General features: G+C 42.8%; 1 protein-coding gene across 1 annotated transcript; it reads left to right on the top strand.

Moving 5' to 3' along the window:
* Positions 1–7,179: 7,179 nt before the first annotated feature.
* cldn10c (claudin 10c) lies at positions 7,180–54,698 on the top strand. The gene is made up of 5 exons (XM_060928616.1): positions 7,180–7,492; positions 43,414–43,575; positions 43,670–43,751; positions 53,022–53,129; positions 53,985–54,698. The coding sequence occupies exons 1-5, from the start codon at positions 7,261–7,263 to the stop codon at positions 54,157–54,159; spliced, it is 759 nt and encodes a 252-aa protein (XP_060784599.1). The 5' UTR covers positions 7,180–7,260; the 3' UTR covers positions 54,160–54,698.
* Positions 54,699–144,179: the final 89,481 nt, after the last annotated feature.

Consider the following 144,179-nt stretch of genomic DNA (forward strand, 5'->3'; position numbering starts at 1 on the left):
CTCCTGGGGCTGGCTGGCTATTATAGGTGGTTTGTGCCTAACTTTTCAGATGTCACCAGCCTGCTGATTGACATCAACAGCAGACATCAGATCTGGTCCAATGGCGGGAGCTGTGCAAACGGGCTTTGGCTCAGGTAAAGGCAAAACCGCCTGTGTGGAGGCCCGCTGTTGCATTCACCTGATTTTTCTCTCCCTTTTGTTTTATAGACCAACATGTCAGACAGAGGGCTGGGGCCATTTTGTCCTAGGTGGTGGAGGAGAAGCATCTGGTACTGTACATCAGCCAGAAGCTCTCCATATAAGATTCAAAGTACAGCACCATAGAAAAGGACTGTCTGGCCATCAAGTGGGTGGTCCTCACTTTCCCATACTACTGCAAGGATGCCCATTCACCCTCTGTTCCAACCACACCCCACTCCAGTGGCTCCACCACTGAAGGATGCCAACATGCAAATCACTCACTGGTAGCTGGCCCTTCAAGTTTGAGGTGGTCCACAGGCCGGGAGTACAGATGGTGGTGGTGGTGGATTATTTCTCCTGTTGGGGTGGGGGTGTGTCATCTGCAGGCTGGATGGCTTTCCAGCCTGAGTAGGGTGATGGGGGTATGTGGCAGTGGAGGCGTGGTCAAGCGTTGGCTATGAACAGTGAGGAGTCAGGTTGAATCTGGCTACAACCACACACTTTACATTCTCTCCCTTCCCCCGCCTCTTCTTGCCCAACCTCATCCCCATTTCATGACTTCGCTCGCACCTCAACAGACCTCCTGGCTGAGCACCCCCATCCCTCCCCCACCCGTCACCCCCACACTCAGCGAGGAGCAAGTGAGAAGACAGCTGAAGAGACTCCATGCAGGAAAATCAGCAGGCCTGGATGGTGTTAGCCCCAGGGCCCTGAAGACCTGTGCCCTCCAGCTAAGTGGAATACTTCAGCATGTCTTCAACATGAGCCTGGGTCTTCAGAGGGTCCCCGTGCTGTGGACGACATCATGCCTTGTTCCTGTACCGAAGAAGCCGTGTCCCAGTGACCTCAAAGATTACAGGCCTGTTGTATTGACATCACATTATGAAGACCCTAGAGAGACTCATCCTGGAGCAGATCCGGCCTATGGTCCAACCACTTCTTGACCCCCTTCAGTTCACCTACCAGCCCCATCTTGGTGTAGAGGATGCAATCATCTACCTGCACAAAAAAGTCTACGGACACCTGGACAAGCCAGCCAGCACTGTGAGGATCATGTTTTTTTTTTTTTAAATTTCTCCAGTGCTTTTGACACCATCCGGCCAGCTCTGCTGGGTGAGAAGTTGACAGCGATGCAGATGGATGCCCCACTGGTGTCCGGGATTGTAGATATTTGACTGGCAGACCACAGTATGTGCGCTTGCAGGGCTGTATGTCAGAGTGATCAGCAATACCGGGGCTCCGCAAGGGACCATCCTTTCTCCTTTCCACTCTCTTCACCGCTGATTTCAACAACTGCATGGAGACCTGCCACCTCCAGAAATTCTGATGACTCTGCAGTGGTTGGACGTATTACCAGTGGTGATGAGTGAGTACAGGATGGTGGTGGACAACTTCGTCACATGGAGCAGGAAGAACCACCTACAGCTCAATGTGAAGAAGACAAAAGAACTGGTGGTCGATCTGAAGAGAATCGGGGCTCCGGTGAACCCTGTTAATATCCAAGGGGTCAGTGTGGACGTGGTGGAGGAATACAAGTACCTGGGTGTGTACTTGGACAATAAACTGGACTGATTCAAAAACATGGACACTGTATACAAAAAGGGCCAGAGCAGTTTCTATTTTCTGAGACTGCTGAAGTCTTTCAGCATCTGCTGAACAATACTGTGGATGTTCTACGAGTCTGTGGTGGCCAGTGCCATCCTGCATGCTGTCATCTGCTGGGGCAGCGGCTTGAGGGTGAAGGACACAAACAGACTCAATAAGATCAGGAAGGCCGGCCATGTTGTAGGCATGGAACTGGACTCTCTGACAGTGGTGTTGGAGGACACTGTCCAAAATAAAAACTAAGACCGTCCTCCCCCCCACATGAGGAGCTGATCAGCCACAGGAGTACATTCAGTAAACAGCCGATTCTTCCACGCTGCACAACTGAGAGACGCAGGAAATCATTCCTACCTGTTGCTGTCAAGCTGTACAATGCCACTGTATAAGTGGTACACTTCTTACCATGCATCCTTAACTCAGGTGCAATATATGTATATAGGAATCATTGTATATATATAAAAAACACTTCATTTTGCTTTTAAGTTATTGAACTTATTTAAATTCATTTTATTTATTCTTTTTTGAAGACTATTTTATATTCTATTTTTAGACATGCTTACTTCTTCCTTGATTCAGGAGCTTGGTTGCAAATTTTGAAGTTCCAGGGATTAATAAAGTAATTCTGATTCAGTAGGTAACATGACAAGGTGCACTTGTGTCTAATTACTGGCTGTCTTTTAACCTGTGTCTGTTTCTTTCAGCAGCCAGGAATGAGAAAGAGAGCCATGATTCCCTGTTGTGCATGTAGTGTGGTTATGTATAGTTAATAGTCACTGAAAAGTGTGAACAATAAAAAGTACACCTGTTCTGAAACCTCCCAGTTCTTCTGTTTCCCATCATCAGAAAGTTGTTAGAAATACCTTTTTATTTTTAAAATAAAATATTCAACTTTGAAACATTTCTTTTGATCACCATTGCAGACTAAAAAAAAAAATCAGAAGAATGTATGCCAATTAAAAGACAGTTTGTGCAAATTTTTAAATAATTAAATTTCAAGACCCAATCAAAATAAACCAGTTTCCTGACAAGTCTACATTTCAAGCACCTATTCTTTGGTCAGCAGCAGCACTATCTGAGACAGTAAAGAAAGACAAGTATCCCTGGCCCAATTTGTGTGGCATTTTCAATGGTTCAAATGAAACATGATAATGATCTGTATATAACGTGACCCAAAACCCATGATGATCATGGCATTTCAAATCAAGTTTCAAATCAAATCAAGTTTATTTGTACAGCGCTTTTAACAAACATTGTCGCAAAGCAGCTTTACAGAATTTGAACGACTTAAAACATGAGCTAATTTTATCCCTAATCTATCCCCAATGAGCAAGCCTGTGGCGACGGTGGCAAGGAAAAACTCCCTCAGACGACATGAGGAAGAAACCTCGAGAGGAACCAGACTCAAAAGGGAACCCATCCTCATTTGGGCAACAACAGACAGCCTGACTATAATATTAACAGTTTTAACAGGTATAACCCTCAACTGTCCTCATGGGGCCGTCCTTCACAGGAGTGGGGCGATAAAACTCCGACCAGACACAGGGCACCAGGATGGATCAAGCAGGTCCGAGGGGCAGAAGAGGCCAGAGGCCAGCATCTCAATCCCAGGATCAACATGTAACTCGGGGGGGGGGGGAGAGAAAGAAAACACGTTGTTAGGTATGCCCTAAAAATGACAAGTATTAAATCTGTGTGGTAGGCTCGCAGAGACGAGAGTCTTTACATCAGGCATGACGCACAATGGCATGTTAATATGGTAAAAAATATATCATGACCTGCTCTGGCTGGATGCTTGATTGGGTGATGGGAGCACACTCCTCAGCAATGATGAGATGCAGATGGGACCCTTAGGCCTGGCCAAGACAATTCAGTTACATTTCACCGGGTCTGGGACATGCGACAGAATGTCTGACGGCCGATTCCCTGCAGGCTACGATAGCCAGTCGAGGTCCCCACCGTCTCCACCAAAAGATTTCCTGTTGACTCCATGTAACTCAGAGGGACAGATTTGGGGTGGGGGGGGGGAAGAGAGAAAGAAAACACAGGTGGTTAGGTATGCCCAATGTCACCTGAATAAGTAGGAACAGTATACATATTGCACCGAGTACAAGCAGGGACTCCGGCAACTAACTATGACAGCATAACTAAAAGGAGAGAGCCAGAAGGTAACACAGGCATGAGGGAGCCCCGGGACATAAAGCAGCCAGCCACTGCACCGTCAACAAACTCGAGTGAGCAAGCGAGTGGGGACTGACAGCATCCATACATCCCAGTTTACCAAAACACTATGTCTGAGGACCCTCCAGATCTACTCCTTTACCTCATAAACACCATTAACAAAAGGCTTGACTAAACAGATATGTTTTCAGCCTAGACTTAAATGCTGAGACTTAAATGCATTTCACAGCTCAACATCCATACATAAGTGAGCTAGACTAACTACCCATATTTTTTTATTCTTTACAGTATAAAAATTCTATATTAAACTATATTAAAAAAAAAAGTCAGTTTGGACTGCTACAGTCTATTTTGTAAGGAACACATGTATATGTAAGGAATATGTAAGGGGCAAATATATAATATAGCTAACTATGTAGCTAGAAACATGCATGTATTAACATGAGCTATTTTATATTATTCTACTCTTATGGTTTTCAAAACTGAAACCTCCAAACTGAGGCTGACATGCACACTGTCGCCATGACCAAAACTCTTATTTCCCAGAAATGGCCCAGTGCTAGAGCTCAGTGGAATGCACTTTCCCTCTGTAATAAGCATAAACATGTCTGAAAGTGACTTCTTTAGTCTAGTCCATTTATTTCGAATGGTGAACTGAATTGTATACACTCACTGGCCATTTTAATCAGAACACATGTATGTGCATGCGCAGTATGTGATCATTACACTTGCATTCTTACAGCATGATGTAGTGGCTATATACGAGGCAGTAGCCACAACAAAAACAATTTTGACCTTTTTGGTGACCTTGATCGGATGACCCTCAAAATGTTGAAGGCTTTATTGAAGACCAATGCCCATCTATCCTGAAAGTTTCATGAAGACTGATCCAGCCGGTTTCCCGTAATATCTATAAAAACAAAACCCCGATCAAAAACAATTCCTCACCCCACTTATGCCATAGCGGGCGAGGTAATTATAGTCTGAAAATGCATCATTTTACAAATTTTTCCTCTTACATATATTTCTTTAATGAGAATTAATAAAATTTGCCAATTTCTAGTAAAATTCTGAAAAACAATTTGCTTAAATTAGTCTCTCTCAACTGGGGTACCCCGGCACCCTGGGGTGCCATCTGGCTTCAGTAGGGGTGCTGTCAAAAAATTATATATTCTAACATTGAAATAAATAAAATGAATTAAAATTCCAAAAAGCGACAGTTACACTAATGCAGATCATCGCCGCCTCATGCATCATCAAAATTTGTCTCACGGCCCCTTTTCCCCATGTCACGTCACTGCCAGGGTCACATGGTCAGCGTGACTGCGTATATTTTATATAGGGGTGCCTTGAGAATTTGCGTACTTCTGAAGGGTGCCATGACTGAAAAAAGGTTGAGAAATGCTGGCTTTGATGTATGTGGTCAAGTTGAGCTAGTGGTGCGTGGCAGTTTGTAGGAGTGGAAGGAGCACAGAAGACGGCAGGGCAGAACTGAGTTTCGTAACACTTTATTTTGACACTTCAGTTGTCTCTTGCACACTCTCGTACACACAGACACGCGCGCGTACACACACACATATCAGGTGTCTGGTTGGGGAGAGCGCGCGCCTCCTCTGCTCTCACCCTCTCCTTAAATAGGGCACAGTCACTGGGGAAGACACACAAAAACACGTTAATCAACATCAGGTGCAGTGATTCTGCCACTTACCTTCCCTGACTCCACCCTCCGGTCACAGACCGATGCTTGACCACGTCCCCACTGCCACATGGTGTAAATTGGGACTTCCTTTTATTTATAAAATAGTTTTTTGTTAACAGGGACCATGCACAACCCAGTTGTTGCACCAGAGTTAGCCATGACCTAATTTTCATCTATGGTCCCCGGGCAGGCAATGTAAAAGCATGTACAAAACAGTACAATATACTGTAGACAATTCAAAACAGTTAACCACAACAATATTTACAACAACATTGTATCACATGTAAATATTATACAAAAAAACATACACAACATGGTTATTTTTTTCTTGAGCCCTGTTTTAAGTGTGGTTTTAAAAATACTAAAATGTGTGCGATTTCTGATATGGGTGGGAATAGAGTTCCATTTTTCTGCTGCTCTGACTGAAAATGCTGATTAACCAAAGGCAGTTTTCCTGAATTTAGCCGAACAATCACCTCTCACTGATGCCCTGGCATTGTGTCTGCAGAATATTGAATCTAATGGGATGTTGAAGTCATCAGTATATGAGCTTTTATTATAGAAATATCTTCATAAGAATGGGATTATTGGGAATGGGATTATTGCTCTCAACTCTTAGTTGGGTTACTTTTAACCCAACTTTTTTTGTGCATGTACACACACACACACACACACACACACACACACACAATCTTCAAACTACCATTAGTAGTTGTAGCTACTGCTGAGTACTAGTCCATGAGTATTTGATTACAATGAGTATGAGGACAGAGGGCAAGCCCAGGAGACTGCACTGAGGTTGACCATGAAAAATTTAACCAGTAATAGAGCTCCAGATTCAGCTATAATGCCTAAATTCTGCAGCGTCTCTCTTCTCAAATTGTGATCATCAGTTGAAAAAATAAACTATCAAAAGCAATCAGTGCCAGGAGGGGTATTTTTTTTGGGGGGGGGGTTGGGACATCTGGGGTGTCCCATCTGATTTTTTTTCCTATCTAAAATTTAACTACCCCCCCAATACACCTCTTTAGTTTCTATGACCATTCTTTACAGATACTTGATTTGGTTTTTTACAAGAACAAAAATGCTGACATTATTGCAATGACATTTCACCCCTTCTGGTTAGCTGCCTACTAATACAGCAGGCCTGTCAGTGTAATTTTTTTGTAAAATCTTTGGATATAATGTTGTCTTGATCAATTGGTGTTGTATTCTTTAAGCAATATAGAATGCTAACTACAAATATGTAAATCTTGAAAGAAGAATTGATCTAAGGTACCGATATACAGCAAGCCTGAAGACACTTCACCAGTATATGGTGCTGCTTATAATGGCACACTCAAGTAATACAGGTAGTTTATAATAAATATGTCCATTATAAACAAACGTCATACTGTCCTTGAAATCTTAGACAATGGAAACCATAACACCTCCTCCCTTCCTTAACAAGCAGACTAGGTGTGACAACTATACACAATCATCTCAGCTTAAAGGAGTTTTTCAGTGGATGTGGTAGATTGTCTCTTTTCTGCCTGAATACGACAGCCAGAAAAACTGTGGACACCACCTGCTATTTTGGTATTCAACGCATCAAAACTATGAATTATAGGACTGTTGTAATGTACCTTGAAATAGGTTCCTTTGTGACCTGTGTGGTTGGATGGATCTTGGTTTGTTCCACCATGCAGATGGAATACTGGGCACTGTCAGAGGTCACATCTACAGTCCTCATTACAAGTCACTTCTATTCCAACCTATGGAAAGACTGTACCAGTGATTCAACTGGGATGACTGACTGCAAGCAGTTTCCGACATTGCTTGCTTTGCAACGTAAGTCTGTTGATTCAGATGTATTTATTTAGTGGTTTCTCAATTTCTTTAAACATTCAAAATGGTTGATGCACTAAAGTAATTATATAGAAAGTACTGAATTATAAATAAACCAGAAATCCCTAGTGGTATGGTGCTTCAAATAGTTTGTGTCAGGTACCCCATATTAATCTATGTATAACTGAAAGTGGGGAAGTAATTATACAGATTAACAATTTTTACCATATTGTATATTTGAATTTTAATACAAACACTATATGGCCAAAAGTTTGTGGACACCTAACCATCATACCCATATGTGCTAGGTGAACATCCCATGCCAGATTTAGTAGTCCCTTTGCTGTTAAAATGACCTAGACTCTTCTAGAAAGGCTTTGCACTGGATTTTGGAAGGTTGCTGTGGTAATTTTTCCATGTTGTAGTGAGTCACTAAACCTTGAGTCAGTCAGAGTGCGGTCTTGAGTCCCCAGTGTTCAAGTTTGAGTCCAGTCCAAGTAATTAAAAAAAAAAGTTTAGTGCAAATTAAGTCCACTACTGATCAGAGCCAAGAACAAAACTCCAACTGCACCATTTGATAGTGGCTGTTTTAGCACCATTAACATTAGTTTGTTCCTGAACATGATGTATGAAGAGATGAATATACATTCTCTTTGTCAGGGCTTGTGAAGTATTCTGTCAGAGATGGATGCAAGTGCAGGAGGAGTGTTTATTAATACATGTGAAGACAGGTAAACAATCCAGGGGTGGGTTTCTTGAAAGCCTCTTAAGGCCAAGAGTATCTTTAATTACCTCCTAAGATTAATCAAGCTAATGTGGTTTTCCAGAACATCGTACCCCAAGTAGTCCTTTAGTTTGCTCTGACGGCCCGTTTACACAAGGATGCTGTCGGGTAAAAACGACTAAATATTTTATCGGAAGTGCCTTTCTCTACACGGGGACGGCGTTTCCGAGGCTGAAAAACTTGAAAACGCCTTCCAGAGTGGATAAGTTAAAAACAGCCCCCGTTGCATATCCGTCTAAACTACCCAATACGCGAAACTCTGCTCGGATCTGCTCACGTCGGGTATGCGTTTACGTCATACATGTCATATATTGTACATGCCAGCCCGGGAAGTAAGAAAGTAAGTCAAAAAGTAAGAGCATGTCTGATTACATCGATCCAACGGACCTTCAAGCTGCTCTGGCAGCTTTAATAAACGTCCAGGAGTCCTTCGAACATCTATACCGAATCTGCACATATACCGTTAATGAACAGAGGCGGGTATAGTATGCTCTTACTTTTTTTACTTACTTTCTTACTTACCATAGCCAGAGTAGTCAAAGTTTTCACGGCGCAGATGTGCAGATCAGACAAGACGTCGCGCATGTGTGCAGACATAGCGGAGGTCTTTCACAGCACCACCTAGCCGCCTGGCATGCACATCCAATTGAATTCCACACATTTATGCGTCACAGTATTGATGCAGATTTCCTCCTTGAAAACGGTCGTGTAGACGTGGAAAAAAGTGAGAACGAAAACGGAATTTTGCGTTTTTGTTTCAGACCGTCCCCGTGTAACAGTTAAAATTAATAACAGTTGAAATAATCCTGACTGTATGTTTGAGTAACAGTGAAATGAGCGGGCATGGGGAACACATTTACTTAGTTATATAGTTTATTAGTTGCTCGTTCTTTCGTGTGAATGTTTATTCATTTAATTAAAAAAAATTCTTAGAAATAAAAAGCCCCAAAATGTAAAATAGTTTCAATTATTAATTGCCACATTATATGTAAAGCTTATTGACAATACAATATTTTAACATATTTTAAACATGTTTTATATTTCATTGGTTTCTGGTTAAAAAAAAAAAAAGCCATGTGACCTCCTCGACTGGATTTAGCAATGACTAATGCCTGTATCAGGGATGCTCATTGCAAAGGAGCTCTTCACAATGTTGCCATTAAGACTCCTTCTGATGAGTGAGTTTAGGAAAACCACATACAGAAACATTCATTGCTGAAGAATCTCTCAACTCTCTTTAACCCTAAAGGGCAACAGTATTGGGGAACCTATCCCAGAACAGCAGGCAAAATTGTAAAATGGTGAAACAGGCAATAGGTCAAGTGAAGCACAAACAGGCCATCGTATACGAGACAGAATCAAAGATGAGAAACAGGAAATCCAGGATCAAGAAACCAGAGTAGAACAGACCCCACCCCTCTGTTCATCAGTGGAGAATGTGTGGAAATGGTTAGCTCATTCAAGTTCCTGGGCACCCACATCTCTGCCAACCTTTCCTGAACTATTAACACCATAGCGGTCATGAAAGCACAGCAGCGGCTGTACTCCCTGCGTGTGTTTAGGAAAAACAACCTGGAAAAGAAGCTGCTGCTGGGTTTCTACCGCTCCTCTGTGGAGACTGCTCACGTACTATTTGTAGTATGCAGGCTGCACAGCAAAGGACAGGAACACCCTACAGAGTGTGATCGATAGGGCACAAAAACACGCCGGCTGCTCTCTGCCCTCCCTGGACTATATCAAGGTCCTGCTGCTTCAGACCCAATAATCTCAGACCCCTCACATCCGGCCCATCACCTGTTTAACCTGTTGCCCTCTGGGAAACACTACAGAACAATCAAATCCCACACCACTAGACTAACAGTTTCTTCCCCTGGGCCATACGTACCATAAACAATCACTGACACCTCCCCTCCAATTTAATTCAATTTCACTCACGCAGACACACACACACACACTTCACCTGCTTCAAGGACCATTGCACTATTTTAATAACTTATTTTGAAAGTTTTAACTAGTATTGCACAATGAAAATGCCACCTTTTATATGTTTCTTATTTTTATGATTGTTTTTATTCTATTATTTGTTTCTGTACACTGTTTTGAGTAGAGCTCCCACAATTTCATTGTACCCCACTGTGCAATGTCAAGTCTATTCTTTTCAAACAAGGAAATAAGGCTCAGTAATGTCTCAGCAATGCAAGTCAATATTTCGCAAAATAAGTGTGTTTTCACAGTTTTTATATAGGCACACTGTGCCTTAATCCTGTGCAGGTGCGAGTCATTTATGGTGTGCACGCAAGAGTCCGCGGCACACCTGAGAGTCTATCTGATGCACACACCAAGGCACACAGGTGTGAGAGTCTTGCATGAAATTAGTACAAAAATTAATGTAGATAATATACCAAATTATGGCATGTTTAAAAAAATAAAAATATCTAAGTCCTCATATCCAGTTTACGAGTCCAAATACAGTTAGTGTATGAGTCCGAGTCATCAGTGCTCAAGTCCAAGTCAAGTCATAAGTCCTTAAAATTAAGGCTCAAGTACTACAAGCCTGCCATTCAGCTACAAGAGCATTAGTGAGGTCAGACACTGATGTCAGGTAAGGAGACCTAGAACATAGTTGTCATTCCAGTTTATCCCAAAGATATTCAGTGGGGTTAAGGTCAAGGCTGTTTACAGGCCACTCCAGACTTGACAAATGTTTTTATGGCACTTGCTTTGTGTATAGGGGCAATGTCATGCTGGAACTTTTTTTTTTTTTGTAACAGCATAGCAAAGACCTCCTATACAATTCTGAGCTTAAAATTGAGCAGCAGTTTTAGGAAGGCTGTGACCTATGGTTGTGATGGTCAGGGGTTTATATGCTTTTGGCCATATAAATGTATATTTTTGATATGAAAGAAGCATGTGTAGAATTCTGCCAAGTTGGGTAAAAATGGACTTGATAAACACATGATTGTCAGGCTGTCTGAAGTGGTTTGCCATGCCCAGTGTGATATTTTGCTTGTTGTGGGCTAAGGGTTTGAATGGGGTGGGAGCAACTTAACTGTACAAGTGAACATAACCAGTAAGCAAATGACAGATTGTAAATAAAAAGAACTGGACAGCATTCAATAGCTGCCCATATTTAGTTACAAAAGTGGTTTAAATGGTGTGCTTGTGGCAAATTAAGACACACAGAGTATGTACTTGTGACAGCATCATTGACAGCTTATCCTTTTAAAAAAAAAAAAGTACAACCCCAAATCAGAAAAGGTTGGGAAGATATGTTGAAATTAAAACTGAAACCAATGGTTTGTAAGTAACTTTTAGCTTGTATTGCACTCAAAACAAATAACAGCACATCATGAATTTCATGATTTTTCTTCTTTTCAAAATAGACACTTTAATTTTGATTCTTGCAGCACATTAAAAAAAAAAAAAAAATTGGGACAGTGAAGCATTTACCACTTTGTAAGGTTGCTATTCCTTCTCACATCATTTAAAAGATATTTAGAGATTAAAAAGACATCAAGTGATTGTCAGGGTGCAGGTACTTACAGATGTATGTGCAGGGGAGAGCAGGAGAAGCAAACTGGAAATGAAGCCAAAACACTAGACAATAATCATAGTCAAAGAACAGGAAAGGGTCAGTTGATCAGTAAACAGAGCAGGAGTAGAAAATGAAGAGGTGAAACCAAGAACAAGGGCCAAAGAACCTAGAGCCAGGTAGCCCAGACCCAGCTTAGTACACCAAGAGTAAACTCTGAATGATACTTCACAACTATGGGAGTGTGAGAGAGGTTTAAGTAGCAGAACTGATGATTAGTGAACGAGAGACAGGTGTAATTAATAAGTGGGTGATTAGAGGGCGCTGTGGTTCTTGGGCATTGTAGTTTTGAGAAGCCATGTTTGTAGTCTGTTTAGAGCTGTTGCTCTCAACGCCATTACTGACAGAACCCCCCCCCCCCCCAAGGAGCTCCTTCCAGGAGCTATATTCTTCTTTGGATGCCCTCTCCCCCTTGATACAGGCTTGTCGGGGTATTGGATATGGAATTCCTGTGTCAGGAGAGGGTCCTAAATGACTTTGGCTCCCAGCCAGCTTCGTTCCTCTGGTCCATAGCCTCCCCAATCTACCAGGTACTCTAGTTGTCTCTGTGTCTAGAGTCTAGGATCTTGTTTACCTGGTAGATGGGTTCCCCTTCTAAGCTTAGGGCAGGGTGATCTTGGGTGGGAGCATTTCCAGATAGAGGACCTTGGATAGCAGGTTTTAGGCATGAGACATGAAATGTAGGAGCTATACGGCTGTGAGGTGGGAGCTCAAATCAGTATGAGACCTCATTTATATGCTGGAGTACCTTGTAAGGTCTGATGTAACATGCCTGTAGTTTCCTGCATGTATTAGGTTCCTTGAGAGGTGTTTGACTGATTTGTGATTGGTGATTGGGTTGCACATGTGCATTCTGTGCTACGCACTTCCTGGTTCCCGAGTTGTTTGCGACGAGTCTTTTTTCCGCAAGTGTTGGCGTTAATTACTAATCTTTTTTTATATTTTTTCTACAAATAATTTTCCAGTGTCCTCTTCATTTTTTATTGTACTTTCACTTTCCTTTTTGTACTTTCCACTTTCGCTTTCCTTTTTCCGTTTTTTTCTCTCTCTTTTTTCGGAAGAATGCCGAGACCAGAAGCTTTCTCTTTTTCTCCTCCTGTGTAAAGACCATAAGCGGAGGCCATCCACATCGAATTTGCTTTAATATCAACAGATCTTCAATCAAGGTATGTGAATCCTTTCATCATGGCAGACCTTCAGCCTGTTCAGTGTGCTGAGTGCAGGATGTTTAGTCATTCTTCCTCCGTCACTAGCGATAGCTTTATTTGTGAAAAGTGCAGAATAGTTAGCTCTCTGACGGAGAAGATTATAGTGTTAGAAGCATGTATCCAGGCTTTAAAGAAGGTCAGTGAGAATGAGAACAGTGTAGTTTCTGTAGGGGAAAGTCTGGATGCCCTAGGCGGAGTTAGCAATCCCCCAACTCTGGCATTAGAGCCCTTACAGTGGGGCAAATGGGTGACGACTTGGCAGCATAAGCATAGAGCCAAAGCTACCACTGAGGTTTGCCCACCAGAGCACCATTCCTCTTCACGTTACATGTCGAACAGGTTTGCTCTCCTTAGTCATGCACCCATTGAGAAACCTGAAAGAACTCTGGTTATATGGGACTCTATCATATGGCACGTGAAATTAGCTTAGCCTCTAGGGGCACCAGCAGCTTTAGTCAGATGTATACTGGGAACCAGGGCGCCGGACATAGCAGGTAACCTTAGGTTCTTAGGCAAGCACAGGTTCTCAAAGATAGTTATCCATGCAGGAGCTAATGATATATGCCTTCGTCAGTCTGAGGTTACTAAGAGTAACTTTGTAGAGGTGTTTAAATTAACGAAGGCGATGTCCGATGCTGTAGTATGCTCTGGCCCCATCCCAATGCGGTGTGGTGATGTAGCTTACAGCAAGTTATGGTCGCTGAACTGCTGGTTGCCCAGGTGGTGCTCTGAAAACAGTGTGGGCTTTATAGATAATTGGGCTAATTTTGAGGGCACTGCTGGCCTGTTAGGGTGGGATGGTATCCATCCCTCTTGGGAAGGTGCTGCTCTCATTTCTTGCAGCATAGGCCATAGTCTCTAAACAGGCCTAGTTAATTTCTGACAATTCAGATCCAAGGTCAGGGAGCAGACGAAAAGGCTAAACCGACTGTCTGCTAGCTGCACAGAGTCGTCACTCAGAGTCCACTACATCGAGACTGTGTCTGTTCCCTGAGCTCAACAAAAAAGTAGAAATACTCAGAGTTTTTGTTCCAGTAATATAAAATTAGATCATACTGACTGTACAGCTGCTGCCAGTACCTTTGATCTAAAGGTCTCATTCTCATTATCTCTAGCCAATTTTTCCTGTTCTACAGGGTCACAGGCAAGCTGGAGCCTATCCCAGTTGACTATGGGAGAAAGGCAGGGTACACCCTGGACAAGTCGCCAGGTCATCACAGGGCTGACACATAGACACAGACAACCATTCACACCTACGGTCAATTTAGAGTCACCAGTTAACCTAACCTGCATGCCTTTGGACTGTGGGGGAAATTGGAGCACCCAGAGGAAACCCACACGGACACGGGGAGAACATGCAAACTCTGCACAGAAAGGCCCTCGTCAGCCACGGGGCTCGAACCCGGACCTTCTTGCTGTGAGGTGACAGCGCTAACCACTACACCACTGTGCCACCCTGATCTAAAGGTGGGGCTATTAAATATTAAATCTCTTACATCTAAAGCGCTAATGGTTAATGAACTCATTACTGATCAGGAGTTTAATGTACTTTGTTTAACTGAAACATGGATTAAACCAAATGAATATATAGCATTAAATATGGCTAGTCCTCCTGGATACAGTTATACACACCAGCCTCATCTAACTGGCAGAGGAGGAGGCGTTGCGGTTATTTATAATGATTATCGAGGTGTAACACAAAAACCTGGTTATAAATTTAATACATTTGAAGTTCTTCATACTCATATAATGTACCGTATGTAGCCTCAAAAAATAGGTCTACCCAGTTAATTCCATTACTTATTATTTACAGGCCCCTGGGGCCATATTCTGAGTTTCTTTCTGAATTTGCAGATTTTATCTCAGATCCGGTTATTTCCTTAGGCAAAGCTTTAGTTATCGGAGATTTTAATATTCACTTCGATAACCCAGAAGACCCTTTGAAAACAGCATTTGTGTCCATTTTAGATTCAGTACGGATTAATCAGAATGTCTTAGGACTGACCCATAATGGTAGTCACACCCTCGATCTAATACTAATATTCAGGTTAAACATAGAAAATATAGTCATACTTCCACAGTCTGAAGTTCTCAGATCATTATCTCATCTCATTCAAAATATGTCTGAGTAATAATATATGCACCTCACCACGCTACTGTATTAAACGTACATTCACGTCAACTACTGCACAGGGCTTTATAAATGACCTCCCAGAGATATCAACCTTGATTGGGTCATGGTCAGCCCCTGCAGAACTTGATCAGGCAACTGAATGCTTAGAGTCAACGTTCCGCCATACTTTAGATCAGAGGTCACCAACCCATCGATCGCGATCGACTGGTTGATCTCGGAGGCTTTCCCAGTCGATCTTGGGGGATGAGGAAAGAAATTGGAAGATTATACAGAAATACACTGCAGTATATCTGATTGGCGTTCATATTACATGTCTTCCAATAGGCCCACTACAGCTTTCCCCCTCTGTGTCACAGGGTTCTTTTTTTTAACTCCTGCTGCTTACGTCTTATGTCTCTGAGCGTTGTCACCATGGTGATAGCCTCGCAATACAGTTCAGGGTTCTCCACGAGGGGTTTTAGAGGTGTGGGCCGCCCCCCTTTCTGTGATTCCCACCCCTGTTTCATTTCTGCCGCCCCTTTACAAAAGGAAGCATGATATTGCCTATAAAACTGTGAGGATATAACCTGGCTGTCAGTGTTACTGTAGCTCTTGAAGTGTTTCTGCGGAGTGGTGGATCGGACTCGAGCCTGGCATGAACCGCTCCGACACGCTATAATGACACCAATCTATCACCAGCCAATCAGAAGACTTAATCAAACACATCCCCCGCCCACTCGTGTCCGCATCTGAGATGTTGAATTTTCACAGAAGGAGGGAAGAAGTTGACTGAGGTAAGACTGTGTGATAAATTAATGAACGAATAAGAGAGGAATTTCAACATATAGGCCTCAAGTTTGTTACCGTTAAATAAGCATTGCTTGTACAGTAGCGTTATGTCGTTACAATGCTGACCCACTTTTAACGTGCCGAGTACCGACTGTAGCCGCTAACAAATGCTAATTAGCTTGCTGTCAAATTTTTCCTTTGTCGAGCTTGAAGCGTAAGGTCATGGATGTTACTACTGCTTGTTCCTGCCATAATATGATACGTGATATGAACCTAACTATAAGGCACTCACTGACCGTGTTCAGTCACAGCCATCACATTGACTTGAGTTGCGTGATGAACTGTAACCTCTGTAGCATGACAGCAGTCATTGGTAGTAGTATCACTGCAGGTTCATATTTGTCTTTATTGTGTATGTATGGTTAAAGAAAATCAGTTCATGTTGAATTGAAGTTGTCATTTTGTCACTTAAGTTACAATTTGATATATCATCACTGTTGTGTTGTAATTTCAGTTGACAATTTCCATTTTATGTTGCTGTGAAATTAATTAATTTAGTGTTACAATACAAACAAGACAGTGCAACTGATGTTAACAGTTCAGCTTTCTCATTACAATATTATTAGTTGATATTAATAACAATCTGAGTCATTGGTGGTTCATTCATTCTGCTCACTACAGATATAGGCCTATATATTTTTTGTGTATAGTTAATTTCCATTGTATGTTGTACTGAAATTAAGTCATTTAGTCAGCTCTCACAAGAAATTAAAAAGTTGGACCAGGATCTTAAATCTTATTCAGTTAAAATTAGGCTAAATAAAAAGCCTCAATTTGAAACAGTCTAGTCTGGATTTCTTTTTCTGTCAATGCTTCAAGGGGTAGATCTTGCTTGCCATCTAGGCAGAGGTTAGGGATCTTGGGCATAAAAAGGTTGGTGACCACTGCTTTAGATAATGTAACTCCTCTTAAAAGGAAAATGGTCAGAGACAAAAAATTAGCACCCTCGTATAATGATGACACTCGCACTTTAAAACAAACCACTCGGAAATTGGAACGTAAAAGGCATCAAACAAAATTGGTAGCATTCAAATTGGCATGGAAGGAGAGCTTCCTGAAGTATAGAAAAGCTCTTAGTGCTTCTAGATCAACATATCTCTCCTCCCTGATAGAAGATAACAAAAATAATCCTAGATTCCTATTTAATACTGTAGCAAAATTAACCAGGAATAAGTCCTCTATAGACACATGCACACCTATAGTATGTACTGTAGTAGCAACGACTTCATGAATTTTTTTAATGACAAAACTGAGAATATCTGACAAAAAATTCAAACTACTAATTTAAGGTCAGACAACGTAAGTGACCCTGTAGTTAACAATATAACTGTATCAGATCAGCAATTAGAATGTTTTACTCCCCTTAGAAAAACTTAATTACTTTCATTAATCTCCACATAAAAAGCCTCAACTTGTGTACTAGATCCCTTACCTACACGTCTATTCAAACAGATAATACCTGAAGTAATTGAACCGCTTCTAAAAATAATAAATTCTTCTCTTAGGATTGGCTATGTACCCAAATCCTTTAAACTAGCAGTTATCGAACCCCTGATTAAAAAAACCTGACCTTGATCCCTGTCAGCTGTCCAATTATCGGCCAATAGCAAACCTCCCCTTTATCTCCAAGATCCTTGAAAAAAGACTGAAGTACTTGTACTCAGACCACATGCAGCTAGAAGTAAGTTTTCTGATTACACAGTAACTCTGGATGGCCTTTCTGTTTCTTCATGTGCAGCAGTAAAAGACCTTGGAGTGATTATTGACCCCAGTCTTTCATTCGAAACTCACATTGATAACATCACCCGGATAGCTTTCTTTTATCTCAGAAATATTGCTAGGATAAGAAATTTAATGCCACTACATGATGCAGAAAAACTAGTTCATGCTTTCGTTACCTCCAGGTGGATTATTGTAACACCTTACTATCTGGATGTTCCAATAAGTGCATAAACAAGCTCCAGTTAGCTCAAAATGCAGCAGCAAGAGTCCTTACTAGAACTAGAAAACATGACCACATCACCCCTGTCTTATCCACTCTGCATTGGCTCCCAATCAAATTTCATATTGATTGTAAAATACTACTATTGACCTTTAAAGCACTGAATGGTCTCACACCACAGTACCTGAGTGAACTTCTGGTCCTCTATGACCTGCCATGCCTACTTACAGTAGATCAAAAGGTGCAGGCTATCTGCTGGTACCTCATTTAGTGAAGGCTACATCAGGGGGCAGAGCCTTTTCTTACAAAGCCCCACAGTTATGGAACAGCCTTTCATGTAGTGTTCGGGAATCAGGCACAGTCTCAGTGTTTAAGTCTAGGCTAAAAATATATCTGTTTAGTCAAGCCTTTTGTTAATGGTGTTTATGAGGTAAAGGTGTAGATCTGGAGGGTCCTCAGACAGTGTTTTGGTAAACTGGGATGTATGGATGCTGTCAGTCCCCCACTTGCTTGTTCACTCGAGTTTGTTGATGGTGTAGTGGCTGGCTGCTTTTTGTCCCGGGGCTCCCTCATGCCTGTGTTACCTTCTGGCTCTCCCCTTTTAGTTATGCTGTCATAGTTAGTTTTGCCGGAGTCCCTGCTTGTACTCATTACAATATGTATACTGTTCCTACTTATTCAGGTGACATTGGGCGTACCTAACAACCTGTGTTCTTTCTCTCTTCCCCCCCCATCTGTCCCTCTGAGTTATATGTCAGTCCTGGGATCGAGATGCTGACCTCTTCTGCTCCTCGGACCTGCCTGATTCATCCTGGTGCCCTGTGTCTGGTTGGAGTCTCATCACATTGCTCCTGTGGAGGACAGCCCCATGTGGACAGTTGAAAGTCACACTTGGAGGGTGCTCTGGACACTTACAGTAATACTTTTATGGCTGAGGACTATGGTTGACTTGCTAGCTTTGGGACTGCAGTTGTCATGAACAGTTTTGCACTCAAGTTTCCATCAATGAAGAGTTTATAACATCAACAAAACTGACTTCATGTTAAAACTGCTAATGTTATGGTCTTGTTATCTGTTGTTGCCTGGGTGGGGATGGTTTCCCCTTTGGGTCTGGTTCCTCTCGAGGTTTCTTCCTCGTGTCATCTGGGGGAGTTTTTCCTTTCCACCGTCGCCACAGGCTTGCTTATTGGGGATAGATTAGGGATAAAATTAGCTCATGTTTTAAGTTGTTCAAATTCTGTAAAGCTGCTTTGTGACAATGTTTATTGTTAAAAGCACTGTACAAATAATCTTGACTTAACTTGACTTGATTGTAATCATGATTTAGAACAAAATCAGTATCCAGGAAAGGCCTAGTCTTTGAGGAGCAAAGATGGGCCAAAGATCTTCAGTTTGTCAAAAAAAAAGTGAGGAAATAAATGAAATGTTTAAAAATAATGTTCCTCAAAGAAAGGTATGAAGGTATTTGGATATTTCACCCTTTACATTGCATAATATCATTAAACTATTCAAGGAACCTGAAGGAATTTTGGTGTGTAAAGGGCAAGGGAGCAAGCCTAAGCTGAACACCTATGATCTCCAATCCCTCAGACGGCACTGTGTCAAGAACCATCTTTTATCTATACCTGATATAACCACATGAACTTCGGATTACTTTGGCAAACCTTTATGAAGCACTACAATACATTGTTACAGCCACAAATGCCAGGTAAAACTTTACTGTGCAAAAAGGAAGTTTTATGTTAACTATGTCCAGAAGCACCATCACCTTCTCTGGGCTCGGAGGCATCTGGGATGGACCATCACACTGTGGAAACATGTATTGTGGACAGACGAATCAGTATTCCAGGTCTTTTTTGTAAGACATGGATACTGTGTGCTCCGGAACAATGACCTAAAGAACCATCCAGACTGTTGTCAAGAACAAGTCCAAAAGCCAGGGTGTGTCATGGTATGGGGTTGTGTCAGTGCCCTTGGCAAAAGTAACTTACACTTCTGTGATGGCAGCATTAATGCAGAAAAGTACACTGAGATTTTGGAGCAACATATTCTGCCTTCAAGATGACATTTTTTTTTTCCAGGGATATTTCAACAAGACAACGAAAAACCACATTCTGCACGCATTACAAAGACATGACTGTGGAAGAAGAGGATGCCTATACCCTCTGTCCCCAATAGAGAATCTGTGGTGAATTCTGAAACCAAAAATATGACAGTAACGACCCTGTACTGTTACACACACACACCTTAAAACCTGTTTACAGGAAGAATGGGACAAAATTAACACCTAAAACACTTCATCACTGTCAGTAATGGCATTGAGAGCAACAGCTCTAAACAGACTACAAACATGGCTTCTCAAAACGACAACGCCCAAGAACCACAGTGCTCTCTATCACCTGCTTATTAATTACACCTGTCTCTCGTTCACTAATCATCAGTCCTGCTATTTAAACCTCTCTCATACTCTCATAGTCATGAAGTATTGTTCAGAGTTTACTCCTGTCATACCAAGCCGTTTCCTTTCTGCCTGTCTCTAGTTTCTTCGACCCTCATTCTCATTTTCACCTCTTTGTTCTCTAGTCCTGCCTGCATTGCTCTGTTTACCGATCGACCGATCCTTGCCTGCTCTTTGACTATGATTATTGTCTAGTGTTTTGGCTTCATTTCCAGTTTGCTTCTCCTGCTCTCCCCTGCACATACATCCGTATGTGCCTGCATCATGACAGGATACTTTGCCTTAATGGATGCAGCAGAGGAGGTGAAGCAGACTTCTCTGAGGGCTCAGGGACACCTCTTGGGAAAACATGAACAGATGCCTGCAGACCTAAACACCAGGATGGCACATCTTGCTGTCATGATGTCACAGGCCCTCCTAACGTGCCCCAAAGCCTCCCCGAATCCCACACTACTTCTCCCATACCCCAAGAAATATGGCGGTGATGCTCACAGCTGTAAAGGATTTTTGCTTCAGTGCTCCATGTACATCTCTACAAGCCCCAACATCTCCAATGAATGGAAGATTGCCAAGTTTCTTTCGTTCTTTACTGGTAAGGTGCTGCAGTGAGCAAGCGTTGTGTGGAAGAGTGGAGATGAGCACACATCATATGACTGTTTCCTTGAATTATTCAAGCAAGTATTTTATCATGAACCCGAGGGCCTTGAAGTCGGTGAGAGCTTACTGACCATCACACAAGGCTCACAGAGAGTTGTGGACTACACCTTGGTGTGGCAGTGGGGGTGTGGCCAAGCAGCAGTCTGTGAATGGAGGGTGGGGTCGGGGAAGGTAAGTGGCTAAGTTATTCCACCTGCTGTCAATTAATGTGTGTGTGTGTGTGTGTGTGTGTGTGTTACAGGGATGGAACATAAAAGGAGAGAAAGCAGAGAAAAGGGGTTCTCTCCTTGACCACAACACGTGTGAGTGAGTGAAAGAGTGAGTGAAAAGCAAGCTGAAAAGCTAAAATAAAGTGTTTGCGTAACCATCAACTCTCGCCTGCCATGCTTCTGTGCTCCGCCCACATCAGGAACTGTTACAGTGGTGCTGAAACCCGGAAGCACAGAAGGGAACCACCCCATGGAGTTCTCCCCATTCGAAAAGCTCATCCTTCCCCTCACTACCACCCAGCAGAACCAGCATCAAGCACTGATCACCCTCCGAAAGGAACAGGAGCAATGCTTTGAAGCCTTGATGCTGGCCCAGCAGGAAGATCGCTAGGCGTTCCGGCACCTGCTCGTGTCAGCAGGGGCGTCGACCATCGCTGCCACCACCCTCATGAAAATGGGACCACGGGATGATCCAGAAGCGTTCCTCGCCCTCTTCAAGCAAGCAAGCTGAGGCATGGGGGTGGCCACTGGAGCAGCGCGCGGCGTGCCTTCTTCCGCTCCTGACTGGCAAGGTGCAGCTTGCAGCGCAGCAGCTCCCTGCTGACAGCCGGCTGGTCTATGCTGACCTACGGAAAGCCATCCTGCAGTGGCTTGGCCACTCCCCGGAGCAACATCGCCAATGCTTCCGGATGCTGGCATTGGAGGAGGTTGGCCATCCATTTGCATTCAGCCAGCAACTCCAGGACGCCTGCCGGCGGTGGCTGAAGGCAGAAGACCGCGACGCCGACAAGATCATCGATCTGGTGGCACTGGAACAGTTTCTCAACTTCCAGAAGGACTGGCAGAATGGGTCCAGTGTCATCACCTGGTGTCACTGGAACGAGCCATCGAGCTGGCAGAGGACCATCTGGAGGCGGCTCCAATGGCAGGTAGATGAGGTGTCTCCCCTCGCTTCTTGTCTCTCTCTCCCTCTCTTCCCCCCATTTCTCGTCCCCCTCTCCACCCCATTCCCCTGCCACGGAGGTGGCAGTTGGCTCCTCCCCAGCCAGCCTGTCGCACCCGTGGTGTCCTCCCCTCTCCCATGTCTGTGTTGTCTCCCCCTCAGGTGAGTGACACCCATAACACCAGTGCAGAGGGAAAGTCTGGGCCGGTGTGCTGGTGCGGCGGGGAATCGGAGCATCTCCAGGGTCAGAGCTCCACAAGGGAGGTGGGTGCTGTAATCCAGATCCCCACCATGCCAGAAACCACCCCCAATTGGGCCGGAACGTATTGCATACCGGTGAGTATTCAAGGGGATACATATCATGCTTTGGTGGATTCCGGTTGTAATCAGACCTCAATTCACCAATGCCTGGTGCAAGGTGAGGCATTGGGGGGAGCACAAGTAGTGAAAGTGTTGTGTGCATGGGGATGTTCACCATTACCCTCTAGTGTCTGTCCATATTCTATTCTGGGGCCAAATGCATAGAATAAAGGTGGCGGTTAGTCCCTGTCTCACCCACTCGTTGATTTTGGGTACTGATTGGCCAAGGTTTAAAAACCTGATGGAATATTTAACACATAGTGGATCCTGCACTAGTAGGTCATGGGAAAATCCCAGTGTGGCATTGACTGGAGAAGCTGTCACAGAGCCGTCTACATCAACACTGCATCAGATCGAGGAGCAGCCCACTCCTCCTCCCTCTCTCGGGGATTCCCTTGGGGATTTCCCATTTGAGCAGTTGCGAGACAAGACTCTGCAGCATGCGTTTGATCAAGTGAGAGTAATCGATGGTCAAACTCTTCAGCCAAGCGCGGCACCGACCTTCCCTTACTTTGCCATTATTAAAGATAGATTGTACTGAGTGACGCAGGACACTCAAACTAATGAACGAGTAACCCAGTTGTTAATCCCAAAGAGCCATATGGAACTCACATTCCATGCGGCTCACTTTAATCCCATGGCCAAACACTTTGGGCAAGATAAAACACTAGCCCAAATAACAGCCCGGTTCTATTGGCCAGGGATTTGCAGGGATGTCAGTCGGTGGTGTGCAGCATACCGTGAATGCCAATTAGTAAATCCCACGGCCACTCCAAAAGTGCCGTTGCGCCCTCTCCCTCTAATCGAGAGCCCATTTGAGCGAATTGGGATGGATCTTGTCAGGCCATTAGATCGGTCAGCATGAGGATAGCACTTTATTTTAGTTCTGGTGGGCTATGCAATGCGATATCCGGAAGCAGTGCCTCGCCGCAATATCTCAGCATGTAGTATTGCTGAAACGCTCTTACGCTTTATCTCCCGGGTCGGGATTCCGAAAGAAATCCTGACAGACCAAGGCAATTCGTTTATGTCATGCACACTGCGCGAACTGTATGGGTTACTGGGGATTAAGTCTATCCACACCAGTGTCTATCACCCACAAACAGATGGCTTAGTAGAGTGATTTAACCAAGCAATCAAGAACATAATCTGGAAATTCTTAGTTGAAGATGCGCATTATTGGGATAAGTGGTTTGAGCCCCTGTTATTCACAGTACGAGAGGTCCCGCAAGCCTCCATGGGGTTTTCTCCCTTTGAATTATTATATGGGCATAAACCACATGGTATTCTGGACGTGCTACGGGAAAATTGGGAGGAGGGACCTTCACCTAGTAAAAATGAAATCCAGTACGTTCTTGACCTGTGCGCAAAACTCCACACCTTCACACACCTAACCCAGGAGAATTTGCGGCAGGCATAAGAATGTCAAAGCCAGTTGTATGACAGGGGCACGCGTCTTAGAGTTCACACCAGGAGACAAAGTGCTTGTATTATTGCCCATGTCAAGTTTTAAATTAGTCGCCAAGTGGCAATGGCCCTTTGAGGTCACACGGCAAGTCGGGGACGTCGACTATGAGGCGAGGCGAACAGATGGGGCGGGGCACTGCAAATCTACCACCTCAACCTTTTAAAATGCTAGAATGAGGGGTGTCCCCGTGGCATTGGCAGTCCCAGAGAAGGCGGAGCTGGGGCTGGAGGTAAAAAAGATAACATCTCGGACCCCTCTGGTCCCTTGTGGAGACCACCTCTCACTGGCCCAACTCACAGAGGTAGCCAAGTTGCAGAAGGAATTTTCCGACATGTTCTTGCCCCTTCCTGGTCGTACCCACCTCATAGAACACCACATTGTAACGCCCCTGGGGGTGGTAGTGCATAGCCGCCCTTATCGCTTGCCTGAACACAAGAAAAAGGTGGTTTGGGATGAACTTAAGGCCATGCTCAAAATGGGCATAATCAAGGAGTTCCACAGTGGCTGGAGTAGCCCAGTGGTCCTGGTTCCAAAGACTGACAGGTCAGTCCAGTTCTGTGTGGACTACAGAAAGGTCAATGCAGTGTCTAAATTTGATGCATACCCAATGCCTCGTATTGAGGAGTTGCTTGATCGGTTAGGCGCTGCTTGCTTTTATTCAACACTGGATCTAACAAAGGGATATTGGCTGATCCCCTTGACTCCTCTATCCTGAGAAAAAACGGCCTTTTCCACAGCGTTTGGTTTACATGAATTTGTCACGCTCCCTTTTGGGTTGTTTGGGGCGCCCGCTACGTTCCAGCGGCTTATGGACAGGGTCCTCCTCCCTCACGCTGCCTATGCAGCCTCCTATCTAGACAACATCATAATTTACAGTCATGATTGGCTGCGGCACTTGGAACACCTAAGGGCCTTTCTAAAGTTGCTGAGGCAAGTGGGCCTCACAGCTAACCTGAAAAAGTGTGTGATTGGGCGGGTGGAAGTATGGTATCTGGGGTTCCACTTGGGCCATGGGCAGGTGCATCCCCAAATTAACAAGACTGCAGCAATTGCGGCCTGCCCGAGGCCCAAGACCAAAAAGGAGGTGAGATGGTTCTTGGGGCTGGCTGGCTATTATCATAGGTTTCTACCTAATTATTCGGACGTCACCAGCCCACTAACCGATCTCACTAAAAAGGGGGCTCCAGATCTGGTCCAGTGGTTGGAGCAGTGCCAACAGGCCTTCTCAAAGGTAAAAGCTGTACTGTGTGGGGGGCCACTTTTACACTCCCCTGACTTCTCTCTCCCCTTTATTTTACAGACTGATGCATTGGACAGAGGGCTGGGGGCCGCTTTGTCCCAGGAGGTGGAGGGCGAGGAGCGCCCCGTGCTGTACATCAGCCAGAAACTATCAGTGCGCGAAAGCAAGTACAGCACAATTGAGAAGGAGTGTCTTGCCATCAAGTGGGCGGTCCCCGCCCTCCAATACTACCTGCTGGGGTGCCCTTTCACTCTCTGTTCGGACCATGTGCCCCTCCAGTGGCTCCACCGCATGAAGGATGCCAATGCGTGGCTCACCTGTTGGTATCTCGCCCTCCAGCCATTTAAGTTTGAGGTGATCCACAGGCTGGGGGCACAGATGGTGGTGCCGGACTTCCTGTCCGGCACCATCGGGGGGGAGTCAGCTTCAGGCCGGACGGCTCCCCAGCCTGAGTTGGGCGGTGGGGGTATGTGGCAGTGGGGCCGTGGTCAAGCAGCAGTCTGTGAATGGAGGGTGGGGTCGGGGAAGGTAAGTGGCTAAGTTATTCCACCTGCTGTCAATTAATGTGTGTGTGTGTGTGTGTGTTACAGGGATGGAACATAAAAGGAGAGAAAGCAGAGAAAAGGGGCTCTCTTCCTGACCACAACGCATGTGTGAGTGAGTGAGTGAGTGAGTGAGTGAGTGAGTGAAAGAGTGAGTGAAAAGCAAGCTGAAAAGCTAAAATAAAGTATTTGTGTAACTATTAACTCTCACCTGCCGTGCTTCTGTGCTCCACCCACATCAGGAACTGTTACACTTGGATTTCAGAACTCTCGCAGCAGCCAGCGGCTGGAATGAGCCAGCTCTAAAAGCTGTGTTTCACCAAGGTCTCCGCCCTGAGGTATTGAGTGAACTGGTGTGTAGCAATGAACACCTCACCTTAGTCTCCCTGATCGATCTAGCAATCCAGCTGGATCAATTACTCTCCAGCCGACCATCTCTCAAGGAAGACACCAAGCCAGCTCAGACCACCAATGCTCCCACACCCATGGAGGTCTCACATACCCATCTGAAATGCTCCGAACAAGAAAGGAGGAGAAGAAAGTGTTTGTTTGTGTTTTTACTGTGAGTGAATGCTGTGTCCTTGTGTTTGTGGAAACATAGCTTAATGACAGCATCCCGGACTGTGCCATTCAGCTAGCCCAGCTAACATGCTACCAGTCAGACAGAGCGCTAGTCGAGGGGGTGAAGACTCATGGCGGAGGACTTTGTGTTTACATCAGTGATGCTTGGTGCCGTGATGCTGTTGTGGTCTGCAAACACTGCTCACCTCTGGTGGAGTTTATGATTATTAAGTGCTGGCCATTCTATCTGCCGAGGGAATTTACAGCCATATTGCTGGTAGCATTATACAGCCCTCCCGGCTCCAGTAACAACAGGAGTGAAGCACTGAATGAACTCTATCAGCATATCAGTGAGCAGCAGACAGCCCACCCAGATGCTTTCCTCATCCTGGCTGGGGATTTCAATCATGCAAACCCCAAAAGCGTGTTTCCAAAACTCTATGGACATATCAACTTTCCTACATGTGGAAACAATACTCTGGATAATGTTTACACCATGCATAAAGATGCCTACAAAGCCCTACTCCTCCCCCACCTTGGGGCCTCAGATCACTCCACTGTTATGCTAATGCCAACATACAGGCCGCTGGTTAAAGTCACCAAACCAGCTACAAAACAGATACGTGTGTGGCCAGAGGGGTCCTCAGAGGCACTCCAGGACTGTTTTTCCACCACTGACTGGAGCATGTTCAGACAGGCGGCTACCTACAACAACACCACAGATCTCCAGGAGTACACGGAGACCGTCACTGCCTACATGAGGAAGTACATGGATGACGTTACAGTCACCAGAACCATCTCCATTTGGGCCAATCAGAAGCCATGGCTGACAGGGGAAGTCCATAGGCTCCTGTGGGCTCGGAACGCTGCCTTCAGAGCTGGGGATGAGGTGGGGCTGAGGACAGCTAGGGCCAATCTGTCATGAGGCATCAGGGTGGCCAAGAGACAGTATTCCAGGCACATTGCTGACCATTTCAATGACATCAGAGACACCAGGAACCTGTGGCGGGGGATTCAGACCATCACAGACTACAAGCCCTCGCCACAGACCTGTGACAACTCCACGTCTCTGCTGAATCAGTTGAACGACTTCTTTGCTCGCTTTGAGGCAGACAACAGCACCATGGCACAGAAGACCCCACCACCTCCCGGTGACCAGGTGTTGACGCTGTCCCCAGACAGCATGAGGACAGCTCTCAGGATGACAAATGCACGAAAAGCCCCGGGTCCTGATAACATTCCTGGTTGTGTCCTGAGAGACTGTGCCGAGGAGCTCACAGATGTCTTTACAGACATCTTCAACATCTCATTGAGCCAGGCTGTTGTCCCCATGTGCCTCAAAACCACCACCATCATCCCGGTCCCGAAGAAGCCATCTCCCTCCTGCTTCAATGACTACTGACTTGTCGCACTCACTCCCATCCTCATGAAGTGCTTCGAGCGGCTAGTCATGAGGCATATCAAGTCTGCCCTCCCCCACGCCCTGGATCCTTTCCAGTTTGCATATCAGTCCAACCGTTCGACCGATGATGCCATCTCCACTGCACTCCACTCAGCCCTCACCCACCTGGAGACAAAAGACTCGTATGTCAGAATGCTGTTCATAGACTTTAGCTCAGCATTCAACACAATCATTCCTCAGCAGCTCATTCATAAACTGAACCAGCTGGGACTCAACACCTCCCTGTGCAACTGGCTGCTGGACTTCCTGACGGGGAGACCACAGACTGTACGGGTCGGCAGCAACTCCTCCAGCACTGAACTGGACATGGGGCCCCCCCAAGGATGTGTGCTAAGCCCCCTCCTCTTCACTCTGCTGACCCACGACTGCACACCAACATCCAGCTCAAATCTCTTCATTAAGTTTGCGGATGACACGACTGTGGTGGGTCTCATCAACAATGGCGATGAGACAATCTACAGGAGTGAGGTGAGCCACTTGGCCATGTGGTGCAAGGACAGCAATCTCCATCTCAACGTGGAGAAGACGAAGGAGATTGTTGTGGACTTCAGGAGAGAGCACACCCAGCATGCTCCACCATCTATCAATGGTGCTGCAGTGGAGAGGGTGAGCAGCACCAAGTTTCTGGGTGTGCACATCTCTGAAGACCTTTCCTGGAGCAACAACACCGCATCACTGGCCAAAAAAGCCCAACAGCGTCTGTACTTCCTCCGCAAACTGAGGAGAGCGAGAGCCCCGGCCCCCATCATGCACACTTTCTACAGAGGCACCATCAAGAACATTCTGACCAGCTGCATCACCGTGTGGTACGGCGCCTGCACCGTGTCCTGCTGCAAGTCTCTGCAGCACATCGTGAGAGCAGCTGAGAGGATCATTGGTGTCGCTCTCCCTTCTGTAATAGATATTTATAACTCCCGCCTCACCCGCAAAGCCATCAGGATTGCAGGTGACCCCACCCACCCATCTCACAGCCTCTTCAGCCTGCTGCTGTTGGGGAGGAGACTGCGGAGTCTCCGGGCCAAAACCAACAGGCTCAAGAACAATTTCTTTCACCAGGCAGTCAGGAGGCTCAACTCCCTCCCTGTTCTGCCCCTCCTCCCCCCTCTGCCCCCTGCCACAGATTCTGCTTGCACACCCCCCTTCAGCATCTGACATGTCATCCTCACAGTTTCCCCCCATCACACACACACACACAAACACACACACACACACATACATACATACATACATACATACATCTCATCGTTCATTAACACACTAAACTCAGGGACCGCCCATCTCACTTTACCTCGCTCATTTGCGCTATTCCGCACTACCTCATCTTAACAGCTGCTAGTTTGTTTATACTGCTTATCTCATGTTTCATGTTTACCTGCTATACCCCAAGTGCCCTTGACTGTTTGGTTATTTGAACCAATTTATGTGTGTGTGTGTGTGTGTGTGTATATGAGTGTTTAGTCTACGTCTAGTTCATATCTAGAGTGTTTATACTGTTTATATTGTCTGTTTGAGTGTTTAGTCTGTGTGTAGTTCTTATCTAGTGTTTACACTGTTTATTTTGTCTGAGTGTTTAGTCTATGTCTTGTTCTTATCTAGTGTTTATACTGTTTATATTGTTTGTCTGAGTGTTTAGTCTATGTCTAGTTCCTGTCTAGAGTGTTTATACTGTTTATATTGTTGTTTGTTTTTTTCAATTATTCTGTTTTTATTTATTGCATTGCCTGTTTGCACCATGGGTCAGAGAGGACTGAAATTTCATCTGTGCTGTATGTCGAGCATGTATAGCATATTTGACAATAAAGTTGACTTGACTTGACTTTACTGCGATAGTTTTAGTCATCAGATTATTCAGTGTCCAGTTCGCCCATCTCGCCCCAGCCCTGCTGAGACCACATCTGACCTGGTGAATCCAATGAGATCTTTTAAAGCCCAATCTTTCAAAGTACCTGTATTGCTGAAACTGCCCTCCTTGACCCACGTGCTGTCTGCATTTGTTGACTCGGGGTGGAGGAGAATTTCATTAACAGCTCGATCATCCAGAAGTTCATTTTGCCCACAAACCTTCTGCAGAGTCCACTCATCATCAGGACCATCAATGAAGGGCCAATAGGGGATGGTCTCATCACCACTTCGACTGCTCCCGTGCACATTCAGAGCTCATCTCACTCTTAGTTACCTCTACCATTCATCATGACATCATTCTGGGCTTTCCATGGCTGCAGATTCACGACCCACTAATCTCCTGGCAGAATAAGGAGATTCTGCAGTGGTCACCTACATGCTTCCAGAGTTGTCTTCAGTGTCCCCAGCTAAGTCTGTCCTCCACCTCTGTTGAGAGTCCCCAGCCTGACTCCTTAGAAAATGTTCCTGAGTGTTACTTGGACTTAAGGGAGGTCTTCAGTAAGGGTAAGGCCTGTGGCCTACCACCACACCACCCATATGACTGTGCCATTGATCCCGGTATGTCTCCGCCACACATCTATCCTCTTTCTCAGATGGAACAGACTGTGATGGAGGAGTATATACAAGAGGCCCTCAAGCAGGGTTACATACACCTGTCCATGTCACCAGCATCTTCAGGATTCTTCTTCATGGAGAAGAGAGGGGGAGGTCTCTGACCATGCATAGACTTTACGGGGCTCAACCAAATCTCAGCTCAACCAAATCTCAGCGATGATAGAAGATGGCAAAACCTAGGAAACATTGGAGTTCCTTGACTGAGGTGGTACCGGCCAGGAACTAACTGCAGACACCTTGGAAGGATCCATACTGACCCCCTCTGCACTGATGATGTACCCTAAAAAGGAGATCTGATGCATGTGGAATATACACTTCTCAGCTTTGACATAAAGGTGATTCTCTAATAGGCATTGGAGCACTGATCTGATGTGCTCTCTTCATCTGGGGAGTAGACCAGGATATCATCAGTGTAAACTATGACATCTCACCAACATTTCCTGAAGCACGTCATTGATAAGGCATTGGAACACACTTGGCACCAAAGAGAGGCCATATGGCATTACCTGGTATTCAAAATGTCTGGCGTTAGTGCTGAAGGCTGTCTTCAGCCTTCCAACCCATATCCTCTTCCATTGGTACCCTCAGCCTTAGAACAACTATGTACAGCCAAGGTATTCTCCAAGTTAGACCTGTGCAGTACCTATAACCTGGTCAGAATCCAAGAGGGAGACGAGTGGAAGACAGCCTTCAGCATTAACGCCGGCCATTTTGAATACCGGGTAATGCCATATGGCCTCTCTTTGGTGCCAAGTGTGTTCCAATGCCTTATCAATGACGTGCTTCAGGAAATGTTGGTGAGATGTCATAGCTTACACTGACGATATCCTGGTCTACTCCCCAGATGAAGAGAGCACATCAGATCAGTGCTCCAATGCCTATTAGAGAATCACCTTTATGTCAAAGCTGAGAAGTGCAAATTCCACATGCATCAGATCTCCTTTTAAGGGTATATCATCAGTGCAGAGGGGGTCAGTATGGCTCCTTCCAAGGTGTCTGCAGTTAGTTCCTGGCCGGTACCACCTCAGTCAAGGAACTCCGTTTCCTAGGTTTTGCCAACTTCTATCATCGCTTTATGATAAGTTTTATCACTATCTTGCTGCCTTTGACTTCCCTGTTGAAGAAGGGACCTAAATGCCTCCACTGGACTCCCACAGCCGAAAAGGCCTTCAATAAGCTCAAGACTGCCTTCACCACAGCCCCGATATGTCAACATCCTGACCCAACCAGACCATGCACGATCAAGGTAGACTCCTCTGAGACAGGTGTAGGAGGGGTCTTCTCCCAGCACCTCGGTGAGAAATACAAGTTCCACCCGGTAGCATTCTTTTCAAAGAAACTCACCTCTGCAGACAAACTATGACATCGAGAATAGAAAACTACTAGCTCTTGAAGAATGGAGGCACTGGCTGGAGAGAGCCACTCACCTCTTTGTCATACTAACAGACCATAAGAAGCTTGAATAGCTCAAGGTGGCAAAAAGACTCAATCCACGCCAATCCAGATGGGCATTGTTTGTCATACACTTCCACTTCACAATATCTTATCACCCTGGCACCAAGAACACTAAGGTGGATGCTCTGTCTCAGATCTTCAACTCATCTCCTCACAACCCTGAAGCTCATTCCCTTCCTAACACCTGAATGTTTCATCCAGGCAATCATGTGGGACCTAGACAAGGAGATAAGGGATTCACAACCTCAAACACCTCCAGAGAGCTGTCCACCCAGCCTCATATACATCCCAAACCATCTCAGAGATAGACTCATTATATGGGCACATGCATTTTCTGCTACTGGTCATCCAAGCAGCCATTGTACTCACCAACTGCTGAGGAACAAGTATTGGTGGGAGAACATGCTGACTGAAATTAATCATTTCATCTCTTCTTGCACTGAGTGTGCCCAGGCCAAAGTACCATGAACCCCTCCCACTGGCAAGCTATGCCCTCTCCCAGTACCTCAGAGACCCTGGTCCCACTTGGCCATTGACTATCACCAATCTACCACCATCCCAAGGCAACACCACCATCATGGTCACCATTGACAGATTTTCCAAGGCACTGAGACTCATCCCGTTACCTAGCATCCCCCATTGCTTTCCAGACCACCAAACTGTTATTTCAACGTGTTCAGATACTTTGGTATCCCAGAGGACATAGTCCGTGACCATGGCCCTCAGTTCATTTCTTGACTATGGGCCAATTTCATGGAGTGGTTAGGAGTCTCAGTGAGCCTCACTTCCAGATATCATCCCCAGTCTAATGACCAGGTAGAAAGGGCCAACAAGGAAATAGGATGTTTCCTCAGAATTTTCTGCATGTGGAACCAAGGGGACAGGGCTCGATTCATTCCATGGCCCGAGTATGCACAGAACTCTTTGAAGCACTCAGCAACACAACTAACATCCTCATCTCATTCATCTCATTATCTCTAGCAGCTTTATCCTTCTACAGGGTCGCAGGCAAGCTGGAGCCTATCCCAGCTGACTACGGGCAAAAGTACACCCTGGACAAGTCGCCAGGTCATCACAGGGCTGACACATAGACACAGACAACCATTCACACTCACATTCACACCTACGGTCAATTTAGAGTCACCAGTTAACCTAACCTGCATGTCTTTGGACTGTGGGGGAAACCGGAGCACCCAGAGGAAACCCATGCAGACACGGGGAGAACATGCAAACTCCACACAGAAAGGCCCTCGCCGGCCACGGGGCTTGAACCCGGACCTTCTTGCTGTGAGGCGACAGTGCTAACCACTACACTACCGTGCCGCCCCCAACTAACACCCTTTCAGTGCATATTTGTTTACCAACCACCCTTGTTCCCATGGGACAACACACCAGCATGGGTACAGGCAGTGGAAAAATGGTTCTCACGGAGCCAAGTGATATGGGAGGAGGTTCACCAATGCATTAAGTCAGTCAATGCCAAGTATAAGGATCATGCCAACAAGCACAGAAGCAGCAACCCAGAATTTTTGCCAGGTGGCCGGGTATAGGTTTCCACTAGAGACCTCAAGTCAAGTCAAGTTTATTTGTATAGCGCTTTTAACAATAAACATTGCTGCAAAGCAGCTTTACAGAATTTGAATGACTTAAAACATGAGCTAATTTTATCCCCAATCTATCCCCAATGAGCAAGCCCATGGCAACGGTGGCAAGGAAAAACTCCCTCAGATGACATGAGGAAGAAACCTCGAGAGGAACCAGACTCAAAAGGGAACCCATCCTCATTTGGGCAACAACAGACAACATGACTAACAGTTTTAACATTAAGTCAGTTTTGTTGATGTTAACACTTCATTGATGGAAACTTGAATGCAAAACTGTTCATGACAACTGCAGTCCTAAAGTCAGCAAGTCAACTGTAGTCCTCAGCCATAAAAGCATTACTGTAAGTGTCCAGAGTGTCCTCCAGGTGTGGCTTTCAACTGTCCACATGGGGCCATCCTCCACAGGAGCATTGTGATGAGACTCCAACCAGACACAAGGCACCAGGATGGATCAGGCAGGTCCGAGGAGCAGAAGAGGTCAGCATCTCGATCCCAGGACCGACATGTAACTCAGAGGGATAGATTTGGGGAGAGAAAGAGAAAGAGAGAGAGAGAGAGAGAGAGAGAGAGAAACACAGGTTGTTAGGTATGCCCAATGTCACCTGAATAAGTAGGAACAGTATACTCGTACATATTGCACTGAGTACAAGCAGGGACTCCAGCAACTAACTATGACAGCATAACTAAAAGGAGAGAGCCAGAAGGTAACACAGGTATGAGGGAGCCCTGGGACATAAAGCAGCCAGCCACTACACCATCAGCAAACTCAAGTGAGCAAGTGAGTGGGGTACTGACAGCATCCATACATCCCAGTTTACCAAAACACGATGTCTGAGGACCCTCCAGATCTACACCTTTACCTCATAAACACCATTATTAACAAAAGGCTTGACTAAACAGATATGTTTTCAGCCTAGACTTAAACACTGAGACTGTGTCTGATTCCTGAATACTACATGGAAGGCTGTTCCATAACTGTGGGGCTTTGTAAGAAAAGGCTCTGCCCCCTGATGTAGCCTTCACTAAATGAGGTACCAGCAGATAGCCTGCACCTTTTGATCCAAGTAGGAGTGGCAGGTCGTAGAGGACCAGAAGTTCACTCAGGTACTCTGGTGCGAGACCATTCAGTGCTTTAAAGGTCAATAGTAGTATTTTATAATCAATATGAAATTTGATTGGGAGCCAATGCAGTGTGGATAAGACAGGGGTGATGTGGTCATGTTTTCTAGTTCTAGTAAGGACTCTTGCTGCTGCATTTTGAACTAACTGGAGCTTGTTTATGTACTTATTGGAACATCCAGACAGTAAGGCATTACAATAATCTAACCTGGAGGTAAAGAAAACATGAACTAGTTTTTCCGCGTCATGTAGTGACATTAAAATTTCTTATCTTAGCAATATTTCTGAAATGAAAGAAAGCTATCCAGGTGATGTTATCAATGTGAGTTTGAGATGAAAGACTGGGGTCAATAATCACTCCAAGGTCTTTTACTGCTGCAAGTGAAGAAACAGAAAGGCCATCCAGAGTTACTGTGCAATCAGAAAACTTACTTCTAGCTGCATGTGGTCTGAGTACAAGTACTTCAGCCTTTTTTCAAGGATCTCGGAGATAAAGGGGAGGTTTGACATTGGCCAATAATTGGACAGCTGACAGGGATCAAGGTCAGGTTTTTTAATCAGGGGTTCAATAACTGCTAGTTTAAAGGATTTGGGTACATAGCTAATCCTAAGAGAAGAATTTATTATTTTTAGAAGCGGTTCAATTACTTCATGTATTATCTGTTTGAATAGACATGTAGGTAAGGGATCAAGTACACAAGTTGAGGCTTTTGATGCGGAGATTAATGAAAGTAATTCAGTTTCTCTAAGGGGAGTAAAAGATTCTAATTGCTGATCTGATAGTTATATTGTTAACTACAGGGTCACTTACGTTGTCTGACCTTAAATTGGTAGTTTGAATTTTGTCAGATATTCTCAATTTTGTCATTAAAAAAAATTCATGAAGTTGTTGCTACTATATACTACAGGTGTGCATGTGTCTATAGTGGACTTATTCCTGGTTAACTTTGTGACAGTATTAAATAGGAATCTAGGATTATTTTTGTTATCTTCTATTAGGGAGGAGAGATATGTTGATCTAGCAGCACTAAGAGCTTTTCTGTACTTCAGGAAGCTCTCCTTCCATGCTAATTTGAACACTACCAATTTTGTTTGATGCCAGTTATGTTCCAATTTCCGAGTGGTCTGTTTTAAAGTGTGAGTGTCATCATTATACAAGGGTGCTAATTTTTTGCCTCTGATCCTTCTCCTTTTAAGAAGAGCTACATTATATAAAGTATGGCAGAATGTTGACTCTAAGAATTCAGTTGCCTGATCAAGTTCTGCAGGGGCTGAAAGTGACCCAATCAAAGTTGATAATTCTGGGAGATCATTTATAAATGAATGAGATGAGATAATGATCTGAAATAACTTCAGACTGTGGAAGTATGACTATATTTTCTATGTTTAACCTGAATGTTAGTATTAGATCGAGCGTGTGACCATCATTATGGGTTGGTTCTAAGACATTCTGATTAATCCCTACTGAATCTAAAATGGACACAAACGCTGTTTTCAAAGGGTCTTCTGGGTCATTGAAGTGAATATTAAAATCTCCGACAACTAAAGCTTTGTCTAAGGAAATAACCAGATCTGAGATAAAATCTGCAAATTCAGAAAGAAACTCAGAGTATGGCCCCAGGGGCCTGTAAATAATAAGTAATGGAATTAACTGGGTAGACCTATTTTTCAAGGCTACATACATTATATTAGTATGAACAACTTCAAATGTATTAAATTTATAACCAGGTTTTTGTGTTATACCTCGATAATCATTATAAATAACCGCGACGCCTCTTCTTCTACCAGTTAGACGAGGCTGGTGTATATAACTGTATCCAGGAAGACTTGTATCATTTAATGCTATATATTCATTTGGCTTAGTCCATGTTTCAGTTAAACAAAGTACTTTAAACTCCTGATCAGTAATGAGTTCATTAACCATTAGTGCTTTAGATGTAAGAGATTTAATATTTAATAGCCCCACCTTTAGATCAAAAGGTGCTGGCAGCGGCTGTACAGTCAGTATGATCTAATTTTATATTGTTTAGGTTACTGAAACAAACTGAGTATTTCTACTTTTTTGTTGAGCTTGGGGAACAGACAGACAGTCTCGATGTAGTGGACCCTGAGTGACAACTCTGTGCAGCTAGCAGACAGTTGGTTTAGTCTGTTCGTCTGCTCCCTGGCCTTGGATCTGGATTGTCAGAAATTAACTAGGCCTGTTCTGAGACTATGACCTATGCTGCAGGAAATGAGAGCAGCACCTTCCCAAGAGGGATGGATACCATCCTGCCCTAACAGGCCAGCAGTGCCCTCAAAATTTGCCCAATTATCTATAAAGCCTATACTGCTTTCAGAGCACCACCTGGACAACCATCAGTTCAGTGACCATAACTTGCTGTAAGCTACATCACCACACTGCATTGGGATGGGGCCAGAGCATACTACAGCATCGGACATCGCCTTCACTAATTTAAACACCTCTACAAAATTACTCTTAGTAACCTTAGACTGATGAAGATGTACATCATTAGCTCCTGCATGGATCACTATCTTTGAGAACCTGTGCTTGCCTAAGAACCTAAGATTACCTGCTATGTCTGGCACCCTGGCTCCCGGTATACACCTGACTTAAGCTGCTGGTGCCCCTAAAGGCTGAGCTAATTTCACGTGCCATATGATACAGTCCCCTATAACCAGAGCTCTTTCAGGTTTCTCAGTGGGTGCATCACTAAGAAGTGCAAACCTGTTCGATATGTGAACTGGAGAGGAGTGGTGCTCCCATGGGCGAGCCTCAGCAATAGCTTTGGCTCTACGCATAGTGCAGAATGCACATGCACAACCCAACTAATAATAATAATAATAATAATAATAATGTTCAATTTATATAGTGCCTTTCACAAACCCAAGGATGCTTTACACAGGAGTTACAAAAAAAAAGGCCACACTAGGATGAGTAGTGTGAGGTAAAGAGAAAAGTTTTCAAGTTAGCTTTGAAGGAAGAGGGAGTGGAACAGTCACGAAGCAATTGTGGTAATGAGTTCCAAATTTTAGGAGCAGCAACACTGAATGATCTGCCATCCATAGATGCCAGTTTAAAATGTGGAACAGTCAGAAGTCCACAGACAGAAGATCTGAGGGAGCGGGAGGGACAGTACAAATGAATTAGCTCACAGTGATAGGAAGGGGTGAAACCATGAAGAGCTTTATAGGTTAAAAGCAAGATTTTGTATTTGATCCGAGAAATAATTGGCAACCAATGCAGTTGCTGTAAAACAGGAGTGATGTGAGCAGTGCGCTTGGTGAGTGTGAGGACTCTTGCTGCTGAGTTTTGGATGTACTGCAGGTGATTGAGCAATGTGGCAGGGAGACCATAAAAGAGAGAATTGCAGTAATCAAGACGAGAAAAAATAAACGCATTGACCAACATTTTGGCATCAGTTTCCAAGAGAAAAGGGCAGAGACATGCAATATTGCAGAGGTGAAAGAAAGCATTCTTAGTAATTAGTTTAAGATGGGGTTCAAACGTAAGGGTGGAGTCAAAGAGAACTCCAAGGTTTTTTATAACTTGGGAAGGACTAATAGACATACCATCAACATCAGTATTAAAACTGGAGAAGTTCAGAACCTGTCTTTTGATACCTACTAATAGAACCTCCGTTTTGCTAGCATTAAGTTTAAGGCAGTTCTTATGCAGCCATTGCTTAAGGTCAGTGATGCAAGTCCTTAGCAGCTGAACAGAGGCTATGGAAGGGGTGATAGTGATGTAGATTTGAATGTCATCAGCATAACAATGAAAGTTAAGGCCATGGTTAGGAATAATCTGGCCTATAGGAGAAACATATAAAAAGAAGGGGACCAAGGACAGAACCCTGAGGCACACCTTGAGCAACAGTAGCAGTGGATGATTTATGAACACCAATAGAAATAAACTGTTGCCTGTTTGCTAGATATGACTGAAACCAGGCTAAAGCTAAGCCAGTAATACCAAAAGAAGATAGTCTGGAAATGAGTTTGTACAGTGTCAAAGGCAGCTGTGAGGTCCAAGAGAACAAGGACATTGAGATGACCAGCATCAGTTGAGAGCAGGAGGTCATTAACAACTCTTAAGAGAGCAGATTCAGTGCTGTGCAGATTGCGAAAGCCTGACTGAAAGGGTTCATAGAGATCATTACAAGCAAGGAAAGTATGAAGCTGAGAGGCTACAACTCTCTCCATTACTTTAGCTAGGAAAGGGAGATTTGAAATGGGTCTGTAATTGGACAGTGAAAAAGAATCTAGACCAGGTTTCTTTAGTATTGGTGTAACAGAAGCAATTTTGAGGGAGATGGGAACAGTGCCTAAAGCAAAACACTGATTAATCATATGAGCAATATAAGGGAAGATAGCAGATACACAGGATTTAAGAAGTGCAGTGGGTGCAGGGTCCAACAGACATGAGGAGGAGGACTTTATCATAATTTCCGATACTTTAGAAGAATCAACAGGAGAGAAAGCAGAGACAGCAGTCAGCTTTATGAGAAAGAGCTACTTGCGAGACAGAAGAATGAATTTCAGAATGAAAGTGTTGGTAAATACTGTCAATTTTATCCTTGAAAAAATCCAAAAAAGGCTGACACTGAGCAGGGGAACTGGGAATGGTTGAGGAAGGAGGCTGAAGAAGTTTATTTATTGTATTAAACAGAGTTTTGGGTCTATGATTGCCACTCTTAATGATGTTAGCATAGTAGGAGGATTGGGCAGCATTAAGAGCATCCTTATACTTTGCGATGTGTTCAGAGAAGAGTGAAAGATGAATAGTAAGGCCAGTTTTCTTATAAAGGCACTCTAGCTGCCTTCCCTTGGCCTTCATGGCCCTAAGCTCAGAGGTGAACCAAGGAGAGGCACGATTTGCGGAGATCTGTCTAGTTTTAAGGGGCAAAAGTATTAAGTGTGTTAGATATAGTATTATTGTAAATAGAAACTGTATCATCAGGAGAGGAAACCTCAGCAAATTTACAAAAAGAAGAGAGGAGAGAGGCAGAGAAAGAATGCACATCAATAGAAGAAAGATTACGGAAAGAGACAGTAGAATGCAGAGGAAGTTTAGAAGAAGGCACACTGAGACAACACTCAAATCAACTTGTGGTCAGTAAAACCTACATACAGATACAGATACAATTTTTATACCAGTAGAGCAAAGCAAGTCAAGTATATGACCATGATTATGTGTGGGGAAAGTCAACATGCTGAGTTAAACCAAAACATTCAAAGACATTCAAGAGCTCATCAGTAAGGGAGCAACTAATGTCAACATGAATGTTAAAGTCACCCAGAAGAATGACAGCAGTTAGCAGTTCATTCAGTTCAGACAGAAAAAGAGATGGTGATGATTTGGGAGGTCGATAGATTAAGATCAGCAACATCAGTGTGGGAGTGGAGGTTTTCAAAGCCAGATATTCACAGGATGTAACATCATGAAAAACAAACAAACAATCTCTAAGTTTCAAACCACATCAGAAAACTGCAGCTAGACCTCCACCCTTCCCTGTGAAACGGGGCTTTGATATATATGTGTATCCAGCTGGTGAAGACATATTTAAATGTAGATAGTCCTCAGCCTGTTGCCATGTTTCCACCAGCAGAAGAATGTCCAGGGTGTTTTGGATAATTAGGTCATTAATGAGTGACGGTTTGTTGGTGATGGAGCGGGAGTTTAAAAGCCCAATCTTCGCAGGAGACACAGGTGACAATCCAGAGACAGCAGAACCTTGCAATTTCCCAAGTGAGCGAAGAACACCGTGATTAACTCCATGAGCGTTCTTGTTGACCTTGGCAATCCGATTGTGAGTCCATATGATGGGTATGGAAGACTCCGAAGCATAATGAGCAGTTGGAGAGCATGGAGACCGGTGAATATACTGAGGGTGGTGTGTGATTCCAATAGAGCGGCACAGATTAAATACCACAGAATCCAAGTGGTGCTGTGCACTAAGGCTTTTTAATTCCTCCGGCGAGTAGGTGTAAAACATGGGTAAAAGCCGGGCCACAAAACCAATACCCAGACCCACAGTCACGATTCAAAAACAGATGGATAGATGCAGTCCAATGTAAGGTGCAAAGCCACCTTAGCCTAACACCGGTCATAAACGTAGCCAAAACACCAGCGGTTCCACACCCAGAGTACAGTGCAGGGAAGCAATTTGACTAACCAGCACATAAAACAAGACAACAGCGTAGTGAATGGTGGAAACTCACTCACCACTGCTGAAGTCAAACGGGTGGAAAGAAAGCGGGGGCTCGCAGGCGGGTTAGCTACAGGTGATTGCAAAAAGCCGGTGTCAAAACCAAACAAGAAGAGTCTGAAATTAACCAAAAAGAAACAAAATGGATTTGCAACACATTGCCAAAAAAATCAGAAGCACAGTTAAAGAAAACAAAAAAAAGAAAGAAAATGCCAGGGAGAAGAGGCAGCAGACTCGCGCACTACGTACTCTCAACCGGAAATGGAAAGTCTCACAAGCCTAATGGATGTCACCTGTTGACATCACCCATTTCCAATCACATAATTATTTAATTGTTTTACCTCATTACTAGCCCTAAATTGCCCCCATCCCAACTTTTTTTTGGAATCTGTTGTAGGCCTAAAATGCAGGAATGGATGGATATTAACAAGTGAAGTGAAGTTGGCCAGACAAAACATGAAATATCTTTGATGCATACTGTCTGCAATGAAATGCAAGTCAAAATAAATTTACAAAGCCCTGGTTTCTTTTGTTATTTACATTTTCCATACCATGCCAACCTTTTCTGACACGGGGTTGTAAGCCTTTAGGTGTTCTCCCTACAAAGAGGGAACTAGTAACAACAAGTGCTTCTCCGCAAACCTGGGATTGTGTGTGGAAAAACCTAAAAATGAAAGGAAGAATGAGACTCTGCATCAGCATGTATTCTTATTCTCAAAATGAAATCTGTGTGGCTGCTAATACAACATTTTCAGTCTTGCAGTAACCTTATACCCAGATTGGCAAAATCCATAAGAAGAACTAGTGCAAATGTTCCCTGATGTTGACCCTACATGTGATAAATGTAAGGGTGCACCTGCCTCACTTTATCACATGTACTGGACATGTCCCTCTTTAGGTAACTTCTGGTCGTTAGTCTTTCAGGAGATTTCAGAGACCCTTCATCACCGAATCGAACCAAATCCTCTGACTGCTATTTTTGGCATTGCTCCAGATTTAGATCTGCCTAAAGCTCTGCTCAACTTTGTGGCTTTTGCCTCCTTACTAGCTCGACGAGCCATCTCACTTAAGTGAAAAGATCCAGCTCCTCCTTCTTATTCACACTGGCTCAGAGACATGATGTCCTGCATGAACTTAGAAAAGATCAGATACACTATCTGGGGATCAGAGAATAAATTCTACAGAATATGGCACCCCTTCTTAGTATTCTATGAAAAAACCACAACCCCCCCCCCTTTTGTCGGGTTTCTCTGTTCACAATTTATACTGTATTCACTTATATTTCCTATGCATTGTTGTTGATGATTTTTATGTATTTTTTCTCTTTTCTTGCTCTGTCTATTCTCAATTTTGTCAATGGTTGCCTGTGTTTGCCCATGTTTGGGCATGAGACATGTTGTGACTCGGGCGGATGCTGTTTGGAAAAACAAAATTTACTTTCCTGTATGGTGACTGTATGGTGACTTGCTATCAATAAAAAGACATTTGAAAGAAAAAAAAAGAAGATGGTTCAGTTAATTTGGAACAAATTTAATTTTCAATGAGGAATCTGACAACCACTCTGCCCAGTGTGGTTCATAGACAAGGAGAGACCAGGAGAGGCTTTGGACCAAGATAGTGCACAACTGGGCACTGGTTCACAACAGGGCAAGTAAAAGGCTGTATGGCTTATAAATGACATTGCAGCACATTTAACAGAATATGCAACAAGTGTTGCTTCATAGCAACTCCATTCTGGCCACAAGAGAAAATATCTACTTACTTACTTATTTACTTATTGGGAGAAAGTTTAGCTGTCAAGAGCAGCTAAACTATTTAAAACATTTCTTAAAAGTGTGGAACATCTCCAACCCTCATGCCCCTTTTCCACCAAAGCAGTTCCAGGGCTGGTTCGGGGCCAGTGCTTAGTTTGGAACCGGGTTTTCTGTTTCCACTGACAAAGAACTGGCTCTGGGGCCAGAAAAAACAGTTCCAGGCTAGCACCAACTCTCTGCTGGGCCAGAGGAAAGAACCGCTTACGTCAGCAGGGGGGCGGAGTTGTTAAGACCAACAACAATAACAAGACCGCGAAAGATCGCCATTTTTAAGCGACGAGAAGGAGCATCTGTACAAACGCAAAGTCATCCATTATTATTATTATTGTTGTTGTTGTTGCTGCTGCTTCTTCCATGTTGTTTTTGCTTCGATATTCGTGCCAAGGTTTATGCAAACGTAGTGACGTAACTGACATATACAGCGACGTAACTGACGTATACAGCGACATAATGACGTATACAGTGACGTAATGATGTGGCTTCCCTTAGCACCGCGAGCTATGGAAAAGCAAACTGGTTCTCAGCTGGCTCGCAAGTTGAACAAGTTGTGAACCAGCACCAGCCCCGAACCAGCCCTGGAACTGATTTGGTGGAAAAGGGGTATCAGACAAAGCAGTGATACCATAGTGTGACAGACTTTGTACTAAGCCGCTGGTTCCAATTTCATCATTCTCTAATGTAATATTAAAAGCATGCACTGTGAAGAATAAACAAATGATCCACATGAAATCCATTATACAAGCTTGCAGGTCCAGAGTTCTTCAATACAATTTTTATTTTCATGTGTAATTTAATTGTGTCCTTGTTCTGCTGTCAACCAGCTTATATCCATTTGTGTCGAGCTCTAATCATCATCTCTGTAATACTGGGAATATTTGGAGCCATTCTTGCCCTGGTAGGGATGAAGTGCACCAAACTTGGTGGGTCAGAAATGGTGAATGCAAGAGTTACCTTTGGTGCTGGCATTAATTATCTCACATCAGGTAAATTTTACTGTAGTTTCAGTAATAACTGTAGTCAAACCCTGATCTTTATTGCTCTGTGCTGATATCAAGATTGTTCTCTCTCCTCTTTTAGGTCTTTGCTCCATTTTTGCTTACAGCTTCTATGGACATAAAGTTATTGCAGAGTTTCTTGATCCCAACTATACGGCAAAAAAGTAAGAAGCTTTGGCTATTTTATATGTTTCCAATACTAACAAATATACATTTTTCAGCATTTTAATAGACTTACAGCTAAACCAAAAGGAAACACTGCAGGGCAATTCCATGTAAATGTCAACCTCACCATGCAAAATTAAAGCAACATGTAATACATCAAAACCACTCCCAGAGATATCACCTAGGCCTGTATTTTACAGATGTGAATAAGTTGAACCAATTTGTAACCAACCTAATATGTCACTGTCAGTCTTTCTTTCTTATAATGTAAAACCCAAGCTAAAATCAACTTTGATCATGTACAATTCTATATTATTGCCACAAGCCACAGAAATGTATGCTAAAATCCACAAAACAGCAAAACAATAGCCATTCTAAATATTATTTAAGAACTTTGATAGTTTTAGCTGATATTTAGAGAGTTTTTCAAAGGGTTATGGTGGTTAAATTGCTGATTTTCTAAACATATGCCATATCTATTTCAGACGCGTCACATCCATAACGGAATTTCTATCACTTCTCCAGTATGGTACAGCCTTAAAATATACAACACCTGTTTAAATACTGGGAGACAATAAAACATGCGCTGGGTCATTTGTTGCCATTTTGAGTTCAAGTGTCACGTCCATAACGCTGGAATTGCTCTGCAATAAAATATGCAATTCATACAAGTCAAACCATCTTGAATATAGTCATAATGATGTAGTGTTTCTTATTATAGGATTACAGGAAACTAAGTATAAGATTAGTAAAGAAAATTTGTAAACAAGTTTCCTCTCAGTAAACCCACTGAACCTGTCCAAACTACAAACATTAACACCATGGACTACACTTCCCACAGTGCCCTCTGTCTCCCAAGTATTGAGATCAGCTGTCACTCATTATTCCAATTAGTCCCCCTGCCTATATAAACCTCTCACTCACGCCACTTCACTGTGAAGTATTGTTCTGCTTTCCACAGTTCATAACAAGCCTTGCTATTTTCTGAATGACTTTTGTTCTTCTAACTCTTGCTTCACTATTTTCTGTTAACATTCTTTGTCTATTCCCTTTAATGCTGTTTGCTGATTGCATGACCCTTGCAAGTATTATGACTCTGATTCTTGTCTCGTGTTTTGGCTCTGACACCGTCTACTCTTCATCGCTCTTCTGCGATTACATCCATAAGTACCTGCACCGTGACAGGATACTTTGCTGCCATGGATGTAGTGGAAGAAGTGAAGTGAACTACTCTCAACGCCCAAGGATGCTTATTAGGAGAGTATCAGCAAATGCTAGCTGACCTCAACACCAGAATGTCCCAGTTAGCAACTGTGATGTCGCAGGCCCTCATAACGCATCTGGAGTCATCTCCGAGCCCAGCACTGCAACTTCCGGCTCCGGAGAAGTTCACTGGAGAGCCGCTCGCCTGTAAAGGCTTCCTTCTCCAATGCTCCATGTATTTCATGGCTCTACTTAGCATATCTGAAGAGAAAATCTTATGAACAATTTCTCACTCTGTTCAAAAGAGTTTTTAACCACAAACCTGAGGGGACTGAAGTAGATGAAAGTTTACTCACCATATCACAGGGCTCCAAAAGCATGGCCGAGTATGCTCTGGAATTCAGAACATTGGCGGCGGCTAGCGGATGGAATGATCATGCGCTGAAGGCCGTATTTCGCCAAGGTTTGCACCCTGAAATTCTGAGTGAACTCTCCTGCTGTGATGAACAACTCATGCGCGATTCTCTCAATGACCTCGTGATCCACCTAGGCAATCTCTTAGCTCATTGACCCTCTCTACAGGAGAGTATTAATTCTGAGCCTATTTCAAAGGAAAGTTCTGCCATGGACATCTCACACACTCTGTTAACTCGTTCTGAATGTGCCAGAAGAAGAAAAGAGGGACAATGCTTCTACTGCAGTAGCCCTGAACATCAGCTCAATAGCTGTCCCATTCGTTCTCCTTGCTCATCTCCTAAAGAAGGTCCTCCACGCAACGTAAGTACTATAAGAAGGTTCAATTCCAAATCATTCAAGGTTCCAGTTCTTTTAAAGTTGGCTACTTCTACCCATATCCTCTCTGCTTTCATTGATTCAGGGGCAGAGGGGAGCTTCATCAGCAACTCAATCATGCCAACAACACCACTGCACAGTGTGCTCAGCATTCAGACCACTGATGGAGGACCATTAGGAGATGGTTTTGTCATTCTACACACAGCTCCTCTCTGCATCTAAGTGGGTGCAATTCACTCAGAACTCATTTCACTCTGTCACTACCACCGTAAATCATGATCTTATCCTTGGCTCCAGCTTCACAACTCTCTCATCTCAGGGCAGAACAAGGATATTCTACAGTGGTCTGCATGCTTTCAGGGCTGCTTTACTTGAGCTCAAGTCACTCTCGCATCCACCTCTGTGGAGAGCCCCCAGCCTGATACCCTTGCCAACTTTCCCGAATGTTATCTGGACCTCAAGAAGGTTTTCAGCAAAGGAAATGGTCTGTGAGGCAGTAGACTACAGGCCTATGACTGCGCTATTGACCTCCTGCCAGGCATGTCACCACCTTGGGGACACATGCCCTCTGTCTCAGAAAGAACAAGCAGCTATGGAGGAGTACATTCAGGAGGCTCTCAAGCAGGGTTACATCTGCCCTTCTAGGTCTCCAGCTTCAGTGGGCTTCTTTTTTGTGGAAAAACGAGGCCAGGGTCTTTGCCCATATATTGACTACAGGGGATTGAACCAGGTGTCAGTGAAGTACCCTTATCCACTTCCTCTGGTTCCCGCAGCCCTGGAACAACTTTGACCAGCAAGGATCTTCTCAAAACTAGATCTACACAGTGTGTACAATCTTATCAAGGAGGGAGATGAATGGAAAACTGCATTCAGCACCACTGCCGGTCACTTCGAGTACTGGGCAATGCCATACGGCCTTTCTTCGGTGCCCAGCATGTTCCAGTGTTTCATCAACGACGTGGTATGGGATATGCTGGGTCGGTATGCTATTGCATATATCAATGACATCCTAATATATTCCCCAGATGAAGAGAGCCATCAAGTACATGTGAGAACAGTTCTACAATGCTTGCTCCAGAATCATCTCTATGTGAAAACAGAAAAATGCAAGTTCCATCAAACACATTTCCTTCCTTGGATATGTCATCAGTGCCAAGGGGGTTTGTATGGACTCGTCAAAGGTCTCTGCAGTTATGTCTTGGCCCATTTCCATGTCTGCCAAAGAACTTCAACACTTTCTAGGTTTTGCAAACTATCACCAGTTTATCAGAGGGTTCCGTTCTATTGCCACCCCCTTAAATGGCACTCCTCAAAAAGGGACCCAAGCACCTTCAATGGAATCCAGCAGCAGAGGAGGATTTTGGTCATCTCAAGAAAGCGTTCACCTCGGGGGGCCCCATCCTACAGCATCCTGACCCTTCCAAGCCATTCACACTGGAAGTTGATGCCTTTGACACAGGGGTGGTTCTCTCCCAATACTTCAGGGAGAAACAGAAACTTCATCCAGTGGCCTTCTTTTTGAGGAAACTCACTAGCAGAGAGAAATTAGGACACAGGAAATCAGGAGCTACTTGCAATTAAGCTGGCCCCCAAAGAATGGTGCCACTGGTTGGAAGGTGCCAATTACCTGTTCATAATCTTAACAGACCATAAGGCTAAGCAGTTAAGCCCCCATCAAGCCAGATGGGCACTCTTCACTAGATTCAATTTCCCCATCTCTTTCTGCCCTGGATCCAAGAATACTAAAGCTGATGCTCTCATGAATCTTTGCTCCCCTCATCAGGACTCCACTGCCCATCCCATTCTCCCTTCTCAATGCTTCCCCCAGTCCATCACTTGGGACTTAGAGAGAAAAATCAGAGACTCAACCTCAACAACTCCCCAAGAATCTTTCACCTGGTCTACTATATGTACCCAAGCAACTCAGAAGCAGACTCATCACATGAGCACATGCATCACCCACCATGGGACACTTGGGCAGCCATCACACCCATCAGATGCTTTGGAACAAATATTGATGGGAAAACATTCTCACTGAGATCAACCAGTTCATTGCATCATGTTTGAGCTGTGCACAAGCCAAAGTACCCAGAACTCCACCTGCCCGTAAGTTCTGTCCCCTCCTGGTACCTCAAAGACCATGGTCCCACATAGCCATAGACCTTCATCATGGACCTTCCTCCCTCATAAAAATCACACAATTATGGTAACCATTGATTGCTTCTCCAAAGCCCTCAAGCTGATACCCTTACCTGGCATTCCCACTGCAGGCCAAACAGCAGAACTATTATTTCAACATATCTTTCGATACTATGGTCTCCCTGAAGACATTGTAAGTGACAGAGGCTCTCAGTTCATCTTACGCTTCTGGAAGGCCTTCATGGAAAAACTAGGGGTATCTGTCAGTCTCACTTCTGGTTACCACCCTCAGTCTAACAGACAAGTCAAGAGAGCCAACCAAGAAATCGGCTGCTTCTTGAGAATCTTTTGCATGTGTAACCAAGGGGATTGGGCATGCTTTCTACCATGGACCAAGTATGCACAAAACTCCCTCAAGCACTCTGCAACCCAACTAGCACTGTTCCAGTGCATATTCGGCTACCAGCCGCCTTTATTCCCCTGTGATGACACACCCAGCCAGGTTCCAGCTGTCCTAGTGGTTCACTCACAGCCAGGCTGTATGGGAGGAGGTCCACCAATGGAATGAGACTATCAATGCCAAGTACAAGAAGTATGCAGACATGCATCATGCAGAAACCCCAACATACAACCCAGGTGACAGTGTGGATAGCAACCAGAAATCTCAGGGAACCCAACTCTTGCAGAAAGCTCCAGCCATGTTATATTGGGCCTTTTAAGGTAGTGGACCACATCAACGAAGTCTTGTATAGGCTAGAACTTCCTCCTCACAGTAGACGGTCACCAACATTTCATGTGTCATACCTCAAACCTGCCATCCCGGGGCCCCTCTCCGAGAACTCGCCTAACCAAGAACACCCAGCTCTCATCATGGAAGGTGAGCTCATCTACCAGGTAAACAAGATCCTCAACTCTAGATGTAGAAGAGGGCAGATTGAATACCTGGTAGACTGGGAGGGTTATGGGCCCAAAGAACAGAGCTGGGTTCCAGCTGAAGACATCCTAGATCCACTCCTCAAGCAAAAATTCCACACTACACCCAGGCAAACCTGCACCCAGAGGTAGGGGGCATCCTAGAAAGACTATAGCTCCCAGTGGGAGCTCCACGGGGGGGTGCTCTGTCAGTAAACCCATTGAATCTGTCCAAACTACAAACATGGACACCATGGACTACACTTCCCACAACTCACAGTGCCCTGTCTCCCAACTATTGAGATCAGTGGTCACTCATTATTCCAATTAGTCCCCCTGCCTATATAAACCTCTTCCACTCCACTTCAATGCAATGTATCATTGTTATTTTCTGAAAGACTCTTGTTCTTCTGACTCTTGCTTCCCTGTTTTCCGTTTATGATCTTTGTCTATTCCCTTTAGCGCTGTTTGCTGATCGCCCAACCCTCACTACTTCTATGACTCTGATTCTTGTCTCATGTTTTGGCTCTGACACTGTCTACTCCTCGTCGCACTTCTGTGATTACATCCGTAAGTGCCTGCACTGTGACATTTCCTCATTTCAAGCTTTAGAGTTTCTTATTATATGGGCAGGTGATTTTTAGCATTTCAATTTTAAGTTTTCTTTTTCTAGAAAAAAATGGTTAACAATTTTATCTACCAATAGAATAAGACTATTTCAAGCTTGAAATGAGAGGTTTAGAAATAGGTTTAATAATTGTATGTTTGATTGATTTGCAATCTCATAACAGGAAATGCTAGATACATTTGACATTTTTGAGGTAATAATGCTGCTACTACTTTATCACATTTTCTGTTAGTATGTTAGCCATTAGCAAGTTAGCTATTAGCATGTAAACAGGGTCTGTGTCATGGGGGGGCAATTTGCGGGCCATGCCCCCCATTTAACTTATTGTGCACCTCCCCCACCCACTCACAGGCCAAGCCTTTGGCATCAAATTAATTTAAAAATGCAAAGTTTAATCATATTAAACATTTCACTTTTGGGGAAGTATATGCTTGATTTTATGTCAAAATAAGCACCAACATAAGGTATAGTTATTATAGCATTAGCAAGTCATACAGTGACGTGACAGTGCGGACATGTTTAACATGTTTCACTTGCCACTTGCAACACTTCTAAAGGTGAGCCATGCTTTTAATTCACTTTATGATGCCACCCTTGGCTTTCATGGTTATTAGGCAAAATGTTGAATTATTTTTGGGTCTGTCTGCATTTATTCAGTAAGACATGAATATATAGTCTGTCAAATGATGTTCTGATGTGTGTGAAAGAGAGAGACTTTGCAGCATGTTTTGAAATTGTAAACGGGTTGGTGTGTTGGTTGTGGATGAAAAACTCAAGTATTAACATCATACATTGAGTTATCGAATGACAATTTATGCCCCCCCCCCCCATTACCCTAACGGCCCAAGTAGATTTATTCTAATGCCGGATCTGCATGTTAAAAATTACCTCTTTAGTATATCTTTATTGTATCCACAGCAACAATAAGGCAATTTTTAGGTTATCCATGTGGACCATCCTCGGCAGCAGAGAATGATTCCCATGTGAAAGAGGCTCCAAAGGCAGGTCTGGGTGGGCAGATAGAATCGAGATCACTGGCATCTCATAAGGCAGTAGGAGTGATGTTATGTGTAGTTCAAGGAGGGGCAGACAGACTGAGTAAGACAGAAGAGAAGATGGGGGAGGCACACAGGACCTAAGATAAAATGCAACTAGCGTGTGTGAATGTGTGCACGTGCATTGTGTTTGGCAATGGATATCCAGGGAGTATCTCCGCTTTATGCCCAGTGTTTCTGGGATCCACCTGACCTTGTCCAGGATGGTAACAGAAAGTGAAAATCAGTGAGTGTTAGGGTTTACACTTCATTGGAGGCTGATATTAATCTTTATTTATCCTATTTAGCCTCTTTAAAAGTGACATTTTTTTACTGTTATTGGACAACATTTTTGAGTGGCATTAATAAATATATAAATGTGTAAATATAACTATATACATTAGCCAATTCAAACATACATTGATACATTTTATGTAATATTCATGAACTCCAACATTCTCCATTTACTGTGACAGTAAGTGGAGGATACTGAATAAGTATTTCAAGCAGGAAGAGGAGGTAAAATATTACAAATGTTAGAATGTGGTGGGGCTTACAGGGTGTCTGTTAATATCAAATAATTCAAAATACTTGCACAACTATCATTCATTCCAGATTCACATGTCTATTGGCTTATACTCTATGCCATTTTCATTTTGAGTGATAACTTGTAGCACCCTATTCTGATGTTAAAGTGCAGAGTTTCTACACAAAACAAGTAAAGGTTTACAATGTATCCCCACTGGGTTGACCAGAGGGGTAGTTATCAAAAGCAGTGGCAGGGAAATCCCTCAACCATCCCCAGTACTGAATCCCCCTGCAATTCACACCCAGGTAATATCCATAACCTAATGTTTTTATTTTTATGTCTGAATTTTGTCTGTTTATGTGCTTAACTGCTTGTTCTCAAAGCTACTTTAATTACAGTGCCTTGCAAAAGTATCCCCCCCGGCTCTTTACCTATTTTGTTACATTACAACCTGTAATTTAATTTTTCATCTGAATTTTATATAATGGATCTGCACAAAATAGTCTAAGTTGGTGAAGTGAAATGAAAAAATATATAAAAAATAACAAACTGAAAATTGATGTGTGCATATGTATTCACCCCCTTTGCTATGAAGGCCCTAAAAAGTTCTGGTGCAACCAATTACCTTCAGAAGTCACATAATTAGTGAAATAATGTCCACCTGTGTGCAATCTAAGTGTCACATGATCTGTCAGAATATATACATCTTTTCTGAAAGGCCCCAGTGGCTGCAACATCACTAAGCAAGAGGCACTACTAACCAAACAACACCACGAAGACTAAAGAAATCTCCAAACAAGTCAGAGACAAAGTTGTTGAGAAGTACAAGTCAGAGTTGGGTTATAAAAAAAAAATCCAAATCTTTGATGATCCCCTGGAACACCATCAAATCCATCATCATCAAATGAAAAGAACATGGAACCACAACAAACCTACCAAGAGAGGTCCACCCACCACAACTCGCGGACCAGGCAAGGAGGGCATTAATCAGAGAGGCAGCACAGAGACCAAAGGTAACCCTGAAGGAGCTGCAGAGTTCCACAGCAGAGACTGGAGTATCTGTCCATAGGACCACAATAAGCCATACACTCCACAGAGCTGGGCTTTATGGAAGAGTGGCCGGAAAAAAGTAATTGCTTAAGAAAACATGTTTGGAGTTTGCCCAACAGCATGTGGCAGACTCCCCAAACACATGGAAGAAGATTCTCTGGTCAAATGAGACTAAAATTGAACTTTTTGGCCATCATGGGAAATGCCATGTGTGGTGCAAACCCAGTACCCTGAGAACACCATTCCTACAGTGAAGCATGGTAGTGGCAGCATCGTGCTGTGGGGATATATTTCATCGGCAGGGACAGGAAAGCTGGTCAGGACTGAAGGAAAGATGGATGGCACTAAATACAGGGCAATTCTGGAGGAAAACCTGTTTGAGTCAGCCAGAGGTTTGAGACTAGGATGAAGGTTCATGTTCTGGCAGGACAATGACCCTAAACATACTGCTAAAACTACACTGGAGTGGTTTAAAGGGAAACATTTAAATGTGTTGGAATGGCCTAGTCAAAGCCCAGACCTCAATCCAATTGAGAATCTGTGCTCAGACTTGCTGTTCACCAGCAGAACCCATCCAACTTGAAGGAGCTGGAGCAGTTTTGCCTTGAGGAATGGACAAAAATCCCAGTGGCTAGATGTGGCAAGCTCATAGAGACTTATCCAAAGCGACTTGCAGCTATAATTGCCGCAAAAGGTGGCTCTACAAAGTACTGACATTAGGGGGGTGAATAGTTCTGCACGTTGAAGTTTTGTTATTTTGTCCTATTTGTTTGCTTCACAATAAGAAAAAAATTCACATCTTCAAAGTTGTAGGCATATTCTGTAAATGAAATGATGCAAACCCTCAAACAATCCATTTTAACTCCAGGTTGTGAGGCAACAAAACCCAAAAAAATGCCAAGGCGGTGAATACTTTTGCAAGGCACTGTAGTGTTGAAGGTACATGATTTTCTCAGGTGTAATTTATTTTCCATCTTTATAGGTTTGAAATTGGAGCAGCACTTTATATTGGGTGGAGTGGATCTGTTCTTCTTATAATTGGGGGACTGATTTACAGCATCTTTGGAGGAAAGGAATGTTGTCATTCAAGGTATAACTCCTTTCAATTTATACCAAATTGTTTGTGACCGTAGAATGCCAAATTTATGGGCCTACATATAATATCACAACTGAATGATTACCTTTTTGTGGCTCTCAAAGCTCTCAAAATAATCCAAACAGCAAAGTTGTTCTTTGTACAATAAAATTCCCTTGCAAAATCAAATATTGTAAACATTTACCATAATTTACATTTATTTACATCTCATTTGGAAGATGCTTTTCTCCAATGTGACTTATGACTAAGACAGGATACAATCAAAGCAGTTTAAATTTCTGAATGTTAACCATTGAACCTCCTTAAAGCTGGCAACTCGCTGAATATAAACATCCATTAGAAATTTATCAGCTTTAGGTCTATAAAATCACATCACACCAAGAGCATCTGTTCACCTGTACACTTGTCTGTTGCATAATACTAATGTACAATTATATACATGTGATAACATGTTAATTGTAATAAATCATAGCCAGCTCTGTATTGGGGCTTGTACTGTATATAGAGGTTTATTATTAGGCTATTTCCCAAAAAGTGACTTAGATTCAGTAGTTTGTTATTAATATAATGGCATTATTAGATTAGACAATTTTCTTTCTTCCTGTCCTCTTTTCTTAAATACTTGTTACAGTTTAGTTATCTACATTAAGTTAATATCAAATCTAAGGAACTGACTAAAATAGTCATTGTATACATTTATGGTTTTATTACATTTTGGGTCAGTACTAAGTCCATTATAAGATACCTTGTTCATAAATTTAATATAGTATTATATTTTGGACCTTTACATCATATACAGATAAATGTTATTATGTAAGTATGAAATTCATACAAATATTTTTATTTCAGCCCAACCTCTAAAGAGAGTTTCACATATTCAGTATATGGCATACCCTCTTCTGAAGTAACAGAGCTGAGCAAACAAGCAATGAAACATCCATCTTCACTTCATCCTCAGCTTGAAATCAAGAGGTCTGAGCACGCTAACAGGGCTAAAGGCTATAAGAGGAATGAATATGTTTAGCTTATTCTTGTTATTAACATTGTGGTTGGAAATGGGGACAAAACTGTCATACAATACAGTATGTACCTCCAATTAGGAGTTTTTCCTGAGCATCAGAGTACAAGCTCGGCGCTTAAGCCACATATTAGAATATCCAGATATTTACTAAGTGTCATGCTCCACCCCAGACATCCACTCCCGAGATCACGGATCTCTCACGCCAGCGCCGATCCGGATCCAGGACAGGAATCCCTTCTCACCCATATTCACATCCTGGTTTTCACTGCTGTGTATAAATAAGCCGTTCTCAGACTCTGACTTTGCCAGAACGTCTCGTTTGCTTCTTTAGCCGTGCCTCTGCTGTTCATGGTTATTCTCTTTAGTGACTTTTTTTCTTGTTCATGGTTTTTGCACTAGCATTCTTCTGGTTCATGGTGTTTTTTGCACTAAGGGTTATTTCTGATTCATGGTTTCTTGCACTAAGAAAATTCTTGTTCATGGTTTTTTGCTTTATTGCACCAGTGGTTTTGTCTTTGCCTGTCATGTTTTTGTCAAGTTGTTTGTCTCATTTTGTCCGGGCTATTTTTGCCATTTGTTTTTTTGTCCCATTTGTTTACCTTTTGCCATGCCCTTTCTTCCCTGAATTAAATCATATCATTTATTGGATTACTGTCTGTGTTCTGCTTGTGGATCCTAACTTCACCACACCTCCATCCAACTTAACACTAAGTTTACATACATATCCAGATTCCTCATCTCATTATCTCTAGCCGCTTTATCCTATTCTACATGGTCGCAGTCAAGCTAGAGCCTATCCCAGCTGACTACGGGTGAAAGGCGGGGTACACCCTGGACAAGTCGCCAGGTCATCACAGGGCTGACACATAGAGACAGACAACCATTCACACCTATGGTCAATTTAGAGTCACCAGTTAACCTAACCTGCATGTTTTTGGACTGTGGGGGAAACCCATGCGGGCATGGGGAGAACATGCAAACTCCGCATAGAAAGGCCCTCACCAGCCACGGGGCTCAAACCCAGATCTTCTTCCTGTGAGGCGACAGCACTAACCACTACACCACTGTGCCACCCCTATCCAGATTTGTATCAAAATCTAATCTCTTGTCCCTTGGCCCATGACTTACCTTGTCTAAAAATATCATCAAAATCTGTTCACTACTTTTTGAGTTACATTGGGGGGAGGGTCCTGGATCCACATACATATCCGGATTTGCATCAAAATCTAATCAATCCTTCTTTGGCCCTCCTACAACAAAGTTGGTGGAGGTAAAAATAATTAAACACTCTAATTTTCTTAAAGACTATTTTATAAACTTTTCTTGAACTAGATTTCTGATTCAGTACAAACTATAATATCTAATTATACCTTAATATATTTTCTTTAGTTACAAGTCAAAACATTCCTTAACCTTCGAAGACTGAGCTTTCATTTTCTATGCATTTTTTTTATTTCTTCTACCTATTTGGGGTTAGTAGGACCTGATAAGTATAAGAACTTTGTCTTTGAACAAGTAGTTTTTGAAAAAAAAAAGTGTCCTCATGTTGGTATTTTATATTATTTTACTGCATAACACAATAAATTCAACAAAGTCTAAAACTTTTAATGCCTGAACATGACTATGTGAAAACAAAATTGCAAACAATGCAACACACCAACAAAACAAAAGCACATCACAACAAAAAGGCTTATGATTTGTTCAATAGTTTGTAACTGTATAAAATTTCCTTTCTTCGTACTCCAAACTAAGAATGTCCTTTTTGTTTGTAGGAACAGTCATACAGTACCTGTTAGCTTGTGTCAAATGCTGCAAAATAGGTGTGTTCAGTATGCAAAAATAAGAACACATTACATGTCATGCACTGCAGGTGAGATTTCCAAGAGCTGCCTAATTCTCTGCAATGCATTGGTTTTTCAGGTTGACCATTTCTGGTAGATGTTTAGCACAAGTTGTGCAGACTGAGACATGGGGTACTGGACTGACCTGATGTTTTTTTTTTTGCCTTATTGCAAAATGTGTGCATTCAGTTCCTATATATGTTTGACATCCATGTCAAGCTTGTTCAAGTATGCCTGAGCCACTGTCATGTGAAAATCAAGGAACTGAATTACAAACTTTCTTGGGGTACCACATTCAGTGTTGTCTTGGTAATACAATAGCCAGCTGTTGGCTAAAGCAAGATGAGTGAAGTGCATCAGCATTTGAATTGGCCACTTCTTGGTTTGGTCTCTTGTTCAGTAGTAACTCATCATTCTGTCCCTGTATTAACCCTCTGGGGTCTGAGGGTATTTTCTGGCACTCAAATGATTTTGGCATGCTCTGATTTTGTTGTCAATTTCAACAAATCTAAGCAGTGTTTTCAAAGTTATATGACTCTTTTTGTATTCAGCACAAGTTCAGCTACAATAATATCCATGTAGTATGTATGTCATATTTGTACTTTAAAAAAAAACAGATAAATGAAGGTGTTGTAAAAAGCAGTTTTTGTGTGTTGGAATGTGTGAAAAAAACATGACCTTATCCATTCTGTCGAACCGTTTTGGTCACTTGAGGTGATTCTGTTCAGTCTTAGGAATGTATCAAGCACAAAAACTTAAATCTGCTCCATTGATCTGGCCATAAAAAAGTCCTATTGTTTTGGTATAAAGGGTTGGCAGAGGGAGGGGTATTCAATGAGAAGTTTAAAAAAATTTCCATTCATTCAATGAGAAGAATGAAAACCCCTCCCACCACCAATTCTTAATCCCATCAGATTAACTCTTAATTCCATCAGATCAAGTCACAATGGGTAATGTTTTTTCACACATTCCAACACAGTTCTAAAACTTCTTTGTACAACAGCTTCATTTACCTGGTATTTGACTTTATTTTGCTATTTGACTCTTTTCAGTGTGTCTTGAAATTAACTCTTGTACTATTTTACTGTTCAGAGCCACAACCAACTCTCGTACTCTGTTACACAATTACTCTGTAATTTTGCTCCCACTCCAACTCCAAATTTTACTCTCTAAACTCAAAATAGAGAAAAATTAACTATTTTGAGGAAAATACTTTTAACTCTAGAAAAAATTGCTCCATCATTTTTCCTGTGTGTGCACTAAAGCTCACACATCTGCTTATCAGAAATAGAAGAAATATTTACACTTACTCGAGTTGATCTTTGGCTGGATCAAGTCAAAGTAAAAAAAAAAAGCATTGCTCATCGTCAGTGTCGCAGTTCTCAAGATTGAACCGAATCGCTGTCCTGAATCATGAATTGATTTGCTCTCCTGAAATTGAATCGCTGTCCTGAATTGTGAAATGAATCATGATTTGAATCGCTGTACTGAATCATCCAAAGTGCATAAAATTCATATGCCATCTCTCAACAAGTTTTACCTCCAAATAACCTAAATTATGTCTGACAGATTTTATCCTGTTTTTGGTGGGCATTCCCACCATGAAAGAGAAACCAATCGAAACCGAAAGAGTGAAAGTGATTCTCATGCTGTAAGCATGTGAATAGTCTTTTATGAATGCATAAGTGGGCTCTCAGCATTCCGACTCCAGTGTGACTGAGGAAGGTGACAAGTTTTATATTTCATCTAATTTAGGTAATTTAAAAAATATATTATTTGGCAGTGGACACATAGGAAAGTGTAAAGTATAACATTTCTGTCAATATGTTTATCATGCTTGCATGATAAAAAACTAGCAAAGATATTTATCTCAATACATGACCTACTCATTCTAAACCTGCCGAGCTTCTCCAGTGAAGCTCTCGACCCCAAAGGGTTAAATACGGTCACTGTATTTTGCAGTCCAGATAGGGACCACCAACCAACAGTGTGTCACCCAATTCATCAACATGCTCATGGGAAAGTCACTCAAATGGGCAACCATGGTCTGGGAGAAAGACAGAAAACCCATGTCCTCATATGAACACTTTTTTGGGCTGTTCCACAGGGTCTTTAACCCCAGCCACAAGAGAGTGGAGGTTGGTGACACAATGCTCACCATTAATCAGGGGAACAGCCTGATTAATATTCAGAACATATGACCGAATTTGCCCTGGAGTTCTGCACCATAGCCACGGGGAGCAGTTGGAATGAGCCAGCTCTCAAGATCGCTTTCTGGAAGGGACTGGATCCTCGTGTCTTGACTGAGCTGGCATGTTCAGACAAGCAGACCACACTGGACACTCTCATTGACTTGTCGATCCACCTAGACAACCTTCTATGCAGCCATCCTACACTACAACATGCCATAGCAAAGACACCAAGCTTTGAAGCACCCACTCCTATGGACATTTGTCGCACCAGGTTGACCAGTTCAGAACGGGACTGCAGACGTAAGGAGGGAAAGTGCTTTTATTGTGGCAAGGCCACACCCATCTGCTGGCACAGTGCCCCGTAAGACCTAAAGGCCCAAGGACACCAGCAGGAGCTGAGGGGGTCCTTTCCTCCAACACTCCCCCCTTGGTGAGTCACTCTAAGTGTTCCTCTGGCATGGCATTCAAGATTGATGTGAGTTATAAGATTTTCATACTTGGTTCATGTGCTCTCTGCACTCATGGACTTGGGCGCAGCAGGGAGCTTCATGGACACTGAGACCAACCAGAGACTGCAGGTGCCCCTGCAAAAGCTCCTGCAACCATTGAGCAGTCATGCCATTGAGGGTGGGCCCATTGGGGAGGGACTCGTCACACTCGGTGAACAGCCTCTCACTCTACAGGTCAGGGCCCTGCACAATGAAATCACCTCATTTCTACTCATGAAAACTCAAAATCAGGACATCATTCTGGTGTTCCCCTGGCCACAACAACATGACCAATGAATCTCCTGGCAGGGTAGGGAGATCCTGCAGTGGGCCCCACACTGTTTGCATCACTGCCTCTAACTCCCAAGGCACATCGTCACTTCCACTACTGTGGAGAACCCCGAGGTAACCATTGAAACCATCTTCCCTGCATGCTACAAGACCTACAGAGAGGTCTTCAGCAAAGGCAGAGTGAGTGGATTACCTCCTCATTGGCCTTATAACTGTGCCATTGCCCTCCTCCATGGCACCACTCTTCTGTGCAGGATCCACCCCTTGGCTATCTCTGAACAATAGACTATGGAAGAGTTTGTGCCAGAAGCCCTGAAACAGGGGTACATTCACCCATCTACATCACCTGCCTTTGCATTGTTTTTTTTTTCTTAGTGGAAAAGAAAGGGGAAGGTCTCAGACCATGCATCAACTACAGGGGCTTGAATCTCATCACAGTGAAATACCAATAGCCACTGCCTCTAGTACCTTCAGCCTTGAAACAGCTCTGATCAGCACAGGTATTCACCAAGCTGGATGTCAATAATAGCATGGAAAATCTCAGTTCAGAGTGGCCTCCAAACATGGCCATGATAGACTACAATTCCCAAGTGCCACAGTGCCTCTCCTCCCCTGAGTACTGATGACACACCTGTCCCTAGTTTCCCACTAATAAGCCCATCTATTTAAGCACTACTCAGACAGGCAGACTTTGCGAAGTATCACTCAGTGTTTACCACCTGATCGTACCTAGCCGTTATTTCTAGTGATAGTATTCCTGTGACTCTGACCTCATTTCTGTTTGTTTCTGACCTTGACCTTAGTTTACTCTTTGATATTCCATTCACACATCAATCAACCCTTGCCTGATACTGACTTTGACTTCCGGATCACGATTTGGATTTGGCTGCCAGTTTGTGATGCACCTCCTCTCCCCTGCCCCTGCATCAGTAAGTGCCTGCACTCTGACACTGGACCTGCGTAGTGCCTACAATCCTGTATGCATGCGTTAGGGTGATGAGTGGAAAATGGAGTTTAACACCATGTTGGGACACCGCAAATATTGTGTCATGCCATATGGGCTATCTTGCGCACACAGTGTCTTTCGGTGCTTGCTTAATGGCATGCTAATGGACATGCTCAGGAGGTTTGTCATTGCCTATATAGATGAAATTCTCATCTTCACTCTGGACATTGAAAGCCATGTAGAGCACATCAAGACAGTCTTGTCCAAGCTACTTAACAATCACCTCTTTGTCAAGGCTGAGAAATATGAGTTCCACATAACCCAAGTCTCCTTCCTGGGCTACATAGTCAGTGCCCAAGGGATCACCATGGATCAAGGCAAAGTCACAGCAGTTACTACATGGCCCACTCCTACCACTGTCAAGGAGCTTCAATGCTTCTTGGGTTTTGCCAGCTTCTACAGGACATGGTTTCAGGTCCATTACTACCCACCTCACAACTCTGCTAAAGAAAGGACCCAAGCCCTTGTAATGGAGCTCTGAAGCTGACAAAGCCTTTGACAAGCTCAAAACAGCATTCATCACAGCACCCATCTTTGTGAAGCATGAAACGGTAGATGAAGAAAACTCTCTGTTTCTCCCCATCAGCAGCTGGTGTTCATCCAATTTATTGCACAGTAAGCACATGTTGAAAAGAAATATCACATTGAAAAGAAATATCACAGGTAGCAGAGTGTGAAGTCTGTGTCGGTGGAGACGTGCAAGCACACCAACACATTTCCCTCTCCTCCAGTGTCTCACTGAGTGAGCAAAGGTGAGAGCACCTTTGAATAGAATGTCTAATAATTCCACAGATGACACCAGAAAAATTGGTAATAAATCCACTAGAGTTGTTTCCTCGATGTTCATGAGCTCTTCTCTTGTGAAAGAGCTCTGAGTACTGCAGCAGTGAACTGAGTTCTCAAATGAAATAAGACAAAACAATGCACACCAACACACCGAGGCAGCCATCTGTGGTGCCATCTTGGAGATACAATACAGAGAAATTACAGTGAAATATCTGTACCTCTTGTCTTTAATTCCATCTGCACTGGACCAACTTCGCTCTGCCAGAGTATTTACGAAACTTGACCTTCATTGCACCTACAACTTGGTGCGCATCTGTGAGGGCGATGAATGGAAGATGGTATTCAACACCACCACTGGTCACTATGAGTATTGTATCATGCCATATGGACTATCTTGTATGCCAAGAGTCTTCCAGTGTCTAATTAATGATGTACTGAGGGACATGCTCAGCAAGTTTGTCATTGCTTACATCCAATATATCCTCATTTACTCACTTGACCATGAAAGGCACAAAGCCCATGTTAAGGACATCCTAGTGAAACTCTTGGACAAGCACCTGTTAAAGCTCAGATTTCATGTGGCTCAAATTGCATTCCTGGATTGGGTTCCATGTGGAGGGAGTAATCATGTATCAGGAAAAAGTGGCTGAAGTCATGACATGCCCGACTCCAACTACTGTCAAGGAACTCCAATGCTTCTTGGGGTTCACCAACTTCTACCAGCAATTCATCAGGAGCTTCAGCTCTGTCACCACACCACTCACTGCCCTGCTAAAGAAGGTGCCCAAGTGCCTCCAGTGGAATCCTGAGGCAGAAAAATCCTTCACTCTACTTAAGACTGCCTTCCTGTCTTCTCCTATTCTTAAATGCCCTGACTCCATGAAACCATTCATTGTTGAGGTGGATGCCTTTGAGTCTGGAGTTAGAGCAGTGCTATCCCAACACTTTGGCAAGAAGCCCAAGTTACATCCCGTGGTGTTCTTTTCCAAGAAACTCACCCCATGGACTGTAACTACAACATAGGCAACTGGGAGCAACTGGACCCAAGACCCTGCCTTACAACACTCCTGACAGTTGTCCCACCAATCTTAGTTATATTCCTCCATGCCTCCGAGGTCGGCTGATCAATTGTGAACACACTACTCCTGCAACTGGGCACCTGAGCAGCCAATGTACTCATCAGCTGATGAAAACAAAGTAGTGGTGACTGAGCATGCTTACCGACATCAATCAATTCATCTCCTTATGCTCCACATGTGCACAGACTAAAGTACTCCAGGCGGTTCCAGTCGGCAACCTCATGCCATTACCCACACCACAATATTCCTGGTCGCACATTGCCACTGACTTCATTGCAGGTCTCCCCAAGTCCCAGAACAACACTGTGATTATGGTGATCGTCAACCACTTCTCAAAAGCATCAAGACCTATCCCTCTACCCGGCCTCCCCACAGTACTGGAAGCAGCAGAACTTATTTTCACCCATGGGTTTTGCTACTTCGGCATCCCTAAGACATAGTCTGTGATTGGGCCCCTAGTTCATGTCATGTGTCTGGGCCAGGTTTATGGACATGTTGGGAGTCTCTGTAAGCTTAAACTCTGGCTAAACCCACAGTCCAGTTTAGTGGAAAAGGCCAACCAGGAGATTGGATGCTTCCTTTGGATGTACTGTGCCAAGAATCAGAGTGACTGGGCACAGTTCCTGCCATGGGCCGAGTACACACAAACTGCTTTATGCCACTCTGCAATTCAACTTGCACCCTTCCAGCAAGCTTGTAGTACTCGAGTCCAGGACTTGGACTTGATTCCAACTCGTGCCCTAATTTTAAGGACTTGTGACTTGACTTGGACTTGATCATTAATGACTTGGACTTGGACTCGGATTCATGCATTAACTGCATATGGACTCGTAAATTGGAGATGAGGACTCAGATTTTTCTTTATTTTTTTGTAACATGCCATAATAATTTGGCATAAGATATTTATATCTACATTCATTTTTATATGAATTTCGTGCAAGAGAATGCACATTCACCTGTTCATACATCATGTTCAGGAACAAACTAAAGTTAATGGTGCAAAAACGCCTGGGCAGAATGCCCCTAGAATTGTCCACTTTGCTTATACAGACTTCTTGTGCAGTGAGAAAAAATGCACTGCTATGTGTTCCATATGTAGAAGAACTATCGAGGAGACAACGGGGACAACCCCAAACTTCAATTGTTATTTGGCAAGGCTACACCCAGAGAAGTGACATGCTATGTTCATTGCTCTGTTGATAGTGGGGCTTGCTTGCTGACTGATGAACTAGCTAGTGTTAAAAATCTCTCATGTTATTTGCCCTGTTGATAGTGGGACTTGCTGAGCTATGAACTAGCTTTTTATCTGTAGCCTATTAACTAAAATGGGGCAGTCAAGCAGTAATGTTAGTCCAACACAGTAGCAGAGACAGTTTCACATAAAGGCAGCAACAGCCACTGTCAAATGATGTGGTTGGAGTCTTGTTCTTGGGCTTGACTCAGTCAACTCGGATCAATAATGGACTCAACTCAGCTCGACTCAAAATTTTCTTTAATGACTTGGACTTGACTCAGACTTGAACACTGGGGACTCAAGACTAGACTCAGATTTGAGGTTTAGTGACTCAACTACAACACTGCCTTCCAGTGCATACTCAGCTACCAACCTCACCTCTTTCCTTGGGACAACTCTCTCACCAATGTGCCTGCAGTTGATGCTTGATTTAAGCACAGTAAACAGGTCTGTGAATGTCCACCAGTGCCTAGAGCAAATGGTGCAAAGATACAAACACTTTGCTGACTGCCATAGAGGAGAAACCCCCAATATAACCCAGGTGATAGGGTGTGGCTGTCCATCAAAGACATCAGAAACCCACAAGCATACAAGAAACTCAGTGCAAAGTACATCAGCTCCTTCAAGATCCTGCAGTGGATTAATGATGTTTCGTACAAGCTTGACTTACCCAGACACAGCAGAATCTGACCCATTTTCCATGTTCCCTGCCTCAAGCCCACCATCTCAGGTCCCCTAGCCACCAGAGTTCCCTATCTGATACCTCGTGCTCCCATCAATGTGGTCAGCCAGCCTGCCTGCGCTGTCAGGAAATTCCTAGACTCCAATGGCAAGCTAGAGTACTTGGTGGAGTGGGAGGGTTACAGCCCTGAGGAGCAGAGCTGGGTCCCAACACAGGACATCCTGGACCCTATGCTCTGTCAGGAGTTTCATGCCAGACACCCTGACAAACCAGGCCCAAACCCCGAGGCCACCCAAGGAAAGGTATTGCTCCCAGAGTGAGCTCCTCCGTAGGGATGCTCTGTCATGTCTGCACCTGTTCTGAGTTTTCATCAGCCTTCAAACATGGTCGCTGTGGACTACAAAAGCCATACTGCATCTCACTGCTCTCAGTCTCTAGAATAATGATTAACACACAACTATTCCTGATCACAGCCTTGTCACTGCCCTGCATATAAGCATTCTCACAACACTAGGACTTTGCAAAGTCAACCTTGGGTGTTTTCATACCTGACCTTACCAAGCCTTAGCTGATTCATGCTGTTTATTTGGTTATTGACCCAGTATGTACCTTGATTACTGTTTATTGTCTTTGCCTTTGATATCCTGTTTGTGCCTCACCTGACCATTGCCCGTTTAATGACTCTGCGTTTGATTATTGATTTGGATTTGTTCTCCAGCTTTGCTACAGTAAACTCTCTATTGCTTTTACTTCTGTCTGTTGCCTGCATACCTGCCAATAATAAACCCCACATTTCCAGAATGTTCTTGCCATTTTCAGTTTCAATAAAATATATTTAAATCATTATGGCTGTTCTGTTTTCATGTCTTTTTGGTAAAATAAGACATGATATTGTGTGATAGTAGATGTTTTTTTCTCCATAAACTAGTGGTGTAAAGCCTAAAGAATATACTCTCCCTGCTCTCTGAAACATTAATTAAGGATTAATAAGCCATTTATTAATATCAGATAGGTTATTTATACTTTCTAAATAGAGCTATGCTTCAAAATTTGGTATAGACACTTGTTAAGAAGGGATTCTTGAGTGGGGTCAAATTTGACCTGGGTCAGACTGTTAAGGTACAGAATATTAACAGTATTTAAGGGTAAATAATGAATGGTTTTTGCACTGGAGTTTGAATGAAAAGTTTTACAGAAAATTTTTAATTGGCTTTTTTAAAGCAGCTTGTTATTGATTTAATTAATTAATTTTTATATGTCTACCAACCTTTTCATTTATCTTGGGTGTCCAAAATTGGTTTTCAGCCTTGTCCCTTGCATACAGAGATTTCTCCAGATTCTCTGAATCTTTTAATGATATCATTTATCCATGTACCTCAGATGATGTGATCCCCAAGTTCTTTGCAATTTTACATTGAGGAACATTATTCTTAATTTGTTACACTATTTGCCCATGCAGTTTTTCACAGAATGATGAACCCTTCCCCATTTTTACTTCTGAGAGATTTTGCTTCTCTAGCAGAGGTGGAAAGTAACGAATTACATTACTCGCGTTACTGTACTTGAGTAGCTTTTTTGTGTACTTATACTTTTTCAAGTAATTTTTAAAGAGTGTACTTTTAGTTTTACTTAAGTATGTTTTCTTTTAAGTAGTGTACTTCGGTACATTTTACATCACAACCGTTACTGAGTAAAAAATAAATAAATAAATAATAAATAAATAAAAAAAGGCTAAAACGGAGAAGGGGAAATGCGTTCTGGAAATGAATCACGGGAAGGACAGTTGTCGCGCGCGCGAGTCTCACACAGACGATGGCGGACATGCACCGGCGCTTTAAGGGGGGGGCTTTCGGGGGGCTCAAGCCCCTGGGCCACAGCCAATCAGGGGCCTTGTAATATTAATAAAATAATAAACTGTTGGAATCGTGGGCCTACATTAATGTACGGATAGAAATAAGGTTAGAAATAAATGAGCGCACAGTAGCCTGCTGTAAGAGACATGGGGGATGTGGTTTGCGAAACGAACACCCACAACTGTACCAGAATAAAATGTAACAAAATGTAACGTCACGCACGAAAGTGCGCCAAAGACTGCAGACTACAGAGACACAAATTTAGAGGCTTTGAAAGATGAAGCGTTCACATGTTAGCGGGGCGCATAAAAGGAAAAAAAGAGAGATGCAGGTAATGATAGAATCGTTGCCTAAAGTTACAGACTTTTTTAAGGTAAGGATCACCAGTCTGTTCAGAATATCAGCTACTTATCAGTTATCAGCCTACCAGCAGCTAGGCTATGTGCAGCTAGGCTAGATATGCTATGATCTGTCCAACAGTAAAATAAATCAGTTGTGATTTGAATACGTGTCGTGTGATTTGAGTTATAATCAGTGGTGTAGTGGAGATTTTTAAAGTGGGGGTACGCGATTCGTGACGTCATCGATTTGATATCATGTCAGAAGCGGTAGCCTTTGTTTGGTCGCCTATGTTTGGTATGAATGATTTGTATAAATGTTACGTTCTTTTAACAACACAAGAGGGCACAAGAAGACACTTTTTTTCAGACATTTTTATGTGTGTAATTTTCATTCGTGTTTGTCAGTACAGCCCAACTGTTATGGCGAAAAGCCGCGGTTTATTTTGTCTCCAATAAATATGCCGAAATGGCTAAAGAGGAACAAATTCGCCTTCTCCTTCCGAATGCATCGTTGTAGACAGCACCACTCTGCTGCTGGAACTCAACATAAACCTTGCATAGGTTTAACATGGACTATCAGGCGTGAAGCCAAAATATTGGAAATTATGATACACAAACACCTTTGTTCATGTTCGATTCATGTTCATTTGAGCCGAGCTGCATTCGGAATTCGATATTTTTACTAGCCTACTTACTGCCGTGGCAACAGCTACAGCATGTGTCCAGAAGTTCAAAAAAAGTCACGTCACTCACTCACATCGCATACAAACCAGCAATGGGCTGAAATTTATTATAAAAGGCACCAATCGAATAAATCAAGCATTTAGTCTGGCACGACTGAGGCACCTGCGTATACAAAATACATGACATGCAGCCATTGGGTTAAGCCCTACCATGCACTCCTTCTTAAAGACTTGAGTATTTCTTTAAATTTATTGTCATTTCACATTTTTGGATGTACAACAAAACACTAAACAGGAAGGCCACAAAGATTATGAATTTCAAATCATATATATATAATACAGTATGTGGTGAAATTATCCGCGTAAGGATGACCAGGCAGGCAATTATATCAGTTCTGTTGCCCTCTCTGTGCTGCTACCATGAACGCCCGGAAATCACACACACACGCGCGCGCACACACACACACACACACACACACACACAGAGAGAGAGACCCTACTGTTATTATTAGGCTATTCAAAATCATAGGCCTATACTGAGCAAAAATCGCATTAGAACTTCAAAGATCATAAAGCATTAAACCGACAGATGGCGGAGTCAACCGTTTACATAATTCTAATATCTCGGCTGCGTTTAGAATGCATTCTACTTTGCGTCGCTACGTTTTACGTAACGTTCGATTGAGGGGGGGCATTGATGATGAGCACAAAGGCACGTGTCACTTACTGTAGAGCGTATAAACTCAGGCCATTGAATCAAATCAAATCAAGTTTATTTGTACAGCGCTTTTAACAATAAACATTGTCGCAAAGCAGCTTTACAGAATTTGAACGACTTAAAACATGAGCTAATTTTATCCCTAATCTATCCCCAATGAGCAAGCCTGTGGCGACAGTGGCAAGGAAAAACTCCCTCAGACGACATGAGGAAGAAACCTCGAGAGGAACCAGACTCAAAAGGGAACCCATCCTCATTTGGGCAACAACAGACAGCCTGACTATAATATTAACAGTTTTAACAGGTATAACCCTCAACTGTCCTCATGGGGCCGTCCTTCACAGGAGTGGGGCGATAAAACTCCGACCAGACACAGGGCACCAGGATGGATCAAGCAGGTCCGAGGGGCAGAAGAGGCCAGCATCTCAATCCCAGGATCAACATGTAACTCAGAGGGACAGATGGGGGGGAGAGAGAGAAAGAAAACACGTTGTTAGGTATGCCCTAAAAATGACAAGTATTAAATCTGTGTGGTAGGCTCGCAGAGATGAGAGTCTTTACATCAGGCATAACACACAATGGCATGAATGACAGTTTTTTTGAATCTCACTTCGGGAGAAGTGGGTGGACGGCGTACCCCCGCGTACCACGCCCACTACACCCCTGGTTATAATCCTGTTAGTATAATAGCATATTTTGATGGGGATAATAAAATGTCTAAAACGGCATCTACTGAAGAAATTGATGAAAAGATTGTAGGCTATAATTTTCACAGTTCGGGCAGCAGACAGAGTAAGCATACTGAGGGGAATAGCAATACAAAGCTAGCACATATCCACATTTCTCGCTAGCTGTGTTGGGTGTGTTGTTAACCCGTGTGGATTTAAGTGAAATACTTGAGAAGTTCTGTGGTCAAGACAACGTTTTAAGGTAAGGACACTTGATTATTAATGTTCGCCCGCCGTGGCTTGTTGTTGACGAAAGGCCCACACGATTTTGCCTTATGCAGCTACTGCTAGCGTCATGCTTTGAACTAGGTTAAGCTCATTTGCGCTAAAGGATGGGTTTATTGAAGGACTTTGATGTAGCTAGTTTCTTTTTAAAAAATCGTATGCTCAAAACAGTATGCCCGTGTTCATCATGTTTAACTTTTTTCTTGATGGAGTGCGTGAAATATTGTTGCAAGTGGTATTTCGATGCAGTCATGTCAAAAAGGCAGTTGAATGCACGGTCTTATTCAAGGAGAAGGACGACTTGAATGATGCTTGAACATAGATCGGTAAAATAGACCCTAGTAGGACTTGGTTTCGTGTATTTCGGTCTGTAGAGTTATGAGTTTGGCCGCTGTCCATGGTGTTTACGTTTCATGTGGCCGCCGAGCCAAGTACCTTCATCATCATCATCATCATGTTCCCCTGTCAAAAGTTAAACTCTCTAGGGGTGCTTCTGCTGTAGCAGTTGCAGCAGTTGCTCAAAGTTTGATTTGTCCATCATCATACATCTTATCTGTTGGGTGTCTATGCCCAGCAGATTTTCCCATTTCGTCCATTTGTAACCATTTTTGTCAAACAGGAGCTGCTTTTGCACTTGGTTATTGCCCATCCGGCAAATGTGAGCAATATATTTTAGTTGTTGTACGTAGCAGGATAGTTTTATATCCTGGGTTCCTGTCAGTTTCCGGAGGTCAGCATTGGACATCTTGTAGCTGCAGTCTATATCTTCATTTGTAGTGTTCTTTTGGTCAGGGGCATTCTTTCGTTTATATCCACCTTTAATCATTTTCCTTAGGAAGCCGTGCCACACTACCTCAATTTTGTGAATTTCACTGGATGATAGTTGCCATGCCTGTGTGCTGTACAGGAGGCGAGATTGAATGCATGCCACTAGGAACTTTATACAGGTTTTTAGTAGTATTCGGTGGTCGGTTAGAACGTGTTTCAGTTCATTCCATTTCATGAATGCAGCACTTATCCTAGTATGCAGGAAGTGTGAGGATTCATCACAGTTGCTGACATTATAACCAAGATATTTAAAGGTGCGGACGTTTTTAATATTAGTGCCGCCAAGGGAAATGATACTTGGTTTACATTTGATATCCTCATTGACGTTAAAAGCCATTGTTTCTGTTTTGACATATGATATTTGTGAACCAAAGCAGGTGTAGGTCTTATCATACAACTGAAGAATATTCTGAAGCTCCTCGATGGATCCAGCGAGTATGGCCTGATCATCTGCATATAGAATCTCTGTTATGCAACCCTCTCCTGATGCTCGTGCTTTTGTACGCATTTCTCTTGTGGATACCTCATTTGGAATGCAATATCTGAACTTGAAGCCTGTATCTGGGTACAGTTTTGATATCTCATGCTGTGCAATCCTGACAACAAAGTCCATATAGATATTAAAAACTGATGGCAATTCTAGGGCACCTTGTCTTGCAGTGAATGTTTGTTTTCATGCCGCCGAGCTATTTTTATGTATTTTATTTTTTAAAAGGACTTGTCTGTAGGTGTGTGTGTTTTATGTTTACAACACATAGGTCTACATTAGCGCACGCGCGCTTGTGTGGTTATCTCTGGCTATGCCCCTGCGTGAAAGTTACGCAGTATCACTGTCCTGTCCGTGGTAATAATCAGAACCGGCTCTGTAATGATAATGTGCGTGTTCTTCTCTCCCTCTGTGGTTGGATGTGTTGAGCGATGTGAGCGTGGGCCTTGCGCAGCTACACTGAGCCAAACGTAACCTATCGTAGGCTTCTAGGCTAATTACGCGCTTACACTGTAAATGCTTGACACGTATTGCAAATAAAATAAGAGTGTTTTCCTGGCCAACGGTAAGGGTAGGGTTGACAGGTAGCCTATGAGGGGCCTAGCCCCTGGGCCACGGGTGTTGATAAAGTGCCCCTGCGGACATGGAGGAGACCGAGGAACCTGTGGTGGACGACCCTGCAGAAAACGCAATTTCTTCCAGTAATGAAGTGCACCCCTGGCCCTACATACGTGATCACTTCAGCTTCGTAGAGAAAAGGGGTGACAGTTTCATTATGCAATGCAGATTATGTGTGCCCAAGAAGACAACCATTGCGGCATACAAAAATCCGACGTCTAATCTGCGCAAGCATGTTGAGGTAAGTATTGTCATTAATCACGGGCGCAGATAGAGGGTGGGACGGGTGGGATTCGTCCCACCCAGATTTAAATTCACCTCATTCGGTCCCCCCCACTTATAGGGAGGAAAAAACGTCTATGCTGTCTTTCTTTGCATAAGGCAAACCTCACGGAAAAATCTCATCTCATCTCATCTCATTATCTCTAGCCGGTTTATCCTGTTCTACAGGGTCGCAGGCAAGCTGGAGCCTATCCCAGCTGACTACGGGTGAAACGCGGGGTACACCCTGGACAAGTCGCCAGGTCATCACAGGGCTGACACATAGACACAGACAACCATTCACACTCACATTCACACCTACGGTCAATTTAGACTCACCAGTTAACCTAACCTGCATGTCTTTGGACTGTGGGGGAAACCGGAGCACCCGGAGGAAACCCACACGGACACAGGGAGAACATGCAAACTCCACACAGAAAGGCCCTCGCCGGCCACGGGGCTCGAACCCGGACCTTCTTGCTGTGAGGCAACAGCGCTAACCACTACACCACCGTGCCGCCCCACGGAAAAATCAAAAGACTAATTACCATTCGGTTTATTGAGGTGCACAGCAGTGTATACATAGTTGCAACAACTCACATAAAACAAAACAAAGACTGATATTCGGTTGGTTGAACTGCGCAGACTGCACAGGTTGCGAGCTCGAGCTTGGTTGCTATGGTTACCCACAACAAGTTTGACAGGCATATCGGGGTTGGGGTTGGTTTGCTGGCAGCTTTGTCCCCCCCCAGTTTTTTGTCCCCCCCCCCAGTTTTTTGTCCCCCCCAGTTCAAAAAACGTATCTGCGTCCCTGATCATAATGTTTCCTTTCCATAGTAAAACCGACAATAGGCTGGTTATATTCCAAAAATAGTGGACGGCATTGCTAATGTTGAAGTAGCAACCTGTTGGTACTGTAACATAACGGTAACTAGTCTGTTATTCGGTTGGCTAATCATGCAAGCAAGTTAGCTCACCAACCTGACGTGATCAGTCCTCCTACCATTCTACATCCAACAGGCCAGAAAGGAATACTAAGCAAAACAAATAATGTTTGAATTGAATTGTTCAATAACACACAGTGCACACAGGCAAGCTACGAGATTTCGGTGCAACATTTCACTTTCATATTTCGTGTACAATGCTTTGTGTGTGGTCAGGGCGATGTAAACGACATGACTGTGTGTATTGACCTTTTTTGTTTGTCTCAGTTTTAATGCAGCATTATCCTAAGCATTCAATTTGATACACTTCCTTTAAATAAAACATCTGGGTTGAGATGTACATATATCCTTGTTAGGGCCCGAGCCCTATGGGCGAAGGCCCTATTGTTCTTGTAAGAGTTCACTATTATTAGGGCCCGAGCCCTATAGGGCGAAGGCCCTATTGTTCTTGTAAGAGTTCACTATTATTATTCTTCCGTCTTCTTCTTCTTCTTTATTTTTCTCCGCTGTTGGGCCATTTTCGGGGCGCTTGCCATGGGCGAAAACGCACCAAATTTGGCACCAGTTCCGAGAATTGCCACCGCTACTCAGAACCAAAAGCCCAAACTTGGCCGGGGCTCAGGGCCTCTATAGCGCCCCCTAAGTCGTTGTGATTTTGGCCTCCCGCATTAAGGTGCCTGGGTGCCGTGTAGTTTGTAGTAGTGGCATGCCATTTGGTACACATATGTATCTCACTAAGGCGGACAAAAATGTAATGCCAATGCATTAGCCACGCCCAACAGGAAGTGAGGTAATTTCACTTTTGTGCGAAATGCATGGCCACGAAGACGGCGCAACTCCTCCTAGACCGTTCATAGGAATGTCACCAAAATTGATACACATCATCTACAGACATGGCTGACAAAAGTTACTAAATACGTTTCACGTAGGATAAACCGTTCAGAAGTTATACGTCAATCAATTTTCGATGCAAAATTTTACATGCTTAAAAATTCATAACAAATCTTCTGATTGCTCAAAACTGCTCATACTTCACACGCAAATCACTCATTGCGTTTCTGACATGTTACCCAATTTCTGTGATATTTCGCCACTGGGGGCGCTATTTTTGGGCAAAAAATCCAATCTTTCCTCAAATTTGGTCAAACTTCACGGCCACCCTCTTACTACCTCCCATGTCATGTATACCACATTTTGGGAATTTTCGTCCATGGGGGGCGCTGTTTTTGGCCGACGCAATTGCTCCAAAACGGGTTTTTGGTAAATCATTCCATAATGCTTTCCCTTCACACCACTACCTTGTGATAGTACGTTGCTGTTGTAGACACTTATTTTTCCAGCTCATAATCGCTCATGTACAGCATAGCGCCACCTACTGACATGGGAAAAACCAAAAAATTTATTCTTCAAAAATCTATATCTCATCTTCTATTTACTCAATTGTCATCAAACTTCATACCCAAACTCTTCATAGCTCACCTGACATATACGCCAAATTTTGTGCACTTTCGCCCCTGGGGGTGCTGGTTATGGCAAAAATGATATTGCAGCTTCTGATTTGTCAAACTTGGCAAGCAAACTCTTTACAAGACCCTTATTGGGGCGCTTGCCATGGTCGACAACGCACGAAATTTGGCTCCTTTTTCTTAGACTGCCACCGCTACTGAGAACCAGAAGCCCAGATCCAGGCGGGCCTCAGGGCCTCTTTAGCGCCCCCTAAGTCGTTGTGATTTTGGCCTCCCGCATAAAGGTGCCTGGGAGCCATGTAGTTTGTAGTAGTGGCATGCCATTTGGTACGCATATGTATCTCACTAAGCCGGACAAAAATGTAATGCCAACGCATTAGCCACGCCCAACAGGAAGTGAGGTCATTTCACTTTTGTGCGAAATGCATGGCCACGAAGACGGCGCAACTCCTCCTAGGCCGTTCATAGGAATGTCACCAAAATTGATAGACATCATCTCCAGACATGGCTGACAAAAGTTCCTTAATACGTTTCACGTAGGATAAGCCGTTCAGAAGTTATACGTCAATCAATTTTCAATGCAAAATTTTACATGCTTAAAAATTCATAACAAATCTTCTAATTGCTCCAAACTGCTCATACTTCACACGCAAATCACTCATTGGGCTTCTGACATGCTACCCAATTTCTGTGATATTTCGCCACTGGGGGCGCTATTTTTGGGCAAAAAATCCAATCTTTCCTCAAATTTGGTCAAACTTCACGGCCACCCTCTTACTACCTCCCATGTCATGTATACCTCATTTTGGGAATTTTCGTCCATGGGGGGCGCTGTTTTTGGCCGACGCAATTGCTCCAAAACGGGTTTTTGGTAAATAATTCCATAATGCTTTTCCTTCACACCACTACCTTGTGATAGTTCGTTGCTGTTGTAGACACTTATTTTTCCAACTCATAATCGCTCATGTACAGCATAGCGCCACCTACTGACATGGGAAAAACCAAAACATTTATTCTTCAAAAATCAATATCTCATCTTGTATTTACTCAATCTTGATCAAACTTGATACGCACACTCTTAACAGGTCACCTGACATATCTCCCAAATTTTGTGAACTTTTGCCACTGGGGGCGCTGTTTTCAGGCAACAATTTATATCTCGGCTTCTGATTGGTCAAACTTGATCAAACTTGACACAACAACTCTTCATAGGTCCCTTGACATGTATACCAAATTTGATGAACTTTCACCACTGGGGGCGCTCATTGCGCTGTAGCAGTTGCAGGACAGGTGTTTACACTCATGAGGCACCAGGAGTATGTTGTTTTGGTTGCCTTAAACACACATGACTTGTGGGGGATGGGTAGGCAGTCGGGAGCAAGTGTTGTAGCGTTACATACAGACTAATAGATGTCTAACAGAAGACAATCCTATGTAGCTATAGCTTGGTGACTGATGAGGTAAATACATTAGTTTGGTTGGGAAGCCATGGCATAAAATGTTCTGTCCATGACAACATCTCAGCGCACCGTCTACTCTGTGTCCAATTCTGTGCTTTGTCGCCATTGTGGGAGTAATGTCTCTTGCCGAAGAAGCTGTGGAAGGTATTTCGCGGGGACGCATGCGCCCGCCCCCCTTGGCCGCTGGCGCGAGGGCCCGTCGAGGCCGCTTGCGGCTTTAATTATTCTTCTTCTTCTTCTTCTTCTTCTTCTTCCGTCTTCTTCTTCTTCTTTATTTTTCTCCGCTGTTGGGCCATTTTCGGGGCGCTTGCCATGGGCGAAAACGCACGAAATTTGGCACCAGTTCCGAGAATTGCCACCGCTACTCAGAACCAGAAGCCCAAACTTGGTCGGGGCTCAGGGCCTCTATAGCGCCCCCTAAGTCGTTGTGATTTTGGCCTCCCGCATTAAGGTGCCTGGGTGCCATGTAGTTTGTAGTAGTGGCATGCCATTTGGTACGCTTATGTATCTCACTAAGCCGGACAAAAATGTAATGCCAATGCATTAGCCACGCCCAACAGGAAGTGAGGTAATTTCACTTTTGTGCGAAATGCATGGCCACGAAGACGGCGCAACTCCTCCTAGACCGTTCATAGGAATGTCACCAAAATTGATACACATCATCTACAGACATGGCTGACAAAAGTTACTAAATACGTTTCACGTAGGATCAACCGTTCAGAAGTTATACGTCAATCAATTTTCGATGCAAAATTTTACATGCTTAAAAATTCATAACAAATCTTCTGATTGCTCGACACTGCTCATACTTCACACGCAAATCACTCATTGGGCTTCTGACATGTTACCCAATTTCTGTGATATTTCGCCACTGGGGGCGCTATTTATGGGCAAAAATTCCAATCTTTTCTCAAATTTGGTCAAACTTCACGGCCACCCTCTTACTACCTCCCATGTCATGTATACCACGTTTTGGACATTTTCATCCATGGGGGGCGCTGTTTTTGGCCGACGCAATTGCTCCAAAACGGGTTTTTGGTAAATAATTCCATAATGCTTTTCCTTCACACCACTACCTTGTGATAGTACGTTGCTGTTGTGGACACTTATTTTTCCTACTCATAATCACTCATGTACAGCATAGCGCCACCTACTGACATGGGAAAAACCAAAAAATTTATTCTTCAAAAATCTATATCTCATCTTCTATTTACTCAATTGTCATCAAACTTCATACGCAAACTCTTCATAGCTCACCTGACATATGCGCCAAATTTTGTGCTCTTTCACCACTGGGGGTGCTATTTTTGGGCAAAAAATCCAATCTTTCCTCAAATTTGGTCAAACTTCACGGCCACCCTCTTCCTGCCTCCCATGTCATTTATACCACATTTTGGGAATTTTCGTCCATGGGAGGCGCTGTTTTTTCCGACGCAATTGTTCCAAAACGGGTTTTTGGTAAATAATTCCATAATGCTTTTCCTTCACACCACTACCTTGTGAAAGTACGTTGCTGTTGTAGACACTTATTTTTCCAACTCATAATCGCTCATGTACAGCATAGCGCCACCTACTGACATGGGAAAAACCAAAAAATTTATTCTTCAAAAATCTATATCTCATCTTCTATTTACTCAATTGTCATCAAACTTCATACGCAAACTCTTCATAGCGCACCTGACATATACGCCACATTTTGTGCTCTTTCGCCCCTGGGGGTGCTGGTTATGGCAAAAATGATATTGCAGCTTCTGATTTGTCAAACTTGGCAAGCAAACTCTTTACAAGACCCTTATTGGGGCGCTTGCCGTGGTCGACAACGCACGAAATTTGGCTCCTTTTTCTTCGACTGCCACCGCTACTGAGAACCAGAAGCCCAGATCCAGGCGGGCCTCAGGGCCTCTATAGCGCCCCCCGAGCACCGTTCAGTGCGAGACCCTATTGTTGCCATGTGTCCATTTCTGTGGTTTGTCGCCATTGTGGGAGTAATGTCTCTTGCCGAAGAAGCTGTGGAAGGTTTTTCACGGGGACGCATGCCCCCGCCCCCCTTGGCCGCTGGCGCGAGGGCCCGTCGAGGCCGCTTGCGGCTTTAATTTCCTATTCTTCTTCATTTTTGCACAACACAATGGAGGCAGAAAACACCCATTGTTAAAAGTAACGTTTTACTTTTACTCAAAGTACATTTTAAATGATCTACTTTTTACTTTTACTTGAGTAGATTTTTTTGTCTGGTAACTTTACTTGTACTTAAGTAAAATTTCATCAGAGTAACAGTACTTGTACTTGAGTATAATATTTTAGTACTCTTTCCACCTTTGTTCTCTAGGATGCTCTTTTTCTCATCTCATCTCATTATCTCTAGCCGCTTTATCCTTCTACAGGGTCGCAGGCAAGCTGGAGCCTATCCCAGCTGACTACGGGCGAAAGGCGGGGTACACCCTGGACAAGTCGCCAGGTCATCACAGGGCTGACACATAGACACAGACAACCATTCACACTCACATTCACACCTACTCTTTTTATACCCAATAATGTTACTGACCTTTTGCCAATTAACCTAATTGGGGTTTGGATTTTTTTTTTAGTATTACACAACTTTTCCAGTCTTTTGTTCCAGTCTTTTTCCAGTCTTTTTCAAAAAACAATAAAAGTTCTGTTTCAACATTTGATATGTTGTCTTTGCAATAATAATAATAATAATAATAATAATAATACATTTTATTTATAGGCACTCAAGGCACCTTACAAAGCACACAATAAAATCAAACAACACAGAGAAGCAAACAATCAGCAATGTATTAAGACATCAGTAATCAGACAAGACAAAGATATAAAATAATAAGTTATAATAATCAATATGGCTTCAAAAACCAGCATCAATGCAAAAAAAAAAAAAAATACACATACATATCTATATATATATCCATCCATTATCTGTAGCCGCTTATCCTGTCCTACAGGGTCGCAGGCAAGCTGGAGCCTATCCCAGCTGACTATGGGTGAGAGGCGGGGTACACCCTGGACAAGTCACCAGACCATTGCAGGGCTAACACATAGACAACCATTCATGCTCACACCTACGGTACAGTCAATTTAGAGCCACCAATTAGCCTAACCTGCATGCCTTTGGGGGAAACCGGAGCACCCATAGGAAACCCATGCAGACACCATGCAAACTCCACACAGAGTCTTGATGGTGAGAAGCTGAATCTTGAAATTAATATGGTATTTAATAAGGAGTCAGTGAAGTTGCTGAAGGACAGAAGTAATATATTCTATGGAAAGGGTTCTGGTAATGATATGGATAGCTGAATTCTGAACCATTTGAAATTTATGAAGGAGTTTTTGAGGAAGATCAGAGTGGGTAGAGTTGCAGTAGTCAATACGAGATATAATCAGAGCATGTATGAGTATAGCAATACTTTTTAGATTAAAGAAATGAGCATAGTTGATTAATAATTGCAGAGTGATTGATATTATTGATGTGTGCTTCGAAGAAGTATTGTCAAGGATGACACCAAAACAATTTACTTGGGGCATGCAGGAACTATGGAATTGTCAATAGTTGGAGAAAAACTGTCAAATTTGGCCAACGTATTTGTATTATTTTTAATGAAATATAGGGTTTCCATTCCATGATTTGCAAACTGTCACATTCTGTTTTTATTTACATTTTACACAGCATCCCAACTTTTTTTGGAAACAGAGTTGTAGTCAACTTGCTGTATGTTATTATAACAAATAACTATGACCTTAGTACAAATTTTCCTCTTAATAACTTCATCTTCAAGATTCATGGGCAGTTTCTTAATTTTCATGAAAGCAGTACTGATTTAATATGCTATTTAAGTTGTGACACATTCCAAAGTGAAATATATAAAATATTTTTATTTAATTTCATTTATGTAGAGAGTCACTAAAATGAACAGTGAAAAAAATCCCATTCTAATAAACTTAAATCTGATTTTCAATACAGCAAAAAAAAAAAAAAAAAAGAAAAAGAAATCATCACTGGGGAGTGAGTACTTTTTGAAGGTACTGTATCTGAGGGGTGTGATTTGTTTTTAGCACTTGAAATACCCATAATTGTATTCATGTTTAAACAAATTCTCCCATCAAGTGACAGCAGCACAATGCATAAGTCATAAAAAAAAATATACAGCAGGCTCTAAAAGTCTGAGAGCACTCGTAAAAATGCTTGATTTTGCATTATTTTCTAATTTAATACAACAATTTTGATTACAAATTATATTTTTGACAACAACTTGAGTGAAAAGTAGAATCTTTGAAATATTTACATGAATTTCAGAGTTTCTTAATATTTGGTATGACTCCTTTTTTGCTTTAATGACTGTGCACTCAAGTTGACATGGACTCCACAAGTTTGTGTAAAATCTTATGATCCATTTTTAGATAAAATCCATCGTAGTGTCTTCAGAACAATAGAAGAGATTAGGCAGGAGGACAATCTGACCTTTTGTACAAAGCAGTTAATTATACAAGATATCAAACATTTATTTTCTTTGCTTTAAATATTCAAAATCTTCTGTTTACTTTAAATGGGAATTTTTTAAATGGAATCCATTTTAAGTGGAAAAAGATCCCAAATTTGCAATGTGGTCTCAGATGTTTGGACCCCAATGTATATCAAGAGCATCAGTTAATGTTCACATCAAACAGTAAGTGAAAATATCTGATCTCAATGACTTTGCAAGGATGTTGAATGCCATAGAAGCCAGAGAAACTGCCAATCTTCTGGGATTTTCACAAACCATCTAGACAATTTACACAGAATGGAGGGAAAAAAATAAAAAATAAACTTGGCAGGTGAAGTTTGTTATATGACCAGGCAATATTTTTCAAATTTTCAAACTGTGCAGTTTCAGTGAACCTCTGCCCACTGCAGCCTCAGATTCCTGTTCTGAGTGTAACCCGGAGTAGAACTCCGAGTGATCATCTTCTGTTGTAGTCCATCCACTTCAAAGTTCAATGTGTTGTGCTTTCTGTGATGATTTTCTTCTCAACACAGCTGTAAAGATTAGTTACTAGAGTTACCATAGCCTTCCAGTCAGCTCAACCAGTCTGGTCATTGACCTCAAACCTTATGTTTTCTTTGGTTTTCTCTCAACTCTAGAATACCTACCTTTTTTTCTGGTGAAATTCCACTGTCTTTCCTGTCCTAAGGCAGCAATTCTATTTTGAATATCTGTAACCTGAAAGGCAGTGTAGTAGTTTGATAACATTTATAATCAAGATATTTAGGAGACACTGTAATCTGGAAATATTGAATTTGAGGAAGCATAATTTAGAATTGTTTTATATCAAAGTCTCACCTCACTTTGAGCATTCTGGACTCTGGCTACTGCTATTGCTACTTCATCCTCTAGTCGAGACAACTCACATCTTGCAGTGCTGACTTCATATAAACTCAATCTCCTTTGGGTGATAGTGGGTCTCTCAATATCAACACTAAACTTTAAAATGAAAACAATGCATAAGCAAATTAATTTTCAAACCAAAGGGCTTTTCTAGAACAGACATTAGAACTTTCATGTAGAATGTGGTCTGTCAGAAGAAAGAAATAGTACTCAATGTCAGTGGTGTCAAATACTAATTGGCAAGCCAAATTCTTCTTGTTACAAATTTGAATACCCTTAAAATATCCTTCAAAAAGGCTGGGATTTATTGAGAGAAAAAAAAAAAATATATATATATATATATATATATATATATATATATATATATATATATATACACAGTGGTGCTTGAAAGTTTGTGAACCCTTTAGAATTTTCTATATTTCTGCATAAATATGATGTAAAACATCATCAGATTTTCACACAAGTCTGAAAAGTAGATAAAGAGAACCCAGTTAAACAAACAAGACAAAAATATTATACTTGGTCATTTATTTATTGAGGAAAATGATCCAATATTACATATCTGTGAGTGGCAAAAGTATGTGAACTTCTAGGATTAGCAGTTAATTTGAAGGTGAAATTAGAGTCAGGTGTTTTCAATCAATGGGATGACAATCAGGTGTGAGTGGGCACCCTGTTTTATTTAAAGAACAGGGATCTATCAAAGTCTGATCTTCACAACACACGTTTGTGGAAGTGTATCATGGCACGAACAAAGGAGATTTCTGAGGACCTCAGAAAAAGCGTTGTTGATGCTCATCAGGCTGGAAAAGGTTACAAAACCATCTCTAAAGAGTTTGGACTCCACCAATCTGCAGTCAGACAGACTGTGTACAAATGGAGGAAATTCAAGACCATTGTTACCCTCCCCAGGAGTGGTCAACCAACAAAGATCACTCCAAGAGCAAGGCGTGTAAAAGTCGGCGAGCTCACAAAGGACCCCAGGGTAACTTCTAAGCAACTGAAGGCCTCTCTCACATTGGGTAATGTTCATGTTCATGAGTCCACCATCAGGAGAACACTGAACAACAATGGTGTGCATGGCAGGGTTGCAAGGAGAAAGCCACTGCTCTCCAAAAAGAACATTGCTTCTCATATGCAGTTTGCTAAAGATTGTGGACAAGCCAGAAGGCTATTGGAAAAATTTTTGTGGGCGGATGAGACCAAAATAGAACTTTTTGGTTTAAATGAGAAGTGTTATGTTTGGAGGAAGGAAAACACTACATTCCAGCATAAGAACCTTATCCCATCTGTGAAACATGGTGGTAGTAGTATCCTGGTTTGGGTCCATTTTGCTGTATTTGGACCAGGAGAGCTTGCCATCATCGCTGGAACAATTAATTCTGAATTATACCAGCAAATTCTAAAGGAAAATATCAGGACATCTGTCCATGAACTGAATCTCAACAGAAGGTGGGTCATGCAGCAAGACAACAACCCTGAGCAAAAAAGTCATTATACCAAAGAATGGTTAAAGAAGAATAAAGTTAATGTTTTGGAATGGCCAAGTCAAAGTCCTGACCTTAATCCAATGGAAATGTTGTGGAAGGACGTGAAGCGAGCAGTTCATGTGAGGAAACCCACCAACATCCCAGAGTTGAAGCTGTTCTGTATGGAGGAATGGGCTAAAATTCCTCCAAGCCGGTGTGCAGGACTGATCAACAGTTACCAGAAACGTTTAGTTGCAGTTATTGCTGCACAAGGGGGTCACAGCAGATACTGAAAGCAAAGGTTCACATACTTTTGCCACTCACAGATATGTAATATTGGATCATTTTCTTCAATAAATAAATGAACAAGTATAATATTTTTGTCTCATTTGTTTAACTGGGTTCTCTTTATCTACTTTTAGGACTTGTGTGAAAATCTGATGATGTTTTAGGTCATATTTATGCAGAAATATAGAAAATTCTAAAGGGTTCACAAACTTTCAAGCACCACTGTACACACACACAGTTAGGTCCATATATATTTGGACACTGACAATTTTTTTTTTACCTGTTTACTGAAACTTATTCAAGTTATAGTTATATAATGGACATGGACATAAAGTCCAGACTTTCAGCTTTCATTTGAGGGTATCCACATTAAAATTGGATGAAGGGTTTAAGAGTTTCAGCTCCTTAACATGTGCCACCCTGTTTTTAAAGGGACCAAAAGTAATTAGACAATTGACTCAAAGGCTATTTCATGGGCAGGTGTGGGCAATTCCTTCATTATGTCATTCTCAATTAAGCAGATAAAAGGCCTGGAGTTGATTTGAGGTGTGGTGCTTGCATCTGGAAGATTTTGCTGTGAAGAAAACATGCGGTCAAAGGAGCTCTCCATGCAGGTGAAACAAGCCATCCTTAAGCTGCGAAAACAGAAAAAAACCCATCCAAGAAATTGCTACAATATTAGGAGTGGCAAAATCTACAGTTTGGTACATCCTGAGAAAGAAAGAAAGCACTGGTGAACTCATCAATGTAAAAAGACCTGGACACCCACAGAAGACAACAGTGGTGGATGATTGCAGAATAATCTCCATGGTGAAGAGAAACCCCTTCACAACAGCCAACCAAGTGAACAACACTCTCCAGGAAGTAAGCATATCAATATCCAAATCTACCATAAAGAGAAGACTGCATGAAAGTAAATACAGAGGGTTCACTGCACGGTGCAAGCCACTCATAAACCTCAAGAATAAAAAGGCTAGATTGGACTTTGCTAAAAAAACATCTAAAAAAGCCAGCACAGTTCTGGAAGAACATTCTTTGGACAGATGAAACCAAGATCAACCTCTACCAGAATGATGGAAAGAAAAAAGTATGGCAAAGGCATGGTACAGCTCATGATCCAAAACATACCACAACATCTGTAAAACACGGTGGAGGCAGTGTGATGGCTTGGGAATGCATGGCTGCCAGTGGCACTGGGTCACTAGTGTTTATTGATGATGTGACACAGGACAGAAGCAGCCGGATGAATTCTGAGGTTCTTCAGAGACATACTGTGTGCTCAAATCCAGCCAAATGCAGCCAAACTGATTGGTCGGCATTTCATAATACAGATGGACAATGACCCAAAACTTAAAGCCAAAGCAACCCAGGAGTTTATAAAAGCAAAGAAGTGGAATATTCTTGAATGGCCAAGTCAGTCACCTGATCTCAACCCAACTGAGCATGCATTTTACTTGTTAAAGACTAAACTTCAGATAGAAAGGCCCACAAACAAACAGCAACTGAAAACCACTGCAGTAAAGGCCTGGCAGAGCATTAAAAAGGAGGAAACACAGCGTCTGGTGATGTCCATGAGTTCAAGACTTTAGGCAGTCATTGCCAACAAAGGGTTTTCAACCAAGTATTAGAAATGAACATTTTATTTACAATAATTTAATTTGTCCAATTACTTTTGAGCCGGGCGGCACGGTGGTGTAGTGGTTAGCGCTGTCACCTCACAGCAAGAAGGTCTGGGTTCGAACCCCGTGGCCGGCAAGGGCCTTTCTGTGTGGAGTTTGCATGTTCTCCCCGTGTCCACGTGGGTTTCCTCCGGGTGCTCCGGTTTCCCCCACAGTCCAAAGACATGCAGGTTAGGTTAACTGGTGACTCTAAATTGACCGTAGGTGTGAATGTGAGTGTGAATGGTTGTCTGTGTCTATGTGTCAGCCCTGTGATGACCTGGTGACTTGTCCAGGGTGTACCCCGCCTTTCGCCCGTAGTCAGCTGGGATAGGCTCCAGCTTGCCTGTGACCCTGTAGAACAGGATAAAGTGGCTAGAGATAATGAGATGAGATGAGATACTTTTGAGCCCCTGAAATGAAGGGATTGTGTTTAAAAAATGCTTTAGTTCCTCACATTTTTATGCAATCATTTTGTTCAACCCACTGAATTAAAGCTTCAAGTCTGTGGGTTCATTGTGGTAATGTACAGAACCAAAATTAGAAAAATGTTGTCTCTGTCCAAATATTTATGGACCTAACTGTTTATATATATATATATATATATATATAGGGGAGAGCGGGGTAAGATGAGCCAGGGGGTAAGATGAGCCACCCCCTGTTTCTAAGAAACAGTAAACAAATGTGACCATGTGACCACATTCAACGGGGGGCGGGACCATTTACTTACACTTGTGGAGAGGAGCACCACATGTCAAACTAGGTGAGAGAGATATTTATAAAAATGTGTTTTTGTGCTTTCTAAGTCAATTCCATGTTTGTCCACAGTGAAGATGATTTAGAGAAGACAAAAGTAGAATAATATTTAGACACATTAGGGTTAAGTTAGTGGCTTTCTAAGCTATGATATGAATGCTAATAAAAATAATTTTGATTAGCCTAATCCCCTTTATTAGCATTTTTCTACAAAATGGTGGCCACGGGGTAAGATGAGCCATTAGATGTGGGGCAAGTTGAGCCACTGGCTCAACTTACCCCATTGGTGGCTGAGCTTACCCAATATGGATGACACTTAAGTTTTCACATTTACTGGTCATATATGACAACAACAACAACAAAAAATAAACAAACAAATAAATAACGTTAATATAAATAATATGTTTAAAAGGTTTTTAATAAATAAAATAATGCCCTCTGTTATTACAGGTGTGCATGATGCGCATGATGTGCATGATCTACGCATATCTCTCTCTATCCATCTATCTATCCCTCCCTATTCCATCTCATTCTATCACCTCTCTCTTCATCTCCCCTTCTCTATGCAACGGCCCTATCCCCCACTTGATTGACTTGACTTGATTCATTGATTGCATTTCTAATAATAAAAGTTGTTTACTTTGTTAACCTAACATGTTTTGTGTTGGCTCAATTTACCCCACACAGTGGCTCATCTTACCCCATGCATGGGGTAAGTTGAGCCACTTGACATTTTTTTTTCAAGAGGTAATATCACTCTAACCATAAGAGCTTATCAATTATTTTTTGCTCATATAGTAACAGTACACTTTGAACTTTGGTATGGTGTGTAGACTGGAAGCAAAAATGGCTTTAACATGTAGTTATGATGAAAAATGTAAAAAGTGGCTCATCTTACCCCGCTCTCCCCTATATATATATATATATATATATATATATATATATATATATATATATATATAATCCAGCCACTGGGGATGCATAAGCATACTCTTGGTGCCGGTCCCGAGCCCGGATAAATTGGAGAGGGTTGTGTCAGGAAGGGCATCCGGCGTAAAACTGTGCCAAATCTAACATGCGGAATGAAAAGAGAAATACCATACCGGATCGGTCAGGGCCCGGGTTAACAACGACCACCTCTGGTACTGTTGGTCAACAGGGTGCTGGTGGAAAGTGTGCTACTGTTGCACCAAAACAGAGAAGGAGAAAGAGGGGGGCATGTTAGGAGAGAGCATGAAAGATGGAAGGGAAGGACCTTAGAATTGAGGGTAGGAACACTGAATATGGGAGCATTGACTGGCAGAGCGAGAGAGTTAGCAGGTGTAATGGAAAGAAGGAAGCTGGACATTCTGTGTGTGCAGGAGACGAGGTGGAAAGGAAGCAAGGCCAAGAACATTCGAGATGGATGCAAGTAGTTTTATTATGGAGTCAATGGAAAGAGAAATGGTGTTGGTATTCTTTTGAGGGGAGAGTTGGTCAACAGTGTGATTGATGTGAAGAGGGTGCCAGATAGATTGATAGGCATGAAGTTGGAGATTCACAGAGTGGTAATCAGTGTTGTGTGTGCGTACGCCCCACAGGTTGGATGTGAAAATGAAGAGAAAGAGTCTTTCTGGGAAAAGATGGATGAAGTGGTAGAAAGTATATAGGATATAGGAGCAGATTTCAATGGACATGTTGGCAAAGGAAACAGAGGAGATGAGGACGTGATGGGCAGATAAGGTGAAAGAGAGAGAAAGGTGGAAGGGCAAATGGTGGTTGATTTTTCAAAGAGGATGAATTTGGCAATAGTCAATATATACTTTGAGAAGAAAGAGCAGCACAGGGTGACATTTAAGAGTGGAAGAAGATCTACACAGGTGGACTACATACTCTGCAGAAGGGGTAACCTGAAGGAGATTGGAGACTGTAAAGTGATGGCAGGGGAGAGTGTAGCTAGACAACATCGAGTGGTCATGTGCAGGATGAGCTTGAAAGTGAAAAAGAGGAAGCGTGAAATAGTGGAGCCAAAGATTAAGTGGTGGAAACTAAAAGAGGTTGAACATCAGAAGGAGTTTAGGGAAGAAATGAGACGAGCATTGAGTGGTCATGGAAGTCTGACAGAAGATTGGAATACTACTGCTGTACTAGTAAGAGATGCAGCAAGGAAGGTGCTAAGGTGGTCATCGGGAAGGAGGAAGGAAGACAAGGAGACATGGTGGTGGAACAAAGAAGTGCATGAAATTATAAAAGAGAAGAGGCTAGCAAAGAAGAATTGGGACGATCAGAGAGATGAGGAAAGCAGGCGGTTATACAGACAGACGAGACAGAAGGCAAAAAGAGCGGTAGTGAAGGCAAAAGCAGATGCATACCAGGAGTTGTACAAAAGACTGGAGACCAAAGAAGGAGAGAAAGACCTGTACAGACTAGCTAGGCAGAGAAACAGGGAAGCGAGGGATGTACAGCAGGTAAGAGTGATGAAAGATATAAATGGAAATGTGCTGATGAACAAAGAGAGTGTATTAAGAAGGTGGAAAGAGTACTTTGAGGATTTATTAAATGAGGAGAATCCAAGAGAGAAAAGGTCATATTCATTGGAGACAGCAAATCAGGAAACAGAGTTGGTTAGTAAGGATGAGGTGAGGGCAGCCATGAAAAGAATGAAGACTGGGAAAGCAGTCGGACTAGATGGTATCCCGATTGAGGCTTGAAGATGTTTGGGTGAGACAGCTGTAATGAGATTGTTTAATAAGATCCTGGAGAATGAGAAAATGCCAAATGAATGGAGAGTGTGCTAGTCCCAATATACAAGAATAAGGGAGAAGTACAGAGCTGCAGTAATTACAGAGGAATAAAATTGATGAGCCACACCATGAAGTTATGGGAAAAGGTATTGGAGGTGAGATTGAGAAGAGAAGTAGCAATCTGTGAACAGCAGTATGGGTTTATGCCAAGGGAGAGAAGAAAGAAAGAAAGCACAACTTTATTCATCACACACTTGTGAAATTTTCTCTCTGCATTTAACCCATCTGAAGCAGTGAACACACACATGCACAAACACATACCCAGAGCAGTGGGCAGCCATGCTAACAGTGCCCAGGGAGCAGTCAGGTGCCCTGCTCAAGGCCATCCCGTATTAACCTAACCGCATGTCTTTGGACTGTGGGGGAAACCAGACCACCCAGAGGAAACCCACGCAGACACGGGAAGAACATGCAAACTCCACACAGAAAGGCCCTCACCAGCTGCTGGGTTTGAACCCAGAACCTTCTTGCTGTGAGGCGACCGGGCTAACCACTACACCACCGTGCCGCCCATCCGAGCACATCGGATGGAATTTTTGCTTTAAGAATGTTAATGGAGAAGTACAGAGAAGGCCAGAGAAAGCTACATTGTGTGTTTGTAGACCTGGAGAAGGCATACGATAGAGTGCCGAGAGAGGAGTTATGGTATTGTATGAGAAAGAGTGGAGTGAATGAGAAGTATATTAGAGTGGTGCAAGACATGTATGAGAACAGTGAAACAGCAGTGAGGTGTGGAGTTGGAACAACTGAATGGTTCAAGGTGAAGGTGGGATTCCATCAAGGATCTGCTTGATGGGCACATCCTGAGAATGGATGCAGAGCATGTGGGAAGGAGAATGTTGAGGATGGAGCTGCCAGGCAAACGAAAACGAGGAAGGCCAAAGAGGAGATACATGGATGTGGTGAGAGAGGACATGAAAGTGGCAGGTGTGGTAGAGAAGGATGCTGAAGACAGGGAGCAATGGAGACAAAAGATCTGCTGTGGCGACCCCTGATCGGGAGCAGCCAAAAGAAGATATATATATATATATATATATATATATATATATATAAAATCTCATCTCATTATCTCTAGCCGCTTTATCCTTCTACAGGGTCGCAGGCAAGCTGGAGCCTATCCCAGCTGACTACGGGTGAAAGGCGGGGTACACCTTGGACAAGTCGCCAGGTCATCACAGGGCTGTTTTCAAGGTGATCCTAGTATTTCCTATTTTGATTTTGAGGGTTTGTTGTTCAAGACTCATTCCCCCTGTGTTGTATGCAGCCAGTGAGGTATGTTTATTTATGCTGCTTGTCGCATTAATTAGTCTTTGGCGTGTCAATTTTATGTTAAATGAATGGGGTTTTTTTGTATATTGTCTTATAACAGTTTGATGGTGGATTGTTGACTGTGAAGTGGAATGAAGAGAAAAATAAATCCATCTGTATAAAGAACCAGTGTCACTTATTTCATGGAGGGCGTGATAGTCAAACTCGGACCTGCGTGAACTCTCCATGACCTGCTTGTGCCGACGGTTTGCCAAGATGGGAAATACAGATAAGCCACTGTTCAGCGTTGAGGACACATAAGTTTATCAGTTTTCATGAATACGTCCATAAGTCAGACACTTAAGTTTGTGTACTGAAAGGGGACATAAGAATTGAAAACCTGTAAGGGACTGTGTGTACCAACTAAGAAGAACAGTGTTTCACAAGATATGAAGGAGCATTGATGCAATTGATTTATTTGCATCTTGTATATATTGATCTGTAATTATTTAATTGAGCAAGGGTAATTGATTTCCTTTGAAGAAGAGGGAAATTTTGTGTGTGCATGTAACTAAGTTCATATTTAAGCTCATATTTGGCAAGAGAGTTTCTATTCATATTTAAGTATTTCTATGTAAGCTCATTGAAGTGTCGCCATAAGGACCCTGCCAATGCCTATTTTAAATGTTGCTTTAAAGGCAGTAACCTAATTTGATTTTTCTTTTCAATTGAAACATATTTTTGTGGAAATGTTCATTATTAACTACTCTACTTATTTGAGATAAGTATATTGTATAAAGATCATTTCCAAATAAGCTAAAATGTCACAAACAAGTGAAGAGACTCATTATGTAGCAGTTTCTACAGAACAAGCAGCAGAGCCAGAGCAGATAGATGAGTCTAGAGTTGTACAACCAGCAGTACAGTCTGAAGAGCCTCATAGAGGTGAGCGAGCCCGCAGATTAACAGAAAAGGGAAGGGAATTTCAGCAAGAAAAAACTAACAGACTACTACTTCGCTTTGACAGTATTTATGAACGATGGAAGGCTCTAATTAAGGTAGCTAAAAATCTGTAATAAAACAGGACCTGAGTAACATCCTACAAGCAGCAGTATTCAAAGAGAATTGTCTGAGCTGAATATTGTTTATGATGAATACAGAAGGATTGACAGCCCATCACATGACATGTGCCGCAAGCTGGATAAGTGTATATCAGTCACCAGGGTTGTTGTAAAAAATGCTCAGTCGCAAATTCAAGATATAAGGGAGGAGCTGTGCTGGCCTGAAAACAACTCTGTGTTTGCATCTTCAATCTCTAGTATGTCATCTCCAGCCTCTGATTGTTCTAAAGATCATTCCATTCACTCTAATGTCTCTTCAGTTAAAAGGCAAGAAGCTGCTGCTGATTATGAAGCCACTTGAGCTTTATTAGAGATTATGGCTGAGCAAGAATGCCACCAAGAGAAATTGCTAAAACTTGAAGCTGAGGAACGGCAGATAGTCGCAGACCAAGAAGCAGCTGCATTAACTCGCTATCTTCAAGGAGAACAGGAAGAGACTGAACATAGGATAGAAAAGGAAAGACAAGAGGCTGCTCTTTTAATGAAACAGCAAGAAGAGAGTGCTGCAAGAAAAAGGTCTGTAGAAGACTTGAAAAGAGAGCTTCAGCATCTGGAGGAGCTGAAAAAGCTGAATGCTGCCAAGGCAAAGCTTAAGGTTTATGATGGAGCTGAATTCTATCCAGACCAAGAACATGCACCACAGAACTCTGTACTACCTACAGCTGCACCAGAAGGTAATCAGGTGAATTCTGTGCCTTTGTATCCACAACCACTGAGAGACATGGCTCCAAGGAAAATGCTTCAAGATGACTCAGGAGAGCTTGTAAAAGTCTTGGCTGAGGCTATATCAGCAAACAGGCTACCCATTCCAGAGCCAACAATCTTTAGTGGAGATCCACTTCAGTTTAATCATTGGAAGTCATCCTTTCAGGCACTGATTGAGAGGAAAAATATTCCAAATTCAGAGAAAATCTTCTTCCTTCAGAAATATGTTGGAGGAGCAGCTAAAGAGGCCATAGAAGGTTATTTTCTGCTTGATTCAGAAGACTTGTATTACGCAGCATGGGACCTGCTAAATGAACGATATGGTGAGTCCTTTGTAATTGCCAAAGCCTTCCGAGACAAGTTATATGCCTGGCCAAAAATAGCCTCAAGAGAGAGTGCTGAGTTGCGAAAGTTTGTGGACTTCCTACGCAGTTGTGAATCTGCCATTGCCCACAATGAGATTTTAAACATTCTTAATGATGGAATTGAGAACCAGAAACTTACTGCCAAACTACCTGACTGGTTAAGTACCAGATGGAATCGAAAGGCCACACAATACCAACAAGAACACAGAAGGTTCACAAACTTCAGTTATTTTGTGACATTCCTATCAATGGAAGCTAGTATTGCTTGCAACCCTATAACATCTTTCCATGCTTTACGGCAAAGTGAACCTGATAAGGCAAAGATTAGGAACCAAAACACGGTGGCCTCCAAGAATCAAGCAGTTGGTGCCAAGTAGAGGTCTGCGCGGGACATAATTTTCAGTCCCGCTCCCGCCCACTCCTGCATTGTGCAGTCCTGCTCCCGCCCGCTCCCACAAAGAATTATAATTTTCAGTCCTGCTCCCGCCCACGCCTGCCATATTTTGTCCCGCTCCCGCCCGCAAATCCCGCATGATGCAGACTTTCGCGTTATTTCTCACAAAAGTTCTTGTCATTGGCTTGGGGAATTAAACATACTGAGCTTAGCTGAGCTCTCCACTGACCGATCCTTCACCTAGCGCACGTAGCGAGCACGTAGGCAGCATGTGCAGCTGAGGCTTTACAGAGATATCCAACACACCTACCAAAATCTACAGTGGATATTAAGAATATTGTATATTGCACATAGCTTATATGTCACTCCTCACATTTACATTCTAGGAAATACAAGTAGGCCTATAAGAAATTAATATAATTTAAAGACACAGCGTGATGGTGCCCCACCCCCTACTTTGAGTGGATTTGAGCATAAATATCTACAGCTCACGTTCAGGGGTGCGTTTCCCAAACAACCAACCAAGTTAGCATTAAACCAATATGGTACGATGCAAGTTTGAACTAACTAACATCCAAAAAATGACTGTTTCCCAAAGCTGTAGTACCAACTTGATCTGAACCAAGTTGATTTGAACCAATGCAGTTCAAACCAGGATGTTTTCAGATGTGTTCGGATGGTCTCGTTTATTGTCGGAATTCAGAGAAACAACCCAAAGTTGGCTGACAGTGCGAACGGCATTTCACCATTAAATGACCGTTAAGCCAAATTTGGTGCGTCCATAATCTTCCCCTGATGCTTGCAACTTGGTGTAGATGTTCATTTAGACTAATATAAAATTGCAATACCCCTCATTTAGAAATCACGTGTAAACAAAAGGCATCTCCATACATTAAAGCATCATATACTAGTTTTGGCTATAAGGCTATTTGCCCTGATTAAAAATAGCTAAGCAAACTGCTGTGAGATGGCACAGATAACGTTATGTAGCTCTACATGTTGTGTATTTATAGGTGGCATTGTTAGGTTTATTGTAAGTTTATTGTTTAGACTCTGACATTCTGCTGACACATTCCAAGTTGAGCGCTGCATGCGCTCATGATTGACAGCTCTCGCTTTGCGCACTCGCACTCCCACTTCTGAGTCTGTGGCGTTATGATTCCAACCGCGATTTCATTCTCCTCTCATATGAAGTGTTGCGCAACCACAACCAGCTCCTCAGTCTGCTCTTCTGCCATGATCGGAGATCTCAAACACAGAAGAGCGGAAAGGAATCGGAAACGTACGTGAGATTAGACCACATCCGCAAATTTAGGCATCTTAAAATGTTTTTATTAATGCCAAATAAAATAGCCAGCACAAATTATATATGATAGACATGAATTAATAATTTATAAATTTTATTTTAAACACATTTTTAGTTAGCGGGACTGCAGCTTATCACCTCTCCCGCCCACTCCCGCATTGTGCACTCCCCCTCCCGCCAGCGCCCGCAATGAGCTTTCAAAATTTGTCCCGCGCCGCACTTCTTTGCGTCGGGTCCCGCGGGTCCCGCGGGACTCCCGCAGGAGTGCAGGGCTCTAGTGCCAAGATCTTCACAACCAACACTAGTGAAAGAAACATAGTCATGTGTGTGTTTTGTAAGAAAATAGGACACAGCTTACAGAAGTGTCGCAAGTTCATGGAAAGGTCAGTTGCCGACAGAGTCAAATTTACTCAGAGTGAGAGACTGTGCTTTGGCTGTTTAAATCCTGGCCATCAATCCAAGAGCTGCAGTAACTGGATGGTCTGTGAAACTTGCTCAAAACGTCACCCCACATGCTTACATGAAGACTGCTCAAAACAAGAAACAAAAAATGAACAGTCTAAGGAGGTGAGCTACAGTAAGGAAAGAAAGTTACAATCAACACAGCTACAAGATGCCATTAAGGAAACCACATCCAACAGAGTTGTGCAAGATGGCAACAGTATCCAGACTTCAGTGATAGTGCCTGTCTATGTGTCAACGCCTAGCGACTCAAGCAAGGAAGTTCTCGTCTATGCCCTGCTAGACTCACAAAGTGACTCTTCATTCATTCTTGAGGAAGTTGCAGATGTTCTAGATACTAACACTGAACGAGAGAAGCTGAAACTATCTACAATGTCATCCAAAAAGACAATTGTGCCCTGTAAGAGACTCAGAAGCCTACAAATAAGAGGGATATTCTCTTCTAAGAAGATCACAGTGCCAACAGTCTACACTTGTGAATTCATTCCTGCTAATTGAATGTACATCCCAACTCCTGAGACCGCCAAGGCATGGCCTCATTTGGAGCATCTTGCAGAACATATTGCTCCACAAAATGATTGTGAAATCGGTCTGCTGATTGGTTACAACTGTCCACAGGCTCTGATGCCTAGAGAGGTTGTATGTGGAGAGGAAAATCAACCCTTTGCCCAAAAAAACGACCTAGGTTGGAGCATAGTGAGTTACGATGATCCAAGTGAGCATTGCAGTGATGCAATTGGAGTAAGTCATCATATCATTGTAAGACAAGTGATGCCTGTACCCATACAGACAGTAAGGCTCAAACGTGCAGTTCACTATGTTTGCAAGACTCAGATCAAGGAAATGGGGTGGCACGGTGGTGTAGTGGTTAGCGCTGTCGCCTCACAGCAAGAAGGTCCTGGGTTTGAGCCCCGTGGCCGGTGAGGGCCTTTCTGTGCGGAGTTTGCATGTTCTCCCCGTGTCCGCGTGGGTTTCCTCCGGGTGCTCCGGTTTCCCCCACAGTCCAAAGACATGCAGGTTAGGTTAACTGGTGACTCTAAATTGACCATAGGTGTGAATGTGAGTGTGAATGGTTGTCTGTGTCTATGTGTCAGCCCTGTGATAACCTGGCGACTTGTCCAGGGTGTACCCCGCCTTTCGCCCGTAGTCAGCTGGGATAGGCTCCAGCTTGCCTGCGACCCTGTAGAAGGATAAAGCGGCTAGAGATAATGAGATGAGATGAGATCAAGGAAATCATGACTCCAGATGATGTACTCAAGGTGTTAGAATCTGACTTCAGTGAAAGATGTGGAGAAGAAACAGCTGTCTTGCAGGAAGATCTTCACTTCTTGACAAAGCTGAAAAATGGTATCAAACACAAACAAGATGGTCATTATGAAATACTCTTACCTTTCAGACAAGACAGACCAAATATCCCTAATAATAAGTCATGTGCTATTCAGCGTCTAATGTGTTTGGAACGAAAGCTCAAGAGAGACCAAAAATATTGCTTAGACTACATGAACTTCATGAAGGAAATTATCGATTGTGGTGATGCAGAGAGGGTCCCAAAAGAGGAACTCGGAAATCAACCAGTTTGGTATATTCCCCACCACGGCATATACCACCCTCACAAGCCTGGAAAGATCCATGTTGTCTTTGATTGTTCAGCAAGATTCGAAGATACATCATTGAACAACCACCTTCTTACTGGGCCAGAGCTCACAAACACCTTGGTGGGAATTCTTTGTAGGTTTCTTAAGGGCCCGATTGCTATTATGTGTGATGTGGAAAAAATGTTCCATCAGTTTCATGTAAGGCCTGAAGATCAAGACTACATGAGGTTCTTATGGTGGGAGAACGGTGATCTAGAGTCTCCACCATCAGTCTTTCAGATGAAAGTCCATCTATTTGGGGCAGCCTCCTCACCCAGTTGTGCCAATTTTGGTCTCAAGCATCTAGCCACTGAAGGGCAGAATCAATTTAACCAAGATGCTGTCAAATTCATCCAGAGGTATTTTTATGTTGATGATGGACTGGTGAGTGTACCATCTGAGACTGAGGCGATTCAGCTCATTAAGGAAGCAAGATGTCTTTGTAGCACCGGCAAACTAAGGGTACATAAGTTCATTTCAAACAGCAAGAAGGTATTGAAATCAATACCAAAGGAAGAGTGTGCTGAAAGTGTCAAAGACATGGATATGGCTTTGGGTGAGCCGCTCATGGAAAGAGCTCTCGGTGTTCAATGGTGTGTTTCCTCCAATGATTTCCAGTTCAGAGTTGTTGTTAAGTCACACCCACTGACAAGAAGGGGAGTGCTATCTACAGTAGCTTCCATCTATGACCCGTTGGGGTTCATAGCACCTTTCATTCTTCAAGGCAAGCAGATCTTACAACAGTTGTGTCGAGACAAGTTTGGTTGAGATGAGCCACTCCCAGAAGAGCTCAGAATACAGTGGGAAGCATGGCTACAAGATCTTCAAAACCTGTCTAAAGTAAAGATCAGTAGGTGCTACATCCCAACAACCTTCACAGATGTCAAGCAGTATGAGCTTCATCACCTCTTGGATGCCAGTGTCACAGGTTATGGCTCATGTACCTATCTGAGAGCAATCAACACCAGGGGTGATGTCCATTGCTCACTAGTCATGGGGAAAGCGTGTGTTACCCCCACCAAGGTAACCACAGTACCACGGCTTGAGCTATCAGCAGCAGTGGTAGCAGCAAAGACAAGTGCGATGCTCAAAAATGAGCTTGAAATAGATGGCCTTCAAGAATATTTTTGGACTGATTCAAAGGTCATCCTGGGATATATAAACAATGATGCCAGATGCTTCCACATGTTCGTGGCAAACAGAATCCAAAGGATTAAGTCCACTACAGACCCCAAGCAATGGCAATTTGTACATTCTGAAGATAATCCTGCAGATCATGCTTCGAGAGGACTCATGGCAGATCAACTTGGTGCTTCAAATTGGTTCACTGGTCCAGACTTTCTATGGGAAAAGGAGCTACCTGTAGGTGATGTAAGTGTGGGAGAGGTCACTGACAATGATCCAGAACTTCGCAAGGCCCAGGTGCTCAATACCAGAGCAAAGGAAGACAGGACATTGTTAGATCGCCTGACAAAATTCTCTGACTGGAAGAGAGCTGTCAAAGCTATTGCTCATCTCAAGCATAGAGCTAAGCAAATTAAAGGGCTCAAACCTAAAAGCAGTGAAGCTGTTAGTTAGTGACTCAACTTTAGACAACGAGGGAAAACGCATTACTAAACCAGGCTACCTTGATAGGCCTGTACATAAGACTGTTCTACTGCTTGAAGCAGAATAAAGGTCAGGGTTATTCTCCACAAGTTTGAGTTAATTTGTGAGGTTGAAATGAAAGTGAAGTGAAATCACACAAAAAATGTGATTTGGTGGGAGTGTAACTGTTGTGGATATTATTTGCAATAATTAATAATAATTTGTTTACATATATATTTACATATATTATTTATGTGGTTTATTTCTTGTGAAGTTTTATTTGTGTTGTGTAACTCAAGCCCAAGCCTTCTCAGTCCTTCTTTCTACATGTCTGAACATGTCAGAACATGTCTCAGAGTTTACATGAATAATGTGAGACTAACACTATGTTCAGACTGCAACCTGAAACGACCCATATCCGATTTGTTGTGAAATCCGATTTTTTTTGTTAGGCCGTTCACATTACCAATTATATGAGACTTGTATGCGATCTCCAATATGAACGGAAAACAACCCAAAAGTGTCCCGCATGCGCAAATTGACACGTAATAAGCACATCTACCTAATACGTAAACAAAAAAAAGCGCACTCTTCAAGTTTAATGATTTTCTTTTTTTGTTTGTTTGTTTATTTAATTATCTGGTTAGTGTTAAAGTGTGAGGTCTCGTGTGTGTTTTTGTTTCTGAACTGAAATGAAAACGTGTAGCCTGGTAACGAGGGTTGACTCCTAAATCACACATCACATCACATTATCTCTAGCCGCTTTATCCTTCTACAGGGTCGCAGGCAAGCTGGAGCCTATCCCAGCTGACTATGGGCGAAAGGCGGGGTACACCCTGGACAAGTCGCCAGGTCATCACAGGGCTGACACATAGACACAGACAACCATTCACACTCACATTCACACCTACGGTCAATTTAGAGTCACCAGTTAACCTAACCTGCATGTCTTTGGACTGTGGGGGAAACCGGAGCACCCGGAGGAAACCCACGCGGACACGGGGAGAACATGCAAACTCCGCACAGAAAGGCCCTCGCCGGCCCCGGGGCTCGAACCCAGGACCTTCTTGCTGTGAGGCGACAGCGCTAACCACTGCACCACCGTGCCGCCCTGTTGACTCCTAAATGTCTCTCTAATTTCTATATAAGTGCACTACATGTTACTAGGAAGTAATGGATTTTTAAACTCTATATAGTGCACTCGAGCTTCAGTAGGCAGTCATTTGGGATACGGCCGCTGTATTACCAAACTCTTAATTCAGGCTTAATAATTTGCACATATTTATTTCGTCATATTAATAAACTTTTTCTACATTTTTATAAATATTTATTTAGATTGTTTATAGCCAGCTGAATTCTGCAACTTCTCTCAGCGCTGGCTCAAGGTGCATAAACACCAGTGCAGTTTGCTATGGAGATGAGGCGAGACCTGGCGATGTGGTACAGGATGGTTTAAGTTATAAATCAGTTATAGAAACTGTTTTATTTAATCAGGCTAACAGATAAACATCCAGGTCCCTACCAAATCCACCATTAGCTTGATCAATTCTATAAAAGTCTATTTAAATTCTGAAAACTGTACAAATGTTGTTGTTTTCCACCAAAGAGGCGGGATTAGCCAACGCAGAATAGTGACGTTTGTCTCTTGTTGATGACGTGTAGGTCGCATGAATGTGACCTGTCCGGTCAGACTGCAGTCGCATGTGAAAATATCAGATATGCATCGGAATTAGGACCACATATCCAAGCGGCCTGGGTCGCATGTGAAAAAATCGGATCTGTGTCGTTCAGATTGTCAATAACAAATCGGATACAGGTCGCATATGGGCAAAAAAATCGGATATGGGTCGTTTCAGGGTGCAATCTGAACGTAGTCTATTTGAGACACTTCTGGCAGTTTAGTGAGTAACAGGTGCTGAGGGAGAACCATGTGAGGACAAACAGTGCTAATTTCTGCTGGAAAGCACCACATCTGGTGGGATCACAGGACACAATTAATTGCGGGAATCCACCAAGAAAGTTTCAAGAAGAAGTTGTTTATCCTCTGTTTTCAAGGTGATCCTAGTATTTCCTATTTTGATGGTTTTTTGTTCAAGACTGATTCCCCCTGTGTTGTATGCAGCCAGCGAGGTATGTTTATTTATGTTGCTTGTCACATTAATTAGTCTTTGGTGTGTCAATTTTATGTTAAATGAATGCGTGTTTTTTTCTATATTGTCTTATAACAGTTCGATGGTGGATTGTTGACGGTGAATTGGAATGAAGAGAAAAATAAATCCATCTGTATAAAGAACCAGCGTTGCTTATTTCATGGAGGGAGTGATACATGGCTTAATTTTATAGTGCCAATATTGCAGATAAGAATCTGTGTTAATGAACATCAGCAGCAAAAATCATTTTAAAGGATTTTAAGCACAAATTATGCATAAAACTTTTTCATGCAATGAGAAGCAACTCATAAGTATTTAATTCAAAGAATACACGGTGTTTGCAGGCTAATCAATATGAATCATGTATTTGACTTGCAACTTGACAAATAAATGCATTTGGTTGATTAGTTTGCATTTCTAAATATGACAGTTCCCCCCCTCAAAAAAAAAAGAGTCTACACAATACATAACATCTTCAAATGTTACTTACGGGTGTATTTTAAATATTATAATGTGTCATAACACTGTGAATGTTAATTGTGCAAAGTTCAGGTCAATACAACCAAGTAATTTTTTTATATCCAAATCCATACGCAAAGACAGAGTCAACAAACAAGCAATGGACAAGCAAGGCACAAATAGACTATCAGAGGTAGCAACAAAGTGCAAAAGCCAAAGTACAAACTAGATCAGTAACCAGAATATCAGCATGAACAATAAACACTTGGTAAAGTCAGGCAAAGGAACACTGAGGGAACTGAACTTTATTTCACAAAGACTGAGTGGCTGTGAGAGTGATATGTGTGCTGTGGTGATTGAGTCCAGTTGTGTGCAATAATCAGTACTCAGGAGACTGAGGGCGGTGAGGTGCAGGATGGTTGCTGTTGTCCATGGTGGCCATATTAGAAGGCTGGTGTGAATTCTGGGAAATGAAATCTTGAGTGCAAGCAGGTGCTGACATGACAGCCCCCCCCCACACACACACACACCAACCCAAGGAGCTCACTCTGGGAGTGATACTTTTTCTTGAGTGGCCCCAGGGGCGAGGGCCTGGTTTATCAGGGTCCTTAGCATAGAAGTCATGACAGAGAAGTGTGTCTTAGATGTCCTTAGCCGGGACCCAACTGTGCTCATCGGGGTGTAGCCTTACTACTCTACCAGGCACTCAAGGTTGCCTGCTTTACAGCAAGAATTGAGGATGTCAGGAACAATGTAGGCAGGTTGTCCATCCAGGGTGAGAGGTGCAGGAGGTGAAGTGGAAGGAACATTGGTGGCTAAGGGACCAGGGATGGCAGGTTTCAGGCATAATACATGGAATGTAGGTGAGAATCTGCTGTACTGAGGCTGGTCTAGTTTAAAGGTGACTTCATTTATGTGTTGCAAAATCTCAAAGGGGTTTATGTACTTTGCACTAAGTTTTTTGTATGCTTGAGGGTTCCTGATGTCCTTTGTAGATAGTCCCACACTGTCACCTGGGTGATATTGGGGGAGGTCTCCCCTCTATGATAGTAAGCGAAATACTCGTATTTTTGAGCCAGTTGCTCTAAGTGCTGGTGAACACTCTCCCACACCTGTTTGTTGTGCTTGAATCAGTTGTTGACTGGGGGAATGTCAGTGGGAGAGTCATCCCATAGGAAAGTGGAGGTTGGTAGCCGAGTACGGACTGGAAGGGTGTAAGTTGAGTGGCAGAGTGTTGCAAGGAGTTTTGTGCATACTCGCCCCATGGCAGGAACTGCACTCAGTCCCTCTGATTCTCAGCACAGAACACCCAAAGGAACCACCCAATCTCTTGATTGGCCCTTTCCTTAGCCACTGGATTGAGGATGATAGCCAGAAATTAGGTTCACTGAAACCCCCATTTTATCCATGATTTTGGCCCAGACTCATGACAAGAACTGGGGGCCCCGATCACTATGTCCTCCAGGATGCCAAAGTAATGGAAGACATCAGAGAAAATAACTCTGCTGTTTCCAATGTTGTGGGGAGCCTGGGTAGAGGGATGCACTACAAAAAAATATCTTAGCAATTGAAAATATTTTGAAAATAGTTTAAATGATCTAGCATTTCCTATTAGAAGAATACAAGACACCAATTCTGAGATTATTAAACCTAGTTCTAGATTGCAACCAACTTATTCCAAGATGTCTTATCAAGTAAAAATATCTGTCCATGCAGAAAGATAATTTCACTAGTATTAAGTAATTTTCTCCTCAAATTCAGTTTTCAATTTTTTGCATTGTGAGCTTCAATGAGAAATGATCAATGAGAACCATGATTACTGTGTTGCCCCGGGACTTGGGAAGATCAGTGATTAAATTGATAAAGTGGGGCCAGGGAGGTTGTGGTTTGCCTACTGGAAGTGCCCAGGATACCTTGGCCTGTGCACATTCAGAACAGGAGGAGATGTACTGGTTGATGTCCATTACCATGTTTGGCTGCCAGTCTTCAGTAGTTAACATGCGTGTTGGCTGCCCAGATGCCCAGAGTGGAGTGGTGCAGGAGTGGTGTGTGCCCAAGTGAGCAGTCAGCCTTGGAGGCATGGAGGGACATAGGTGAGATTGGTGGGGCAGTTGTCAGGAACATGATATGGTTGAGTCTGGGCAACTCCTGAATCTAACAGTTTGGGAGAAGACAGACCGATTCTGAGAACTTTATCTGCAGGTCAAACTTAAATGACTTAAAAGAGAGAGACTCACAGAGAGTGCTAGTGGTTTTTAGGGCTCTCTCAGCCATGGTAGAAACTTTTGGGCCTCATGGACGAGAAAGGCAAAGTGACACATAGTATGTGGAGTCCCCACAATAGAAGCAGAACCCCTCTTTGCACCTTTGCTCGCATTCAAAGTGAGCCACTCTGGTATGGGAGATCTTCATGGGTTCCGGGAACTCTGTGACAGGTAGGTGAAGCATGGGGTTTTGCAGTGACTGTTAGGGTGGGTGGAGGTATGGTGAAGTTAGGATCCACAAGCAGAACACAGACAGTAATCCAATGAATAATATGATTTAATTCAGGGAATAAAGGGCATGGCAAAAAGGTAAACAAACAGGACAGAAAACAAATGGCAAAAATAGTCCGGACAAAATAAGACAAGCAACTTGACAAAAACATGAGACAGGCAAAGACAAAAATGCTGGTGCAAAAAAAAAAAAACATGAACAAGAAAAGACCCTTAGTGCAAGAAACCATGAATCTGAAATAACCCTTAGTGCAAAAAACACCATGAACCAGAAGAGTGCTAGTGCAAAAAACATGAACAAGAAAAAGTCACTAGAGAGAATAACCATGAACAGTAAGAGAGGCACAGAAACAGCTAAAGAAGCAAACGAGATGTTCTGGCAAAGTCTGAGTCTGAAAATGGCTTATTTATACACAGCAGTGAAAACCAGGAAGTGAATACGGGTGAGAGGGAATTCCTGTCCCAGATCCAGATCGGAGCTGGCATGAGAGAGCCATAATCTCCGGAGTGGATGTCCGGGGTGGAGCATGACAATGACGGATGATTTCTGGGCAAATTGTTGAGTCGGATGGACATGTCAGTGAGGGAGTCCAAGGAGGCTTGTTCATCCTGACAGGCTAATTCAGTGTGAACTTTAGGGTCAAGACCTTGACAAAATGCTACTTTGCGGGCCATCTTTTCCCAGCTGCGTCCACCTGTGAGCATGTGAAATTCCAGCATATATTCCACAACTCATTTCCTACCTTGTTTGACTGTGAGCAACTGTTTGCTGACCTCCAATCCTTTGGGACTGTGATCGAACACTCAGGGAAACAATTCAGTGAAGTGCTTGTAGGAGGTTGTTAGCTTGCCACCCTTCTCCCACACAGTGGTCACCCACTTGAGTGTTTTTCCAATGTGAAGATTGATAAACTGGGCTATTTTCTGCTGATCAGTCATCCCCATTTGGGCAGTGAAGAATAGAGAACATTGTAGCAGAAATCCTTTGCACCCAGATATTTTTCTGGAGAACTTATCAGGATGGGGGATAAGCATGCTGGAGCTTATAATCGGCATAGGTTGGGTTAGGAGTGCCTGCGATACAGCAGTGGTGAGTTGGGTAATGCGGGCATCCATTTCACCTTGACATAGAAGTATTTCCTCCTAGGAGATGCCCGTGTACCTAGACAAGGTAGCATGCATGCTCAATAACCAGAATATCAAACAGATTAGCAGAGGTAGCAAAAAAAGAGCAAAAACCAAAGTACAAACTAGATCAGTAACCAGAATATCAGTGCAAACAATAAAGGCTTAGTAATATCAGGCAAGGGAACACTTGTATGGTTGTTGTAGCCCACGGTGGCTATATTAGAAGGCCACTGTGAATTCTGCAAATTCTGGGAAGTGGAGTCTTGAGTGGAAGCAGGTGCAGACATGACAGTGTCACTGTATGTAAAACATGCTTCAGTTTCAGTTTTGGCTCATGATCTGTTTTCTGGATGATTTCCTGGTCATTTCCCTTCATTTTTATGCTTACATCCCTGACCCTGATCCCAGACAGGAAAGTATATAAATAGAGGTGCAAAGCTATGGTCACACTACAGCTCGCAATGCTTTGTGATGGATTACTGATAAAAATGAGGCGTTTTGGTGGTGATGCATGGTGATGTACAGGCGAGCTAAAAGTTGTGGTCACACAGCAGGTGAACACTTGACAATGTTCTTTTGAAGAGACCTGGCATTTTTCCCGAGAAGCATGCTTGAGGTTTTTGTACATATTGGCATCTGGCAGGAGAATGATCCTTTCATTTGCAAATGAGATTTCATTTGCAAATCAAGGCCTTACTCAATAGATTTCAAACGATGCATGACATCAGTGCCAATCAATCAGCAACTATCACAAATATGTTGTCTAACCATCACGGAATGTAAATGCACTTTTCAAGTCTCGGTGAAAGTTAGGCTATACCTCACCCCTGTGTCGCTGAGGCTCCCATGAGCATCGGGGATATGGATTAAAGACAAATTAATTTCAAGAGGCTCGGTGAAGGTTCCCCGAGCCTTGGGAAGCATTCTCAAACCAATCTGTGAGTATTCGCCGCTTAGTTTGATGACTAAAACATCACCACCAAATTTCAGTGCATGAGCTACCACACACAGAGGTCTTCAGGAACAGGGCTACAAGTGTTGCATTCCTAATATCAAGCCACTCCTTAACCAGAGACAATGTTAGAAGTGTTTTACCTGGGCTAAGGAGAGAAACAACTGGACTGCTGCTCAGTGGTCCAAAGTCCTCTTTTCAGATGAAAGTAAATTTTGCATTTCATTTGCAAATCAGGGGTGGCACGGTGGTGTAGTGGTTAGCGCTGTCGCCTCACAGCAAGAAGGTCCTGGGTTCGAGCCCCAGGGCCGGCGAGGGCCTTTCTGTGTGGAGTTTGCATGTTCTCCCCGTGTCCGCGTGGGTTTCCTCCGGGTGCTCCGGTTTCCCCCACAGTCCAAAGACATGCAGGTTAGGTTAACTGGTGACTCTAAATTGACCGTAGGTGTGAATGGTTGTCTGTGTCTATGTGTCGGCCCTGTGATGACCTGGCGACTTGTCCAGGGTGTACCCCGCCTTTCGCCCGTAGTCAGCTGGGATAGGCTCCAGCTTGCCTGCGACCCTGTAGAAGGATAAAGCGGCTAGAGATAATGAGATGAGATTTGCAAATCAAGGTTGTAGAGTCTGGAGGAAGAGTGGAGAGGTACAGAATCCAAGGTGTTCTGAAGTCCAGTGTGAAGTTTCCACAGTCTGTGATCATTTGGGGTGCCATGTCACCTGCTGGTGTTGGTCCACTGTTTTATCAAGTCCAAAGTCAATGCAATCATCTACCAGGACATTTTAGAGCACTTTATGCTTCCATCTTCTGACAAGCTTTATGGAGATGCCAATTTCCTTTCTTAGCACCTGCCCACAGTGCCAAAACTACTACCAAATGGTTTGCTGACCATGATATTACTGTGCTTGACTGGCCAGTCAACTTGCCTGACCTGAACTCCATAGAGAATCTGTGTTTACATATGTACAGTATGTATGCATGTACACATGTACAGTATGTACATACGTTACACTATAGATAAATGTAATAATGTACAGTGGTGCTTGAAAGTTTGTGAGCCCTTTAGAATTTTCTATATTTCTGCATAAATGTGACCTAAAACATGATCAGATTTTCACTCAAGTCCTAAAAGTAGATAAAGAGAGCCCAGGTAAACAAATGAGACAAAAATATTGTACTTGGTCATTTATGTATTGAGGAAAATGATCCAATATTACATATCTGTGAGTGGCAAAAGTATGTGAACCTTTGCTTTCAGTATCTGGTGTGATCCCCTTGTGCAGCAATAACTGCAACTAAACATTTCCGGTAACTGTTGATCAGTCCTGCACACCAGCTTGGAGGAATTTTAGCCCACTTTTCCATAGAGAACAGCTTCAACTCTGGGATGTTGGTGGGTTTCCTCACATGAACTGCTTGCTTCAGGTCCTTCCACAACATTTCAATTAGATTAAGGTCGGACTTAGACTTGGCCATTCCAAAGCATTAACTTTATTCTTCTTTAACCATTCTTTGGTAGAATGACTTGTGTGCTTAGGGTTGTTGTCATGCTGCATGACCCACCTTCTCTTGAGATTCAGTTCATGGACCACCACCATGTTTCACAGATGGGATAAGGTTCTTATGCTGGAATGAAGGGTTTTCCGTTCTCCAAACATAATGCTTCTCATTTAAACCAAAAAGCTCTATTTTGGTCTCATCCATCCACAAAACATTTTTCCAATAGCCTTCTGGCTTGTCCACATGATCTTGAGCAAACTGCAGACGAGCAGCAATGCTATTTTTGGAGAGCAGTGGCTATCTCCTTGCAACTCTGCCTTGCACACCATTGTTGTTCAGTGTTCTCCTGATGGTGGACTCATGAACATTAACATTAGCCAATGTGAGAGAGGCCTTCAGTTGCTTAGAAGTTACCCTAGGTCCTTTGTGACCTTGCCAACTATTACACGCCTTGCTCTTGCAGTGATCTTTGTTGGTCAACCACTCCTGGGGAGGGTAACAATGGTCTTGAATTTCCTCCATTTGTACACAATCTGTCTGACTGTGGATTGGTGTAGTCCAAACTCTTTAGAGATGGTTTTGTAACCTTTTCCAGCCTGATGAGCATCAACAATGCTTTTTCTGAGGTCCTCAGAAATCTCCTTTGTTCATGCCATGATACACTTCCACAAACACGTGTTGTGAAGATCAGACTTTGATAGATCCCTGTTCTTTAAATAAAACAGGGTGCCCACTCACACCTGATTGTCATCCCATTGATTGAAAACACCTGACTCTAATTTCACCTTCAAATTAACTGCTAATCCTAGAGGTTCACATACTTTTACCACTCACAGATATGTAATATTGGATCATTTTCCTCAATAAATAAATGACCGAGTATAATATTTTTGTCTGATTTGTTTAACTGGGTTCTCTTTATCTACTTTTAGCACTTGTGTGAAAATCTGATGATGTTTTAGGTCATATTTATGCAGAAATATAGAAAATTCTAAAAGTTTCACAAACCTTCAAGCACCACTGTATATGTGCACAATATGTATACATATGTACAGTATGTATGTCTGTAGGTACAGTACATAAGTATGCACACATGTCTGTATGTACAGTATGTATGTACATGGTGTTCTTAAAATTTAAATGGAAACTGTTAACCCTGTGTTAAGGGTTGGCCTTTGGTTCAGATAAAGCAGTTTTCTGTTAAATCTGAATGTTGTAGTAACTGCATTTATACTGCTACTTGTCTGGACCATAAATGCATTTTTTAGTCATTAAGGCAAAGCATCCTTTTCGACACTTACCAAGGGGTGGTAGAAACTGAGTGCATTCAGAGGGACCAAGGTGGATTTTGGACTCTTATTTATAATTTTCTTATGCTTTACAGGTGGTCTGTTTTACAAATCCAATTTCCAGAAAAGTTGGGATATTTTCCTAAATGCAATAAAAACAAAATCTGTGATTTGTTAATTCATGTGAACCTTTGTTTAACTGACAAAAATACAAAGAAAAGATGTTTAATTATTTTACTGATCAACTTAAAATGAAGTTAGAATTTGATGCCTGCAATATATACAAAAAAAAAAAGTGGGGACAGAGGCAAAATAAAACTGAACAGTTTATAGAATATTCAAGCAACACCATTTTGGAAGATTCTACAATAAGCAGGTTAATTGGTAACAGGTGAGGGTATCATGATTTGGTATACAAGGAGCATGCACCAAATCTTTAGTCTTTGCAAACAAGGATGGATCATGGCTCACCCTTTAGTGCCAAAATTTGTGAGCAAATTGTTAATCAATTAAAAAAGAAAATGCATCAGTGCAGGACTACAGAGAATTTAGGTCTTTCCAAATCTACAGTACATAATATTGTGAAATGATTCAGGTAATTCAAAGACATCTCAGTGGGTAAAGGTCAAGGTCAGAAGCCACTGTTTCTGACCTTGAAAAGCTTTTCTTTGTATTTTAAAAATATTTTCTTTGTAACTTTTGTCACTTAAATAAAGGTTACTGTGAATTAACAAATCAGAGTTTTGTTTTTTACTGCATTTTGGGAAAAAAATCTTAACTTTAAACTTAATCTTTATTCATCATTTTTTCTCCATGCAACACTAACCTGAAGAAACACCCCCCCCCCCCCCCCCCCACACACACACACACTCTTCTACACCTAAAAACACTAATGATTTACTGTATAATCCCACTATTTGGGGGATTATTATTTCCCTTTTGAATGTGACTCCTCACGGTTTCTTACTCATGTCACCTCAGAGAGAGTTTCCTTGCCATTGTCACCTCTGACTTGCTAATATAGGAAATCTGAATTTACATCCATATTTTTGTAAAGCTGCTTTGTTCCAATGTCTGTTGGTAAAAGTACAGTAATAATTAAGAGTCATGTGGCCTTACCTTCTGCACAGAGGACAGCTCGTTCCTAATAAACCTGCCATCAGTTGACGTCACAGTTTTTCTTCTAAGGGCTGAGGCAAAATAAGCATCTTTTCTCCCTGGAGGCTTCATGTCATCTGTCAGTTGATTGGCCTCATCCTCATCAGAAGTAAAATTCTCATCAGAACTTTTTTCTTTATCACTGATGTTTTCAGTCAGCTTCTTCAGCTTCTGTTTGAGCTCCAGCTCCTCCAGGTCCACTAGAGATAATGCTTCCTCTACAGCTTCAGCCTGAAGTAGAAAGTTCCCTGAGGGTAAGAAACTTGTCCCTTAAATTGCAAATGACATTGCAAAACTGCTATAGAATATGAAGAAGCTACAGAATATCAGTGTTTAGAGGAACATCAATCAAATAATTTTTGTCTTATCATGAGTGCAGTTATCTTTGTGAAGCATGATTTGTTTTACTTTTTTTTTTAAATATTTTTTCCCCTTGGGCCTTGCCTCCATAAATTCAACATAAGTTTATTTGCTTTCCTTATAAAGCATAGTAACACACTTTTACGGTATATTGTTATTGAGACTCAGCATACTAAGTTATAGATATTATTTAAGCAAAAGCCATCTTCTTTTCAACATGAAATTTATGAAACAAAAGTCATGAAACAAAAAAGGTTCCATTTAGCTTATTTACTAAATGTAGCATGACGTACTAATGCTGTGCTTGACAAGATGCCCCAGATATCCAGTGAAAAATTCTTATGTATTTTTCATCAAAATAGTAACTAAGCGGGCCAAATTTACAAATTAATAACAAAGCTATTCAAACATATAGTAAGTGAGCTAAAATACATATAAGTTTAAATGCCATTACAGTAAGTTGGAAGTAAATAATGTTAGTAATATTAAAATATAAAGAACTGAATGCAGTTACAACAGTACATATGCATTTTAATTGCAAGAGTGTTTTGCAAAAACATGACTTCTACATAGAGTACCAGTCAAAAGTTTGAACACACCTTCTGATTCAATGTTTTTTGCTTTATTTTTATTAATTAAAAAGACACTTCATGTTGGAAATTAATGATGGACAGTCATTTCTCTTTATTTAGTTAAGTGTAGTTAAGTGGTTCTTGACATAATATTGATTACTACAGTTGTGGAATAGGGCTATTTACCATATTATTTTTAATTTACTATTTACTGTTTGATGGTTTCAAATGCATTAAGAAGGCAAGAAATTCCACTAATTAACTTTTGACAAGGCACACCTGTTAAGTGAAAAGCATTCCAGGTGACTACCTCATGAAGCTGGTTAAATAATGCCAAAAATGTGCAAAGCTCTCATCAAGATGAGCAGTGGCTACTTTGAAAAATCTAAAGTATGAAACATTTTTTAAATACTTTTTTGTGTACCACATAATTCCATATGTTCCATATGTTATTTCATAGTTTTCATGTCTTCAATGTTGTTTTATATTGTGGAAAATAGTCAAAACACAGAAAAATCTATAAATAAGGTGTGTCCAAATTTTTGGTGAATGTTGATCAAAACTGTTAATCATTTGAAAAGTACCAATGTATAATTTTGCTTTAATATCCCTTTGTGCTTATTTGGTTTTGTTGTCAGGTTACTGTCATCAGCATTCAATAATGGCTTTTTGACAAATTCCCATTGTCAAAAGACCAGATCCTCATCCCTGGGGCCAACCAAGGAGGTTTTCAGCTCTCCTGAGGGAACTCTTTGGGGGGTACCATCATATATGCACACATTCGCACACACCTTGAACTGTTTGTCATGTCCACACTCGTTTGCACTCTGAGCAGGCAGTATGCACCTCAGGGACTAATTTTTATGCACCTGTTCCTGATCAGAGGGCAATCACAGTGCATACATAAAAGCACTCCGAAACACACAAACTTTGCAAAGTATATGGTATACGACTCGTGCTGAGAAGGTGGGAGAGCACAGACACACAACCAACCCAGATTTCAGTACAAAAGCATGTATGAGTTTCACAAAAAACAAGGAATGGGGAAAATACTGGAGAAGTGAGAGGTGAGGTAAGTGCAATCAGTGCAGGCAGCAGAGAGCCCATTTGGCCTAGCACGAGGTTGCTGGTGGGGGCTGGCTGTGCCATTTACTGGTAGTGGTCTGGTGATTATGTGGGTAGCCAGCATGATGGCTGCAGAGCTTGAGCATGTCGTCCTTGTTTTCTGCATCTACAAGGTGATCTGAGCACAGACTGTGTGTGTGTGTGTGTGTGTGTGTGTGTGTGTGTGTGTGTGTGTGTGTGTGTGTGTGAGAGTGAGAGAGAGAGCACATGAGTTCTAAGCCCAAAGCACTCTGACAAACCTCTGCTTGTGGTGGCACCTTTTTAAACTCTCCTGGCTGCTGGAGGAGGGTGGATTAAGGTGCTGGTTATGCCACTCCAGCTGTGCTTGATCAGTGGGATCTTCCCCATTGCCACACTGTTTCAGGCTGTCCAAAACAATGATGCTGAAATGCCTCTGTTTCTTCAGCACCATGGGATTGGCTGTGTGAGGAATGATGCATTGTTTTGGTGGCAGTTTCCCCAGGCTGCCGTCATATCTCCCCCTTAACTCTGAGCCTGCCATCTTCCCAGGCTGAGCCCAGAGGCTGTAATTCCTTGACAGGCTGTCAGCATTCCCATGCTGGTCCCAGAAAAAGAAGTCCTGCAGAGACAAGAACCAGAGAGTAACCTGAGCATTGGTATCTTTGGCAGCTGCCATTCACTGAACTGGGGCATGGTCGATGATCAATGTGAAATGATGTAATAGTACTTCAACATGGTTAATGCCCACCTCATGGCCAGGGATTCGCGCTCCACAGCCATGTAGTTCTTTTCAGCTGGGAACAGCATGCAGCTGATGTACAGCATGGGATGCTCTTCACCTTCTATGGCCTGTGAGAGTACAGCGCCCAGACATGTCTCTGTGGCGTCCATCTGGACAATGAATGGGAGCTTGAAGTCTGGATTTTGGAGGACGGGTGCAATGGTGAGGGCCTTCTTCAGGACCTGGAATGCCTACTTTGCTTGGTTGACAGTAAGCCCAGCCTTCCTCAGCTCCCCCAGGATGGATTTTAGGTGGTGCAAGGTGATCGGCCAAGGTGGAGGAGTGGCTGATGTCATTCAGATAAGCAGCAGCAAACTCTTGGTGGGGGTGCAGCACAATACCCCTAAGTCACTAGAAGGTTGCTGGTGTCACATGGAGGCCAAAGGGGAGGACCCAATACTGTCAGTGGCCCAACGTGGTGGTGAAGGCAGTTTTGGGGCAGGCCTGGGGTATCAAGGCCACTTACCAGTAGCCCTTAGTGAAATCCATGGTGGAGATGAAGTGGGCCCTCCTGAGCCTGCCAATCAGATCATCCATACTGGTCAAGGGGTAGCTGTCAAAGTCTAGTATAGCATTGAGTTTCTTGAAATCATTACATAGTCTTAGACTTCTGTCCAGCTTGGGCATCACAACAATGGGGCTTGACTAGGGGCTGATGGACTTCTTGATGATCCCCATCTGCACCATTTGTGCTACTTCCTCCTTGATTGCAGGATGGTGGGCCTCTGGGATGTGGTGGAGCATTGGCAAATTACCACCCTGGGGGTCCAGATGTTGTACTGGATCAGGTGAGTCTGGCCTGGTTCTGCTGTGAACATGTCTGCATATTGGTCCAGCAGTTCACCCAGCTCTTGGTGTTGTCATCTGGAGAGCTCTTCTCCCAGCTCTTGGACCAGTGCATGCCCTGGAGGATCTGGGAACATAAGGGCATGGGTTGAGAGCAGAGGAAGGAGCTCAACCCAGCATTTCAGCAGATGGACATGGTATACTTGAGTGTACTTGTGCTTACCTGGCTGCTGCAGGCAGTAATTCACTGGCCCAACACACTCAGCCACTGTGAAGGGACCCTGCCATCATGCAAGGAACTTGCAGTTGGTGGTGGGGATGAGTAGCAACATGCGATCACTGGGCCAGAACTCCTGGGGCTGGGTCAAGCAGTTGTAATGGTGTCTCTGCTCAGCCTGGGCTGCAAGCATGTGTTCTCACACAACAGGGACCACTGTGTTGATGCACTCTTGCATTTTCTTCCCATGCTTGATTGCTGTCCTGAATGGTGAGGGCTGCTCCTCCCAAGCCTCCTTGGCCATGTCCAGCAGGCTCTGAGGCCTTCTCCCAAAAAGCAGCTCAAAGGCCATAAAACCAGTGGAGACTTGGGGCATCTCTTGGACAGTGAACAGGATGTAATGGAAAAGAAGGTCCCAGTTCTGGCCATCTCCATCTGCCACTCATCAGAGTATCTGCTTAAAAGTCTGGTTGAACCTCTCAACCAGCCTGTCAGTTTGGGGGTGGTACACAAACATGTGAATCTGCCTGACCTGCAACAGCCAACACACATCTGCAATTAGCTTTGACACAAAGGCTGTACCTTGGTCTGTGAGTATATCTTTGGGGTGCCCCACATAAGAGAACAGTGGAATGAGTTCCCAGGTGAGGTTCTGGAGCTGCCTTGGGGTACCAAGGCACTAGGGTGCACTAGGGGCACCACTGGCAGAAGTTTTTGACCTTTTTGTTCATCCCTGGCCACACAAAGCAGTCCCTGATCTTCTTCAGGGTGCTCTGGTTTGCCAGGTGGTTGACCAAGGGGTGGGAGTGGGCCAGGTGCATCACCACATCCACCTTTGAGCGGGGAACCACCAGTAGGTTGATGTCCTGGCCCTGCCATTCAGTGTGGTGATATAGTAGGCCATGGCACACCAGTAAGTAGGAGCTGGGGACTGGCTGCCCTAGTTGCTGGTCTTTGCCCTCAATAAAGCATACCTGCCCCCAGCAGTTTTTCAGCCATTCATCCTTCTTTGGCTCCTGCCCAAAGTTCCCTTTGCATGTCACCCATATAAACACACAGGTGAGTGGGTTAGAGATGGTGTGTGACTCACCTTCAGCAGCACCATCCTCAGCTTCCCCATGTCCCCCAGCCAGGCACACATCTTGGGATGAAGAGGTGCAGTCTCATGGTCTCCATGGGGCCCAGGGTCTCCTCATACTCCTGGTGGTAGGTAGTTCCTTTGGAAATCCAGGTCAGTCCCCACCTAGGAGGAGATGGACAATGAGATCAGGTACCACAGACACATTCCATTCACTTGAGTCATCTCCAATCTTGACATTGGTGGTGGCCACCTCTCATATGTCCCCATGCAGGCAGGTGACCTTGATGGTACCACAGCACCTCACAGCCACATGCAGGATTGAAGGCCGGGCCAGTGTGATGGTATTGCCTGAATCCAGTAGGGCTTTTACTGGCCAGCCCTCTAACCACACAGGGACTCTTGGTAAATGAAAGCCGGTGGGTGAGTGGATGACACAGCCAGCAAGTCATGGTTTCCAGGCTGGGGTGCAGGGAGGTTACTCAGGTGTGGTGGGGATGGGCTCATTGTTGGGTGAGGTTGAGTGTATAGAGTGGTGGGGTCATCTTCGGGCCCTGACTTTGGCCAAGGGAGTAGTGGGGGAGGGTTCAGTAGTTTCCTGCCTTGGCCTTGTAGCTCCTTGTTTTTTTATGTCCAAGGTTGCCAAGGCATACTCAAGGGTTTCCACCAGTTCAGCATTGGTCTTGGGTGCCCTCATCCTGATGGCCATGCACTCTTCAGCAGGTAGTACCTGGAGGAACTAGTCCATGGCCACCTGCTCTGTGACCTGCATTGCCAAGTGCTGCTCAGGCTGTAGCCAGTGCTTGGTGGTTATTAACAGCTCATCCATCTGGCTACAAGGGTTGAGATCGGCCCAATACACCCAGTGATGGAAATCCATTTTGGCCTGGCAGACAGAGAACTCACAGTGCCCCAAGATCTGCTCTTTCAGCCAGTGGGAGGCTGAAGTAGGCCAGTTGAGCCTCCCCTGTGAGGAGGGAAGCCAGAGCCTGGGCCCATTCCTCTTTGGGCCAACCTTCTCTACATGCTGTCTACTTGAACATGTCAAGGTAAGCCTCCACATTGTCAGAGGGGGTGAGCTTATATAGCAGACACAGGGCCTCTTGGCAGGGATCCAGGAGGTGGGTGAGGAGAAGAAAGGCTCTGGCTCACTGCTGCAGTAGCTGAAGCAGCAGCTGAGTGGCAACTTATAGGCCTTTTGTGTGCTCCTGCATAATGTATTGATGCTGGAGGTTCATCTCCAGGAGATGCTGCAGAAATGGTTCCATTGGGAAGGGAGATGGGGTGCCATGCTCAAGCCCATATTCTCCACCAGTGTCGGACTTGTGCTGCAAAAGTGGGAGAGGACAGACACACAACCCAGATTTCAGTGCAAAAATGTGTATGATTTTAATGAAAAACAAGGAATGGGGACGTGCTGGAGAAGTGAGAGGTGAGGTAAGTGCAGTTAGTGCAGGCAGCAGGGAGCCCAACTGGCCTAACGTGAGATCCCTGGCAGGGGCTAGTTGTGGCATTTGCTGGTCGTAGTCCAGTGAGGATGTGTGTTTTGCCAGCATGATGTCTGCAGAGCTTGAGCATCTGATCACAATAGAGCACCCATGCCACCAAAGCTCCAAGTTATTTGCTGCCAGGCTCTAGGGGAGGAGGATCCCCTAGAAATTTTTTTGGGGGTGGGCTGATACCCATGGGCCAACAGGGCAGCCTCTGCCTCACAGCTTGCTCCAGAGGCTGACAGTGCAGCGTCCACCTCACAGCTCACTCCAGAGGCCAACAGGGAGGCCTCTGCTCCACAGCTCGCCCCAGAGGCTGACACAAATCATCTCATTGCATGGGCTCACACCTCACCATCCATGGTCCACTCAGGCATTAAGGGCATGTACTAACTCCTCAGGGCCAAATATTGGTAGACCCACAGGCTCATCAACATGCATAACCATGTCTTGTCTTGTGTCAAGTGTGCCCATGCCAGTATGCCAGAACTCATGCCCATGCCAAAGCCTATGCCTGTATCTGATCCCATGTTTGAGCACAAAACCATGTCCATGCCCAAGTCCAAGCCCATATCCAAGTTCACGCCATGCTAATGCCAGAGCCCATGCCAAGGTCAGAGACCAAGCCCATGTCTATGCCTGCATAGAAGCCCATATCCATGCTGACGCCAGAGTCCATGCCCATTTTCAAGTCTATGCTCATGCTGACACCAGAGTCCATGCCCATGCTCAAGCCCAGGTCCATGCCTGAGTCCATGCCCATGCTCAAGACCATGTCCAGGCCTGAATCCATATCTAGACCCATGCACTAGCCCATGTCGGTGCCTGAGCCCATGTCCATGTCTGTGCCCGAGCTCATGTCCATGTCTTTGCCTGATCCCATGTTGATGTCTGTGCCCAATCCCATGTCCATGTAGGTGCCTGAGCCCATGCCCATGTCTGAATCTATGCTGGAGCCCATGTCTATGCCCATGCTCGGGCCCATTTCTATGCCTATGTTCAAGCCCATGACTATGCCAGAGTCCAGGCTCATGTCTATGCTTGAGTCCCTGACTATCCTCACGTCCATGTCTGAGGCAAAGCCTGAACCAAAGGCTCCACCTGTATCCATGCTCCCACTCAAGACCCAACTGGAAACCAAGCTTCTGCCTAAGCCCAGGTTCCAATGTCACATCCTTCCTGAGCCAGAGCAGAGCTCAGAGGAGACTTTGTCCAGTGCCAGGTCCTCATCCTGGGGGCCAACAAAGGAAGTTTTTAGCTCCCAGAGGGAGCTCTTTGGAGGGGGGAGAGTTCTGTCACTTCTGCATGTGTTGGCACTTGGCACACCTTGAACTGTCTGGCACATCCATACTCATTTCCACTCTGAGCGGACAGCGTGCACCTCAAAGACTAAATTTCTATGCACCTGTTGCTGATCAGAGAGCTATCGTGGTGCATCTCTGAAAACACACAGACTTTGCAAACTATACGTGCAGTACCCAGCGTCTGACTATACCAAGCTTGTTATTTGGTGTTTATACTCTGGTTCTTGACTTTGTTTTGCTTATTTGGACTCTTTCACTTCACCTCTGATACTCTGCTTGCACCTCATATGACCCTTGCCTGTTTCCTGACTCTGTCTTTGCCAAATGTTTTTGATCTGTATGCCTACTTGTTGTTTTGTAAATAAACTCTTCCTGCAATCAATTACATCCATCTTCCACCACCTTTACTGACACCTAAAATGGACTTTACATATGTCTGTTTGAATGTTAACCCTTTGGGGTCAAGAACTTCGCTGGTGAAGCTCAGCTGGTTTAGAATGAGTAGGTCATGGATTTAGATAAATATCTTCATGAGTTTTTTTTTTTTTTATCATGCAAGCATGATAATTATATTGACAGATACTTTATACTTGACACTTTCCTATGTGCCCACTGCCAAATAATATTATAGTTTTTAAATTATCTAAATTAGATGAAACATAAAACTTGTCACCTTACTCAGTCACACTGGAGTTGGAGCACTGAGCGCCCACTTACATATTCATAAAAGACTATTCACATGGTATGATAATCACTTTCACTCTTTCGGTTTCAATTGGTTTTTCTTTCGCATGGGGACCACCTACTGTAAACAGGATAAAATCTGTCAGACATTGTTTAGGCTATTTGGAGGTAAAACTTGTTGTGAGATGGCATGTGGGTTTTATGTGCTTTGGATGATTCAGTACAGCGATTCAATTCAAGATTCATTTCATAATTCAGGACAGCAATTTAATTTCAGGACAGCAAATCAATTCATGATTCAATTCATGATTCAGGACAGCAATTCAATTCAGTCTTGAGAACTGCGACACTGATGATAAGCAATGCTTTTTTTTTTACTTTAACTAGATGCAGCCGGAGATCAGCTCAAGTAAGTGTAAATATTTCTTCTGTTTATTATGAGCATATTTGGCTGATATGCATGTGCTGTTGTGCATACACAGAAAAAATTACTGAGCAATTTTTCCAGAGTTAAAAAGTATTTTCCTCAAAAATAGTTAATTTTGCTCTATTTTGAGTTGAGAGAATAAAATTTGGAGTTGGAGTGCGAGCAAAATTACAGAGTAATTGTGTAACAGAGTAACAGAGTTGGTTGTGGCTCTGAACTGAGTAAAATAGTACAAGAGTTCATTTCAAGACACACTGAAACAAGTCAAATACCAAAATAAAGTCAAATACCAGATAAATGAAGCTGTTGTAAAAAGCAGTTTTAGAACTGTGTTGGAATGTGTGAAAAACATTAATTTACCCATTGTGACTTGACCTGATGGGATTAAGAGTTGGCTGTGGGAGGGGTTTTCACTCTTTTCATGGAATGGAATGGAAAATTTTACCCTTCTCATTGAATACCCCTCCCACTGCCAACCCTTTATCCCAAAACAATAGAACATAATGTTTTTGATGGCCAGTTAATTGTCCAAATCAATGGAGCAGATTTAAGTTTTTGTGCTTGATACATTCCTAAGACTGAACAGAATCACCTCAAGTGATCAAAACGGTTTGCCACACTGGGTTAAGGTAAAACTTTTTCACACATTCGAACACAGTTTTAAAACTGCTTTTTACAACAACTTTATTTATCTGTTATTTTTAAAAAAGTACAATCATGACATGCATACTACATGGATATTATTATAGCTGAACTTGTGCTGAATACAAAAAAGTCATATGACTTTAAAAATACTGCTTATGTTTGTTGAAATGGACAAAATCATAGCATGCCAAAATAATTAGAGTACCAGAAAATACCCTCAGACCCCAGAGGGTTAAATGCATGTATGGCCTACTTGAGTAGGTACTGAGGACTTGCCACTTCAGGCATGGAATTTCAAATAATAATTAAAGCTGCTAGCGGCCTTGATGGGCCCTTGCACGTGTGGTTCCGCAACCCAGGACATTCTGCCACCCAACAAAACAGTCACATGTCATATATTCATCAAATGTTCAAAGGTGATGTGCATGATGCAAATGCCATGACTGCTTGACGGATGAGAGATAGACAAAGACTGTAAGTGTGTGTGTGTGTGTGTGTGTGTTTCTGTGGTGTGAAAATGTACATTTATATATGTACAAAACTATACATGTGTCTCCTCCTTATCTCTATCTCACGCTGTAATCTTAAGACATCTTAGCTTTCCTGTGTCTGCAGTGTGTGTGTGTGTGTGTGTGTGTGTGTTTGTGTACATGCAGAGTTTTCTTATGTCTGCAACAAAATGCACAATGATGGCAGGTTACTAATATATAGATTTAGGCACTGCCTAAAAGCGGAGCTCCCATCTGTTTCTGGGTTGTAGAATTTTCTTATGTCCTAGCCAGTCTCTTTTGTTTTATTTCTTTACTGGCTAGCACTGGCCACTAGGTGGTGTGTATGACTGGTAATTACTAACACTGACCACTAGGCGTGTGTATGACTGGTAATTACTAACACTGACCACTAGGTGGTGTGTATGACTGGTGGTACACATAGAGAAACCACAAAAAATTGACTCGATGGGTTTACCATTTTTTTTCTTAGGTATAATGCTCCGCTGGAGCTCCGCTATTATTGTGTGTGTGTGTGTGTGTGTGTGTTTGTTTGTCAGAGAGAGAGAGAGAGTGTGTGAAAGAGGGAGAGTGTGCTCATAGATGTTGCGTGTGCATGTGAGTGCATACTTGTGAGAGAGTGTATGTGTATGCATAAATATGCATATGACTGTGTGTATGAGTGTGCACAGAATTGTATATGTTATATCATCAGACTCACGATATCCAATATTTTGTAAAGTTTCAGATCAATCCATCAATGAATTGAACATTTTTCCCCATTTCCTGCTTGGCCAGATGGTGGTGCTGTGCTAGGCATCTGAATTACACATGTGAATATCATCACAATCATCTCATCTCATCTCATCTCATTATCTCTAGCCGCTTTATCCTTCTACAGGGTCGCAGGCAAGCTGGAGCCTATCCCAGCTGACTACGGGCGAAAGGCGGGGTACACCCTGGACAAGTCGCCAGGTCATCACAGAGCTGACACATAGACACAGACAACCATTCACACCTACGGTCAATTTAGAGTCACCAGTTAACCTAACCTGCATGTCTTTGGACTGTGGGGGAAACCGGAGCACCCGGAGGAAACCCACGCGGACACGGGGAGAACATGCAAACTCCACACAGAAAGGCCCTCGCCGGCCCTGGGGCTCGAACCCAGGACCTTCTTGCTGCGAGGCGACAGCGCTAACCACTACACCACCGTGCCGCCCCATCACAATCATAATACACAATATTTTGTAAAGTGTCAGATCAATCAGTTAAGGCATTGCCAATTTCTGGCACATTTCCTGCTTGGCCAGGTGGTGGCGCTATAACAGGCAGGCCCATTGGGTGTCAGGTTATCATAATAATCATAATATCTATTGAACTAAGAAGTGTCCGACCATACAGTCAATGCACTGTGGCTTTCTAACACATTTCCTGTTTATGTGGCAAGATATTAAAATCATAAGGCCATTTCAACATATTACAAGATATCAAAAATCCCTTCACAATTTAATATCAGCGACATCTTGGCATCACATATAACAAATTTCACATGAATCTCATGAACCATCTAGGAGGAGCATGTTAAAATTCATCATGTGTCAAAACACACATATTCACAACCCTATTCTTTCCTTGGCCAGTTGGTGGCGCTATACCAGACAGGCCCATAATGGCTAAAGAGTATCAGAATCTGAATCATATTGCAAGATATCAAGTTCAACATTCAGCAATATCTTGGCATATTATATGTTATAATATTTCAACATATTACAACATATCAAAAATCCCTTCGCAATTCAACTTCAGCAATATCTTGGCATCATGTTTGCCAAGTTTGACATGAATTTGATGAACTGTCTAGGAGGAGTACATTAAAAATGACCATGTGTAATTTCACTCCAAATGGCCTTAAGACATCATTCCAAAGTTCTACCCATTCATTTCAATGGGAAATGGAAAAAGGGGCGCTATGAAGTCCCTCGGCCATGCCTGGGGCCAAATGTCTGTGGCTAAGTACCGGTGACAATGACTGATGTGTGTATCAATTTAATGAGTTTTGTGCATGGGAAATGCCTCAAATAAGGCCAAACATGACAGAAAAATAATAATAAGAAGGAGAAGAATTAAAGCCACTAACGGCCTTGACGGGCCCTCGCATGTGTGGTTCCACAACCCAGGACATTCTGCCACCCAACAAAACAGTCACATGTCATATATTCATCAAATGTTCAAAGGTGATGTGCATGTTGCAAATGCCATGACTGCTTGACGGATGAGAGATAGACAGACAAAGACTGTAAGTGTGTGTGTGTGTGTGTGTGTGTGTTTCTGTGGTGTGAAAATGTACATTTATATATGTACAAAACTCTACATGTGTCTCCTCCTTATCTCTATCTCATGCTGTAATCTGCCACAATGATGGCAGGTCACTAATATATAGATTTAGGCACTGCCTAAAAGTGGACCTCCCATCTGTTTCTGGGTTGTAGAATTTTCTTAGATCATAGCCAGTCTCTTTTGTTTTATTTCTTTACTGGCTAGCACTGGCCACTAGGCGGTGTGTATGACTGGTAATTACTAACACTGGCCACTAGGCCGTGCGTATGACTGGTGGTACACGTACAAACCACAAAAAATCGACTCGATGGGTTTACCATTTTTTCTTGGGTATGGTGCTCTGCTGGAGCTCCGCTATTATTGTGTGTGTGTGTGTGTGTGTGTGTGTGTGTGTGTGTGTCCATTTGTCAGAGAGAGAGAGAGAGAGAGAAAGTGTGTGTGTGTGTGTGTGTGTGTGTGTGTGTGTGTGTGTGTGTGTGTGTGTATGAGAGTGTGCTCATAGATGTTGCATGTGCATGTGAGTGCATACTTGTGAGAGAGTGTATGTGTGTATGCATATGACTGTGTGTGTATGAGTGTGCACAGAATTGTATATGTTATATCATCAGACTCAAGATATCCAATATTTTGTAAAGTTTCAGATCAATCCATCAATGAATTGAACATTTCCTGCTTGGCCAGGTGGTGGCGCTATAACAGGCAGGCCCATTGGGCATCAGGTAATCATAATCAGTGTCTGACCATACAGTCAATGCACTTTGGCTTTCTGACACGTTTCCTGTTTATGTGGCAAGATATTAAAATCATAAGGCCATTTCAACATATTACAACATATCAAAAATCCCTTAGCAATTCAACTTCAGCGATATCTTGGCATCATGTCTGCCAAGTTTGACATGAATTTGATGGACCGTCTAGGAGGAGTATGTTAAAAATGACCATGTGTAATTTCACTCCAAATGGCCTTATGACATCATTCCAAAGTTCTACCCATTCATTTCAATGGGAAATGGAAAAGGGGCATGATGAAGTCCCTGGCCCATGCCTGGGGCCAAAAATCTGTGGATGAGTAGTGATGACAATGACTGATGTGTATACCAAATTTCATGAGTTTTTGTGCATGGGAAATGCCTCAAATAAGGTAAAACATGGCAGAATAATAATAATAATAATCCTTCGAAAAACAATAGGGTCTCGCACAGAATGGTGCTCGACCCTATTGTTTTCCTTCGAAAAACAATAGGGTCTTCACACCGTTCTTGTGCTCGGGCCCTAATAATCCTTCGAAAAACAATAGGGTCTCGCACCGAACGGTGCTCGGGCCCTAATAATGGCACAGTCTATGCAGGAAGCATAGACATACTTTGGTCTTTCTCACATTAAGCCTAGACTGTTCTATGTAAAGAGAAACAACTAAATTATTTATCATATTCACCATCCAGAAAATAACATTTAAGAAAAACTGCCGTCCAGTAACACAAAAAGGAATAGGCTATGCACTGAAGGTTTGAATTCAAAAGGTGAATGAGACGATTGGAATTTCAGGTTTTAGTTCCTAAACTTTATATCTAGATGTGTAATGTCAGGGTGGCACAGTGGTGAGCACTGTCGCCTCACAGCAAGAAGGTCCTGGGTTCAAGCCCAGTGGCTGGCAAGGGCCTTTCTGTGTAGAGTTTGCATGCTGTCCATGTGGGTTTCCTCCGGGTGCTCCGGTTTCCCCCAAAGGCATGCAAGTTAGGCTAATTGGTGGCTCTAAATTGACCGTAGGTGTGAATGGTTGTCTATGTGTTAGCCCTGCATTGACCTGGCAACTTTTCCAGGGTGTACCCTGCCTCTTGCCCATAGGCAGTTGGGACAGGCTCCAGCTTGCCTGTGACCCTGTAGGACAAGATAAGTGGCTACAGATAATGGATGTGTAATATCAGGAAATAATGCAGGCTATATATTAAGAAAAAAAACGCACCAACTGGTAAACTTATGCCCCTCTGGTACCACTATTGACTTGTAGCAAATTTATATTTAAAAAAATAATTAAAATAATTTTTACATTTAAGACATTTAAGATGGCTTTTTTCCTGTTGATTCTTTTCATAATCCACTTAGTTCAGTCAATCTGCATCCACAAATATATGCTAATAAAGCATAAAATGAATTTAGCTGACTAATTTTGCTACTGACAGTCAAGACAAGCTGCAGCTGAGCACATCAGTTGTGTGTATATTGTTATATACACAACCTAAAAGAAACAAAGAAAGCTCTAGTATACTCTAAAATACAAAGACTTTTGTTGATACAATTCTAGCACCAAGGAATTTCAGAAAAGAGGAAAAACACCATGAATGTTCATATGAAAGATGGTAGTCTTAAGAAAGATAACAAAATATGACTCGATTTACTTACTTAAAAATATTACCATAATAATTTAATATCAGTGAAAAATATCCCTAAGTAAAAGGCAAATATACACATGTAATAATTTAAAGAAGTGAATACCAGTTTGCAGTGTTGTCTTCCAGAGCCTTTTGAGTGTCTGCCATCTTGGCTGAAGGATAAACCAACTGTATGGAGAAAATTATGCTTAGTGCTCCCCAAAATTATTTTGACAGTAACAATTTTCAAATTATAAACTTGTATAAATTTAGACGCATGAGAAAAAAAAAAACCACACAAAATGGCAAGTTCTACTTCTTTGTATGTGTGTGTCTGTATAAATAAAAAAAAAAAAAAAAAAAAAAATATATATATATATATATATATATATATATATATATATATATAAAACTTATTTATTTTTGTGGACTAATCACATTTCAGGGAAATGTAAACAGCTTGAGCACAGTAATCCATCAAGGCAAAGGCATCTTTTTTTTTCCTTTAGAGTTTTATTTTATTTAAACCAATTCTCAATTTTTATTATTTATTTAACAAGTGTATCGAGTGTACACTTACATTTACTTTGTAGTTTTTGTTTCAATGAATTTCACCAAATCAGCAGTTTTATTTCACCTGCATCATTATCTAGTTTTTTTCTATGGGTGTGCATTGGTATTGATGTGTGAATGGAAACAACTACCTGTGGTTATTATGGTACCACTGCTTTAAAAATATTGCTTTTTGAGGGATATTTACATGCTTCCTTGTCAGTCTACTAGCTATTTGCTGAGAGAAGTTATGTATAATTTGCTCAAAACTTTATTTATAGATAAAATAATTAAGAAATATGCACAAGTATTTTACCGTACATAAGTATCATATCACTGACATCAGCTTATTCACAACAAACAGTGAAATGAAATTTGGCCAGCACTGAGCTTGTGCTAGTAAAAGGAAAACGATCATTAGAGAAAATATATTTTAAAAAAATAAAATAAGACACATATGGGGGAAAAAGTATGAGAAGATTGTGAAGAACCAAGGTGACAGAGGCAGAGTGCAAAGAGAGAGAGAGAGAGAGAGAGAGAGAGAGAGAGAGTGTGTGTGTGTGTGTGTGTGTGTGTGTGTGTGTACACTGATCATCCATAAAATTAAAAACACTGACAGGTATAGTGGTGCTTGAAAGTTTGTGAAACCTTCAGAATTTTCTATATTTCTGCATAAATATGACCTAAAACAACATCAGATTTTCACACAAGTCCTTAAAGTAGATAAAGAGAACTCAGTTAAACAAATGAGGCAAAAATATTATACTTGGTCATTTATTTATTAAGGAAAATTATCCAATATTACATATCTGTGAGTGGCAAAAGTATGTGAACCTCTAGGATTAGCAGTTAATTTGAAGGTGAAATTAGAGTCAGGTGTTTTCAATCAATGGCATGACAATCAGGTGTGAGGGGGCACCCTGTTTTATTTAAAGAACAAGGATCTATCAAAGTTTGATCTTTACAACACATGTTTGTGGAAGTGTATCATGGCATTAACAAAGAAGATTTCTGAGGACCTCAGAAAAAGCATTGTTGATGCTCATCAGGCTGGAGAAGGTTACAAAACCATTTCTAAAAAGAGTTTGGACTCCATCAATCCACAGTCAGACAGATTGTGTACAAATGCAGGAAATTCAAGACTATTGTTACCGTCCCCAGGAGTGGTCGACCAACAAAGATCACTCCAAGAGCAAGGCGTGTAATAGTTGGTGAGGTCACAAAGGGTAACTTCTAAGCAACTGAAGGCCTCTCTCACATTGGCTAATGTTAATGTTCATGAGTCCACCATCAGGAGAACACTGAACAATGATGGTGTGCATGACAGGATTGCAAGGAGATAGCCACTGCTTTCCAAAATGAACATTGCCACTCGTCTGCAGTTTGCTAAAGATCACATGGACAAGCCAGAAGACTATTGGAAAAATGTTTTGTGGATGGATGAGACCAAAATAGAACTTTTTGGTTTAAATTAGAAGTGTTATATTTGGAGAAAGGAAAACACTGCATTCCAGCATAAGAACCTTATCCCATCTGTGAAACATGGTGGTGGTAGTATCATGGTTTGGGCCTATTTTGCTGCATCTGGGCCAGGATAGCTTGCCATCATTAATGGAACAATGAATTCTGAATTATACCAGTGAATTCTAAAGGAAAATGTCAGGATATCTGTCCATGAACTGAATCCCAAGAGAAGGTGGGTCATGCAGCAAGACAATGACCCTAAGCACACAAGTCATTCTACCAAAGAATGGTTAAAGAAGAATAAAGTTAATGTTTTTGAATGGCCAAGTCAAAGTCCTGACCTTAATCCAATCGAAATGCTGTGGAAGGACCTGAAGCAAACAGTTCATGTGAGGATACCCACCAACATCCCAGAGTTGAAGCTGTTCTGTATGGAAGAATGGGCTAAAATTCCTCCAAGCCAGTGTGCATGACTGATCAACAGTTACCAGAAACATTTAGTTGCAGTAATTGCTGCACAAGGGGGTCACACCAGATACTTAAAGCAAAGGTTCACATACTTTTGCCACTCACAGATATGTAATATTGGATCATTTTCCTCAATAAATAAATGACCAAGTATAATATTTTTGTCTTGTTTGTTTACCTGGGTTCTCTTTATCTAATTTTAGGACTTTTGTGAAAATCTGATGATGTTTTAGGTCATATTTATGCAGAAATATAGAAAATTTTAAAGGGTTCACAAACTTTCAAGCACCACTGTAAAGTAAATTGCATTGATTATGTTGTTACAATGGCACCCACGAGTTCCGGTGATATCACGAACCTAATGGTTGCTTGAGAGAGTCACTCCCTGTCTTTAAATTTAAGCCACATACTTTAAGTTATTGTCCCCTAAACTTCCCTAAATTGATTTGCAATATCACCATGAAGCATAATCCACACAGAGGAAGAATGTTGAACCCACCAGAGGAAGAAAAATCTAAGTATTTTGAAGAGGAAAGCAGTGTTGCACCTAAGGAGCTAGCCTTAGCTGATGCTAATAAAATGCCACTGGTTGAACAAACTCCTGACAGTGACATGAATATTACCATCACTGACCTTCAAAAATTTAGACAGGACGTCAATGAATCACTCAACAAACTCTCGGAAAAAGTAACAAGTATACACCAGACTGTTCGTGGACTAATGGGATGAATCTCAGAGGCAGAAGGCTAGGTGAGCACACTAGAGGACACATTCAAGACACACAGCTGCTCACCTTTCTTTTACACCAGGATAGACAGGTGGAGGCTTGGTGCGAGGTGTTGGAGAATGCACAAAGACAGGATAACCTGGGAATATGGTATTGAAGATGGGTCTGAAGAAGGAAACAGTCCAGTGGATTGAACAATTTCTTGGCGCAATTCTAAAACTGCCTGCTGAGTTTGATTTAAGATTGGAACACACTCACAGATCCCTTCAGCAGAAACCTAATTACCCATCTGCAAGTCCTAGATTGTTCATGCTAAAGTTTCACAGTTTCAAGACCAAGCAATTCATTCCTGAAGGCATGGCAGGAGAACTTAACATATAAAGGAGGGAGAATCACAGTGAATCATGATTACTCGCCAGCACTGCAGAGGAAGAGAAGGGAGAATGCCAGCTTCAAGAAGCAGCTGAAAGCCAAAAAGATTAAATTCCAGAGCCCTTATCATGCAATGCTGAAAGTTTTCATTCATGGTGAAACTTTGGTCTTCAATTCTGCATGGGAGGCAACTGACAGCCTACAAAACCTGGGTATCACTGTGGCACTATCTGAAGAGGAATGACTATAGAAAGATTTGTATCATTTGGAATGGACAGCAAGCAGCATGAAGTGTCGCTGTGCACAGGTGGATTGCAACTTGTTTCGCATCATGGATGGATTTCTTGGCAGACTTGTTGAGACTGTTTCAATAACAGGCTAAAATAAATTGCAACTGCCTCTTGAGTTAACTTAATTAGTCTTTTCGTTTGGTGCACTGCAGACTTTGGGTGACTTAATATATTTAACCCAGTGTTTTTGCTTACACGCTTTGAGTGAAAAATAGCCTAGATAAGTTTTTTTGATCTTTTGCATTATAGATATACCACAGTGTGGCAATGGGGGTGTGGCCAAGCTGCAGTTTGTGAATGGAGGGCGGGGTCAGGGAAGGTAAATGGCTAAGTTATTACACCTGGTGTCAATTAATGTGTGTGTGTGTGTGTGTGTGTGTGTGTGTTTGTTGCAGGGATGGAGCATGAAAGGAGGGGGAAAGCAGAGAAGAGCTGACTCCTGACCAGAACATGTGTGTGTGTGTGTGCGCGAGAGAGTGAGTAAGTAAATAAATAAATAAATAAATAGCACGAGTGAAGTTGAAAAGCTAGGCAAAATAAAAGTTTGCAAGAACTTCAGTTCCTGCCTGCCATGCTTCTGTACTCCACCCACATCAGGGATTGTTACAGTGGTGCCAAAACCCGGGATGAGTATGGAAGGGAACCACTCCATGGAGTCCACCCCAATTATGGAGCTTGTCCATGCCCTCGCTGCCGAGCCCAAAGCCTTCATCGCTGTCTTTGAGCAAGCGGCCCAAGCGTGGGGGTGGCCACTCAAGCAGTGCGCAGCCCGCCTCCTCCCACTCCTGATGGGCAAGGCGCAGCAGCTCCCTGCTGACAGCCGGCTCATCTACCCTGACCTCAAGAGGGCCATCTTGCAGCAGGTCGGCCGCTCCCCGAAGCAACATCACCAGCGGTTCCGGAAGCTGACACCGGAGGAGGTCGGCCGACAGTTCGCATTTGGCCAACAACTCCGGGACGCCTGCTGGTGGTGACTGAGGGTGGAAGACTGCGACACTGACATAGACCTGGTGGCACTGGAACAGTTCATCTCTTGGCTTCCGGAAGGAATGGCAGAATGGGTCCAGTGTCATCGCCTGGCATCGCTCCAGCGAGCCATCAAGTTGGCAGAGGACCATCAGATGGCAGTTCCAATGGCAGGTGGATGAGGCAAAGGTGCCCCTCCTCATTTCTCTTCTCTCCCCCTCTCTCCCCTCCCTCTCTCTCTCTCACCCTCCAAAAGCACCTTTGCGCACTGTCCCTTTAATCGAGACCTCGTTTGAGCAAATTGGGATGGATCTTGTCAGGCCATTAGATTAGTCAGCATGGGGATATTGCTTTATTTTAATTCTGGTGGACTATGCAATGCAATATCCGGAAGCAGTGCCTCTCTGCAATATCTCAGCATGCAGTATTGCGGAAGCACTCTTCCATATTATCTCCCGGGTCGGGATTCTGAAAGAAATCCTGATAGACCAAGGCACTACATTTATGTCATGCACACTGTGCGAACTGTATAGGTTACTGGGAATTAAGTCTATCCACACCAGTGTCTATCACCCACAAATGGATGGCTTAGTGGAGCATTTTAATCAAACCCTCAAAAACATAATTCAGAAATTTGTAAGTGAAGATACAGTTAATTGGGATAAGTGGCTTGAGCCCCTGTTATTTGCAGTATGAGAGGTCCCGCAAGCCTCCACGGGGTTGTCTTCATTTGAATTATTATATGGGCATAAGCCACGTGGCATTTTGGATGTGCTATAAGGAAATTGGGAGGAGGGACCTTCACCTAGCAAAAATGAAATTCAGTATGTTCTTGACTTGCATGCAAAACTCCACACCCTCATGTGCTTAACCCAGGAGAATTTGCAACAGGCACAAGAACGTCAAATCCAGCTGTATGACAGGGGCACGTGCCTTAGAGAGGTCACGCCAGGAGACAAAGTACTCGTATTATTGCCCACGTCCAATCTAAATTAATCACCAAGTGGCAAGGGCCCTTCGAGGTCACACGGTGAGTCGGGGACGTCGACTATGAGGTGAGCTGAACGGATGGGGCTGAGCATTGCAAATTTACCACCTCAAGCTTTTAAAACACTGGAATGAGGGGATCCCCGTAGCATTGGTGTCGGTAGTCCCAGAGAAGGCGGAGCTGGGGCCAGAGGTAAAAAAGGTAACATCTCGAACCACTCCGGCCCCTTGTGGAGACCACCTCTCACCGGCCCAACTCACGGAGGTGGCCAAGTTGCAAAAGGAATTTTCCGATGTGATCTTGCCCCTTCCCGGTTGTACCCACCTCATAGAACACCACATTGAAACGCCCCTGGGGGTGGTAGTGTGTAGCCGCCCTTACTGCTTGCCCAAAGACAAGAAAAAGGTGGTTTAAGATGAACTCAAGACCATGCTCAAAATGGGCATATTCGACAATGGCTCTAACAAAGGGATATTGGCAAATCCCCTTGACTCCTCTATCCCAAGAGAAAATGACCTTTTCCACACCGTTTGGATTACACCAATTTGTCAAGCTCCCTTTTGGGTTATTTGGGGCACCCACTACATTCCAGCGGCTCATGGACAGGGTTGTCCACCCTCATGCTGCCTACGCAGCCTAGGGTTGCCAACTCCCTGAACCCCAAAAGAGGGACACTTTCAACCCAAATGCAGGACTTTTTTTCCCCAGGCCTATCCGCACTGCCCCACAACGGAAATCATAACGTTTCCTTATCCAGACCACAATCCTACTAATTTCAGTATAATTTTGGTAAATTAATACTGCACAAGCAAAACTGTATTGTGTTTAAGTAATACTCAAAACAATCATTAGGCCTACAAGTGTCTCTCAAATTTCTCAAACTCTGAAAAGCTTTAGGCCTAAACCAACCATTGTCGTAGTTATTCTATTTGAGGGGCATATCTTGAAGGAAAAGCAAAGACAGAAATGTATGCAAGTTTTTTAAACTATTTATTAAAATTCACACATACTGGAAACATTTTCCTATTTCCCTTGTTCGAGGCATCACTAGCAAGTGAAAAATAAATTGGCTCACCATCATCTGTAGAAAGGTCAGACACTATTTTCCCCACAGTGCTTGGTCCCAAGAAATTCATGGTTATCATCTCCGCTTTAGTTCTTCCCAATTGCATCTTCTTAGCAACACTCGAGTCTTGAAATAAGGTCCCATTTAATTTCACTGTACAGTCCGCGCTGTTATAGCTATGGCCATGTTTGATGGTGGGATACACATAGGCTACCTTGCTTGCAGAAATTTTGTCAATTTCAGAAGTAGATGCGGCGAAGAATGTGCTGATGTTGCTAGCTCCTTTCGATAGCACAGCCCTTTTGTGCGAGTCTGTGTCTTCATGGCGGGATAAGTCGTGCTCGCCACCATGGCCAATAGATATCTCTCGGCAGCATAATGTACAAAATGCTCTCCTAGCGTCTGTGGTGGCTTTAACCCACGACCTTTTTGCTTCCCATTCCTTGTTGTAGCTGCAAAGCCTCTTTTTCTTAGCAGGTTCATCCATTTTCACTGACTTGTTCACGAGCAGAGAACCACTGACTGAACTGAACTCAACAACCATCTCCCACAGCAACGTTTGCATGAGTTTTGGCACCTTATCACAGTAGCCTATCAAAGATCCCTGTTCAGAATGTGTCATCAATCGCCAGTCTGCTACTCATCTCATTCATCTCATTATCTCTAGCCGCTTTATCCTTCTACAGGGTCGCAGGCAAGCTGGAGCCTATCCCAGCTGACTATGGGCGAAAGGCGGGGTACACCCTGGACAAGTCGCCAGGTCATCACAGGGCTGACACATAGACACAGACAACCATTCACACTCACATTCACACCTACGGTCAATTTAGCGGCACCAGTTAACCTAACCTGCATGTCTTTGGACTGTGGGGGAAACCGGAGCACCCGGAGGAAACCCACGCGGACACGGGGAGAACATGCAAACTCTGCACAGAAAGGCCCTCGCCGGCCCCGGGGCTCGAACCCAGGACCTTCTTGCTGTGAGGCAACAGCGCTAACCACTACACCACCGTGCCGCCAGTCTGCTACTATTGGACAAAATATTTCATCCATATTTCATCAAAAACTGCGACTGCAATTGGAACATGGGACAGGAGCTGTTCCTTGCAGGACAAATTAAATTCACCTAAAATTCGGGATGTCCCGGGCAAATCGGGACGGTTGGCAACCCAAACGCAGCCGCACACCAAGATGATATAATGATCTACAGCCATGATTGGCCACAGCACCTGGGACATCTGAGGGCCGTTCTAAAGTCACTGAGGTGTGCGGGCTTCACAGCTAACCCAAAAAAGTGTGTAATTGGGCGGGTGGAAGTACAGTATCTGGGGTTCCACTTGGGTCATGGGCAGGTGTGTCCCCAAATTAACAAGACTGCAGCGATTGCGGCCTGCCCAAAGCCCAAGACCAAAAAGGGGGTGAGACAGTTCCTGGGGCTGGCTGGCTATTATCATAGGTTTATACCTAATTATTTGGATGTCACCAGCCCGTTAACCAGTCTCACTAAAAAGGGGGCTCCAGATCAGGTCCAGTGGATGAAGCAGTGCCAACAGGCTTTCTCTGAGGTAAAAGCTGCACTATGTGGGGGGACTACTTTTGCACTCCCCTGACTTCTCCCCTTTATTTTGCAGACAAATGCATCAGACAGAGGGCTGGGGGCCATTTTGTCTGAGAAGGTGAAAAGTGAGGAGTGCCCTGTGCTGTACATCAGCCGGAAACTCTCGATGCATGAAAGCAAGTACAACACCATCAAAAAAGAGTCTTGCCATCAAGTGGGCAGTCCTTGCCCTCCGATACTACCTGCTGGGGCACCCTTTCACTCTCTGTTTGGACCCTGTGCCCCTCCAGTGGCTCCACTGCATGAAGGATGCCAATGCATGGACCACCCGTTGGTATCTTGCCCTCCAGCCATTTAAGTTTGAGGTGGTCCACAGGCCAGGGGCGCAGATGGTGGTGCCGGACTTCCTGTCCTGTCAGAGAGAAGTCTGCTTCAGGCAGGATGGCTCCCCAGCCTGAGTTGGGCAGTGAGGGTATCCGCATCCTATACTCAAGACCTAAGGCTGCAATTAAGGTTAATGGTAGGGGTGTGAAATTTCCTCAGAAATGAGGAAAATCGTGGCTTTAAACATTGTATTTAATGTAAAAAATCAATTTCTGTGTAAAATATTAAATTATTTTTAAAAAATTGCTTAGATTTTCCACTCAAAAATATTGTGATGCAAATACAGTCATGGTTTGCTGTGGAACTGTCCTTATTTTAAGACCAATAAACACTTCTGGTAGTTCTTAAGAAGGAATCTGAAGTTTGTCTCAACTCATCACCGTCCTGCTACAACAGCGCTCAATGCGAAGGCTGCGTGAGCATCGCTTATGGCAAACAGCACAAGAAAGCATGTCAGGAAGATAAGTGGCGCACACGGGGGGGATGCATGTGAGCTGCCATTGTCTTTAACCAAGCAGAAGGGGACACAGATAAAATAAACAAAACCAAGCAGGGATTGTTTTTGGTCGCTTTTCTGTGCTCTGGAGGATTTGGTGGTTGTGATGGTGGTGGTGATGGTGATGATGATGATGATGTTGGCTTCAAGTGAGCACTTACACATAGTCATCTTCCAGGGTCACTAGCATGCCAAGATGAAAAGGTGGATCTCTGGTGGGTAAAATTTGGGAAGTGTGGAAGATATTCTTTGTTATCAAAGATGGTGAAAGCTCTTTTGTCATGACATTCAGCTTAATGGGGGATATTTTAGATAATTCTTCAAGTAGCATGAAAATAGAGACATATGGTGCTATGCAAACAGTTAAGCATGAACTGTTAAGCAGGAAAATGACATCAGTGCAAATGCAATTCCATGCTGATCCAAAACATGCAAAAGTGGACACAGCTCTCTGCAGAAACATGCATAAAACATACAGGATTAGTAAGGAACAGAAAGAGGCAAGGAAGTTGCAGGAAAGTCAAAAACTAAAGTCTTGTGGTGTGACAATTCCTACAGTTGTTCCTCCATCAAAAAGGAAGTTTCAGGAGACTCTGAAGTCAGATGTGGAGAAGTCCATTCAGCTTCATGAGAGTAGTGTTGTGTCCAAGAGGAAGAAGACCATGTGATAATGCTGTTAGCTAACATTGACTGACATTTTTGGATTTTTCAAAGTTTGACTTTTACCTTCTTGAATCTCAGTTATTATAGCTTACTTTTTTACTTTGTCTTACTCTCAAAAGTTGTGAAATGTGGTTGATTAAACAATTTATTTTGTTGAAAGCATGTATTCTTTTTATACAAATTTGTATGCTAAAATGCAGGAAATGCAAGGAAAAAAGACCCAAGTTTTAAAACTTTTCTCGGGGAGTATGACCCCGGACCCCCCTAGCTTCCTCTTTTTTTTTTTTTTCAAATTGCCACTCACACCCCTGTAATGGGCATCTATCAAAGCCTTTTAACCTTGAAAGAGGAACACGTCAAGGCTGCCCTCTATCACCCACTCTTTTTGCCCTTTGTATTGAGCTGCTCACTGAAATGATTAGAGACAATAAAAACATAAGTGGAATAATAGCAGGAGAGGAAGAGCACAAAATCTCATTGTATGCGGGCGATGTACTTTTGTACTTATCAAATCCATTATGTTCTATACCTGCTTTAATGGACAATGTAAAACTATTTGAGTATTACTCTGGCTATAAAAGAAATGTTAATAAAATGGAGGCATTGGATATTAATAGAATTATTTAAAAAAAAGTGGTCCAAGGAAGAACAACCGGTGACAGGGTCATGGGCAGCAAAGGGTCATTGAGTCATATGGAGCATGAAGGCTAGCCCATATGGTCCAATCCCACAGAAAAACTACTGTCACACAAACTGCTGAAAAAAGTTAATGGTAGCTAAAACAGAAAGGTGTCAGCATTAACTTTTTCAGCAGTTTGTGCCACAGTAGCTCTTCTGTGGGATTGGACCATATGGGCTAGCATTCATGCCCCATGTGAATCAGTGAGCCTTGGCCATCCCATGACCCTGTCTCTGGTTCACTGGTTATCCTTCCACTTTTGATAGGTACTAACCACTGCATACTGGGAACAGCCCACAAAATATGCCATTTTGGAGATGCTCAGAGCCAGTCATCTAGCTATCACAATTGGTTCTTGTCAAAGTCACTCAGATCCTTACACTTGCCAATTTTTCCTGCTTCCAACACATCAACTTCGAGAACTGACTGTTCTCTTGCTGCCTAATATATCCCACCCCTTGATAGATGCCATTGTAACAACATCTCATCTCATTCATCTCATTATCTCTAGCCGCTTTATCCTGTTCTACAGGGTCGCAGGCAAGCTGGAGCCTATCCCAGCTGACTACGGGTGAAAGGCGGGGTACACCCTGGACAAGTCGCCAGGTCATCACAGGGCTGACACATAGACACAGACAACCATTCACACTCACATTCACACCTACGGTCAATTTAGAGTCACCAGTTAACCTAACCTGCTTGTCTTTGGACTGTGGGGGAAACCGGAGCACCCAGAGGAAACCCACGTGGACACAGGGAGAACATGCAAACTCCACACAGAAAGGCCCTCGCCAGCCATGGGGCTCGAACCCGGACCTTCTTACTGTGAGGCGACAGCCCTAACCACTACACTACCGTGCTGCCCCCTACTTTTATTATCTCATCTCATTATCTCTAGCCGCTTTATCCTTCTACAGGGTCGCAGGCAAGCTGGAGCCTATCCCAGCTGACTACGGGCGAAAGGCGGGGTACACCCTGGACAAGTCGCCAGGTCATCACAGGGCTGACACATAGACACAGACAACCATTCACACTCACATTCACACCTACGGTCAATTTAGAGTCACCAGTTAACCTAACCTGCTTGTCTTTGGACTGTGGGGGAAACTGGAGCACCCAGAAGAAACCCACGCGGACACAGGGAGAACATGCAAACTCCACACAGAAAGGCCCTCGCCAGCCACGGGGCTCAAACCCGGACCTTCTTACTGTGAGGTGACAGCGCTAACCACTACACTACCATGCCGCCCCCTACTTTTATAATATGCATATTCAAATTGCAATAAAGTGTGCAAGAAGTAAACATTAAAATACTTTCTGAATCCACCGAATATAGTACATTACTATAGGCTTATTGTATATTATTGAATACTGACATATTTTTTGTTTGTTTGTCTCATCTCATCTCATTATCTCTAGCCGCTTTATCCTGTTCTACAGGGTCGCAGGTAAGCTGGAGCCTATCCCAGCTGACTACGGGTGAAAGGCGGGGTACACCCTGGACAAGTCACCAGGTCATCACAGGGCTGACACATAGACACAGACAACCATTCACACTCACATTCACACCTACAGTCAATTTAGAGGCACCAGTTAACCTAACCTGCATGTCTTTGGACTGTGGGGGAAACCAGAGCACCCAGAGGAAACCCACGCAGACATGGGGAGAACATGCAAACTCCACACAGAAAGGCCCTCGCCAGCCACGGGGCTCAAACCTGGACCTTCTTGCTGTGAGGCGACAGCGCTAACCACTACACTACCGTGCCGCCCCCTACTTTTATTATGCATATTCAAATTGCAATAAAGTGTGCAAGAAGTAAACAGTAAAATACTTTCTGAATCCACTGAATATAGTACATTACTATAGGCTTATTGTATATTATTGAATACTGACATATTTTTTGTTTGTTTGTTTTCTTCTAAATTTAGCCTTGGCTAATTCCCACTCACCAGTTGTCTTCCCGATCATACAACAGTTTCTAGTCTGGGAGGGTAAAGGCTGAGATTTTAGATTGGCCCTGTCAATCATCAGACATTAACCCAATTAAGCACATATTTCACCATTTTAGAGGACACTAAAGGAAGAAATGCACAAAAAAAAACCCTGAAAAAAGCTGTGATACAAGCCTGGAAAATGTCAGAAAAGAAGAATGCAACAATTTGGTGATGTCAGTAGGTTACTGGCTTGATGCACTTATTGCAATATGCAGATAATGCAATATGAGATATGCAACCAAATATTTCAGTGTCATTTACATGAATTTACTAAAATCTATTTGTTCCAATACTTTTGTTCACCTAAAAATTAGGTGGACTGTCACCAAAGGTTCCATGTTCTAAACTGTTTAACACATCCAGGAATATCAGGAAATAAAAACTGAAATTTTAATCTACTGTCTCATATTCATCTTTTGATCTCAAAATCAAAGGTCTTCAGTGTATAGCAAAAACAACAGAATTGGCCTTCTCTTGCTGAGCTTTCTTTTCAGGGCAGTGCATGCTGGAAAATTGGATTAAGCAGACTAACAAAGTTCCAAGCACAAGGAGAAAGCAACAGACATGTGAATAGGTCAGGGACAAGTCACATGAACAATTAGGCATAGCTAATTCTTCCCCTTTCAGGATTTTCGAACTAATTCTTTTCAAGTGCAGGGGATATGCATAATGCATACCTTCAGATGTCTGTGTAATAAAATGTACTGTAAATGGTAGTAGCTGTACTATGTAGTAATTTATCAGGTAACATATACTTTCACTTGGTAAATTATGTATTAGATTAAAAAGTGTGTGTGGGGTGGGGGGGGTCCTGTAGAAACCCTGTATAGTTGTATTTTTCAGAAATGTGTTTTAGATATCCTTTCTCCAAGTCATATAAAGAACCTTACTGAGTGACCTCATTTAACAGTTCTTTGTAACACACAAGCTAAATGCTTATTTACAGTTAGGTCCATATATATTTGGACACTGACACAAATTTTGTTTTTTTACCTGTTTACTGAAACTTATTCAAGTTATAGTTATATAATGGACATGGACATAAAGTCCATACTTTCAGCTTTCATTTGAGGGTATCCACATTAAAATTGGATGAAGGGTTTAGGAGTTTCAGCTCCTTAACATGTGTCACCCTGTTTTTAAAGGGACCAAAAGTAATTGGACAATTGACTCAAAGGCTATTTCATGGGCAGGTGCGGGCAATTCCTTCGTTATGTCATTCTCAATTAAGCAGATAAAAGGCCTGGAGTTGATTTGAGGTGTGGTGCTTGCATTTGGAAGATTTTGCTGTGAAGAAAACATGCGGTCAAAGGAGCTCTCCATGCAGGTGAAACAAGCCATCCTTAAGCTGGAAAAACAGAAAAAAACCCATCCGAGAAATTGCTACAATATTAGGAGTGGCAAAATCTACAGTTTGGTACATCCTGAGAAAGAAAGAAAGAAAGAAAGAAAGAAAGAAAGAAAGAACTGGTGAACTCATCAGTGCAAAAAGACCTGGACGCCCACAGACAACAACAGTGGTGGATGATCGCAGAATAATTTCCATGGTGAAGAGAAACCCCTTCAGAACAGCCAACCAAGTGAACAACACTCTCCAGGAGGTAGGCGTATCAATATCCAAATCTACCATAAAGAGAAGACTGTATGAAAGTAAATACAGAGGGTTCACTGCATGGTGCAAGCCACTCATAAGCCTCAAGAATAAAAAAAACTAGATTGGACTTTGCTAAAAAACATCTAAAAAAGCCAGCACAGTTCTGCAAGAACATTCTTTGGACAGATGAAACCAAGATCAACCTCTACCAGAATGATGGAAAGAAAAAAGTATGGCGAAGGCATGGTACAGCTCATGATCCAAAGCATACCACATCATCTGTAAAACAGGGCGGAGGCAGTGTGATGGCTTGGGCATGCATGGCTGCCAGTGGCACTGGGTCACTAGTGTTGATTGATGATGTGACACAGGACAGAAGCAGCCGGATTAATTCTGAGGTATTCAGAGACATACTGTGTGCTCAAATCCAGCCAAATGCAGCCAAACTGATTGGTCGGCGTTTCATAATACAGATGGACAATGACCCAAAACATAAAGCCAAAGCAACCCAGGAGTTTATTAAAGCAAAGAAGTGGAATATTCTTGAATGGCCAAGTCAGTCACCTGATCTCAACCCAATTGAGCATGCATTTCACTTGTTAAAGACTAAACTTCAGACAGAAAGGCCCAGAAACAAACAGCAACTGAAAACCACTGCAGTAAAGGCCTGGCAGAGCATTAAGAAGGAGGAAACACAGCGGCTGGTGATGTCCATGACTTCAAGACTTCAGGCAGTCATTGCCAACAAAGGGTTTTCAACCAAGTATTAGAAATGAACATTTTATTTACAATTATTTAATTTGTCCAATTACTTTTGAGCCCCTGAAATGAAGGGATTGTGTTTAAAAAATGCTTTAGTTCCTCACATTTTTATGCAATCATTTTGTTCAACCCACTGAATTAAAGCTGAAAGTCTGAACTTCAACTGCATCTGAATTGTTTTGTTCAAAATTCATTGTGGTAATGTACAGAACTAAAATTAGAAAAATGTTGTCTCTGTCCAAATATTTATGGACCTAACTGTAGGTCATACCGGTATATGAACCTACCTCTCAGGTCAGTCTGGTAGCAGGACTGACCTCCATGCAGTCTCTTGTACAGTGACGCCATCACATTTGCACTGCCAGATTGCTTAAAACGAGCATATACATTGTCATGGAACCACTCTAATTTACCAATCTTCAAAACTCTGCAATAAAAGACATACAGGCTTTTTGTTTGAGGGGAAAGACACAATGATATAAGTTGTATGTAAGTCAACAGGCACTCTTGAGCAATACAATTATTTCCTTACTGGAATAACCATTCCACATCATTAAATATGGTATATCATGTACATACCACATTTACTGTAGCTTTGTAATTATTGAAATAAACTAAATTACATATTGTAAAGCAGTTTTGTGATTAGATCCAACTAGGCTAAAACAAGAGACCTTGTTCTAGAACTTACTTGGCCAAGTGGCACAGATCACACAACCAGCCATCCTCGTTGTTGTTGAACCAGCTGCAAGCTTTACAGATAAAAGCTTTGCAGTTCCTGCACTGACATTTACTATTAAGCAAGAACTTGAATGGCTGAAGGCAATGGATGCAGAAAGAGTTGCTAATGTTGGACTGGTAAGTCAGCAGATTTCTCTTTGTGTCCTCTGTCAGTATGCGTGATTGAAGATCTCTGCAATGTATGATTGGATGAAACAGAGACAGCATTTCAGCCTGTGAAGTATTTCCTCTGCACAAATGCACTTATCACATGAATCCTGTAACCAAAAGTTACATTTGATTAAAAAATAAAAGTTAAGCAAACAAATTTACTTCTTATAAAAAGGACCCCATGATAGACTGGCAACCTGGCCAATGTGTTCCCTGACTTTTGCCCATAGTTATCTGGAATTTAATTCAACTCACCAGTGACCCACAATGGATAAGCAGTAAAGAAAATGGATGGATGGATGGATGGATGGATGGATAAAAAAGGTCCAACATAATACACAAATTGTACAATGACCTAGGACCTATAAAATTTTGCACAGATTTTGGAATGAAAGTAAGCATGGGCACAAAATCCAGGAAATGGCACAGTCATGCACACATGCACTACAAGGTGCAATAAAAAAAGATCCAAGACTGTTCCTGTTGCGAATGAACGGAGCACGGCACAGTCATGCATGTGCAACAGTAAGTTTTTTGAGTCTGTACAGTATGCTACATGACATGCTGTCAACATTGGGACCTGTGTTACAGTACATGCCTTTTTGTGACGATGTGCGCATGTGCATTTTACTGCGTACCTCAACCTTGAGCACAGAGCAACCATCAAATTCTGTGTCAAACTCAGGAAATTGGCAATGGAGACTTGAAATGTGTTATGAGCACCACTCTTGAAAATGTACAAGGAATTGAGCAGTGAAAGAATATATATATATATATATATATATATATATATATATATATATATATATATATAGAGAGAGAGAGAGAGAGAGAGAGAGAGAGGCTAATATACTACTCACTACTCTTAGGTAGAATACATCAGTTGTTGACCCGGCACTTTTGTGGCCACCTCAATTCTTCACGGTATGGATTCACAAATTGTGAAGGCTGGGAGGTATAATTAAAGTGAATACTGATATTATGTAGTGGATTTTACCATATCATAAATATTGTGATAAGCCCAAAAAAGAGTGAATCAGAAACAGCCTTGTCATTGGACAAATTAAACATGAACAGTGTAAATAATTAGTAGAATCTTAAAAGAACTTACATGCAGTTTAAAAATGTACTACTAACCATTTATACTGACTGCACCAGCAGGTTATTATTGCTGGTGAGTGGTAAAATTAGCCAACAGAGTTTCACACGTCTGGGTAAGCAAAGCAGCATAAGCTGTGCATGGAACTTACGGTGTTAAAATGCTACAGCATAATCAACAATTGGGTCAACAATTTGGCTTAACAAAATGCATGTCACGTAATATTTTGATGACCATAAAGCCCATTTTACACAAAAAGCAATGCTGCATTGATTTTCTAGGGTTTCTTGTTTTGCTTTAGCAAATATAATGTTCAAATTTCTGTAATGACAGATTATTGGTTGGGTGTAGAATGAGTTCACAATGAGCTGCAAATTGAGGGAAGAGTATATACTGATCAAGTGGTGAACATAAATATAAGGAATATTTTATTAAATATTACAATATGAAAAAATGCAAAGACATGCATAATGGATATGGGCCAAAGTGAATACATGAAATGTGATTAATATGCCAAAATGAATATGTATTTATGAAAAGCTTCTTTGGGAATTTCCCTGTTCATATTCATCACTTCAGAATGGGCTTCACAAATAGGCTTGTACATCCCAAAGGGACATTAGTCTTACCCGAGTCGGTCCTCTTCTTTTTGCTGTAGGTCAAAATCCCTTTGGATCACTTGCCAGATGTGTCTGACCTCTTCATCAGTGAGTCGAGAGAGATCCAGCTTTGTCTGTCTGATGATATTCAGCGCCATAATTTTCATGCTCTAGTCAGAAGAATAAAAGTGGTTTAAATAAGAAAATGCATTCGTACTATGGTATTTTATATATACACGCACCATCCACTTTAGTAGGAATACCTGTACACCTGCCCATATACAGTTATTCAATCAGCCAATCATGTGGGATCAGTACAATACATAAATCATGCAGATACACCTCATGAACATGAGTTAATGTTCACATCAAACATCAGAATGGTGGAAAAGTGTGATCTCTATGACTTTAATCATAGCATGGCTGTTGGTATGCACACATCTCAGAATGCACATCAAACCTTGAAGTGGAAGGGCTACAACAAACAGATCACCACATCAGGTTCCACTCCTGTTACCCAAAAGCAAGAATCTGAGGCTATGAGGGGCACAAACTCAGAGAAACTGGACAGACTGGAAAAGTACCAGGTGACTGTTTACTTTTTTTTCCTTTCTAATCTTCAACTCTCCAGTTTTGGTGAGTCTGTGCCCATGATGGCCTCAGATTTTTGTTCTTAGCTGACAGGCGTGGAACTTAATGTGGTGTTCTAGAGCTGTGTGTATATAATATAATGTGCATATATGGGCGGCATGGTGGTGTAGTGGTTAGCACTGTCGCCTCACAGCAAGAAGGTCCTGGGTTCAAGCCCAGTGGCCGGCGAGGGCCTTTCTGTGTGGAGTTTGCATGCTCTCCCCGTATCCGTGTGGGTTTCCTCCAGGTGCTCTGGTTTCCCCCAAAAGCATGCAGGTTAGGCTAATTGGTGGCTCTAAATTGACCGTAGGTGTGAATGTGAGCATGAATGGTTGTCTGTGTCTTTGTGTTAGCCCTGTGATGACCTAGCGACTTGTCCAGGGTGTACCCTGCCTCATAGTCAACTGGGATAGGCTCCAGCTTGCTTGCGACCCTATAGGATAGGATAAGTGGCTACAGGTAATGGATGGATGTGTATATATATATATATATATATAACACCTCCCCTGGAATAGGTGGAATAACCCTGATATTTCATCACAGCTTTCATGCATCTTGGAATGCTCTCCACCAGTCTTTCACATTGCTCTTGGATGACTTTATGTCACTCCTGACACAAAAATTAAATCAGCTCAGCTTTATTTGATAGCTTGTGACCATCCAGCTTCCTCTTCATCACAAGCCAGAGATTTTCAGTGAGGTTCAGGTCTGGAAATTGGGCTGACCATGGCAGGGTATTGAGCTTGTGGTCCTCCATCCACACCTTGATTGACGTGGCTATGTGGCATGGAACATTGTCCTGGTGGAAAGCCCAGTCCTCAGAGTTAGGGAACATTGTCAGAGCAGAAGGAACAAGTTTTCTTCCAAGATAACCTTGTATATGGCTTGATTCATGTGTCCTTCACAAACAAAAATCTGCCTCATTCCATCCTTGCTGAAGCACCCCCAGATCTATCTATCTATCTATCTATCTATCTATCTATCTATCTATCTATCTATCTATCTATCTATCTATCTATCTATCTATCTCATGTTTTACCAGGAAGGTCCCATTGAGATACAATATCTCGTCTTCCAGGGAGTCCTGGCCAAGATAGCGGCTTAAAAGTTTCAGACAAGAAATACAGACTAACATAAACCAAAACACTAGGACAAAACAATCAACAATCACACATAGAACACAGAGTGAAAAAGAAATGAGACATAAGTAGTATAAAATGAAGAAGCAGTAGCCTTAATTAAAAACAATGACACTCTTCTGTAAGTACTGACTTTAAACAATTTTTAAAACCTGCAATAGAGGGTATTGTCACAAGATTTAGTGTATTTTGTAGCTCATTCCAAGCACACGGTGCATATGCACAGAAGGCTGTTTTACCAAGTTCTGTTCGTGACATTGGAATTTGAAAAAGTATTTTCTCTGATGCACGAGTGCTATAAGTGGAAGTACGCCATACAAGCAGACTAGATATATAGAACGGCAACTTACCTAAGATAGCTTTTGCAACAAATATTAAAATATGACTTTTCCTTCTTATAGACAGAGATGTCCACTGAACCATATGATAAAGGTTACAGTGATGCGTCCTTGCGTTTGCCCTTGTTATGAAGCGCAGGGCAGAATGGTACACCACATCCAACTTTTTCAGAAGGGATGTGCCAGCATGCATATATATTATATCACCATAGTCTATAACTGCCATAAAAGTACTTTGAACTAGTTTCTTTCTGGCAGCAAAAGGAAAACATTTTTTCAAATGAAAATAAAAACCTAACTTTGGCCTTAGCTTTTTTAAGAGACTATCTATGTGGGTGCCAAAGGACAGTTTGTCGTCAAGCCATATACCTAGGTATTTGAAACAGGTAACCCTCTCTAGATGACTGCCATCTATTGTTGAAACAACATAATTTGAGTTAGTTAATCGAGAGCATGTTAAAACCATAAATTTAGTCTTTTTGGCATTCAAAACCAATTTCAACCTAAGAAGGGAGACCTGCAGAGTGTTAAAGAAGGCTGTAAAGAATCTACTGCCCTTTGAACAGATGATGCTGTGGTGTAGATAATTGTATCATCTGCATAGAGGTGAACTTTAGCCGGTTCTAAACCTGCACCAAGATTATTAATAAAAATAGAAAACAAAATGGGCCCCAAAATGGATCCTTGAGGAACACCCATCTTCACCTGTAGATATTTAGAATTATAATTTTCGACCGACACACACTGAGTTCTCCCAGTTAAATAATTAGTGAACCAGTTCAATACACCATCACTGCAACCTATACATTTCAGGCTCTGTAAAAGAAGCCCATGGTCTACAGAGTCAAAAGCTTTGGTTAGGTCAACAAAAAGTGCTGCACATGATTTTTTGTTATCCAAGGCAGTGATATCATTTGTAACAGATGTAACTGCAGTTATTGTGCTGTGGCCTTGTCTAAAACCTGATTGTGAGGAACTTAAAATATAATTTTCTGTTAAAAAACACTTCAGTTGTTCATTTACAAGAGATTCAAAAACTTTAGCTGTGACAGACAGCCTTGAAATGGGATGGTAGTTATCTAAAATAGAGGGATCGCCACCTTTTAACAGTGGAAGGACCAGTGCTGTCTTCCATGAGCTAGGTATAGTCCCACTGCTAAGACTAAGATTAAAAATTGAGGCAATGGGTCCAGCTATCAAACTTGCTGCAGTCTTAAGAAAAAAAGGTTCGATTCCATCTGAACCAGCAGATTTTTTACAAACCAGGGTAGACAGTTCTTTATGGACTTGTTGAGGTGTGATGGTAAAGAAATTAAACCTATTTGCAATTTGAGCTGTAGAAGTGACTGTCCTGTCTGTACCATCTTGGAGATCTACTTTAGCATTCAGACCAGCATTAATAAAGTGTAAATTGAAAGCATCAGCAATGCTTTGCTTGCCTGTGACTTCTTTATAATCAATCTTCAACAAATCTGGAAATGTGGTAGGTGACACAGACCCTGACGTGGATTTAACCAACTTCCAGAATTTGTTAGGATCGTTTAGGTTTTGGTTTAACAAGTTGAGATAATATTCACTTTTGGCATTTTTTATTAACCTGGTGCACTTATTTCTTAAAGCCCTATACACATCCCAGAGTCTAGGATTTTTATTTTTATCCCTCTTTGCCTTGGCCCATGCATTGTCCCTTTGTTTGATAAGGATTGCAATTGATTCATCAAACCAAGGATTATCTCTACCTTTGACTCTAAGTCTCCTTATAGGGGCATGCTTGTTGATTAAAGCCACGAAAGTTGATTTAAAAAAATTCCATGCAAGATCAACATCAACCATCAACCCGGTTTAAATCACTATAGTACACATCATGCAAGAAAGCCTGTTCATTAAAACATTTATAGTTCCTTTTAAAAATAAAACGAGGTTGAGCCTTGGGTGGTTTACAGGTTCTGACACAGGCAATTGCACAATGATAGCTTATATCATCGCAGAAAACTCCAGTCGCAGAAAACTTATGTGGACTGTTTGTAAGAACGACGTCAATCAAAGTGGACTTGTTCATAAGCTTGGAGTTTAAACGAGTTGGAGAGTTTATCAGTTGTGATAAATGTAGACTGTCACAAATATCCTTAAGTACGTTTGAAGAAATTGACAATAACCAGTCCCAGTTTAAATCCCCCAGCAAAACAAGTTCGCTGTCATAACGTCTGCTCAAAATGTCTGTAAGTTGAGTGGCTGCTTTGTGTATTGCGGAAGGCGGCCGATAACATCCCACAACTGTAAGATGAGCACCATTAGGGAAATCCAATTTAATTGCAGATAGTTCAAAGCATTTTGGTTTAGTAATCGATTTGACGCAGCAACAGTTCAATGTTGTTTTTATATAGACTGCAACCCCCCCTCCTTTGGTTTTGCGATCAGTCCTGAAGACATTATATCCATCAATATTTATAAGATCATTTGAAATTGATGGCTTAAGCCACGTCTCTGATATAGCAAGGACGTCGCAGTCGGTATTCTTTGCCCAGAGGCGGACGAAGTCTATTTTGTTGAGAAGACTGCGCACATTTAAATGGAGAAAACACAATCCACTGCTGCCTTTTAGATCGGCTGGATTTTCAAGTTGGAGAAATTCAGGGCCTGGGTTGGGGTGGACATTACCTGAGAGCAGTAGCAGAAGAGTAATCCACGACGCCTTTACCGTTCTCCGCCGATTGCTGGCAGCCGGCGGCCGGCAGCTGGCCTTCACCATTCTCTGCCGGTTGCCGTCAGCTGGTGAAGCAAAACAAGACGAGCACAACGCCTCCATCTGCATCTGCGCTGATGAATGAGACAGGCCGTCACATCCACGCAACCCAAGAAGATGCCCGGCGGTAAACCATTGCGAAAATGGTACATACTCTGAGGTCTGCATGGTTAAGTATCAGGAAGTAATCCAAAGGAAAGTAAAATCCAACTGCTTCAATATGAACCGAGTGATCAGCTCCAGGGGCTGTCAGCGCGAGGCTCAGATACAGGTACATCCAAACAGCAGGCAACATTGTTAGTGTCCTTTTTGTTGAATGTAAACTTCTGCTTAGAGTTAAAGTCAGTCAGGAGTGGTTTTCATTGTCGATGGTGCAAATCAGCAACGCTTAGACACGGGCAAAAACAGACAAAGTAAAATACAGACAAATAGACAC

Source organism: Neoarius graeffei, chromosome 9 (genome assembly GCF_027579695.1).
Source record: "Neoarius graeffei isolate fNeoGra1 chromosome 9, fNeoGra1.pri, whole genome shotgun sequence".
Lineage (NCBI taxonomy): Eukaryota > Metazoa > Chordata > Actinopteri > Siluriformes > Ariidae > Neoarius > Neoarius graeffei.

Coding starts and splice junctions, on each gene's coding strand:
- cldn10c (XM_060928616.1), top strand. CDS start 7,261: ATGAATTATAGGACTGTTGTAATGTACCTTGAAATAGGTTCCTTTGTG. Junction 7,493..43,413: donor GACATTGCTTGCTTTGCAAC/GTAAGTCTGTTG, acceptor GCTGTCAACCAG/CTTATATCCATTTGTGTCGA. Junction 53,130..53,984: donor AAGGAATGTTGTCATTCAAG/GTATAACTCCTT, acceptor TTTTTATTTCAG/CCCAACCTCTAAAGAGAGTT.